Source organism: Cryptomeria japonica, chromosome 4, assembly GCF_030272615.1.
Source record: "Cryptomeria japonica chromosome 4, Sugi_1.0, whole genome shotgun sequence".
Lineage (NCBI taxonomy): Eukaryota > Viridiplantae > Streptophyta > Pinopsida > Cupressales > Cupressaceae > Cryptomeria > Cryptomeria japonica.
The window spans coordinates 628958614-629102792 of record NC_081408.1 but is presented as its reverse complement, the minus strand read 5'-3'; the positions used below and the strand labels follow the sequence as shown (position 1 = coordinate 629102792).

The window sequence follows — 144179 nt, the reverse complement described above, 5'->3', positions numbered from 1 at the left end:
CTCATCAGTATTCTGCACTTCCGGTTCTATGAACACAAGTCTCTCTTCATTTTTCTCGGGTTCTGATTTGTTGGAATCTCCAAATTTCTCAAGTAGTTCATCTATCTTCATATTAGCACTCTCAATGATCATCTTAGTTCTCTTGTTATAACATTTAAATGCCTTACTCTTTGTAGAGTAACCAAGAAAAATGCCTTCATCACACTTAGCATCAAACTTTTCAGTGTAATCATCTCTCTTAATATAACATTCTCCCAAAAATTTTAAAATAACTTACACTAGGAGTCTTTCCATGCCATAATTCATAAGGTGTTTTGTTATTACCTTTTTTGACAAGTACTCGGTTCAAAGTATAGACAACACTACTGACTGCTTCTCTCCAAAACATCTTCGGTACTTCATCTTGAATCAACATGGTTCCAGCAGCTTCAACAACTGTCCTATTCATTCTCTCTTCTATCCCATTTTGTTGTGGAGTTCTAGGAGATGACATCTGCCTCTTAATTCCATGTTCATCACAGAACTTCACAAACTCATCAGAAGTAAATTCACCTCCCCTGTCAGATCTCAAACATTTTAGATTCTTCTCGGTATCTTTCTCAAAAAGAGATTTAAATGCTTTAAACTTACTAAAAGCCTCAGACTTTTCTCTCATAAAAGTTACCCACATCATTTTGAAATAATCTTCAGTAAAGATCATAAAATACCTATCACTAAAATAACTCTTAGTCCTCATAGGACCACATAGATCAGTATGAACCAAATCAAGAGTATTCTCTGAAGAGAAAGACTTACTCTTAAAGGATATAGAGGTCATCTTACCCATATGACAATCCTTGAATAACACATTGTCCGGTTTCACAAGCTGGGGCAAACCTTTAACAATACTTGACTTACTAACTTTAATCAAATTGTCAAAATGGACATGACAAAATCTCTTGTGCCACAACTAGTTGTCTGCAATCTTCACCACCAAACAATCATTTACATTAGTATTTAGATGAAATAGATCATCTCTAGTATGCTTACCAGTAGAAATCAATTCTCCATTATTTCTAAGAATCCTACACACTCCACTTTTGAATTCAAGTAGATATCCCTTATCATTAAGCTATCCAACACTCAAGAGGTTATGTTTTAGTCCTTCAACCCAGAAGACATCATCTGCATTACTCTTCCCATTTAATGAAATTGATCCTTTACCTTTAACCATGCAAGGAGAGTTATTAACAAATCTTACAACACCTCATCAAACTCTTCAAGGGATAGGAACTTACTTTTGTCACCGGTGATGTGGTGTGAGCAACCACTATCTATTATCCATTCATCTCTGTTATCCATATGAGACACCAAAGCCTTCTCATTAGTCAGATCCTCCTTCACAACAACAAATACTATCTCCTCATTGTCATCTTCTTCTGATTCATCATCGGTCACACCTTCATCCGCTGCAACATAACAATGTTTCTTGCTTTTTCCCTTGAATCTCCTAAAGTTATCTTTCTTATCAGTGTTAGGGCAGTTAGTTTTGGCATATGATGAACCGGTATGATAATATGATAATAATATATGTTGTCATTGATGTCAATAAGTACAGTCAACCGGTAGGAAGATTGGAAGAAGTTGTTATTGATGATCAAGTTGGAGAACCTGTATGAAGAGATGTAGTGAACCGGTGTCAGGGTTTCACTAAGTGTGACTATCGGTTGGTAGTCTCAGCTCTAGGGTTTCCGGCTTGGCAATCTAACTTGTACGATGCAACCAGTGATATTCTGTGATGAGTTAGCTAATAAATAAGGATGAGATCGAGATGCCATGTTAGTTTTGTGCACATGAATGATTTCCTTGAGGATCTTGCATATGAAGATCGTCTGCATTTAATGTCTACCTCGGGAATGAACATACTTCTTAGCAGTATGAGAAGAAAGTGTGATGGGTTACTGATTTCTATGTGCGGTGAAGAATGGATGATGCAGAATGACTTGTGATCTATTTGAGATTGTTTCATTCTATGTAATGTGTTTGGACGATCAGGATTGGACTGCTTGTAATAGTAAACCTAAATACTTAGGGTTTAGGGTTTATATTACCGACCTAATTTTTGTCTATAAGGTCGATGATGTTTGTTATTTTAAGTGTTGGTAAAAGTTGTGTGTGTATCCGAGTGATGAGATACTTGCCAGACCAGTGAGTGAAAACTGCAGAGTAGAGGAACTGAAAAGGATCTGCCTTAGCATGTAGTACTCTTATCAGATCAGAGCTTTATCTGTTGTCTTCTAACCATTTCAACAGTAGGAAAATCCCTTGACCAGGTAGCTTTAATAGGCTTATTATAAAACCTCTAACCAGGTGACTCAAGTTCATTGAGTTCTTTAAATCCTGTAGCAAGGTAACCTTTAACAAGGTTTCAACCTTTAACAGGGTATATAACCATCCCTTAACCGGGTGATCTTTAATAGGATCGGTTCCTAACAAAACCTTATTGTAAAGTCTTTAACCAGACTAGGCTCTTAACAAAGTGGACTTCAAAAGAGTTCAAAACAAGCTTGTGGGTATTCATTCCCACCGCGATTTTTCCCATTTGGGTTTCCATGTGAAAAATCTGTGTGTCATGAGTTGCGCATTTTTCATGTGATGATTGAGTATTCTTTGTTTAAGTGATTATGCATGAAGAGCTAATGGTTATGGTATTACTGATACAACACTTGCACATATGCATGGGTGAAGTAGTTATAGATTATTGAATGATATTTGAAGCATACAATTTTACAAGTTTAAATTATTTGAAGTCTTACTGTGTTTAACCGGTAATGCCATGGTTAAGTTCAGTAATGAAGACAACCGGTTAAGCATTATTTTAATATGATAAGTTGTCAGAGAATTTTTTGTATGTACTGATTCACCCCCCCCCCCCCCCCCTCTCAGTACCAGTTAGGATATTTGTTGTTCATCATTATTCATCAATTGGTATCAGAGCATCTCTAGGTCCTCGGTGATATAAGCTTAATCACTTGAGGTAAAAGATCTTTCTTTAATGATGAAGAGGGAAGGTCCTAAGTTCAATAGAGATAACTTCAAAATATGGAAGGACAAAATGAAGATCTATATCAAGAGTTTGGGTGCTCAACACTAGAGCTATGTTGAGAATGCCTATGTAATCCCCACTGGCACTCTAACCAATTATCATAAAAAAGAGATTCAAGAAAATAGGCAAGTCATTGAAGCCCTTATCAGCAGTTTGTCTGATATTGAGTTCATTGATGTGTAAGATAAGGACACTCCTAAGGATGTATGGAACACACTGGAAACTATTTATGGCGGTGATGAGCATGTCAAGAAAGCTAAGGAAGAGAGCCTTAGAGGAAAAATTGAAGACATGAGGATGGTTGAAGGTGAGACCATTCAACAATATGGCATAAGGATCAAGACTATTGTTGGAGATATCAAGAGCACTGGTGGAACAATTGATGATGCTACCATTGTCAGCAAAGTTTTGAGATCATTGTTACCGGTCTATGCAATTAGAGTTGCTGCTATTCAGGAACTAAGGTCTATTGACAAAACCAACGTATCCTTAGACTCTATCATTGCAAATTTGACTTCATATGAGTTGAATATCTATGATGGAAGTGTTCAAAAGATTGAGTTAGCTTTTAGAGCATCTGTTGCACCAATCAGAAAAGGAAAAGAAGTAAGTACCGGTTATGAATCCATGCAAAGTAGAGGTATGGATGATGAAGAGATTCTGATGGAGTTTAAAGCTCTCCTTGCCAAGAGACTTCCAAAAGCACTAGAAAATACAGAGGTAAGATTCCTTTAAAATGTTTTTCCTGCAATAAGATAGGAAATATAGTTGTTAACTGTCCTAACAATGATAATAAGGATAAATTGGAGAGGTTTAGAAAGTACAAAGGAGGAAATAGAAGATATTGTCGTGTTGTAGTGGATGAAGGTGTTACTGATGAAGAATCTAAGGATGAAGAGAATGAGGACATAGTGTTTGTAGCTGTAAAGGAAGAAGTGTTTGACAAGAAAGAACTTGTCTCTTGCATTGACAACTCTAATGAGTGGATTATTGATAGTGGTTGTTCTCACTACATGACCGGTGATTAGAGAAAGTTTCTGTCTCTAGAAGAATATGATGGAGGTGTTGTCAGATTTGACAATGATGCACCTTGCTTGGTAAAAGGTAAAGGATCCATCTCACTGAATGGAAAGAGCAGTGCGGATGATGTCTATTGGGTAGAAGGTCTTAAGAATAACCTGTTGAGTGTTTCTTAGCTATATGATAAAGAACTTGTTCTAGAGTTCAAAGGTGGAGTCTACAGTATAATTGGAAAAAGTGGTGAACTTATTGCCATCGGTAAGAAAACCAGAGGTAACTTGTTTCAGTTGAATGCTAAGATAAGTGAGTGTCTGATGGCAAAGTTTGATGACAGTTGGATATGGCATACGAGACTTTGTCATATGAATTTTGATAATATTGTATAGGCAAGTAAGATCAGGGCAGTAAGAGGATTTCCTTTGCTGAACAAACCAGAGAATTCTTTGTGCAGAGAATGTCAACTTGGGAAGATGTCTTCCTCAACTTTCAAAGGTAAGTTTTTTTCAGTAGAGGACTTACTTGATCTTGTTCATACCGACCTATGTGGTCTTATGAAAACTAGAAGTATTCAGGGAGATAGGTATTTCATGATTCTTACTGATGATTGCTCAAGAATGATGTGGGTCACATTCTTGAAAGACAAGTCTGAGGCGTTTGGAAAGTTCAAAGCCTTTAGAGCATTAGTAGAGAATGAAAGTGGTCAAAAGATAAAATGTCTAAGAACTGATCAAGGAGGTGAATTCACTTTTGATGAATTCAACAGGTACTGTGAAGATAGCGGTATCAAGAGGCAGTTGTCTACCCCAAGGAAACCACAATAGAATGGCATAGTAGAAAGGAATAACAAGACTGTAGTTGAAGCTGCCAGAACAATGCTGATCCAAGGAAAGGTTGCTCACACTTTTTGGAGAGAAATAGTGAGCACTGCAGTTTGTACTATGAACCGGGTACTCATCAAGAAAGGTAAAGTTAAAATCCCTTATGAGTATTGGACTAGGAAGACTCCCACTATGAGTTATTTTAAAGTATTTGGTAGTAAGTGTTACATCAAGAGAGGTGAGAATCTGAGCGAGTTTGATGCTAAATGTGATGAAGGAATATTTCTAGGATATTCCACTAAAAGTAAAGCTCTCAAGTGCTACAACAATAGAATACAGAAAATTGTTGAGAGTATTAATGTCAGGGTTGATGAATCCCTTGAGGAACCTGAGGAAACCTACAATGAGAAAGTGGAAGATGAACCGGGTGTAGCCTTCTGGGAACTGGTTAAGAAAGAAACAAGTAAAGACCCCAGTGTTCCTGTACCGGTAGAAGCTGCAGTAGGGGAAGAAGAAGAAGTAAGTGAAGAAGAAGAGGAAAAGCAAGCAGAACCAACTAGAGTCATTCCTAGATATGTGAAACTACATCATTATCCAAAGCAGATAATAGGAGATAAAGATGCAAGGATACTCACAAGAAGAAAGGTGAAAGAAAACTCTTGCATGATTTCTGAATTGGAGCCCAAGACTTCTAGAGAAGCACTTATAGATGAAGACTGGATTAAGGCAATGGAAGAGGAGCTAGACCAGATAGAAAAGAATGCAACATGGTCTTTGGTACACAGACCAGAACAAAATAATGTCATAGGTACCAAATGGGTCTTCAGGAATAAGCTAAATGAAGAAGGCACAATTGTAAGAAACAAGGCAAGACTTGTATGCAAGGGATATGCTCGGGAAGAGGGAGAAGACTATGGAGAAACCTTTTCTCTTGTGGCTAGACTGGAAGGTGTCCGAATGCTACTTGCATTTGTAGCATTTAAGGGATTTAAGGTTTACTAGATGGATGTGAAGTCTACGTTCTTGAATGGAATCCTAGAAGAGGAAGTGTATATTGAGCAACCAGATGGGTTTGCCTTATCAGAAGATAGTAACATGGTGTGTAGATTACACAAAGCCCTGTATGGATTGAAACAAGCACCTAGGGCATGGTATGAATGTTTACACTCTCATCTTGTGAAGATAGGATTTCAGAGAACAAGTGAGGATAGCAATATCTACCTGAAATATGAAGGTGATCAGATTTTGATCTATGAAGTATTTGTAGATGACATAATCTTTAGAGGAGATGATGAAATGAGCCATGCATTTGCAGTGAAATGAAGAAAGAGTTTGAGATTTCTCTCATTGGAGAGATAAAGTTCTTCATTGGTCTACAAATTCAGCAAATGAAAGAGGGTATCTTTATTACCCAGTCCAAGTATGTCAAAGAGGTATTGAAGACCTTTGGCATGGAGGAGAGAAAACCGGTTGGTACACCGACGGTGACCGACTGTAAATTGACTAAGGAAGATGATTCAACATTGGTGAATGAGAAGGAGTACCGGTCAGTGATCGGTAAGCTGCACTATGTGGTGCAGAATAGACCAAATATTGCTCATGCGGTGGGCATAGTAGCTCATTTTCAGAAAAGTCCAAGAGAATCCCACTTGGTAGAAGTCAAGAGGATTCTTAGATACCTGAAAGGGACAATTGATTATGGATTGTGGTATTCATATAATAGTGATTTTAATCTCAAGGTATTTATCGATGTAGATTGGGGAGGTAATATGGACGACCGGAAAATAACAACTGGTGGAACATTCTTTATTGGTGGAAGACTAGTCTCATGGATGAGTAAGAAGTAGAGTTGTACTTCTCAGTCTATAGCTGAAGCAAAGTATGTGGTAGCATTTATGAATTGCACTTAGGCAATCTGGATGAAACATGTATTGGATGGTTTCAAAGTACCTATATTTGAACCTATGAGTATATTTTGTGACAATACTAGAGCAATCAATATTTCCAAAAATCCAATATTGCATGCTAGAACTAAGCACATTGAGCTCAATTATCATTTCTTGAGAGAGAAGGTTCAAAACAAAGAGGTTGTATTACAACATGTTTCCAGTAAGGAGTAGCTATTAGACATATTCACTAAGCCCTTATTGAAGACTACATTTACCTATTTGAGAGGTGAATTAGGGGTTTTGCCCCTTCATGAAGTAAACTAAAGATGTGTGATCCACATCATCTAGGTATTACAGTGACAAATCTTTCAGGATTGATGTGTTGAAGGATGCTACTCCATAGGGGGAGCAACATAGTGGAGTATGGAAGCTTGTGCCTCCACTTTGGCATTGTTGTCAAAGGGGGAGAAGATATATGATAGGGGAGAATATATCTGATGTATTATATAAGATGAAGATATTTTAGTTTCACTGGTCTATGATGTTTATAATTGCAATTCTACACTAAGTATTGCCATCAATGCCAAAGGGGGAGATTGTTGGCATATGATGAACCGGTATGATAATAATACATGTTGTCATTGATGTCAATAAGTACAAGTCAATTGGTATGAAGATTGGAAGAAGTTTTTATTGATGATCAAGTTGGAGAACCAGTATGAAGAGGTGTTGTGAACCGGTGTCAAGGTTTCACTAAGTGTGACTATCGGTTGGTAGTCTCAGCAATAGGGTTTCCAGTTTGGCAATCTATCTTGTGCGATGCAACCGATGATATTCTGTGATGAGTTAGCTAAGAAATAAGAATGAGATCGAGATGCCATGCTATTTTTGTGCACATGAAGGATTTCCTTGAGGATCTTGCATATGAAGATCGATTGCATTTAATGTCTACCTCGAGAATAAACATACTTCTTAGTGGTATGAGAAGAAAGCATGATGGGTTACTGATTTCTATGTGTGATGAAGAATAGACGATGCAGAATGAATTGTGATCTGTTTGAGATTGTTTCATTCTATGTAATGTGTTTGGACGATTAGGATTGGACCGCTTGTAATAGTAAACTTAAATGCTTAGGCTTTAGGGTTTATGTTACCGACCTAATTGTTGTCTATAAGTTTGATGATGTTTGTTATTGTAAGTGTTGGCAAAAGTTGTGTGTGTATCCGAGTGATGAGATGCTTCCTAGACCAGTCAGTGAAAACTCCAGAGTGTGAATGCAAAGTAGAGGAAATGAAAAGGATGTACCTTAGCATGTAGTGTTGTTATTGGATCAGATCTTTATCTGTTGTCTTCTAACCATTTCAATAGTAGGAAAATCCCTTGACCGCGTAGCTTTAACAAGCTTATTGTAAAACCTCTAACCAGGTGACTCAAGTTCATTGAGTTCTTTAAATCCTCTAGCAAGGTAACCTTTAACATGGTATATAGCCATCCCTTAACCGGGTGATCTTTATCAGGATTGGTTCCTAACATAACCTTATTGTAAAGTCTTTAACCAGACTAGGCTCCTAACAAAGTGGACTTCAAAAGAGTTCAAAGCAAGCTTGTGGGTATTCATTCCCACTGTGGTTTTTCCCATTTGGGTTTCCACATGAAAAATCTATGTGTCATGAGTTGTGCATTTTTCATGTGATGATTGAGTATTATTTGTTTAAGTGACTATGCATACAGAGCTAATGGTTATGGTATTACTGATACAACACTTGCACATATGTATGGGTGAAGTAGTTATCAAGTATTGAATGATATTTGAAGCATTCAGTTTTACAAGTTTAAGTTGTCTAAAGTCTTACTGTGTTTAACCGGTATTGCCATGGTTAAGTTCAGTAATGAAGACAACTGGTTAAGCATTATTTTAATATGATAAGTTGTCGGAGAAGTTTTTGTATGTACTGATTCACCCCCTCTCTCAGTACCAGTTAGGATATTTGTTATTCATCATTTTTCATCAGTTAGTAGTTATGTGTCCAATCTTACTACAAGAGAAACATTTCAAGGGTAATTTACCTTTATATTTACCTGTTCCTCTAGGGAATCTTCTAGCCAGTAATGCCTCAAGTTCCATCACATGATCTTAATCCTCACCATCACCTCTGCTACCGCTAGGAATAGAATTGTAGTCATGATTATGACAAACATCTTTTCCTTTCCTTGTTGATGTACTGGTTACAAAAGCCTTAAACGCATATTCAGAAGGTTTGGAAACACTATTATCAAAATTGTTAAGTTCAAATGCAGTTAACTTTCTAATTAAAGAATCAATAGTAACTTTATCTTTTGAAATGGATCTTAGTTCTTGAATAGTAGACACTCTGATAGAATACTGCGGTAAAAGAGTTCTAAGCATTTTTCTAATAATAGTATCATATTCAATCTTACCTTCGGTACTCTTTATTCCACCTATAACCTCCTTAATCCTTTGTCCATATTGAGTTATGTTTTCATCATCAACCATTTTCATATCATCAAATTTTCCTCTTAGACTCTCTTCCTTTTCCCTTTGTACATGTTCATCTCCTCCATAAATTAAATTAAATTTCTCTCATACCTCATTAGCAGTTTCTACTCCATGAAAATCAATATACTCAGAGTCAGAAAAAGTACTTACAATTGCTTCAAGAGCATGAATTTTTTCCTGTTGTTCTTTGAGTTCATCTGGTGTCGAGGGACTGGTAGTAGAAGCAACATACTTGGTTATCACATGGTTCCGGTATTCTGAACCCATTCCTTTAATGTAGATCTTCATCCGATCACTCCATATCCGGTAGTTGTCCTTGGTAAACTTAGGACCCTCCTTATTCATCATCTTTCACATAATATTTCCCTCAAGCTATTAGGCTTTTTGCACACAAAGGACCAACACTTTGATAGCAATTGATAATCCTAGAGGATCTGGTTAATACTGAGAGGCAGTGTGAATTAGTATTAACAAAAACTTAAACTTTCAACAACAAAACAAACTTATCTTTGATCTGAAAACATTCAATACTTAAACCAATTCTTCATAACAAATTTCCTTATCAGATCTAGATAATCATTTCCTCTTATGCAAACTTATTAATCAGATCAGCCTTCAATTCAATATCAGATCAACATACACTATTATCAACTTATTTACTGATTAGAATGATTCATCAGTCATATAATTATCAATACCGGTATCCACTTTAAGATATTTGATAAACAAACATAAATCGTCTTTACTGATTATCAGATATAAAACATGAACATCACAAGAAAAGCATACCACACATGAACACCATGTTTTTCACGTGGAAACCCAAATAGGGAAAAACCACGGTGGGAATTGGTACCCACAAATATTTTGGACTCTTTCAGAATGCACCCTATTAGGAACCAAGCCCGACTAGAAGCTTACAATGATGCCCTATTAGGAACAAACCCTATTAGGAGTCACCTAGTTAAGGGATTTACCTTAGCCTTGTTAGAAGCTTTGATTTGTTAGGATCAACCTTGCAAGATCATTTAGAACTCAGATATTGAGTCACCCTATTAGGGGATTTTATAATATGAGGCCTGTCAGAACCTACCTAGTTAAGGGATTTTAGCTACTGTACATTGAATTATTTGTGTATAGCACTCAATTGCTTGCCTGATCAGATCCAATTAAGTTCTAAGTCTGCTTCTCACTGGCATATCTTCTCTCACACACTGGTTTGACTTCTCACACTTCTCAAAATCACCGACACTTCAAAAAATCAACCTTACCGACATAAATAACTTTTACAACTAGGTCGGCATAAAAAACCCCAAGACTTACTACAAAGATTCTTTACCGGTCCTTAAACCCTGGTAAAACTTCATCAGAAATTTAAAACATGTCTTCCAGTAACCATCATAGGATGAGGTTCCGATTACATATTGAAATCCATCATAAAATCTTATGTTTCAAACCAGAAGTCACCAAATATCGCCAATCACCTGATTCCATCAAAACTTATTTGCTTTACCAGTTAAGGTCCTAATTCATAGTCTTGTCGGTAAACTCTTTCAAACTGTCAAACTCTTACTCCAGTAGATCAAATCACTCAGCCATAAAGTCAATAACCAAAAACCAATTGTAAACATCATTAAACATTAGTTGACCCTAGTTGCCATCAATGACAACACAAATAACTGATCATGTCATCTTTCCTCTACCGGTACAATTATCCACCATCATCTTATCTTCATCAGTTATGCTAAACATGTCAACATGATGAATAATTAATGACTAGTGCTAGTCCCTCCTCCAAAAGTGGTCCTACCTATGATTACATTTTGGTGCAAGAAGAGGCTATCAACACCTCTTTCAAAAATCTCCCTCATAGGAATGATGTTTATCTTTCTCTTAAAATGTACCTCCCTTGTATCTTTGGAACAAGAGAGTTCTCTTAGGCTTCAAGGGTTCAATATCACTAACAATCCCCTCTATGAAGATTCCCCTTTCATTCAATCTGAAGACATTCCTATTCATGAAGAAGTGTTTAAGGTTGTTAATCCTCTTTATAAACCACTTGATGATTTCATTTCTACTAGATCTTCCTCACATATTCCCAAACCATCTTTGATTAATATGATACTTTTGAATGATTATGAAATGCCTAATAAGCATGTGATTATTTTTTAGGGTAGTATTACTCCTGAAACCTCTCAATCTCTCAGTAAAACTCTTTTGGTGGTTCAAGATGGTTATAGTAATGATACCTTTTACACTCCTAACAAACTAGTTATTACTGTTGAAGGAGGTTATGCCACCAAGATTCCTTTAGAGTATGCCAAACAAATTACTCAAGAGAGTTACAATTTAGTTTCCCACACATATAGTATGAGGAAGAATAGGCAACCTAATCCTCCTCCATTTATCCTTTCTTCTTTTCCTACTTCTCAACTAATACTTCCACCAACACCTCATTTATCACAACATTTTGGTAAATAATACGATCTTATTGAAAAACTTAACGCTACTAGTGCCAAGATATCCCTTTGAGATTTTATCCAAAATTCATCCACACATCATGGGATGTTACAAGAATCTTTAAAGAACTTGGATATCCTACCTGCAGTGACACCTAATAATATGACTTCATTGATTGATCCTATGAATTCACCTAAAGCTAAAATTGTGTTCTCTCGAGATGAATTATCTTCTAAGGAGATGAAAAATCAATATGATCCTCTTATGATAGTTGTCCTTGTTAATGATAAAGCGACAAGACAAAACTGTTGAATATGAATATCTGGGCAACTAATAGGGGGAGTGAATCAGTTGACAACAATTTTTTTGACTTTAACTTTAAAGCACAGATCCAAAATATTGAGCGGAAATAATAGAATTAGGAAACACATACAAAATTCAGATTAGACACAAGAGACACCAGAATTTACGTGGAAAAACCAAGAATGGAAAAACCACGGAGAATGCTAATTCCCAATATATAAACATCGGTTAAGGTGATTTTTACAAAGGGTGGCTCATTGTTAGTGGGCTCAATGCCTTGAAAAAGGCTCACTACCAGATTATTGATGGGTTCATTTCCCTGAAAGGCTCGTTGCCGAAGAAGAAAGAAAGACAAAGAAAATCCACTACAAGAAAAAACACAGTCTACACTGTCAAAACTCCTTTTGATAAATTTCTTACAGAATCACTAGATTCCTTCAATCTCCCATATCTTCAACACAAAAAGCCATACATGAAATCATCAAATCAAACTCCTATACATACCATCTCTTAAAATCACAATCCTCAATGTCGGTTGAGAGGGGGATCTAAAATAGATCTCCACTAAACATTTCGGTGGTGGAAAGGAATGAAAAGTGAACCATATCACATTATTCTTCCTCAAACATATCAACACGCTACATACATCTCCAAGGTCAGACCTAAAATGCATCCGCACGCTATACATCCTCAATATCCGGCCAAAGGCCCCAAGCTCTGCATCATGTTGGACCCAAAGATAATATAGAAAAACATGTTCTAAGATCCCAATCACATCCGGTGAAAACGGAAACCTTCACGTGCATAATATGCCTACTCCTGCTTGCTATACCACATCCGGACTTAATCCGGACCTAAAGGTTGATATCAATGACAACACATAATGAAATGCTACTAGAAATTTAGTCGATTATGGATTGATGTAGAGAAGGGATGGACAATTAGAAAACACTTGCAAACAATCACTCTTTGAAACCCTTTATCACCAATTGGCGGGTTTTCCTTCACAAACCCTCATTCTTGCTTGTAGCCTTTCAAAAGGGCATTTTAGACATAATTTTTCAATCCCAACCGATCTCCAGAAACTAAAAAAAAATTCACATACCCATTGAAATTATTGAACATATCCCAAAATTAGGGTAGGGTTATTTGTACGGAATGCTTCAAAACTTGATTGTTCCACTTCTTGAGTAGGCTTAATTAGACAAATATGCATGCAAAATAAAAGAACAACCACCTATAACTTTCACAAATCAAAAAATTAGGTCAATAAATTTGGTGAGGTGGAAAATGACCTTATTACAAACATTTATTCATTTTTTTTGTCAAAATCCAACGGTGGAAATAAGAGTCATGCTATTTTTCCCCAAACTGGTAACCTTAGGGCAGATTCAAACCCGCACTTACAAAAAGAAAGTAGATTAGATGTAATTTCATCCCAAATCATTTATAAATCAATATAAATTCATAAAAACATGTACAATGCAAAGAAACAACAAGGTAATGTTCAAATTTGTAGAAAATAGAGATATTTTTATTAGTCGAGCTTCAAGATTTTCAATAATCACCATCTCCTACCACCTCTCCCTATTTTCAACATTACAAGGATTATTTAAACATGTACCAATGGTTCTCAACTACCTTTTTTAGTTAGAACTATCCAACTTCCCTCATTTACAACTTATGACTTCATATTCCATGTTTTGCAAATTTGACAACTTTTAGCAAAATGGACAACTTGTGCAACTTGACACTCCAACACACCTATCAACCTAATATGGAATCCAACACACATTAAATGGTATTAAATGACCTTATTACATGGTAGAACACCAAACAAAACCAAAATGCTAATTTTGAACCTACTAATCCTAGGGTGCTCCTGCACCATACTCCTGGAGAAGAAAAGATTCAAGTTCCACTTGAATGTAGGGTAGCAACATGAGAACCATGCTTGAAATCTATTTGTATAATGTCTTTAAATTCTTGCATATTGTCTTCTTTTAAATAGTCCCATGCTTGCTTCATCTTCACTTTAGGTTTCTTGTCTCTCAAGCAAACCATCATGTCAACAAGTACGGATTCTTGATCAGTGTAATGACCCTCTTCTAAAAGAAGTAAATAATAACTAATCTTGGTACCTTTAGCATTACACTATCTGACATCTGCAGCCCTCTTTCGGTGCTCCATTTATAGTGGATGCTTGTCTAACTATATATATTCCATCTGCAACTCAATTTTCTCATTTGCTGCTCCATACCTCCCTTTTCCCTCAAGCATTGCTTGCCCAACTTTGCAATCTCTTTCATAGAAATCCTCTAGCCTTTAACATCAAAATTCCTTTCATTTATAACCTCCCAAACAAGTTCATCATTTGTGTAAACACCATCCCTTTCTTTAGACACATCACATTCCTCATTTTGTTTGTCATAGGCTATTGTATATGCAGACCAACCCCTAGAACAAAAACTACAGGGTGACTAACATCTCTCCTTGAAAGCAAAAATTCAAAAAAATTATCAACCACTGTGTCTACATGATCCTTCAATACATCTTGAACTTCCCAAGGCAAATCTTCTATGCTTGTTGATGTCAAAACACTCCTAGGTTTTATTACCATTGTATTATCTACCTCTTCCTCTTTCTCACATGGCTTTTTCTCTTCCTTCATCAATGAAGACTTCCAAATGTATGGTTTTTCTTTCCTCTATTGCATTCCTCTCTTCTTAATGATCTCCTTGATAGGCCATTTTACCTCCTTCCTTATTGGTAAATTCCAACCATTTTCTTGGTTTGCTTTCTCAAGAAGCTACTACATCTCAAGTTCCATTCTTTTGTCCATTTATTCCAAGACTTGGCTCAAATTTATTATCTCTTATCGAATACTTAAGTGTTCCTCCTTCTCATATTTCTTCTTCATCTCACTTTTCTCTTTTCTTTTCTGTTGTTTCTTTCTTGGTACCTCCTGACTCTGCAAGTATCCACTGACTAATCTTCTCAACATTTACATTCTTCTTCTACAAGAAAGTCTCTTTCACCTTTCTTCTTCTTGTCTTCGTGATATGTCACCGCAAGCCCCTTTCTTTTCTCTTGGCCTAGTCTTTTGGTATCCAGGTTCATCCTTCAACCTGCAAAAAGACAATACACAAACTCCCAAAATTACTTACCTAGATCTATGGGATCTGATACCAATTTTATGTAGATAAGGGGTGGAAAACTACAGAATACCTACAAATAATCACTCTTTCAAACCCTTTATCACCAATTGGTCGGTTTTCCTTCACAAATCCTCATTCTTCCTTGTAGCCTTTCAAAAGGGCATTTTTAGACATAACTTTTCAATCCCAACTGATCTCCAAAAAAGAAAACTTGTTTTAGACACCCATTTTTCTATTATTGAACATATCCCAAAATTAGGGTAGGGTTCTTTGTACAAAATGCTTCAAAAATTGATTGTTCCACTTCTTGACTAGGCTTAATCAGACAAATATGCATGCAAAAGAAAAGAACAATCACCTATAACTTTCAAAAATTAAATAATTAGTCCAATCGCTCTAATGAGACTAAAAAGGAAATTATTATAGACCTTTCCTCAATATTTTATCAAAATCCAATGGTGGAAATAAGAGTAATGCCATTTTTCCTCAAATTGGTAACCCTAGGGCAGATTCAAACCCGCACTTACAAAAATGATTAGAACTTCTGCAAATATTCATGAAATTAAACCAAACCAAAATAAAATGAAACTAGATTCATTTATCCATCAAGCCAATACAGATCCATACAAGGATGTACAATATGGTGCAACGAGACTATTATAGGGAAAATCTGGAAATGGTAACCACTAAAACGTTTATAACTTCCTCAAAACTCAATGAAATTGAATGAAACAAAAAAGAAAATAAAGTAGATTTGATGGTATTTCATCTCCAATCATTTCTAGATAAATACTAATTCATACAAATATGTACAATGCAAAGAAACAATAAGGTAATGTTCAGATTTGTAGAAAATCGAGATATTTTTATTATTCTAACTTCAAGATTTTCAACAATAACCATCTCCAACCACCTCTCCCTATGTTATAACTTCCAAGGATTATTTAAATATATAACAATAGTTATCAACTACTTTTTTAAGTTACAACTATCCAACTTCCCTCATTTACAACTTATGACTCTTCATATTTCATGTTTTACAAATTTGACAACTTTTAGCAAAATGGACAACTTGACACTCCGACACACATATCAACCTAATATGGACTCCAACACACATGAAATGGTCTTAAATGACCTTATTACATGGAATAACACCAAACAAAACCAAAATGCTAATTTTGAACCTACTAATCCTAGGGTGCACCTGCACCATGGATTTGGCCTTAATATTTGTAGCATTGATTTATTGCATAAGATTAATGTGGATCCTTCTCTTATTCAACGTAAATCTCTTTCTATTCATTATTTTGACAATTTTTCTAGACCATATTTAGGTAATATAACCTTGCCTATTAAGATAGGACTTGTTATTTTACCTGCAACTATCCAAGTCATTCTCGATAGTCTTACTTACAATCTTCTCTTAGTATGTATGACCTTGGATTCATGCTATGCAAGCTATCCCTTCTACTCTTCATCAAGTCAAAATTATTTATAACAATAAGATGTATAGTTTGCACGATGATACTAATTTACAAGTTTGTGTGCAAACTTCATCTTATTCTAAATCTTCTACACATTTTTCTAATTCTTCTACCACTTGAGATGAAACACCATCTCATCCTAAATATAATTCCTCATCTGAAGATGTACTCTTATAATACAATTGGGGGTCCTTAGATTTTAGACCTTCTTTTATAGGAGAATATAAAGTCTCCCTAGTAGAGCCTAAGCCTGAAAAGAATGATGATATGGTGGAACCTAAGAAGAAATAAACCTTGTCTAAACAACTTAGTAACAATTTTGAGCCTTCTTCTAATTCAAAAAATTCTTTAAAATCTTCTTCTAGTTCATCTAATTATGAAATTGAGACCTATGAATCCATGCCATTTCTTTTTGATATGGAATCCCTTTATGGTCCAGGTTTTCATATTTTATCTAAAAGTGGTTACAATGGCAATGGTTGTGGCACATATGAACAAGGGGTCAAAGTTTAGATAATAACATATGTGAAACCTCATTTGGACTTGGATATAATCCTTCAAAGCCCACCAAAGCATCTAAAAGACCATCTCTCAATGTGAATGTTATATTTAGTAGTGTAGACACCTAAAAGTTGCAAGATAAATTAAATGAATTAAATTTTATTCATTTAATTATCTTTAAATTGAGATTTAATTAATATCCCTATTCTTCTAATTAACCTAATAATCAAATTAAAGATTTGATTAAACCCCTTTCTTCTAAAACCTAATCCATTAATTAAACTAAGGTTTGATTAAATACTCTTAACCATCTAATTAAATAAATATTGTTTATTAATGAAAATCATGTTCCCATTTGAATTAAATTCACATTTAATTAAAACCCCCTTTCTAAGACATTTTAATTAAATTCACATTTAATGAAAATTCCTCTTGTAGCCATTTTTAATTAAATTTACATTTAATTAAAACCACCCACTTGCAAAATTAAAAACCACATTTAAATAAATCAATATTTATTCAAATCTATCAAATGCAAGTTGCAACCAACAATTGAAATAAATTAATTTTATTTTAATTAAATTATATTTTTCCCCACCCACTTGCAAAATCCTACATCTCCCACTTGCCTCCTAAACCTCTTCTAGAGCCTTCTAGATTCTTCTAAATTCTTCTAAATCCTTTTAGTTAGCCTAATTAGCTCCTAATCATGTCCTTTCCCTAAATTTGAGGAGGTCACTTCTCAAATTTTGAAGAAAGTCTTCTAAAAGCAATAAAGGTTTTATCCATTCAACAAGCTAACTTGTTGAGTTCCCCCAAATTTGGAAGGACTCTTAAAACTTTATCCCCAAAGTCTTCCTAACCATTAATGGTTAACTCAACCTTCCCACATGGTTAGAGACTTTCTCTCTAACTTAACCCTCAACTAACCCAAGGGTCTCATCAAGCACTAATGGCTTTGAACCTAGTTATCCTATTAAACCTTGCACAAGGATTTACCCCTTAAGTAAAGGCTTTATCCATTGGTTATCCACTAACCTAACCATAACCTTACCTTCTAAGGTAACCTTCATGTCTCCTCAGGCATTTAATGCCTCTTACATCTCCTCTCAAGCCCTCTTACGGTGACATTTTTTAACTTGGGATTGGATTGAATCCCTCACATGGATTGATAACTTTCAATCATAGCCCTTGTTGAGATTATTCAATCTCAGCCCTCCATTGCCCTATTTTCCCTATAAATAGAGTTCTCATTCTTCATTCTCAAAATCAAGTCTTTTGTGCATCTTATAGTCATTTTGTAGGTTAAGGAGCTCTCTTTGTCATCTTCAAGCATCAAACATTCATATCATAGCATTTTAGTTTCATTTCCCTTAAATGCATATCCTTTTCTATCTTAATTAACTCATCTAGTAGCATTTAATCTTCAATTTGGAATTAACCTAGTTTCATATCTTCATCATCTTGAGCATTTAGTCTTGCATCTTACATTTCGTCTTAATCCATCATCTTAGATTTCACTAGGATCTTAGTTGCATCCATTTTGATCCTAGAATCATTTAAATCTCATTCTCTAGGTTGCCATCCAAGAGATCAAGTGCTCTTCCAAGTGAGGACCACCTTGAATCTTGAGGATCTTTAGAGATAGAGGAACATGGAATGATTTTAAAGAGTTTTGATTCATTAACTTGCTTTGTTTTGTTTTGATTTATAAATCTAATGCAATGTTTCATGTGTATGTTTGAAGTGTTCTTCTCTATTGCAGGTTGATCCCACATTTTAGGCATACATTAATTGGCGCCCACTGTGGGGCTCAAACCCATTTTTCAACATTTTTATTTTTTTTCCACATGATTCACGCCTACAATTTTTAAACATAGAATCGCGCATACAATAGATATTTTCTCACATAGGACAAATATTCTTGTACATTTGACATCTTTTCTAGCACATATAACATATTTTGTAGCACATATAACATATTTTGTCGCGCATATAACATATTCTGTAGCGCATATAACATATTTTGTCGTGTGTATAGCATATTCTATAGCGCATTTAACAATTATTTTAGCACATTTAACATTTCTTTTAGTGCATTTGACTAATATTTTAGCGCATTTGATAGATCTTTTGGTGCATTTGACTGTTCTTTTAGTGCATATGATCTTTGTTCTGGCGTATTTGAAACAAAGTGCAAAATTTGTAATCAAATCTTGAAATTAAGCTTATGGAAGGACAATATATGTGAAATATAAAATTTAAGTATAAGTTTAAGTTATATTCCATATAGATTGTCAGGATGTTTGAGAGGGGTTTCAGATCTCCATGAGTTATAATGCAAAATCTAGTTTTTGGAGGATCCTCCAAATTTCAGACTTAGTCAAATTTCAGGGCATTTCAAGATCAGGAGTGAAAAATTTGTAACCAAGATTTGAAATTAGGCTTGTATAATCCCACCAAGAGTTTTGATATTTCACTAACTTTTTCTTCTTGTAGGTTTCTAACAATTTCTTGCAGGTTAGAGGAGTTAGATTAGGATTTTTGAATTTCTTTCTAGCTTTTTTTCAAATTGGGTAAAAAGAATTCATTTTTCTTTTTGTTTAAAAAAAGAATCTGATCTTTATTTTGGGCTTAAAAATAAACCTCATTTTCATTTGGGCTCTAAAAAGAATCACATTTGCAAGGTAAAAAGAACAACACATCAAACATTTACTTTCTTGCAAGTTAGGATTCACACCTCAAATTTGGGCTTTAAAAAGAACAACAAATTTTAATTTTCTCGCAAAGATAAAAAAAACAATCAATCTTTCCAATTTTTTTTGCAAAGAGATTTCCATTTCATATAAAGGTGCTTTACTTTATGTTGACCATGATTTCATTTTCCTAGTTAGACAACAAATTGCTTTGTGGGATAAAAACAACACCATGCTTGTTGGAGAAACATCTCCAAATAGGACTTAGCAAAAATAACTTTGGTTGCTTTGTCTTAAGTGGTAGGTATATTCTCTCCCCTTAACTGGGTGATAAAAAAGCCAAACCCACTTTTTCATTGCTTTATTTACTTTCAAGCATTAAATCCTTTAGAGGGCCCGCCTTCCCGAAGCCTCGAAAGGGCTAGTGTGAAGGGTACGACTCAAGTGGGCAATGACTTTATCGCCAAGTATTCCAACTCACTATAATCAAATTTGGAAGCTAATGAAAATCCCCTCTAATGGTTTTGCTTAGCGATTAGCCTTACCCTAGTATCGTTAAGACACGTAAATCTTTTATTCTAAAGTTTGGAAAGCCTCCTGAGGGAGTTTATCACTGAAGATCAAACAGAAGCCTGATTATGAACCTTAGCATTAGAAACTTTGAGCTGAGTTAGTTTCCAAGTATTGGCAATATCATAGTGCAAGGGTGGGGAAGAACCCGTCCCCAAGATTACTCACCATATATCTCCCAAGATAACTAGCCAACTGTGAACCAATTCACTTTGGGTTAATTTTTGGCAAAAGACAAAAAAATGGGTGTCCTCTAGGGGGTGACAAGGCTATTTAAGCTGACGGAGTTGTTAGACAGTTCAAATGACCGGAAGACAACTGAGAGGGGGGGGGGGTGAATCAGTTGTCATAGATTACTAGAACCATTAGCAATTAAAACTTTAATACCGGAATCCGAAATATTAATATCGGAATGCTTAAACCAAATACCAGAATAACAATTAAACCAATTAAGCATAAACATTAATCACAAAATAAATACCATCCACATGACACCAAGATTTATACGTGGAAAAACTGATAAAGGGAAAAACCACGGTGGGAAGCCTACCCACAGTCAAATAATACTTTTGTAGTAAGTATGTGAATTACAATGGAGGGGCTTGCACTTGCAGGAAGGCCAACAACCTAGAGCGCACTACTCATCACAAAAGGAGTCTCACTGACTACATATAAATCCAGACTACAATCGAGAGAAGTGTTGAACTGCAAAAGATAGCATCTCCTATGCCTGAGTACAGTTCCGATTAAGTTCAATACCGAAGGACTAATTCCTCTTACATAAACCCAATTCGATCTCCAATGATCGTTCAAATCCTCTGCCTGAATTATATTACATTATTCGCACATTACATATCCATTTCCCATAACCATGACCATTATGATCTACAATGAGATCTTACATCATATATACAAACCCTCGACTATAAACAATTAGGTCATCTACCAAGAAATAAACCAATTACATAATTACAAACCATGTCGGCCTTAGACCAAACAAATAATATCCAATACATAAGGCATCCCAGAAACGTATCGAGAGGTCCAATCCACATGCTTCATTAAATCGGTCCATAACCTAGACCAACTGGACTTAGTATAGGTCCACATGCTATAATAATGATCTTCATCTGCCAAGTCTCGAACATGATCACCATCAACATCCTGAAACTCCACCAGAATCTTGACCGACACCACTTATGTAATTCATCAAATATCTTCATCAAAAGCTCTGCCAGTGAAACCCTCGTTGGAACTAGAAGCCAAGCTTCTAAGAAAATAGGATAGCATCCAATCACCAGACCAAAACCAACTTACTGAATATGAGCATGAGTATCATGAATAAGCCAATTCCATAACCAAACTATACCGGAGCCTACCGGATCATGCCATATCCAAATCAACCAGAAACCACTCTATTGGCAATTGACACTCATTGGATTCATTTTGTTGTCATTTATGGCAACAAGATAAGATGGAAGTCATAAACCGACACTAGGAGGCATATACCGGTAGATACCGGCTTTGAGCATTTAGGGCTACATCGGCACCGACACCGACACCAACATCAATACTTCTTTGGCAGCCAACATTAAGGAGGATTTACTTAAATCATTTTGTAATTATTATTGTCAAGGCCGACATTTTTGTAAATGTATTGTAAGCCGACATAAAGCATATCATTTGTAATAGGTATATAGGTCAGTCCGCTAGGTTATTTTTGTAATGAAGAAAGATATATAAATGTGTGGATATATGAGAATATAGAAAAAATGTATGATGAAAAATATGTGTATGGAGATCATTTTGTATGCGAGTAGTATATCATGGAATGATCTATAGATAGCTTGGAAAGCATTCCTGGAGAAGAAGAGATACCGGGAGCAATTCAGAGTTTATGAACCGGTACAGAGAAGAACCAGAACAAGAACTCTATTTGGCATAGCAGATGCATTCTTGAGTTTATTTTCAGTAATTTACTTTGGCAGAAAGCTTGTAGTCAGTGAGGCTCTTTAGTGATGAGCAATATGTTCTAGGCAGTGTGCCTTCCTGCAAGTGCAGGCCCCTATTATATGTAATATCTTTTCATATGGCCAGTGAATTGATATTGTGGGTCACAAATCCCACCATGGTTTTTCCTCATTGAGGTTTTCCACATATAAATTCAGTGTGTTATGGTGTTCATTTATGTGGATGGTTTATTTGGTTCTTCTATATATGTTAATTGTTTACCGGTATATATATGCATGGTCTAGAAAGTTAAAAACTGTTCATTCTGGAAGAACACTGATTCACCCCCCCCCCCCCCCCCCCTTCATATGGCCAGTGAATTGATATTGTGGGTCACAAATCCCACCATGGTTTTTCCTCATTGAGGTTTTCCACATATAAATTCAGTGTGTTATGGTGTTCATTTATGTGGATGGTTTATTTGGTTCTTCTATATATGTTAATTGTTTACCGGTATATATATGCATGGTCTAGAAAGTTAAAAACTGTTCATTCTGGAAGAACACTGATTCACCCCCCCTCCCCCCCCCCCCCCCCCCCCATTAGTGTTCTTGGATCCCAACAATTGGTATCAGAGCCTAGTACCTCAGAAGAAGTTTAACAGCTTGAGGAAGATTCTGAAACTAGAATATTTGAACATGGCTATGGAGAAGCAATTTGAGACGGCTCTTGAGGATTATGATGCTGAAAGGATGAAGAAGTTGAAATTGCAAGAATAATTGAATTCTGCAAATGAATTCATTCTTATCCTGCAAGAAAGGTTATCATCTACTCAAGCCAAGAGAAAAGAACTTTTGCAACAATTGGATGATGAGGAGAAAAATACTCTTAAGGAACAATGTCAGAAACTAAGTCAAGCCAACATGCTTATGAAGAATGAAATGCAAGATCTCACTATGAGGTTATCAAAAGATATTGAGGATAGAAAGAAGAAGGAAGATAATCTTGTTATATCTCTGAAGAACAAATTTGATGAATGTGGTAGATTGACTCATGAGAATAATTTGTTAAGAACTAATATGGCACACTCCCGGAACAATGAACAAGAACTTGAAAGACAAGTAACCACTCTAAGAGATGATCTGACTATTGCAAGTGAGTATAAATAAGATTTTCGGATCAGTGCTGCACAGTTGGATGACTTATTAAAAAGACAAAGACAAATTGATGATTGTAGAGGACTTGGATTTGTACAAGGTGAAACCTTCGATACTGCAAATAAAGATCAAACAACCGGTATGCAGAACTTGTCAGAATAGAGGAAACCGGTAAGGCAATCTAATGCTTATAAATTCAATGGTAGATGTTTTGTTTGCAATAAATTTGGGCATATGGCTAAACAATGTAGAAATAAGGCAAATCAAAACTACAATTATGTTCCCGGTCAATGCACAAACTGCAAGAAATATGGTAATAGATCAGAAGATTGCAAAATGAATGTTAAATGTCATGCATGTGGAAAGTTTGAACATTTTGTTAATCATTGTAGGTCAAGAAATGATACCGGATATGTGAAATCAATTCAGAATAACAATGTTACATGTTATGCATGCAACAAAATAGGTCATATTGCTAAGTATTGCAAAAAGAAGACTCAACTGGTTAATAATGATAAAGATAATGAGAAAGGAAATCAAAAGGTAGATGAAATACAACAAGATCACACCAAGAAATGGGTTAGAAAATCTAAAGAATCAAGTGGAGATGGATCTATACCGGTAACTCCACCAGTAGAACAAAGTATTCCTCCATCGATAGGAAATTCCATCGGTAAATAAGGCATAAGCCTTAGGGGTTGGCAAAGTCATTGCTAAATTTTGCATATTACTTTGGAAAGAGATCTAAGGAGATCTAGAAAGAGATCTGGAGAATTGTGTCCATCATCGATGAAGGTTCACTTGGCACATAACTGTGAAATTGACATTCATAGGGTTGTTGGTGAAGCATTTATTATAGAAAATTAGGGTTTTATTCGTTGATAAAAGAGGGTAAGTGAATTCATTTTCACTCACCGAGCATTCAAACATTCAGAGCGAAGTAAAGGTGAGTCAAGAGTGATCATAAGCATTGTGAAAAGCTTTCAAGCAGTTATCAATATTTCACCAACATTTACTTTTAGGTATTTTCGGCATGGCATCTGGATCTTCAACTCCTACTTTTATTGCAAATTCCACCATTATCAAAATCAAGGATAGGTTAAGGCCAGTCTTTAAGGACGTTCCCAAAATTGCTAAAAAGGAAGACTCTGTGGGAGCATTTTCTAGGTTTCCTGATGGCGTAATGTATGTTAAAGATGCGAGGGCATACATTCACTGCACCCTTGAAGACTTGGGCACTGAAGACATCAAAATCATGTATCAATCCATGATACTGGGAGACTCCGGAACCATCAAACCAGAATTCAAAGCAATTGAGGATCTAGGGTTAACTAGTATTCTGTACATACCAGAATTCAAAGATGAAGTGATCAGATACGTTCTGAGTAGGGTTCATAACAAATTTATTTGGCTAGATATGCCTTACATGATCATGAAGGAGACAATTCAAGTTTTCACCAGCTTACCTAGGGTCGAACAAGAACCTGACAAGAAAATTTCCAACACAGAGGTCGAAAAACTCACCGGTACTATACCTGATAGCAAATCAATGAGGATAAGCACAATCACCAACACAGATATAAAGTTTGCAAGCATGATCATGTAGAAGTTGAGAAAGCCAACTTCACAGACCGCGAAGATCACCTGCATGCAAATAACCTGTCACAGAAAGAAGAGATGGAGACAAAAACAAGCAAGGGTGCTCTGAAAGCTGAAAAATGTATTCATCCAAGAGAGAGATAAATTACAATGATGAATCCTTATAAAAGGATATTGTGCAACCCTAAAAGAAACCCTAATAGGTAGACATTTAATAATTAATATAATTATTAAATGTCACAAATGCAAACTAAAGTGAAATCTTAAGAGAGGAATAAAGGTAATTTAATCAACATGATTAAATTAAAACCTTTACTCTAACACCCCTCCTTAAGATGAGCAAAAGTGCAGTTACAAACATGTGCAAGAAAGCAAAGGTAACTACAATGCAAGAAAGTAAACTTGGGTCCCGGCAACAAGGCCTGATCAGGTACCCAATTACAACCAAATCTCTGTAAAGTGGAGAAATAGAGAAAACCTCATGGGAAAAACTCTACTCCAAAAAGAGATGAAAGAAATAAATGCACTAATAACAGAAGGATAGGAGGTGGATAACATGATACCCCCCATAGACAACTTCTATCATATAGGTACATATACAATGGTCTCCATAGGAGAAAAAGAAAGAGACTAGAAGCCCCCCCCACAATGAAGAAACTCCTGTCGCACATATGGATGCCTGAGGTAGAATCCAGAAAGAGATCCTGAAGCGGCATATAATATTCCTCCCCTTGGGAAGAAATGGATCCAAAGGATGAAGATGAAGAAACCCTGTGAAGAGAGAAGAATCAATCTGTCTCAAGATGTGTGCCATAATAGGATGCTGAAGAATCCCTCTATCTGAACTGAAACAAAAGATGTCAAATCCAAACTGAACTGAAGACTCAAAAACTACAACCTCTGAATGCACAGATGATGGTGGGCTAATAGCTGGAATATGGCTGTCAACAAAGAGGAGCTGAAAATCCTCAAAGTAATCCTCCAAGTCTTCAATATAGGACTCTACAAACAAAGATGAAATGCCTGCAAGATAAGAATCCCAAGTAGCCATGTCTGAAAGATGTATGGTGTCCTGCTTAGCTGAATCAATAGGAGCCAAAGAAGAGGCAATATCAAACTGATCAGGAACAAAAGGAGATGATGTTGATTCATGTATAATCTCAGTTTGAAGAGTAGGAACTGTGAGACAATCCTCTGATTCATCAGAATATGTAAGGGTGTCTAAATATTGAAGTTCCTTTAAAGTATCATGATCAAAAGGTGTGTTATCTCTCCAACCAATGGGTACAAGACAATCTGAAGCAGGATCCTTTGGGAATGGATAAAGATTGGGGGTCTCCATAGATCTCCCAAAGACGTGTCCAAAGTGAGTGAGGACAATCAATGCCCGATATAGCCCACACAGTGTCAGAATCAACACTAGACAAAATAACTCCTACTATGTGATTTCTAATGATATCCCAAGCTAGTTTTCCCTCTAAAGTTGCTGGTTCAGGTATGAGATCATACAAATAAGGCAAAATATTAAGCCACCTACAGTGTGTAAGTATGCCCTTTGCCCATGACTCATAATTACCCCGTTCTAGAAATACAACTGAAGGGTGAGTAGAAAAACCCATGATAACTCTTCAAATTAACAAATCTGAGACTAAATGACTTTAATACTGATAAAGTAGATCAAATAAAGCCATCCCATGCAAACAAATCATTTCCAAGTCTGAAATGTCCAAGTAATTGACAAATGTGTGAAAACACAAAGTACTGAATAAAATGTACTTGGTGTAGATTCTGGAAAAATAAATGACAGATCTGGAAAGAGCACATAAACCCCTTTCCAACGCCTATTCGTTTGCAAAAAACGGAGTCCGTATGCAAAAGATATGGCTCCTAGAGTGCAAAAAACTTGTTCTGACTTTGACTGGCAAAAAACACTACAAAACGGCAAAATCCGAGCTAAAATGCCCGAGTTATGCCCGATTTCATGAAGGTAGGTTGAAAGGTAAAACAAAAAAAATTCACAGCCCTCAGGGGCTAAGACCTTCAGCCCCTGGTCACATGACCGACCAGGGGGCTGGCGTGCTGGCGACTGTGGCGGAGCAGGGGTGGTGGCGGCGGAATGGCGGTGCGCGGGCTGGGCGCGGGCGGCGCTCGGGCTGTGGTCTGCGCCAGCGGTGCGGCGGTGGCGGCGGAATGGCGGTGCGCGGGCTGGGCGCGGGCGGCGCTCAGGCTGTGGTCTGCGCCAGCGGTGCGGCGGTGGCTGCCGGGCCGCGGTCGGTGGTTACCGCTGCCGGCGGCAGTCGGGCAGTGGCCGCTGGGCGGCGCGCAGCGACGCGTGCCTTTGCCAATGGCTGCGCCCGTGAAAAATTAAAAAACTGCGTTTTAAAATTTTTTTTTTGATTTTTTTTGAAATTTTTGCCTCGAACTTCGTGCCTTGGGGCCGTACGGCCTTGGGGCATTAAAAAAATTGCCTTCTGGAGCAACTATGTCCAAATCGGATGAATTTTATAAGGAAATAGGGGTTTTTGGGCGCTATGAGCTCAACGGTGAGGTCCGTTTGGGCTCAAAGTGCACCGAAAAAAATACCCCCTATTCCAAAATAAAAAACAGAAGACAAACACAGATCTGATGCAACCAAAACTTGAAAGTCAGATCTAACCCTCGTAGCTCCAAATTCTTCAGAAGACGAACAAGAAGCAGCAGGTCTAGAGCTCTGATACCATGTAGAAGTTGAGAAAGCCAACTTCACAGACCGCGAAGATCACCTGCATGCAAATAACCTGTCACAGAAAGAAGAGATGGAGACAAAAACAAGCAAGGGTGCTCTGAAAGCTGAAAAATGTATTCATCCAAGAGAGAGATAAATTACAATGATGAATCCTTATAAAAGGATATTGTGCAACCCTAAAAGAAACCCTAATAGGTAGACATTTAATAATTAATATAATTATTAAATGTCACAAATGCAAACTAAAGTGAAATCTTAAGAGAGGAATAAAGGTAATTTAATCAACATGATTAAATTAAAACCTTTACTCTAACACCCCCCCTTAAGATGAGCAAAAGTGCAGTTACAAACATGTGCAAGAAAGCAAAGGTAACTACAATGCAAGAAAGTAAACTTGGGTCCCGACAACAAGGCCTGATCAGGTACCCAATTACAACCAAATCTCTGTAAAGTGGAGAAATAGAGAAAACCTCATGGGAAAAACTCTACTCCAAAAAGAGATGAAAGAAATAAATGCACTAATAACAGAAGGATAGGAGGTGGATAACATGATACCCCCCATAGACAACTTCTATCATATAGGTACATATACAATGGTCTCCATAGGAGAAAAAGAAAGAGACTAGAAGCCCCCCCCACAATGAAGAAACTCCTGTCGCACATATGGATGCCTGAGGTAGAATCCAGAAAGAGATCCTGAAGCGGCATATAATATTCCTCCCCTTGGGAAGAAATGGATCCAAAGGACGAAGATGAAGAAACCCTGTGAAGAGAGAAGAATCAATCTATCTCAAGATGTGTGCCATAATATGCATTGTCTAGAAAGGTAAAAACTGTTCATTTCGACTTAACATTGATTCACCCCCCCCTCTCAGTGTTCTTGGATCCCAACACACTCAACCTACCAGGACCAGAAGGGTGTCAATAAAGCATCCAAACATCTATTGTTGGCATCAATGACAAAACATTAATGCAACACATAATCAATTCCTCCAAATGGCCAACAAGAGTATCGAGACTAGTGGGCTATAATATTGTTGACGACCTTTGAAAAAAGTGCCTATCTAATGTGTACTTTATTGTAAATCAAACCAGTGAAAACATTGGGGATTTGAAAATATCCTCACAAAAACATACACTCAATGTTTAGCATAGGGATGATCATTTTTTTCATGTGTGCTATATCTTCTTGTTACGAACATTAAAATATCTTTCAAATCAACCAATACAACAATCAATTCAAAACAAAGAGCAAATAAAAACCTTAGAGAGAAAATAATTTCCAAATCCAACAAAGCACATTTTTGAGGTGGTTATCAACTTTTGAACTCATGATGTTGGTTCCCACTTTTTCGTACATCTTGATTTTCACTGAAATGATACATTTTTTAGAAAATATAATGATTTAAGCTTTAAGAGGTCCCATTTAATGTAATTAATTGAAGAGAGTTAGATCAAAGGCTCTTAGATCAAAATTTATTGGATAGAACCTCTCTACTTCTAAATCATACTTGCAATAGAGTCTCCTTTGCATCTATCAAATGCTGATAAAAAACGTATTTTACATTATCTTTTGGGGGGTCAAATGAATTCATTTAGAAGTTAAAAAAAAAGAAGTATTTAGCCCTTATTATAAGCTTTCCAAATAGTATAATTTTAATATATTTATTTTCATGAATATATTTTTATTTTATTTCTTATGAATATAGGGTTTTCACCAAATGCAAACTTCTTTGTTCAATGCTTATGGAAAAATAGTAAACGTCACCCGAAAAATTCTGAAAAATATTTACACTCTAGTTATTGAAGTCCTTTTTCCAACAAAAAATAATAATTAATTTTCGTTACATATACAACAAGTTATGTAATATCTGTAGCGTAGAAATTAGGAATCATCACAAGATAAGTAGATCAAATCAAAACATTAAACATGATAGCTCAATCATAAGAAAACTCATTGAAATGAACCTAATTCTAAAGCACATTCAATGGAGGTATGAAAACAAAGCATTCAAGAGTAAAATTATGCAAACCAGACGTAGAGTTGAATACTCCTTCCATGCGGCTCCATTGTTGTTCTTTCCTCTTCAATGGGTTTGTGGATCTCACTTACAAGTGCTCACACAATTGAAAGCAAAAAGTTCAAGAGTACTAGAAACGAAAGTTCGGTAGTTTGATAGAAAATTCGGATTCGGGATTCGAAGGGTTAAGGGATTTGATTGAAGAAAATCATCCAATTTATAGAGAAATTGGAGAAATGGAGAAATTAGCATGATAGAGATTCGAATAGAAATTCAAATCAAGAATAGCAAAATTATGACATATCTATGACAAATTGCTATGCAAGGCTTATGACAATTCATGACAAATTTCTATGTCAAGAATTTATGACATTTTATGACATTTTATGACAAATTCTATGACACATTTCTATGTCAAGAATTTTATGACAATTTATGACAAATTCTATGACAAATTTCTATGTCATTGCCATAAATTTAGGAAAGAAATAGGAGAAAATTGAATTTAAGAATTAAGAAATAGGAAATTAGAGAATTAGTGAAAATAGGAAATTAGAAATTAATGAATTAATCAATAATTTTTCATTTATTAATTAATTCACTCACAAAGAGGAATAATTAGCCAATTAAATGAATATTTAATTGTAATGAGAAAACTTAGGATAAATAAGTAATTTATTAATCCTAAAGGAAGAAATGACGTACAAGGTTAAATGATTAAATCATAAAACCCTAGAAGGCGAATTAGAAATGCAAGAACGACAATTAGGTCTTGACAATGGATAGTTGATATCGATTCGATCATGATTTTGAATTGATAAATGACCAATGTTGATAAATGATTTGATGACAAATTGACCAAATTGACATGATTGAAAAGGACAAGGATCGATGACAAATCGGTTGAAAAATGACAAAATTGACAAAATAGATTGCAAGATGACAAGATTAGACATGACCACGATCGATGACAAATCGATCGCAAGATGACAAGATTGAAGGATTGATGATAAATCGACAAGATTGATAAGAGGACAACGATCGATGACAAATCGATCTCAAGATTGACAGGATTGAAGGATTGATGACAAATGAATACACACATTGATGCGACAGGATAAAATTGATCAAAATCATGACTGGATAATGCTGTCGACAAGACCAAATTCGAGGACGAGATGATTGAAGAATGTAGAAGAATGACTCGATGCTCGCAAATGATAAAAATCAAATGCGTGAAATAGGAGAAATGTTAATGCAACACAAAAACCTAAAATGAGGCAATGCGCAAATGTTAAAGTATGACCTCGCAAGCATTGACCATTTTTGGGTGTCTACATTTTGCCCCTCTTTGAGACAATGCGATTCTGAGCGTTGTTTCAAAGAACAATAATGAAAATGCCCCAGACAATAACAATGACATATGCATGCCCCCTCGAGGAATTGGCCGGAAACATGCGGAAAAGAGGCCAATTGATCGATAAAAATGATAGGATCGAACGGACTGCCAAGATGGACCGAAGAAATGTTAGTAAGAAGAAATTAGACAAAGGACAGTTAGAGATGAAGAAAAAATTTGCTTTCAGTAATGCACTTTGTAGGTGAGAACCTTTATTTTTATGTAGCAAAAGGGATGCGTAGCATCATGGCATTGAAGGCCAAAGCTGAAATGCAACCTGATTTGCATAAGACAGACACAGCATAAACAAACGACAATCACAATCAAAAAAGAAAAGGATCATGAGCCATCCCGGTCACTCTAAATCACTCAGTGACATCATCGAGCGACATAGGAACATGATCGAAGCCAAAGATAAATCAATTAAAAAGATAAGACTCACAAATTCAAGCAAATCAAACAAACATCTTGATCTTTATTGTCAAAAGTTGAATGTGCTGATAGGACGATCATGCTGTCTGGTTTCAGGAAATGCGGTACCCCGTCTAAGACAGGACACAGTCTGGTTTCGAGTATACCACACCCTGTATAAGACCCATGATAATGAGACAAGGACAAATGATTTTTAATGCGGATATTTGATTGATAAGACAATTGTGATCAGTTTGAACGTTTGATTTTGATTGAAAAGTTCATCTGGTTAAAGCATGATTTCATTAAAGCACGATGTTGGATTGATTGCGAGTGTCGTTGGATGAATGCTCAGTGATTTGTCTATGCATAAAGGGAATACTTTATTGCAAAAATGCGTGTTTTTGGTTTTTTTGGAATTTTACAATTTTTGTGTTCTTTTTTCAGGACTTTATTCAATTTTTTTGGAATTTTTTCAGGACATTATTTGATTTTTATGGATTTTTTTTCAGGACATTATTTGATTTTTATGGATTTTCTCAGGACATTTTTTGGATTTTTTTTGGATTATTTCAGGACATTTTTTTGATTTTTTTATGATTTTTTCAGGACATTATTCGATTTTTATGGATTTTCTCAGGACATTATTTGATTTTTTTGAATTTTTTCAGGACATTTTTCAATTTTTTTTTTAAGACTTTTTTGAGGACATTATTTGATTTTTTATGGTTTTTTGCCCCCAGTGTCTAGCAAGGCAAGGAATATGACAGGTGAATAAATAGGCTTGCTGAAATGATGGTGGATAGAGGGAAGATAAAGGCCTTTTATTATGGAGACAACACAAATGCAATTTCCAAGAGCTATTGTGTGATGGGACAAGAGACTGGATATGATGATGTAAAGCAGGAACATGGCATGAGGGACATGTCAAGAGGTTTTTGAAACCATGTTTAAATTTTGCGTCCTTATGTCAAATCAAGATCAAGGAATGAAAAAGAGTGTATGGATAGTGATAAGATATGGATAGGATAAGCAAGACCAAGAATGGATAAGGGACATGGACTGAAGGTCGGGATTGGCTAAGGGATAGTGGCAGAAAATTGCAATAAGCTAGGGAATATGGATGAAAGGTTGTAATAAGCAAATGGATAAAGACCAAAAGCTATGATGGACTGAAAGCTGCAAACAAGATGCATGATGCTCATGACGATCCTCAGCCTTGTCAAGATCAAAGGTGGAAAGGGAAAATGGACATGAGGGACAATAGTATATGAAGGGTAATGACGGGGGTTCGATAGGATAATGGAACAATGAAGGACAAAAGGATATGAAGGAGGAAATCTGCCCCCAAGTGTGGTGTGCAAGAAGTTCATGGATTACGCATGATGCCTGTTTGCCAGGTTTTCATCACGGTACTTGCCCAAAGCACCTGTTTGCCAGGTTTTCACCAATGGATGAATTATTTTTCTTTAATTTTTTCTTTTTCTTTTTTCTTTCCTTTTTCACTTTTTTTTTTTTTGTATTTTTGACTTTTTCAGAAGAAGATGGACACATGATAGGGGATGGAAGAAGGACTCAAGCGTCTTTTTATTTGGATAGTAGCCTTGAAAAAAATGGACCATGACCTTTAAAAGTATGCTCAAAGACGCTGGTAGGATAAGGACATGGAAAAAGAGATGAAATTAGGGCAAGGATTTATGCAAAGGATGGGATCAAAGGGATGGAAGGATGGAAAATATGCATTGGATAATGGATAGGGTATTGGAAGAATTGGGCTTCACTGAATGGAAATGTTGGCAAGATCAACATTGGCACACACCTTGAGGGGTGATGGACTGATGGAGGACAAATGTATTTTGGATTGTAAGATTTGTATGGAGGAATAGCTTGGGATATTGGGACATAAGGGCCCAAAATGGATGAAGAAGGTGATGGAGAAATAGACTTGGAAGGTTTGGATGGAGGAATAACAATTTTGGATGCCAAGTTGGATGTTTCTTTTTGTGCTTTAAGGAGCTTCTTAGGGATCCACATGGTTTTTGACTTTTCATGCTTTTGTGGTTCCTTGGAGTGCATTGCTTGCACAAGGGATTTAGGAACCCATATATATTTTGACTTTGCTTTATTTTGCTCAGTGGGCCTTTGTGGCCTTTTGGATTTTTCTTTTTCTTTATAGATCATATTTTTCTTGGTTTTGACATGTCGATTAGATTGGACATGTTGATCTTTGAATACATGTGGATTTCTAGACTTATGATGCTTATACTTGGCATTCAAATTGCTTGGAGGAGAAAAGGAATGTCGGTGTGGATGGGAATGATATGGAGGCATGTGGGATGGATGGAAGGTTCTCCAAGATGTGTGCCTTTGCTGATGTTGCATAGAAGATGGAGGGACATAGGGACCTAGAACGGATGGAAGCAATGATGGGGAAGGTGGACCTTTGGATTTTGACTTTGAAGGGATACCAACGCCTTGAGTGTGAGCTCTGTAGCCATGAGCATTAGTATACTCTTTGATATGAAGGGATTCTTGCTTATGGAGATCTATTCCTTTGCCTTTATCAATATTTTGACTTATAGGATACTCTTTTCTTTGGGAAGAAGAAGCGAGTCCATTATGAGGTGGACGTGATATGAGAGAAATAATGAGATCTTGAAGTGGATCAGATTGCACCAAAGTGGAAGAACCCATTGTGCATGTAGGGGGTTCATGAACATCTTGCACTGACACGTTAGAATCATGAGGGGTATCAGGATCATGAGGGGGACTAAGAGTGTGTAGTGGACATGGTTCAATGATAGGCTCTTCAAGAGATGGAATGGGAGAAATAATGGGATCATCAAAAGGAATGTGATCTTGGAGTGGATATGCGGGATTAGGACAAGGAGATGGAGGAACAAGTGGATCTTGTGGAGGATCTAAAGGAATAATTTGATCTTGACAAGGAGGAAGATCATTGGAATCCTCTTTAAAGGTGCTTTGCTCTTGACTTTCAATGGGATCATCGGAAAGGATGGAAGGGATATCTTGATCTTTCTGAGGAAGTGGAATGTCAATGGGATTTGAAAGGACATTTTGCTCATTAAATGGAATGGGATCCTTTGGGATCGAATGGACTGGGATATCTTGATCTTGCCCGGGGAATGGAGTGCCAATAGGACTTTGGATAGGATGTACAAGAATAGGGGAATCATTATGAGTGTCTGGGGAAATGGGATCTTGGTCAACAATTGGATGGGGTGATAAGGTTTCAGGATCTTGATCTTGATTTGCTTTAGGACTCATTTCTTCGTGCTCTAAATTATCCTCTTGACATGAGGTTGGACTTTGGATATGCATGGAGGATTCTGACAAGGAATCAATGCTTTGGCATGAAGGGGATGCACTTTGAACATTTGCGATGGATTCTGGCAAGGAATCAATGCTTGAACATGAGGAAGAGGGACTTCGAATGGGGTCCTCTAAAACAGGTAATGGCAATAAAGTGCATGGTGGCATTGGGTCTTGTATTTCTGAAACATGACAAGGATGTGCATCATGAATTGGATTATCATGGCAATCAATTATGGATAGCTCTTGGATAATTGCATCCTTGGGTGTATTGTTTGATGAGGACAATATGGAAGGTTCTTGTGACACTTCTAGAGGTGTAGGGATAGATGCCACTGGAGAGTCAATTTGCTTGTGGGGAGATGAGGCATTGCTAGACATAAGTGTATTATCTTTATCTTCCTCAAAAGGCTCACTTAGTCGTTTCCTTAAGAGCATTGCAATAAGGCCACCTTTCTTTTTAGGTTTTGACATAGTTGGACTTGGAATTTGAACTTGTTTTTGATTTGATGTCATGTTTTGATATTGGACTTGATGTTGATCAGATTGGTTTGACATGTTTGAAACTTGGGTTGGTGTGTGTTGCAACCTTTGTTTTTGAATGTTTTGTGGCAGTTGTTGGCATTGATATGTTGATTGAACTTGAACTTGTTTTTGATTTGATGTCATTTTCTGATATTGAACTAGATGTTGATCATTTTGGTTTGACATGTTCAAAATTCGGCTTGGTGCATGTTGCAAGTTTTGTTTTTGAATTGGTGATTGTGGTTGTTGACATTGATATTCCACCATTGGTTGAACCATTTGTTGACATTGTATAGTTGGTTGGACATATTGTTGAAATTGAACCATTGGTTGTGTTGGTTGCATATGTTGAACAATTGGTTGTGTCATTGGTTGTGATGGTTGAAAATATGATTGATAGTAAACACCTTCGTGTTCTTGTTGTGGAGGCACATAATGTTGAAATTGATGTTGTCTCCTTTCTTGTAATTGTTTCATCATCTCTATTTGCGTGAGGAGAGCTGGTATGTCTGAGCGTTCAATAAGAGATCTTACATCAATTGGCTCAAAATTTGGATTTTGACCTGGAAATTTTTGAAACATTTTGGACATTTGAGATCTTATCTTCTCACTGTTTTTCACTTTTTGCTCCAATATCTCCTTTTCTTGAGCTAGTTTCTCCTCTAGTTTTTGTATTTGGACATTTAAATCATCATGATAAGTTTCACTGATATTGCCTTGTTGTTGGGTTGGATATAATTGTGATTGCCTTGGATTAAAATTTGATTGCATTGTCGGTTGATATGTCAAACTTTGTTGCATCATTGGTGCTTGGAACCTTGTTTGAATAGACATGTCACTATGCAAATGCAATATTTTTGGAATTTTTCAAGTATAATGTATGATATGCAACTAAATGCAAACTAAATAAATGAAAATGCAATCTATGGCAAGAATGCAATCTATGTTTTTGTTGTTTTTGAAGATTTTGACAAACTTATGAATGCAAATCTAAGAGAGGGACCCTTGGGAAACTGAAATGATGTCTAGACCTCAAAGGACAAAAGGACTAAGTGACAAAGGACAAGATGACAATGTCTCCCCTATATGCTTGGATACTAAGCTAGGTTTGATGAAATGACATGGATGACAAAAGGACAAAAGGTTTTAATAAGGTCTAGACCTCCTAACAATGACTTAGGGTTTATCAAAGATTTGGATTACTCAAGTATGACAAGACCTAGCTTTGACACTATATGCAAAGGAACAATTGCTATGATATGATAATGACTTAAGCTTAATGAAGAGACTTAGGGTATGCAAATATGAATGTATGACAATGGTATGACTTTAATGCAAGAGGACATATGCAAGTGGATGACTCTTATTGATATGCAAAAGAGCATGACTTAGATGAAACCTAACCTTGATACTTGACAATGACTTTGAAAAATGCAACCTAGGATGAACCTAAACGTAAGTGACATAAGAGTTGAGACAAGTTTTTGACCAGTGTTGGATAACCATGCTTGAAGGATGATCTTTGAATCTTGTTGAATGTTTGTTGGATGAATGTCTCTTGTGTTTGATCTTATGTTATATTAATGTGTTTTCTCTTGAAATGGGATTCAACTTTTGACAATCAAAGAATACAAGATATTGCAATTTAGACTCAAGACAATCATGCTCATTTCCACATTCCCTAGGGTAGGCAAAGACATTAGGTACTTGAGAGGTAGACTCATTATGGGATTCAAGGAGAATACATAGATGCTTGACCCCACGGGCTCCCCTCCACGACACTCACTTCTCAGGGCAGCCAAGCATCAGTCCCCATGGAATCTCCCCATGGCGAACTTAGTATCTCTTCCAAGTATCCAAATTTGTCCTTCTCAAGCAACTAGAAGGGTTTTTGGCTTCTAAAAACAAGGTATGTAGTAAGGATTTCTGTTAAGCATTACTCCTTGATGTCATGCAAGCATGATTGAGACATTAAGCCCATCAAGATACCAAACAAATGTAGTCGCGCAAGCGCGATTTAGACCAAGAGGCCCTACTTAGATGTTGATATGAGAAAGAGTCCAAGGGTCATCACTTCCCAAGTAACTGCAATTCCCACGTAACACATCCTTCAAAGCTTTCGCTCATCGGGTATTTTTTTATAGTGAGTTAGAATGCCAAGGAATTCTAGCCGTACTCACTTTGGGTCATTCCCTTCTCACGATTATCACTTGCTTGCAAAAACAAAGTGGTCGGGAAGGCAGACCCTCTAAGGGTGACAAACAATCAACAACACAAGCATGGTATCGAAGATCTGGATTTCTGATCACCCTATGAAGGATGAGAGCATACTCTCCTACTCCAATGTCACACTTAATAATCAAAGCAAACAAATGTTCATTCCAACCTATTTAGAAATCACTAAGTGCCTAATTAAAAATCACAAACACACAATTTGGTTGTTTCTCCAAGGCAACCTGCAAAACACATGTCAGAAGTTTGATTTGTTGTCTTTGACCATCAAATCTGCATAACACATGTTAGTAGTTTGATTTGTAGTCTTTGTCATGCGTATGCCAAGATCCTGCACAAATAATTAGTACCAAAATCCAAAGCATAGAAAACAGAAAGCAAAAACACCAAAAATTATTTGCATGAATGCATGATTAATTTGCCAAGCTAAATTAATCTAGATGAAGGTTGCATGATTTTGTTTTTTTCAAAATTTTGACCATTTACAGAAGCATAATTAAAATGTCATAACTTTCTCAATATTTATCCAAATTACAAACCGTAAAATGATCTGGAAAGATAACAACGTGGTCTAATAAACCCAGAAATCGTTTATTTTAATTCTGCACACATTTTTTTACGTTTTTAATTGATTATGACTGTTTTTTTTTTTCTTCGAAGAAAAATCTGCAATTTCTCCACAAAAAAATCTGCAACTTCACAAAACATTCCAAAAGATATTAGATCCAAGCATGTTCACGTCGGGTTCACCAGTTAATGTAGCGTAGAAATTAGGAATCATCACAAGATAAGTAGATCAAATCAAAACATTAAACATGATAGCTCAATCATAAGAAAACTCATTGAAATGAACCTAATTCTAAAGCACATTCAATGGAGGTGTGAAAACAAAGCATTCAAGAGTAAAATTATGCAAACCAGACGTAGAGTTGAATACTCCTTCCATGCGGCTCCATTGTTGTTCTTTCCTCTTCAATGGGTTTGTGGATCTCACTTACAAGTGCTCACACAATTGAAAGCAAAAAGTTCAAGAGTACTAGAAACGAAAGTTCAGTAGTTTGATAGAAAATTCGGATTCGGGATTCGAAGGGTTAAGGGATTTGATTGAAGAAAATCATCCAATTTATAGAGAAATTGGAGAAATGGAGAAATTAGCATGATAGAGATTCGAATAGAAATTCAAATCAAGAATAGCAAAATTATGACATATCTATGACAAATTGCTATGCAAGGCTTATGACAATTCATGACAAATTTCTATGTCAAGAATTTATGACATTTTATGACATTTTATGACAAATTCTATGACACATTTCTATGTCAAGAATTTTATGACAATTTATGACAAATTCTATGACAAATTTCTATGTCATTGCCATAAATTTAGGAAAGAAATAGGAGAAAATTGAATTTAAGAATTAAGAAATAGGAAATTAGAGAATTAGTGAAAATAGGAAATTAGAAATTAATGAATTAATCAATAATTTTTCATTTATTAATTAATTCACTCACAAAGAGGAATAATTAGCCAATTAAATGAATATTTAATTGTAATGAGAAAACTTAGGATAAATAAGTAATTTATTAATCCTAAAGGAAGAAATGACGTACAAGGTTAAAATGATTAAATCATAAAACCCTAGAAGGCGAATTAGAAATGCAAGAACGACAATTAGGTCTTGACAATGGATAGTTGATATCGATTTGATCATGATTTTGAATTGATAAATGACCAATGTTGATAAATGATTTGATGACAAATTGACCAAATTGACATGATTGAAAAGGACAAGGATCGATGACAAATCGGTTGAAAAATGACAAAATTGACAAAATAGATTGCAAGATGACAAGATTAGACATGACCACGATCGATGACAAATCGATCGCAAGATGACAAGATTGAAGGATTGATGATAAATCGACAAGATTGATAAGAGGACAACGATCGATGAAAAATCGATCTCAAGATTGACAGGATTGAAGGATTGATGACAAATGAATACACACATTGATGCGACAGGATAAAATTGATCAAAATCATGACTGGATAATGCTGTCGACAAGACCAAATTCGAGGACGAGATGATTGAAGAATGTAGAAGAATGACTCGATGCTCGCAAATGATAAAAATCAAATGCGTGACATAGGAGAAATGTTAATGCAACACAAAAACCTAAAATGAGGCAATGCGCAAATGTTAAAGTATGACCTCGCAAGCATTGACCATTTTTGGGTGTCTACAATATCAAATGGCCATATGTCAAAATTATAGTCAACTCGACTTCAAATCTTAATAAAATATAAAATATTGAAGATAATGTTACACAACCAATTTAAAACACTAGATATGGATGTTACAAAACCAAATTTGAAAGAATCACATTCATATCTATTATAGAAAAAACATTATGCTATACAAAGTGAGTGTCACTCTCTAAAAATGTTGTTTTTTGAAAAAAACTAGTTTTTGAGGGAGATAGAAAAACGGAAGTAAATTGATTCCAAAAATTATCAAATTTTTTTTTTAAGAATCTATATACAAAATGACAGAAATCACTAGTTCACATCATCTACAAATTCCTTACAGTTTAGAATTAATAGGTGTTTGAATCTTAAGTTTTTTTTCTTCTGAAAATCAATATTGCAGTGTCAAAATTGGCAAAAACGTGTAACCCACTATTGTGGGTTCACCCTTAGGGGAGTATCAAACCAAGTGATCAAGATTTTATCATCCAACTATCTCAACGACAAAAATACCTAGCTAGGTATTCAAGTTAGTCAAATTGAGTTTCCATATCGGGAGACTTTATCCATATCATTTGGTGTGCTTTGTCATAGGGGCTTATCGAACAAACCCTGTATTCGCCTTACTAAGCTTGAGTATCCAAAACGAAGTATCCATCAAGTCAACAACATCAACCTATCCAGCCATCAACTTTGATCACTCATGTGACCATCCCTTGTCGCTTGAAAAAGAAGCATCTTATTCAAAGGAAATGAGTCCTAGCCTAAATCAAGATCAAGATATTATGGCTCTCCAATCTAATCCCATTTTTTTTTTATCAAAATACCACCTATCAATAATCTTATGATGATCCCCTAATATTTTGGTATTCCATCCACGATGATCCCCTTTTATCTCAAGAGCAGAGTCCCATTCAACATCCATCTCCTAAGAAAGAGCATGATATCCCTTCCATCTCCTTCACTAATATAATTCAAAATCAAGAGAAAAGCACAAACTCAAATAATCCTACTCCAAGTCAAGATCAAGATCAAGGAATTCTTTCATTATCCAAGTCCATTTTAGGTCCTTTCATTCCAAAGTCAGACTTTTCATCATCCAAATCCATTTTAGGTCCTTTCATTCCAAAGTCAAACTCTTCATCCTCCAAATCCATTTTAAGTCCTTTTATTCCAAAGTCAAACTCTCTATCCCTTCCATCCATCTTGGGTCCTTACCTCCGTCCATCCACCAATCCATCACCTCAAATGATCCATAATAAAGATCAAAAAAGGCACCATCTTTGAACTTCTTTCAACCATCTATCTAAACATCTTCCAAAACTATTCTTCCATCATTTCCTTTATCTATTTTGGGTCCTTATGTCTCAAAATTCAATTTTCCTCCATCTCTTCCTCACTTCTCGAGTTGTGTACCAACACTCATCTTGAATAAATTTTTATCTATCCTCACACAAATCTTCAAACATTATATCTATTATCCAACACCACTTTTCCATTCCTTCAATCCTTATCATTCATTCCTTTGCATAAATCCTTCATCTGTGAAATAGGCATTTGTATCATTTTGTTGCATGCTTGCCCATGCTCGAATCTCATGTTCAATCCTTTTCCTAGATATCTATTCATGAAACGCTTCAAAATCCAAGGTTGTTCCTCTTTAATATTTTCTTTTGGTTGGGATACACACTCAATTTAGAAAAGAATCACTTATAGTATCTTGGTACTGACATCTTTGATTACTATATCTCATACACTTAATCAATTGCTCTAAATCATGGCTAGTGAAAAATCTAAAATCTTGCTTCAATGCCACTGTAATTATCAGACCCATGTAACTTTCATCACTTACAAGCCCATGAAAGAAAAATAAAGAGAAAAAAGACAATATCAAAAGATCAAAAGCATGAGTAAGAAAATAAATATCAAGAAAAGAAAAATGCAATGAAATACAATATCAAAATGCTTGACTATAGGAACATGCAAATAAATCCATCGTGGATATGGATGCCTGGCTGGCAATGGAGCAATATTTGTGAGATTACAATGATAACCTCGTCAGAGCTATGGACAGTTGTTGGTAGCGAGACTCTATCCAGGATGCTTTTGAAGTTAGGGTAGCTCATGTAGCTAGCCACGTTGGATTCTGAAGATTATAATGATCATATGAGCTGAAATGAACCCACTTGCACACACATGGGTAATCAAAGACTAAATACCTTGATCTAATTTATGATTCTTCTTCCCTTTTGATTAGGCTTCCTATTATCTAGATATGTTCGGTTGAATTTTCCCGGAGGTTCTAAGTGTGGGTTGGTTCTCTATCTTTGAAAAGTTCAAGAACACTTATTCGGGTGGTGCTGGATGTTGTGACAATCTTACATATTTCCTTTTTGCAAATGGAAATCTCTATGCTTAGGGGAAAATTTCATCCAATCTATTCTTCCTACCATATCTCCCATTATCCTTCCTCCAATATCCATTACCCTATCTAAATTCATCCAGTGCTATCTAGGATCTTGCTTCACTTTATCCATACCATCTATCCTACCTATTCATTGCTTCCATCATCGCTCACTATCTATGATCTTGTTTCTCCTATCCATATCCCCTTTTCCATCCTTGATCTTGATCAAAACTAAGGACAAAAAATTGATTTCAAAAAATCTCTTGATGTGTCTCCTCATAAGCTACCTCCATCTTCCTTCTATTCATTTCCACCTCAACAATTCAGTCATCCATTCATAATGTTCCTTGTCTTGCTATACATTGGGGCAACCAAATACATCTTTCTTCTAATCTGAAAAACTAAAAATCAAGATCAAGATTGAAAATCAAAGCTGAACGCATGACCCTTCCATCAAATCAACAACATGAACCATATCGAAACCAAGATTCATATCGAGACTCAATCAATTAATCCCATATGGAAAACCAAAATAAGACCCATATCAAAACCAAACATCATATCGAGAATCAATCAGCAATATCATATTAGGACTCATATCGAAAATCCAGTACCATATCAATCAACCAGAGTCCCATATCAAAATCAAGCAACATATTGAAGTTCAGTATCATATCACAATCAATGACCCATAAATAAATTGTTTCATGTCAATCACGCAAGTATCATATCAAAGATCATTCAATCAATCGAGATTCATATCAAAATCTAGAAACATATCGAAATCAAGCATCGTAACACAATCAGGACCCATACCGACAATTAGAACCCATATTGAATCAAGACCCATATCGAATCAGGACTCATATTGAATCAAGACCCATATCGACCTATTGACCCATATTGACACTTAGTTTGACCCATATCAACCTTTGAAACATATTGGCACTTGAACCATATCGACAATCAGGATTCATACCAACACGACCTTGGTGGACATGTGGGGCATGTATGCACTATTCCCACATTAGTCTTCCTCACTTCTTCCATGTTTATTTTTAATGAAAACTCTCAAAGTCTTCAATCAAACTAATCGCATGTCTAGTTAATAAATCTATCACTCGAAATCTATCAACATCAACATGGATAGGTACACTCAAAACTAGACAGATCGGTCTTATATCGGGTACTCACTCTTTGAAACGAGACATTCCTATTAATCATCAAGTCTTGTTAATCAATCCATCTATCAACATCAACATCAACATGTCTTATACAAGGATAGGTACACTCAAAACCAAACATATCGATCTTATACGGGGTACTCACTCCTTGAAACCAGACATTCTTATCAATCATCAAACAAATCAAAACAATGACATAGATCAGTATGACTGCTGGATTTTGTTCGAGTTAGCCTTATCTTTATCAATTGATGGCAGTACAAGTTTCATTTTTTGAAAATCATAAAAATCAAAAAGTGCAATAAAAGCAAGTGGTGAAAACCTAGAAATAGGCTCGCTATCTGTGATAGAGTGGTTCCTCCATCTATTTGTACATATCATATCTACCCATTTGAGCCATCACTAGAAATTCACAAATGCTTATCAATCCTGGACATACTTAGCATAGTCATTGTGCTTGATTTATTTGAATCAGTTATCCAAATCATATCCCACCATGGCTTGGTGATCAGTGTACATATCCATATCGAAGTAGTATCAACAACAAGGGGCAAACATCCTAACCTCGCTGGGGACATTTCACCTTGAGGGTTTTAGACATCAAGCCAAACACGTAGCCAGACAACATGGATCAGAATAACCAACAAATGACAACAAAAATGCAAGAAGACTAGATATCATGGAATTGAACAAAAGATCTATTTGCAAGATGTTTTACTTGACAAGAATACATTTCCAATAGCATGCATGCTTACTTATGGTTGTTAATTTTTTCTTATCATATCTCCCAAGCGACTCAAGGATGTCTTGAAACGAGAGAAGCAATGAAGTAGTATGATATTTTCTTTGTTTGTTGGTTATGAGTGATGCCTTTTTAGTATGCAAATTTGTTCTACGACATGATCTGGTGGCATATCACTAAAGACATTTTGGATTTATCTAGGAAAAAGGTTAACTCTTGTTTGTTTTACACAAGAAACACTCAGGTCATCTTAGTTCAATTATACCTTGACACTTGTTCTATCTTGTAATATCAAAATCCATGTTATTTATACTCAGGTCGTTATGGTTCAATTATACCATGATGCTTGTATCAAATTTCAACAAATCAAGGCCCAATGATGAAAACAAAGGAATCTCTAGCACTTTGATCAAAACATATGGCAACGTTGAGAATGAGAATGCATATTAAGCTTTGCATTAGCTGCACATCATTATCATCTTAATCCTGCATTAGGTTGCATATCATTTTGATCTTGCATTAGTATCATTTCATTATCATTATCATCTTAATCCCACATTAGGTTGCATATCATTTTAATCTTGCATTAGTATCATTTCATTATCATTATCATCGTCATGTCAAACTTACATCTCATATCATATATCTCATTTTCAAGATACATCTCATCATCATCATCTAGTCACATTCATCATTGTATCCATCACATGCATATCTATCACATCATCATGGAATATTTCTTCACTTTCATATATTCATCATCCATCTATTAACATCATCTTCAACATGTCTTATATAGGATGTACCTTTCCTGAAACCAGACGTTTTGATCAGGTCTTATACAGGATATATCATTCTTGAAACCAAATGTTTTAATCATCTTTGTCTTATATAGGAGGTGTCATTCCTGAAACCAGAATTGATCCCAATCTTATCAATTCTATCAATTCATTTCATCTGATCCATTCTATCATGTCTTATACGTGATGTATCTTTCTTGAAACCAAATGTTTTGATAATGTCTTATACATGATATATCATTCCTGAAACCAGACATTTTGATCGTCTTTGTCTTATATAGGATGTGTCATTCCTAAAACCAGACTTAATCTCAATCTGATCAATCTTATCAATCCAATCAATCTAATCAATCTTGCCAAACCCGTGCATGGCATCAACTATCCACTCTTTTATCTTTCAAATAGCTTTCTTCTTCTTTCGAGAGATCATTCATGCCTTTAGTGCACAAACGATCTCCCGAGGGGGCATTATCATATCGAATCTCCACTTCAATTTTATATCAGTCTCATATTTACACCAACTTCATATCAAATTTTCATATCAAATCAATTATTCATATTTGGGGCATCATATCGAATATTGACATCAATTTCATATTAGTCTCATATCGACACCGGGTTCATATCAAATTTTCATATCAAATCAGTTCTTCATATTTGAGGCATAATATCAAATCTCGAAAGCAATTTCATATCAGTCTCATATCAAATTTTTATATCGAATCAATTCTTCATATTTGGGGCATCATATCGACAACTTTGGCAACATCATATCGAAAAATTTTGACAATAAATTGAGCATTTTTCTTTGAATCAACATGTAGTCGCACGTTAACTCAAACAAGGGCAACATGTAGACACCTAAAAGTTGCACAACAAATTAATTCATTTCATTTAATTATCCTACATCTCCCACTTGCCCCCTAAACCTCTTCTAGAGCCTTCTAGATTATTCTAAACCATTTTAATTAGCATAATCAGCTCCTAATTATGTCCTTTCCCTAAATTTGAGGAGGTCACTTCTCAAATTTGGAAGAAAGTCTTCTAAAACAAATAAAGGCTTTATCCATTCAACAAGCTAACTTGTTGAGTTCCCCCAAATTTGGAAGGACTCTTACAAATTTATCCCCAAAGTCTTCCTAACCATTAATGGTTAACTCAACCTTCCCACATGGTTAGAGAATTTATCTCTAACTTAACCCTTAGATAACCCAAGGGTGTCATCAAGCACTAATGGTTTTGACCCTAGTTATCCTATTAACCCTTGCACAAGAGTTTACCACTTGGGTAAAGGCTTTATCCATTGGTTATCCACTAACCTAACCATAACCTTCATGTCTCCTCAGGAATTTAATGCCTCTTACATCTCCTCTCAAGCCCTCTCAAGGTGACATTTGTCAACTTGGGATTGGACTGAATCCCTCAGATGGATTGATAACTTTGAATCCTAGTCCTTGCTGAGATTATTCAATCTCAACCCTCATTGCCCTATTTTCCTTATAAATAGAGTTCTCATTCTTCATTCTCAAAATCAAGTCTTCTATGCATCAAACTTATAGTCATTTTGCAGGTTAAGGAGCTCTCCTTGTCATCTTAAAGCATCAAGCATTCATATCATAGCATTTTAGTTTCATTTAGCTTAAATGCATATCCTTTTCTAGCTTAATTAACCCATCTAGTAGCATTTAATCTTCAATTTGGAATTAACCTAGTTTCGTATCTTCATCATCTTGATCATTTAGTCTTGCATCTTGCATTTCATCTTAATCCATCATCTTAGCTTTCACTCTAGGATCTTAGTTGCATACTTTTTGATCCTAGAATCATTTAAATCTCATTCTCTAGGTTGTCATCCAAGAGATCAAGTGCTCTTCCAAGTGAGGGTCACCTTGAATCTTGAGGATCTTTAGAGATAAAGGAACAAGGAAAGATTTTAAAGAGTTTTGATTCATTAACTTGCTTTGTTTTGTTTTGATTTCTAACTCTAATGCAATGTTTCATGTGTATGTTTGAAGTGTTCTTCTCTATTGCAAGTTGATTGCACATTTCAGGCATACAAGTAGTGATGGCTGTGATATGTTAAATGAAGCCCTTGATGAATTTATTTCTATTATATCATCCTCTACATCTCTCAACACTCATAAATAAATTGTGACAATTGACAAACCCCTTTATGAAGCTTCCCAAGAGGTTAATGAGGATGGCAGTCTTGTTTATGAGGCTCTACCTTCTAGTCATTCCAATACCCTTATAGAAACTAGGCCCTAATGAATTATATTTATCCCTTTCCTAAGGTTTCTTTTATGTATGAGGAAGTTTGTATGCAAGAGGAACATGACTTAGAAGTCTATTCTTCTCCTAGAGACTACTTTGTTGATTAAAAAAAATCAATTCTTATCATCTTATGTATGGTTTTAATTTAATTGATTGTAGAGATTTTAACATGTCATATTAAAATTATTCATCCAATATATCATGCAATTAAATAATGTATTAATGGCTATTATGTTTCTCCTCACTATGTGACATTAATCGATTACCTATTGGGGGCTCATTGTCATTCATGGTAGTACAATTTCATGTGAAATCATACTTAATAAGATTAAATTTTCCCTTTGTGAACTAGTGTCTTCTACAAGGACCTCTTATTGATTGTGGAGGTGTATATTACTATTGAGGATTCCCCCCTCTTATTGGAACAAATATCCTTGATGAGGATCTTATCCTTATAAGTACATATCCTTAATTGGGACCTCTTCCTTAGTCTATAATCATTCATCAAATCCTTATCCTTATTTAGTTGTATCTTTTATAAGAAACCCTTCTATATTCTGGACATACAGATATATCCTTGTTGAGGATTCCATCCCTCTTGCAAGGAAAATATATCCCTAATGAGGATATTTTTCTTATTTTAGAAGAGTGTTTCTTTTATAAATGATCTCTCTTCAATGTCCTTGTCATTATTTAAAAGGTAATTCTTTTTTCAAAACCCTAATTCTTCTTTTTTCACTTGATATTTCACATCTTGAGTTAGAGAGCTCTGATTCTCATAGTGTTGGTTGCGTTGGAATCATGATTCAGATCTTTGTCTTACCAAATGATCCTCAATTAGTTTTGATCTTGTATTAGAGCTCATTGTGAGATTTTTTTGTCAATAATCTTTCAAGTGGTAAACATGATACCCTGTTTCAATCTCCTAATTAGCAAGCCAAAATAGGGGGCATATAGCTACCCTCTAATTTCATCACTCTTAATAAGCTTTTTATGAGATTTTATGATTTCAACTAAGAATGTGGTTTTGTAGAATGTGGTTCCTAACATTGTACTACATATATTGTTGGGGGGCTTCATTCAACATTTATGGATGTATCCTTTGTTTATTTTTATGTACTTTAGCTTGTATATGCACGCAATGTCATATGACCTCTAAATTGGGGGCTAAATGTAGCATCATAAATTGTACACCCTTAATTTGGTTGTCCAATTCCACACTTATTTAGCACTCACCTTAGTGTGTCCCATTTCATTATGCATTATAGGAATTCTTTAGGAAATTTAATTAATAATTTAATTAAACCTAGGCCCTTTCATATCAATTCACATATCATAAAATTGGGCCCTTGATCCTAGGTGCACCACTTTTTATTATTTAATCCTGATTTAATCCTATTCTTACCCTAATTTTAATCTTCAAGGCATATCCCACATATCTACACATTATGGTTTGAGCCATTGAGTTGGATTTGACATTAGAATCCCATTATCTCACATCCCTAGAAATTTCGAAAAAGTTGATAGGACTAGGGTGAATCTCTACGACATGGTCTCGCACTTTTTCCTCCAAATTTCAAGAGGAAAATTTGGTGGTATTTTCTAATTCAAATCTCACTTTGTGTCAAATTATATCAATTCTAGGTCAAATTTTCATCAAATTCAAACCTAGGGTTTCATACTTAAGGCAAATCCTTTCCTCATTTGGGGATCCTATCTAGAATTTCAAGAAGAGATCCTTGTGAAGTGAAAGTTTTAATTTAAGTGAAATCTTAGATCAACAAATTCATTCATCATCAAGTATTCATCAAGCATGGAAGCTTCAAGAGACATTGGAGAATAATAAGGGAATCATCGACTACTGATTGGCTTGTACCTCATCTTAAGGAGGGTATAATTTCATGTTGTTCTTATGTCTCTAAATTGAGATTTAGATCTACATTGCATTAATTTTAGACCTATATTATTACTTTAGATTTACATCCTAATTATGATTTAAAGAATTTTCATTATAATCATTTAGGGTTTTCTCTAATACACTTGGGTATAACTCTAGTTTGGATTTAGCACATAGCAATCTTACACACATAAGATTAAAGAGCACACACACTTTTTAGTTACAATACTAGCTATTTTAGGAGGTGAAAATCACCAAAACAATTGGGTTAACTAAGGAAAACCCCTATATAGCCACAAACCTACTACTTTCCATTTGCAAATGCAATTACAAGTATTCAACAGAGCGGGAAGTTTCTGGGAGTTCTTGGGAAGTGGGTACAGGTCTGTTGCAAGAATTTCAGCCTCGTTTTTAAGGACTAGGGTGTTTAGTGCCCCTATCCAAGAACCAAGGTACACAACGCTCTCGACCTCCTTGATCAACCTCATATTTTAGGGTTTCAACTTAGACAACATCTAAATTCTACCCTCCAAATCATAGTTCAACACACTAGGGAGGTTAACACCATGGTCCTGTCAATTCTACTCTAGATTTGGGTCACAAGTGCACACTCAGATTATCCTTTGATTTATGCACTTTTTGTCTCAGTGATATTATCTGTCAGTCTACTACAATACATTTATATTCACTTCTCTTTGTACTTTCATCATGGTTTTGCATCCTCCTATACTATTTCCATAGTAGCAAAAGAGTAAAACATTATAAATATCCCTTGACTCTCTTTCATAAGAGTTAGTCAAGGACAATCACTCCTCTAGTTGCTTTCATATTCCAATATTTGGGTGAAAGTGGTTTTAGGTCCTAATTCTACCCGATTCCATTTTCGTCCAAAAGAGGTAGTAATTGTATTTTATTTTTAGTTGGTGACATTAATTTAGGTGCCTCCTAATATTTATGGCACAATGGAGGTGGGAATTGTTGTCTACTAGTTTTGTCTCCAATACCTTTGATAAATATATGCGCCAACAATATAGTTTTCATTGCATTTTAAGTTTTATCCCGCATCATTTAGTGTAGATTTAAATGATATTCATCTTTAGTATATTTCTTCATGGTTATTATAGGTTGCCACAACTCTAGTTTGTACACTTCCCCCTTAGATGGATGAAGAGGAGAAGAGAATGATTGATGTGGACTATAATCTTGTAGTTAGTGACTATTCCATTGCCTCATTGTATATTTATTTTGTTTGTCAATGTGTTTATTTTTTATTGTATTAATGTGTGGACATTTTTAAAAAATTGAGAGGTCTATTCAACAAGTTCAAAAGTAGCAACCATTGATAACCACTCTGTCTACTCAATAGACAAATATTCATTTATTATTGCATCCTCGTCCATAGAAATAATTATATAATGATTTTTTTTTATGCCTATATGGCTTTGTTTATGCATTCATTGTATTCATGACATAATCTATAAACTATGTGACATTATAATGACAATATGGATATAAATTTTTATATTATATATTATCATTTATGATTATAAATGTTGTCATATTTAATTTATTATTTTCACTAAAATATATCAATACTATTAATGGATTAAACATAAGTGACACATAAACTTGCACAATTGAATTACATCACTTTATTAATTCACCATAGAAAATGGGATTGTTTAATAGTCATTACAATAAAAACAATCGTAATAAAAGTAATGTCTGGAATGACTCATTAAAAATTCCTACAATCCCTTGAAGCTCCAATGCACTCCTCGAGTGAGAATCCCCTCAAAGAACCAAAGGGTTTTTGTCCTCCAATTTTAACAACCAATTAATTTTCATGCAATAACCATAGTCTCCTATAGGTTTTTGTCCACAAAATATCTCTTGACATAAATACACAAAAAATATATAGCATAATGTGCGATGCCAAAAATTTGAAAATATTCTTAGCTTTATATGTTACCTACACACAAATTAGACCAATGGACCAAGGTCCAAATTCAATTTGACACATCATAGTTTAGGTTGAATTTATCACCGTGTGGAGGCATGCCATCATGCATGCTATCATTTTTGTTCATTGATCATTTCCTACCATCCTATATATCTTGGGATTTGTCACCCTACACCCTCAATCATTGCCCTGCGATCTTTGAGTATGCATTCGGTTTTATCACTGACCTCCAATGCGTGATCTACAATGGTGACATGACACCATTAGAGACCTTGAGATCTCATGAAGGATCTAGGATCCACTCTATCATGTAAAAAAAATATCAATTCAAGATCTAGAAAATGACGTAAATAGAGGATGTGGTATTTAGGATACATGGACTCATGCAACTAAGGGGTGGAGAAGACATAATATTGATCATCATTATAGAAGGGATTGTGAAGAATGAGAATGTGGCTACTAGTGCAAACATAATTCCACTACAAGAAAGAATTTAACTAGTAAGCTATTAAAATATCCTTTTAAATTCAAAAGAAATTTTGGTTTTAGTCACTTGCCTTAGGGAATGTGCTTTCTTTTTCAAATGGGAAGATTCCTAACTAGGGATAAATTTCAAATATGGTGTGAGAAAAATTAAGGAAAGGAAATCAAAATTAGATCTCTAAGCAAGAAATTACTCTTGGAAAAATATCCTTAAATGGAGGAAAATAAAAAGATTTTAAATCAATGATCACAAATAATGGATAAAGTTAGTTTTTACACCACAAAGTGGAATACAAATTTAACTAAGTCACTCATAAGGTGACCAATACCATGATCTGGATTTTTCTCTATAATACATGCTTATAGAATATTGATATACAAATACCCTCAAAATAATTGGATAACAGATTAGTATTCTTGTTACGCTAGATGATCAAACTGAAAAAGGTGATTTTAGAATATATGCCCAAATATGTGTTTCTATTAGCCTAGAAATAAGATTAGAATTGAGGATGTGGAGACAAAGGGTAAAAGTGGGAAGGTAGCCAATCAAATGAAAAATTTGCCACTTGGTTGGGCATGCATCCATGGAATGCAATGAAGAGAAGATCCTAACCAAAGAAAAAGAGTTAGGGGAAGCTAAAATAAATAAATTGATTCAATATTTCCCATATAGTGAGGATGTTGCACGACTAAAGTACTAGGGAAATTCATCCCCTTCATCCCCTAAAGTATCTTTAGAAATAAGGGTGAGAGGCAACCCCATTGGTGCCTTCCTCATTGACATAGGGGGGGGGAGAAGGGAATATTGGATTTAAGGCACCTAAAGTCATTAAAAATAATGGAAATGAGAAGGGTAAGTGCACAAAGTTGTGGTACCAAAAGTTTACCACTTTTTACCTTTTCATAAAAATGCGTCATTGGCATGAAAAGGTCATCCAAACCTTTGGGTTGAATGCCCAAGGAAAATACCAACCCATGCAAAACATTTGGCGAGCGCCATACATGTGACGTGCGCCAAATTTGGTGCTCACCAAATGTGAAAAGTCATTTTTTTCATTTAGCGCGTGCCAAATGTGAAAAGTCATTTTTTGCATTTGAAGATTTTGTGAGTGTGCAGATTTCCCATTTTGGGCACAAGTTATACCCATCCCGGAAGGAGAATATATACATGAAATATAAAATTTAAGTATAAAAAAGAAGATTCTTATACTTTAAGTTATATTTCATGTATATATTGGCAGGAGATTTGAGAGTGGTTTCAACACTATAGGAGTTATAATGTAGATTCTAGTTTGTAGAGGATCATATAAAATTTCAGACAACCAAATTTCAATAATCAACATATCAAATTTTAGTAATTAGCATGCTCCTATTAGAATTCTTTAGCTATGTAGATCTGACTCTCTTTATCTTCCCCAAACTCTAGACCTATCTCTATCCCTCTCTATCCCTCTCACTTCCCTCTCCCCTCTTTAGGTATATTCCACCCTCTCTATCTTGTGTTCCTTCCTTAACTCCAGATCTATCCTTGACTCCCTCCCTATCTTTTCTTCTTTCTCATTCTCTTATTTTTTCTCTCTCCCCCCTCTCCATTCTCTTGGTCACTACCTAGCCCTTCTATCCTCTCTTTCCCCATATCTAGGGCTTTCCCTCCCTTCCTATTCACCTCCTTACCTCTCCCTCCCTATATTATTATCCACCTCTCACCCTCCCTCTAGGTTTCTCACATATCTAATTGTCCACCCTCTAGTTCTCTTCCTCCATATCCATCTTTATCTCCCTCTCCCTTACCCCTATCCATTTATAAACTCTCTCCCCCTATTCTCTCTCTATAAATATATCTACTTCATCATTCCTTAGGTATTTGAATTCCTCCATTTCTACCTCTCCATCTATCCCCTCTTACTCGTCTCTTTACTCTTCTATCCATTCCCTCTCTCCATTTTCTAGGTCATCACCTCTCCCTCTCAAATCTATAGGTTTCTCCTTCATTCCCTCTCCACATGTATACCTATCCATCAATATCTCATTAGGAACCCATTTATATGACCCCCCCTCTCTCTCATCTAGGTATTTAACCTCTCTCTCACACTCTACATATCTCATCTCTCTATTTATTCCCTCTCCAGTTCTCTCCCTTCCTCTCCATCCATCACCCTTTACCCATCTCCCTCATAAATTTTCTCCTTTGTTTATCTCTCCTATAACCTCTTTATCTTCCATAAACTCTAGACCTATTACTTTCCCTTTCTCTCTATTTCTTCTCTCTCTCTCCCCCCTCTCTAGGTCTCTCTTATACTCTCTCCCTCTCTCTCTCTCTCTCTCTCTCTCTCTCTCTCACCTTCCCTCCTTATCTCCATATCTTTACTTCCCTCCCTCCATCTCTCTTCTCCTCCTATTGTTTCTCTCCACTCTCTTTTTGTTCTCTTGATCACTACCTACCCCTCCCAACCTCTATCTCCATACCTATTTTTCTCTCTCATTTTCTTCTCTCTCTCTCTCTCACACCTATCTACCCAATCCCTCTTTAGGTCTCTCAGTCACCCCCTATCCAACTTTCCCTCTTCTTATCTCTCTCTTTCTCTTTATTCTTCCCACTCTCCTCTTCTCTCTCCCTCCCCTCTCCAGGTCATCACCTCTTCCTCTGATGCAGGGACTTCGCGGGGTCATAACTTTTGACTCGGTTGTCCGATTGGGCTGAAATTTTACGTGGACGTAGATATTGAGGATTCCTTCATCTAAGGCCTCAAAATTGGCTTTTACTCTTTTTTTCGGTTTTTTAGAAAGTTGGTTTTTTATTTAATTTTGAGCTTGTAATATTTTTAAGATTAGAAAGTTGTTAATTTGTGTCGTAGGAATGTTTTTTAGATCTCTAGAAGATTTCATGATTTTTGGGATAGATTTGAAAATTTCCTTAAATGGCAATTTTCGGATTTTGTAAAAATCTACCCAAAAAGGAAATTTTTGGGGATTGTTTAAGATAGGGAATTTTTCATTGTAATAGGGAGGATGGTTGGAGTTGTAGAAGAATAATGAAGAACATTTGATCTATACTTGTGTTTATTTTTTATTATTCTTTGCTATATTGATTATGTTTTAACTGGCTACATCATCCTCCCTGATATAGTATTTAGATAATGGGTTGTGGAATATAAGATTTATGGTATAAGATACAAGATTGATGGTACATAGTTTAGGGAACATAGGGTTGAGGGTAGTGGTCATAATTATTCCTCCCTCTATCTCTCCATCTTCCTCTTTCTCTCTTCTCTCTCACATCTCTCTCCTCTCCCTAAGTCTCTCCCTCCCTCTCTATCTCCCCCTTCCTTACCCTCATATATATCTTCCTCCCCAACTCTCTCATATGTCTTCCTTATTCTCTTATTATCTCTCTCTCTGTTCTTAAGGGGTCATATGGTGTCCTATGACCCCTTAGGACACGATATGACCCCTTAGGACACCATATGGTGTCATTATGGGTCGTATGGTGTCCTAAGCGGTCATTAGGTGTCTTATGACCCCTTAGGACACCATATCACCCCCTAGGTGTCATTAGGAGTCATATTGTGTCCTAAGGGGTTATATTGTGTCCTATGAACCCTTAGGACACCATATGACCCCTTAGGTGTTGTTAGGGGTCATATTGTGTCCTAAGGGGTCATAGGACCCCTTAGGACACCATATGATCCCATAGGACACCATATGGTGTCATTATGGGTCATATGGTGTCAAATGAAGGACACCATATGGTGTAATTATGGGTCATAATGGTGTGCTAAGGGGTCATATGGTGTTGTATGATCCCTTTGGACACCCTATGGTGTTGTTATGGGCTACGTGGTATTTTATGGGGTCATATGGTGTCCTATGACCCCCTAAGGGGTCTTTAGAGGTCATATTGTGTCCTATGACCCCTTAGGACACCATATGACCCCTTACGATACAATATGGTGTTGTTATAGGTCGTATGGTGTCCTGAGGGGTCATATGGTGTCTAATGACCCCTTAGTGCACCATATGACTCCTTAGGATACAATATGGTGTCGTTATGGGTCGTATGGTGTCCTAAGGGGTCATATGGTGTTGTTATGGGTCATATGGTGTCCTAAAAGATCATATTAAGACACCATATGGTGTCCTATGACCTCTTAGGATACCATATGGTGTCATTATGGGTCTTATGGTGTGCTAAGGGGTCATATGGTGTTATATGACCCATTAGGACACCATATGACCCCTTAGGACACCATATGGTGTCGTTATAGGTCGTATAGTGTGCTAAGGGGTCATGTGGTGTCATATAACCCCCTAAGGGGTTGTTAAGGGTCATATTGTGTCTTAAGGGGTCATATTGTGTCCTATGACCCCTTAGGACACCATATGACCCCTTAGGACATAATATGGTGTTGTTATGCATCATATGGTGTCTTATGGGGTCATATGGTGTCCTATGATCCCATATGACACCATATGACCCCTTAGGTATCATTAGGGGTAATATTGTGTACTAATGGGTCATATGGTATCCTATGACCCCTTAGGACACCATATGGGGTCGTTATGGGTTGTATGGTGTCCTATGATCCCTTAGGACACTATGTCACCCCTTAGGACACCATATAGTGTTTTTAAGGGCCATATGGTGTCCTAAAGGATCATATAGTGTCCTAAGGGATCATATAGTGTCCTATGACCCCTTAGGACACCATATAGCCCCTTATGTGTTGTTAGGGTTCATATTGAGTCCTAAGGGGTCATATGGTGTCCTATGACCCCTTAGATGTTGTTAGGGGTCATATTATGTTCTAAAGGGTCATATGGTGTCCTATGACCCCTTAGGACACCATATGACCCCTTAGCACACCATATGGTGTCAATATGGGTCATATGGTGTCCTCAAGGGTCATCTGTTGTCCTATGACCCCTTAGGACACCATATGGTGTTTTTATGGATTGTTTGGTGTCCTAAGGGGTCATGTGGTGTCCTATGACACCTTAGGACACCATATTGTATCGTTATGGGTTGTATGGTGTCCTAAGAGGTCATATGGTGTTCTATGACCCCTTAGGACACCATATGACCCCTTAGATTTTGTTAAGGGTCATATTGTGTCCAAAAGGGTCATATGGTGTCATATGACCCCTTAGGTGTCATTAGGGGTCATATTGTATCCTAAGGGGTCATATGGTGTCCTATGACCATTTAGGACACCATATGACCCTTGAGGATAGCATATGGTGTCGTTATGAGTTGTATTGTGTCCTAAGGAGTCAAATGGTGTGCCCTTGGGGCACCATATGACTCCTTAGGTGTCGTCAGGGGTCATATGGTGTCTTATGACCCCTTAGGACACCACTTGGTGTCATTATGGGTTGTATGGTATCCTAAGGGGTTATATAGCGTCCTATGAAACCTTAGGACACCATATGACCACATAAGACACCATATGGTGTTGTTATGGGTCATATGGTGTTCTATGACCCCTTAGGACACCATATGGTGTACTAAATGGCCATATGGTGTTCTATGACCCCTTAGGACACCATATGGTGTACTAAATGGCCATATGGTGTTCTATGACCCCGTAAGGGGTTGTTAAGGGTCATAGTGTCGTAAGAGGTCATATTGTGTCCTAAGGGGTCATATGATGTCCTATAACCCCTTAGGACACTATATGACCCCTTAGATGTTGTTAGGGGTCATATTGTATTCTAAAGGGTCATATGGTGTCCTATGACCCCTTAGAACACCATATGACCCCTTAGCACACTATATGGTGTCAATATGGGTCATATGGTGCTCTCAGGGGTCATCTAGTGTCCTATGACCCCTTAGGACACCATATGGTGTTTTTATGGGTCGTATGGTGTCCTAAGGGGTCATGTGGTGTCTTATGACACCTTAGGATACCATATGGTTTCGTTATGGGTTGTATGGTGTCCTATGACCCCTTAGGACACCATATGACCCCTTAGATGTCGTTAAGGGTCATATTGTGTCCTATGACCCCTTGGGAAACCATATGATCCCTTAGGTGTCATTAGGGGTCATATTGTGTCCTAAGGGGTCATATGGTGTTCTATGACCATTTAGGACACCATATGACCCCTGAGGACATCATATGGTGTTGTTATGGGTTGTATTATGTCTTAGGGGGTCATATGGTATGCCCTTAGGGCACCATATGACTCCTTAGGTGTCGTTAGGGGTCATATTATGTCCTAAGGGGTCATATGGTGTCTTATGACCCCTTAGGACACCACTTGGTGTCATTATGGGTTGTATGGTATCCTAAGGGGTTATATAGCATCCTATGAACCCTTAGGACACCATATGACCACTTAAGACACCATATGGTGTCGTTATGGGTCATATGGTGTGGTAAGGGGTCATATGGTGTTCTATGACCCCTTAGGACACCATATGGTGTACTAAATGGCCATATGGTGTTCTATAACCCTATAAGGGGTTGTTAAGGGTCATAGTGTCATAAGAGGTCATATTGTGTCCTAAGGGGTCATATGATGTCCTATGACCTCTTATGACACTATATGACCCCTTAGATGTTGTTAGGGGTCATATTATGTTCTAAAGGGTCATATGGTGTCCTATGACCCCTTAGGACATGATATGACCCCTTACCACACCATATGGTGTCAATATGGGTCATATGGTGCTCTCAGGGGTCATCTAGTGTCCTATGACCCCTTAGGACACCATATGGTGTTGTTATGGGTCATATGGTGTCCCAAGGGGTCATGTGGTGTCCTATGACACCTTAGGACACCATATGGTATCGTTATGGGTTGTATGGTGTCCTATGACCCATTAGGACACCATATGACCCCTTAGATGTCGTTAAGGGTCATATTGTGTCCTAAGGGGTCATATGGTCTCATATGACCCCTTAGGACACCATATGATCCCTTAGGTGACATTAGGGGTCATATTGTGTCCTAAGGAATCATATGGTGTCCTATGACCATTTAGGACACCATATGACCCTTGAGGACATCATATGGTGTTGTTATGGGTTGTATTGTGTCTTAAGGGGTCATATGGTATGCCCTTAGGGCACCATATGACTCCTTAGGTGTTGTCAAGGGTCATATTATGTCCTAATGGGTCATATGGTGTCTTATGACCCCTTAGGACACCACTTGGTGCTGTTATGGGTCGTATGGTATCCTAAGGGGTTATATAGTGTCCTATGAACCCTTAGGACACCATATGGCCACTTAAGACACCATATGGTGTTGTTATGGGTCATATGGTGTGCTAAGGGGTCATATGGTGTTCTATGACACCTTAGGACACCATATGGTGTACTAAATGTTCATATGATGTCCTATGACCCCGTAAGGGGTTGTTAAGGGTCATAGTGTCGTAAGGGGTCATATTATGTCCTATGACCCGTTAGGACACCATATGACCCCTTAGGATAAAATATGGCGTCGTTATGGGTCGTATGGTGTCATAAGGGGTCATATGGTGTCATGTGACCCCTTAGGACACAATATGGTATCGTTATGGGTTGTATGGTGTCCTAAGGGGTCATATGGTGTCCTATGACCCCTTAGGACACCATATGACCCCTTAAAACACAATATGACCCCTTACAACACCTTATGTTGTCATTATGGATTGTATGGCATCGTAAGGGGTCATGTGGTGTCCTAAGGGATCATAAGACACTATAGAACCATACTAACACCATATGGTGTACTCGAGGTCATATGGTGTCCTAAGGGGTTATAAGACACCATACGAACCATACCGACACCATATGGTGTACTAAGGGGTCATATGGTGTCCTAAGGGGTCATAGGACACCATATGACCCCTTAAGACACAATATGACCCCTAACAACACCTAAGGGCTCATATGGTGTCCTATGGCCCATTAGGACACCATATGGTGCCGTTATGGATTGTATGGTGTCCTAAGGGGTCATATGGTGTCCTATGATCACTTAGGACACCATATGGTGTTGTTATGGGTCGTATGGTAACCTAAGAGGTCATATGGTGTCCTATGACCCCTTAGGATACCATATGGGCCCTTAGTTGTTGTTAGTGGTCATATTGTGTCCTAAGGGGTCATATGGTGTCCTATGACCCCTTAGGACACCATATGGTGTCGTTATGGGTCGTATGGTGTCCTAAGAGGTCATATGGTGTCCTATGACCCCTTAGGACACCATATGACCCATTACGTGTTGTTAGGGGTCATAATATATGGAGAAAGAGAGATGAGAGACCTCAATGATACGAGAGAGGATTGAGACAGGTAGAGGGGGTGAGAGAGAGGTGAGTAATGAGACTTGATGTAGAGGTAGATAGGTGTAGAAGAAGGAAGTGAGAAACCTAGAGAGGGGAGAGAGAAAGTTGATGACATAGAATGTAGAGAGAGAATACAAGAGGAATAGATAATAAAAAAGTGGGGGAGTGAGATATATATGGGGGTATATTTGGATGGGGAGATAGAGAGGGAGGGGGGAAGAAAGGAAGAGAGATGCCTAGAGAGGGGAGGGAGAGAGAAGAAAAAAGAGAGGAGTAAGATGGGACAGATGGAGAGGTAGATATGAAGTGAGAGACCTATGGAAGGAGGAGAAAAAGAGGTTAGGGGAGGAAGAGAAGAGGAGGGAGTTCATAAAGGGATAGGGTTAAGGAGGAGGGAGAGAGAGAACTATAGAGGGGACATATAGATAGGTGAGAGACCTAGATTGCGAGAGAGGAGTGAGATAGATAGAGGGGGATAAAGAGAGGTGGGTAACGAGACCTATATGCAAAGGTAGATAGGTGGAGAGGAAGGGAGGGAGAAACCTAGAGAGGGCAGAGAGGGCGGGTTTGAGAGTTAATTAATTAGACAATGAAGATAGAGAATAAGAGAGGAAGAAAGATAATGAGAGAGTGGGGGAAGGAGATATAAATGGAGAGGGGAAGAAAGCAAGGGAGAGATATAGAGAGGGAAGGGAGAGAGAAGAGAAGAGATAGAAGAACAAAGAGATGAGTAAGAGGGGATGGATGGAGAGGTAGAAATGGAGGGAGGGAGAGGTCTAGAGAATGAGGAGATGGATCTAGGTTTGGAGAGAGAGAAGAGAGGGAGAGTGTTCATAAATAGATAGGGGCAAGGGAAAAGGAGAGAAAGGTGGAGAGGGAGGGAGAGAACTAGAGGGTGGAAAATTAGATAAGTGAGAAACCTAGAGGGGGAGAGAGAGGTGGGTAATAATATGGGGAGGGAAGGAGAGCCCTAGATATGGGGAGAGAGAGGATAGAAGGGATCGGTAGTGAACAAGAGAAATGAGTGGGAGGGGAGAGAAATAATAAGAGAGTGAGTGAGAAGAGAGAGGAAAGGATTCAAGGATATAAATTAGGGTACAAGGAAGGGATGAAAGGTAGAGAGGGTGGGATATAACTAGAGAGGGGAGAGAGAAGTGAGAGAGACAAGAGAGGGAGAGAGATAGATGTAGAGTTTAGGGAAGATAAAGATAGTGAGATATGGATATAAAGAATGCTAATAGGAGCATGTTGATTACTGAAATTTGACTAAGTATGAAATTCAATATGATCCTCTAAAAACTATAATCTACATTATAACTCCTATAGAGTTGGAACCGCTCTCAAACATCCTGCCAATATATACATGAAATATAACTTAAAGTATAAGCTTCTTATACTTAAATGTTATATTTCATGTAAATATTATCCTCTCAAGATGGGTATAACTTGTGCCCAAGTTGAAAATTTGCATCACAAAACCTTAAAATTGGACAATGCAGGATATTTGGTGCGCGCCAAATTTGGTGCTCGCCAAATGAAAGAAGTTGACTTTTCTCATTTGGCACGCGCCAAATGGGAAAAGTCATTTTTTTTCATTTGGCGAGCACCATATTTGAACAATATTTTTTTTAGTCTTAATCCAAAAAGATAGTTTTATGGAAATAATGGATGATTCTAGGCCCATATCCCTCTTGAATTATATCTACAAAATAATTTCAAAAGCAATGGCTAATAGAATCAAGGAGATACTTCCCTTTCTCATATTTTAAAAACAAATCCGGTTTTCCCTATGGAGATCAATCACAAATTGCATAATCATTGCCTCCAATGCTATACATTCTATTATAAAAAGAAAAAAGTGAGAGAATGTTATTCAAAATGGATATAAGGATGGCATTTGTTCTAGTAGATAGATTTTTCCTTGTAGATGTCTTGGGGAAAAGTGGATTTTAAGTAATGGGTTAAATGGATTCAAAGATGCATATTGACACCTATATTCTTGGTTACTATTAATCAAGGGACACCTAGTTTTTATCAATACTCCCTATACAATTAAAAACTGCAATAAGAAACTATGGATCATTTTCTCCTTACCTAAAACTATGCAAAAGTATGTTGGAAAGGAAAATGCAAAAAATTGAAATGTCCTTATTTATTGCTAAAATACATTCTCTCCTTTTTCTTATCATGGGTATTACTATACAAGAATTTTTTGTTTAGTATTTTGATTTATTGTCCTTCAATTGTAATTTGGGAAATGGATCCATTATGGAGGTTGTGAATAATGCAATTAAAAATCAATCAATTAAGAAAAGTACATCACTTGGTGAGAATCACTAAACCTTCACATGGATTCTACATTGGTCCTAGATGCAAATTAGAGACATGTTTCTTTTAGAGGGATCACCACTAATCTCATATTTAAGAAGATATTCAAAACATCCTCTCCTATTCTTTTTTATTGAATTTAGATGGTCTTGTGTGATGTTTGTAAGGACCATCATAATTTTAAAATAACATAAATCACAAAATTACACATAATCATGAGTAAATCATTGCCACATGTTTAGATATACGAGGTTGGAGACAAGACATTGCATTTCAACACATAAAGTCAAATTACATAAACTGACATCAAGATAGACATAAGGAAACATATACCTTTATTATAGACCATAAGGTCGAATACAATAAATGCACAAGGACCAAATCATGATGACCACCCTAATAGGAACTCCTGACATCTATCTGCCTCAAGCACATCATAGGCGAGAACATTGCTAAAGTGAGTTTTCACCCTACCACGAAGTAGCTACACTTCCTCAAAACCTTTCATGGCAAGAAAGATACCCAACCCAACACAAGGAAGAATAACAGTGTGATACTGGAAAGAGTAATGGAATTTGTGCAACATGACATATCCACATTCTATGTTCACTAATGTAACAACATCATGGGCACACATTTATGCAACATACATAGAAAAACAAAGCATCAATCCATGCTTTCCCTATTTATTAATTACTCACAAACATTAGCTAATTATGTACACAAGCATATATTTACACATTGAAACTCTAGTATGTATATAAAGCTTACAAAAGCATACATGCATTTGCAAAGGCACATAATCAAATAGGAGCAATCATATTTGAATATCTAATTGAAGAAAAGCCATATTTTAGTCAAACAATGAACCACAAGCTTTCACATATGTATGAAGATAGGAGCAACAACCTTTGCTTATCTATCTAAGTTCATGAATAGCCCCAAATGATGGTGACTAAAAGATTAAGTGCTTAACAACAAGAGCTAAGAAAATTCCAATCAAAAGAGAAACAACTACTTACAACCCTTGGTTGGATTCTCACTATTTTCAAGGGTATAAACAACTATACATAATGCACATAAACAAAGTAATGAAAAACTTTCTACAATCAAGGCATTATATCCATCACCAATGAATGGGATATGGTCAATCATACATTGCTAAAACTATAAGGTTTATGTAATCTCATATCATAAGCTTGATTCAAGTGTATACACAACTATGTCTTTAAGAATAATAACTGTTCCTAAAACACTTCTTCTAACCTTATGAGAAAAGACTTAGAAATATCACATCTTATACATTTCTAATGGAATATCCACATAGCACTATATTATAAACCATAAAAAGAACATTAAGATAAAATAATTTATGATGTCTCTCTCAAGCCTTAGCATGCTTAACCCAATAATTAATATCAATTTGCATCATCATTTATACTCCATCTATTTAATTCGACATGCACTTCGATTGCATACAAAGTCTCTTTAACTAAGGACAACAGAAATTAGATATTCAAATATGATTGCTCCTATTTATCCAAATGTTTTCTTCCAGGAAAAGACTCTTCAAAGGGAATTTTAAAACTTCTAGAAAGATGAGTTTCTAGAGATTAAAGTCAAGTATTCCCATGATTCTATTAACATGTTCTGATATTATCAGGATTTTAAAAAGGTTAGTTGTGGTATCTTTATACAGAATAGTATTATCTTTTGCTTTACATGTATTTACAAAGATCCCAACTCTTCGCAGCAAAAGGTTGGCTTGTAGAAATGAATCAAACTTTTCAGAAAATGTGTATATCATAGACATTCTCAACTTAGAAATGTAAATGGAAAACAACAATTTCTTTAAGAGAAAGAACAATTTTAGGGATGATATAGATCATAGCATGATGATTCAAACATCTTTCAATAATTTCAAAATATGAAGAGGATGACTACTTTTAAGACATACCTGTTATCAAATGAAAAGAAGTCAATGCATATTGTATTGTTATAGTATGGTCCTATGGAATTGTTTCTTTAAAAAAAAAAAAAAACGTTGTGAAATTTATTTGATATTTTTTATTATTAAAGAATACCTTGTGCATTTATTTATTTCAAATTCTTATGAAATTAAGATCTTTATATAATTATTAATCTTTTGAAATAAATCTAAAAATAAAAATGAATATAAAACGTATTATATAATTTTGCCTACTTTTTCACTAATAATATAACTTTTAAATCTTATACAAATTACTAATACTAGTTTAATATAAAATCTCAAGTTGTATATTGCAATTTTAGGATAAAATTTAGAAATTAAAAAAGAAATCAAAATAAAATTAGATCAATAATTATTTAGAGAGCTTCCCAAATTTCTACAAGACATGGCATAAAAAATTTGCAACCAATGATATGGATGCATACCAACCCTAAGATATAGTTGTAAGCAAAAATAATAACATTATTTTATGTCAAATAGACCATGAATAACCATATTACCAGGTTATGGAAAATTTATTGCAATAACCCCACTCTGTCAAAGATAAGCTAATTGAAGGGGTTGATCTCCATCAAGCCACAATTATATTCACCACCCATGTGTAAAAATGTATTTCTTAAATCTATATGCATTATCTTATGAACATTGGCAATGAAGTGAATATCTACTTCAACATTAATATTATGATTGTAGGGAAACCATAAGCACTAGATGCATGACTTAATACTTGATGTATCACATAGGCAAACGAAAATAGGGGATATAAGAAAAGTCAAGTCAATAGTATTAAATATGGATGAAAAAAAACATCCACCAAATAATTATTCAACCTTTCTACACCTATTTACCTCATCATATGAATCAAGAAAAAATGAAAAAACCTCCAACTCACACAACAAAGAATAGTGTCTCATTACATTGCTAATTTACACAAAATATTTTCCTCACACAAATCATATTTAAAAAAAATAATCTACAACATACCACCAAGTTGATAATTTTTTTTATCTTCAACTTATCTTATATATTGCTACTTAACAATATTATCACTTGTATATTGGGCATGTATAAAGCATTCAAGTTAAGGTATACCATTATCCATAGTGGTAATAAATTCACCCTTAAAGATGAAAGCATGACAATCAATAGTACTCTCATCAAGATCATGTGCAATAAGTAGTTAGAGTATATTGATTTGATGAACTCCATATCTAGATCAAACATTTAATCTACTTTTCCATCATCATTATCAATATAAGAGTCATATTGAAGCATCTCAAATGATAGAATTTTTTTTTTTCCACTGCGTCTTTATTTTAATCTGACCAATATGACTTTTTACATGATACTTACTACTATAGATTCATATTTACTAAGAATTTGAACTCACCGTGCTTCTTCTAGTGAGAACAAAATTCTATAATATAACTTGTTCAAGATCAAAATTTTCATAATGAAAATCACACTTATACTGTTTGATGATGTGAATTGTTGAGACGTTTAATTAATATAACTTAGTATACAAATCATCAACAAAGAAAGAAAAGACTTGAGAATGATGACTTGAAGAATAAGAACCTTTCACCTCCCTGTGATCAATTACAAATTACTTCTCAAACTTTATTTCTAGATTTTTTACAAAAGTTAAAATGAATGGTGTATATTGATTTAATTAATTTTAAGGACTATATATTTTATTTAGAGAACTAACCAGTTTGATTGACTACTTAACTCAATCGATTGATTAGTCAACTAACCTAAAGCTGACTTGATAAATAAGCAAAATATAATGATTGTATTTGATCAAAAAACTTATTTAACAAATTTGATTTATGAGTGGTAAGTGAAACTAAGTTGACATGAGTTAAATGTGGATGATGATAATTAGGATTATTTATTTATTTTAATGGATATATGTTCATGTATTAATTAAGAGATAATTAGTTAATTAGTTAATTATATTTTATGAAAATTAATCGTGCGATGATATATGTATATATGGTTAAAAAATACAAAAACCTAAAAAATATTTCACATAAGATAACAAACTTCTACTATTTCACATGCTTCAACAATCATAGATTACATATATGTCGATATATAGGAATTGGATCTCCTATATTATAGGATAACTCCCATGACAAATCTCTTACATCATGAGATAACAAATAACCAAACTATAACAGACACACGTAAATATACAAGATCATAAACAAACTAACAAATATTTTTATATGTATCTTATAATTCTAACAAACATGTGAACACTAACAATATTTTTCCCAACAATATGGGTACATGGAATTAATTAATTAATTAATATAATGTAATCTATTAATCAACATGGTGAATTAACATGAAAAAATTGATAAGTCAATATCAATGTGACATAATGATGAAGACAATATCTAACTAGTCATTTAAAATATGATAATAGAATTGATTGGCTATGTTAGAGTTTTAGGAGACTCTACAACACCCCCAGGATCAATGAAAGACCAAAATAAATTCTACAAGAGAATGGCAAGAAGATTGCATCACAATGCAAGATGATGCTATTGCTAATTGATATGATAATGTACATGATGAACCTTGCTTATAAAGTCAAGGTGACAATAGACGTTTAAATAGAATGCCAGTCCAAATATGTTGATCATATGCAATGCACAATCTATCCCCCACATAAAGTGGAAAAGTGATAGTGTCATAAGACCACTAAATATGGAAGATCCACTTAAGGTGGATAAGTGATAACATGATAAAACCGCCTAAAGTGGAGATGCTCCTAGAGTGTGAAGTGATCACTAAGTAAACCTAAGTGATATGTGTAATTATGACCTAGGTGAGGTTATGACTTGGTAAAACACCTAAATTACACCAACAGGTTGAAATGTGATGGAGTTAATCAACTAAGATGGTGATGGATTTAATTAACAAGGTGTGAAGGGGAAAAATGATCCCCTTTAGTGTTTCATTCAAGGGATGAAGACCACTAGAGGAATTTTCGCTTAGAGTCTTCACATTCAAAAGAGGATGGCAAATTCACTAGATCTAGTCATGAATCAGATCAAGATTAAATGCTAAGTGAATTTGGACTGAAGGGGGTATCCTCTTTTGTGAGTTGAAGTGTTGAATTTAGGTAAAATGCTGAAAAATGAAGGTAAAAGCATGAAAACAGTGAGCTACAGTCACATGATTTTCGTACGCACCTGGAATCAAGAAATGCAAGTCGAATCAGACCTGCTCCCAAAAACAGCTCAAAATTTAATGGGATAGTGGCGTGTCACAATGGTCCTCTGAACTCTTCGCACACCAAAGGGAGATGATTTGTCGTTGTGAATGAAACTTAATCTGAAGAGTACAATTTTATACCTATTTCCTACACATAGAAAGAAAGAGAAATATGTTGGGAATAGGGGTTTGCCTTAGGCCAAACCCCGGTTTTGGAATTAACCATGAAATTGAAATAAATGTAATTGAAATGACTAAAAGGAAAGGATCTCCTTTTAAGGGAGATGTTGAATTATGATTCCTCCTTGTGAAGTTTTGCTTGCCTCCACATGGAATTAGGGTTTGGAAGTCTTCAACACAATAGGATGAATAATGTCTCCTTCAATGCTTGAAACTTGACTTTATTGTTGCTCCTAAGTTGAAAGAAGACTAATGATGCTCAATTGCTTCAATGCTTGATCTCATGTATGTTTGATATCCTATGTGTCTTGTCAAACGAGAGGGTAAATCCTCTTTATATACTTGCCCATTGGTGAAATTGGCTAATTTTCCAACATGAGTCGGCACAGAGAGGGAAATCCCGCTCAATTTTGAAATAGGACCAAGGGGTCAAATTAAGCCCAATTTAGGGAGGACCATGGCGTGGCGCCATGGTCCTATCCTATTTTGGGGCAGGCACAAGGTTCTATGTGAGGTGCATTTTGAATTTAGATGCCATTTGTGATGTGCAAGATTATAATCAAGTCTTTAATCGGGCGGAGTGTAGTACCCTTCCTTGTCGAACTCATTAGACTCATTTTTTATTATTGTTTGTTTCAGTGGATACATTACCATGATGTGTTATTTAGACTTTTATGACATTATTTCATTCTTTATTTGGATATGAGATGCATAATTTATTTGCAGTATTTCAGTCCTTATGATTTATGGCATTTTATGTATTATTGCTATGTACTGACATTTTACTTTATCTATGCAATGTGGAATTATATGTTGTGTGTCTGCGAGTGTATTGGATGCAAGGGGACAATTTTCCTTCACTCATTTTAGTGAGATAGGGAACATCGCGATTCTCTTTCATTGGTGTGTATGTCATGTTTTCTATATTGTATATATGCATGTGTGGTTTGGTGATGTAGGATATTACAGGTACAAGTACCGGGTAGGTATGGGGTATCATCTCCACCTGGCTTCATAGGTTTGAGCATGCCTTATATTTTTCGTTGGAAGTGGAGGAGATAGTAGTTGACCCTATTTTACTCATTTACACTCGTGTGAGTATCGTCAGTTGGTTGTCTTGTTAGTTTGTTCAGCCTTCGTATTTTGTCGTTTGATCTTTTTATGGGTATTTGCTTGAGATTTGTTCAATTTGAGTGTTTTAGTGGATTTAATTAATTAATTAATTAAGTTTACATAATTGTCTCATAGTTGAATTGTTTATGCATTGAGATTATAAATTTAGTTAATTAAAAGAAATTATTAAATTAAGTTGCAAGCTGCATGATATTAGAAATATATTTTATTTAAATTTTAGTGGAAAAATAAATTAGATTAATTGCATTTATTGTTTCCTAGAATTTTAAATAAATAAAAGAATAAATAAATAAATAAATGAATAAAAGAATTCATTAAAATTATAGCATTGCTTTAATTTCTTATTTAGAAAAATAATTAGAGTTGCATGAGAAAAGAAAAGAAAGAAAAATAATTTAGAGTTTGTTAATTTCCGAAAAATCTTATAAATATTAGATTTTATATGTATGTTGGGAAATACATTAGGAGATTAATTTTTAGGTGGTTTTATTTGACTTATTGGAAAAATGACACAATTGATTTATTTAATATAGTTGTAATTCTTATTGTTTGGAAAATCTTTAATTGCAAGTTATTTATGCTTTTGGCTGTTTTAAGAAAAGATTGCCTGTATTAGGATCTTGTGTGAATGGTGTTTTCAGTCAAGCTTAATTTCATTGCAATTCTGGTTGAGTTGTCATTGTGTCCTATGTTGTTATATCTCCTTGGTTAGGTGTTGTTGTATAACCTTATTGATGTGAACCATTGTGTGTTTTTGTCCAAACGGTCAATCTTTGGTTAGTGGTTTTGTATCCTTCACCTGTGCTTTGTCAGGATTAGTTATGGCTGTCTATTTCGCCATAAAGTTCTCGTAGAGAGACCTTTCCTTTTAGTGTCCTATGTGAGAGAGTGGCTTTCGAGTGGGGGTCATGCTAGAAGTGGATGACAGGATAACCTGTCTAAAGTCAGTTAAAAAGTGATAACCTAATAGTTGATTAAGGGGTGGGTAGAATAAATATTAATTAAGATAATGTACCTCATGCATAGGTGTAGCGCTTGTACAGGGCTCATAATGTTACAAGAAGGCCTAGAATGGAAAACTTACCACCTTGTCTTCACGAAAGGATTGGTAGGGTCCGCATGAGACTTAGTTGGAGCCGGAAGCCGGGAGAGGTTACCAGGACAGAGAGCCGGGACCTAGGAGGCCTACCATGGTAACCATCAAGCTATGCGATGACACTCTCTCCTTAGAGTCACTAGTGTTTTGTGAGTTGAGTCACATGGATGTTTGCGGAGTCTTGTAGTTCTTTTGTACTTGTCTTACTTTGCTTGCTTGAGGGTTTTCTACTATCTCCTAGCACGGTGGGGTGGTTCCATTTCGGGATCACATGGTCGAGTGGTAGTGCCACTTCCCATCAGATGTTCTAGATTGTATCTTCAGGCGAGGAAAGGCTTCACTGGTGTTTCTTGGTTCGTGGTTCATGTACCAGCTCATGTTCGTGATCATTGTTTAGTTGAGACCTTGTGGTCATTGTATTAGACTTTTATGTAACCTTGATATTGTAACTTTGTAATCTGTGGCATTATTGGAAGCCATGTATTTATGGATATTGTAATAGTATGCCTATAGAATGAATGTTATTTCAGTTGCTTTGATCTTATGTTTAAATGTTTTATGGATATTGGATACATTGGAATACTTTCATTTCTTCATTATGGAATTTAGATGTATGTGCAGTTTTGAACTTAAGCATTTACTTTATCTAATTAAATGGACAATTGGAGTAACTGTGGTGCTAATATAATCTACGAGATTAACTTCATTGGTAACCCTGAGGAAATCATGTGTTAGTCTTCCGCTGTGTTATTAGACGTGCATTGGTTATAATTAATGTACTTAATCTTAAAAAAAATAAAAATTATTTCACCCTTTAGTTGCCTAGTTGTTTTGTTTTCCTTTAGGGTTCCTGGCGGGGCATTACATGGAGGGGCACAAACACTAAGGTGAAGACCCAAATGCTGTCAAAATTGCAAAGGGTGCAATTTTAGGACGCTACACAAGGTTATGAAATTTAGGTATCTACATTTTTCCCTATTTGAAAGGGTGTCATAGGTAAAAGAAGTGATTGATTTTCAAATAAAGTAGAATAAGTAAAGTAATCAATGTCAAGGTGTCTGCTTCAAAGCACAAGGAAGGGTAAAATAGATGGATGAACACTTGAAATAAAATAAAATAACCTTGGACTAAATAAATGGGCGAGACTCAAAAGATGAGATTGAAATAATGTTAGTTATCAATAGTTAGAACTAAGAATAAATGAAGAGAGTTTTGATGATGTCATAGTAAAGCTCACATTAAATTTTTAACATTTGAGAAACTTAATTTATTATATTATGTAAAAGGATGCAACATGACATGGTAGACCTTGATGACATTTTTGCTATATGTTGTACAAGAAATATATCTAAGTAGGAAAGTGGTAGGATGGAGCATGATATGGAAGACCATGATGACATATTTACCATAGAATTTTAAAAGAGTGTCATATGTAGAAATATAGGTAAATAACAAAGCATAATTATATAAGAAAAATTTACAAAAACACAAATAAATTGAAAGAAAAAGAAAAAATATAAAATTTATCCTTTACTAAGTCAAAATCTAAGAGATGCTGATATTCTTAGTTTTGATTATCCCGAAGCAATTATTGACATGAGGAGGTAGGATTTAGAATGATAAATTTTGTCAAAAACCAAACTAAATACATAAATATCTAATTACTTTACATGTTTTTTAATATTGATTGGATGCAAACCATGTACATACAATCCTTTAAATCAATCTAAATTAATACAAATATCTTAAATATATCTATCTAAAAAATGTGAGAGATTTAAATTTGAAACTTTTTATTCATTGATTTTTATTTTTTTTATAAATAATTTTATCATGACAATAACTAAAAATAAAAATGGAGTTTCTCCTTGGAGGCTTAAAATTATGTGAGTGAAAGGAAATTAAGGTGTTATATTTTTTGTTGTTGTAAGTTATTTGCTATGGATAGGATTACATAGACATGCTAAAGGCTAACTATTATGCAAATGGTCTTCTCCTCATGTTGGAGTTTGTTTCTTGCATGGATGATGGTTTGTGTAGGGATATTATGGTCAAAAGTAGAGGTTCCACATGGGGTTCTACCCCTAGTTGAGTATATTTTGAGTTTTACAATAGCTAGCTAGGTAGTGATGGTCAGGAGGAGCTCCTTATTGATATTATTATGGAAGAAATATTATGGAACAAGTCTTCCTTTCTTGCTCCACTTATTGGTAATGTGACCTTGTCACTATGATTTGGATCTTCATAAGGGCTTCCTATCACAACTTCCTATTAGAATGAGATCTAGGGTGGATGCTCCACTTGTTGGGTGTGATGGCAAGTGGTTTTCCTTTAATGTGACACCACTTTCCATTGCATCACTTGCTTCCTTTGTTTTGCTATAGACATGTACTCATATAGGGCTTTCCATAAAAGGAATTTTTGTTTCCCCTATTTCCTCATCTCTTTTGTTGTTGACCTATGAAGGTGTTCATGAAGTTCCTTACCGTAGAGTTGGTAAATGGGATTGATTGGTCTAATTATATAGACTAAGAATAAAAAACCGTCTACACTAACTATACAATCAAGATTGAATCAATAGGCCCAACTTTAAATCTATTGGTGAGAGCTGAGATTAATGATTGATTATTCCTTTTCTTTCAATTTGATTTTTGATATGATAGGATGATTAAATGGAAGAACTAGTTCTAAACATGAAAATTTTATAATAATCAATATAAACAATATGGTACAAAACAAATATATGTAGACTTTGAGAACATAACTAAAAATAGGGATTAGAAAGGCACCTCTATTTGCAATTTGAGCTTAAAAGTGCCAAACTATGTGGGTAGGCATCCTAGTCTTAAAGGTGTTTGATGCAAATATCAAGATCAAGATGTTGCTCAAAATATCTCCGTAAAATTTTGTTAGAAAAGTGTATTTGGATACAATTTACATCCAATAGATGTCATTATTGTTGTGGATGAATGATCAACATTATCAAGATATTCAATTGGATAAATTTTAAAACCATAGTAATAATTTTTATAGTTGTGCATTTATGTTTGGGTAAGTTTTCTCAGTTGACAACTCATGCATAATAGATGGTATTTTTGATAGAGAAAATCTTATTGGTGTAGATTTATAAGATACAAACTTGGAAAGTGTTGATTGGGTTTAAATAAATTTGAAGACCCCATTGATGAGATAAACCCAAAATTGTATTATTTCCTTAGAGGTTATATTTATTCAAAGATCTCTTTTATGAGAGGAGGTGACTCTACTACCCTAAATAACAATACTATTGTTATACCTTTTTGTTAGTTTTTTTAAAGAACCCATTAATTTGTAGTTGTACTAGTTTTTCGAAGATATATACATGTGCTTCCTGCAATCACAATTAGTTTTTTATTTGTGGTTAAGAAACATGATGATATATGTTAATCAATGTCCAATTGGAATAAATTTTATACTCCTTTTTGTGTTGGACTCCATATGCATCATATCATTAGCCCTTAGGAATTACATTGAACTACTTTTCGACGATTAGTCTAGTGATTCTTATTCCTTCTATTCAAATAGCTTTGCATCTTATAGAAATATATGACGAAATTTATTGTAGTGCCCCTCCTTGATCAAACTCTTTTTGTATGTTTTTTATTGACTTCAGTGGAACATTATTGTATATTGATTCAGATGTTATGCGATGTTATTTCATGCTTTATCTAGGTTTGTGGTGTATGATTTTATGTATTATCTTAGTGCTTATGATTAATGTTATTTTATGGATCATTATCATGGACTAACACTCTTACCTTATATGTGCGATGCGTTATTTATGTGTTGCGAGTTTGCATGTGTATGGGATGCGAGGAGATGATTTTCCTTCACTCACTCCAGTGAGACAGGGAACGTCATGACTCTCCTTCATCAATGTGTGTGTCGTGTCTGTATATATATATATATATATATATATATATATATATATATATATATATATATATATATTTTCCAAAGTGGTTTCCTTTGTCGATGAAGACCATGTCGATGAGACTTCTGTGGGATCTTGGCGAGAATTAGTGGTTTTCGATGTGACTTAAGACTTCGGTGAGACATGTAAATGTGACAACCAAAGGCATGTTTTATGACCAAAAAGAACATGTTGGTGAGGATGTTGTGTGTCTTGGCGAAAAAATTAAGATTTCATGGGGATCAAGAGCGAATTCAAACTATTTTGCTCATCTGTTTGGCAGTGGTTTACTCAAGTTGGATCTGGTCCGGAGGATTCTCTTCGGTCAGATTGCAATCAGTGGGAGCCATTCATGAGCTCTTTTTGACAGCCATGGGCATGTTTAGTATATATATATATATATATTTGTCTATATGCACGTGTGGTTCTTTCGTGCAGGACATTGCAGATACAAGTACCGGGTAGGTACGAGGTATCAACTCCACCTGGTTTCACAGGTCTGAGCGTGCCTTATATGTCCGATGGGAGTGGAGGAGATAGTTGTTGGACCCTAACTTGACTCGCAGTTACACTCGTGTGAGTGTTGTCAGTCAGTTGTCTTTCCCGTCTGGCTGGTATGCGAGTCATAGTGCTTTGGTTTGGTCATTTGTGAGTCGTCATTTGATCATTCTTCGTTTTGCATGTTTTCATTCATCTGAATGGTTATTTAATTGAATGGATGATGCTATCTTATGTTGGCGTAATTAGTTAATTATTATGCTCCGAGATTATTGATTTAATTAAATTAATGATTTGCTAGATTAAATGGTTAAATGACTTATTTCATTCTGTACAGTTGCATTAATATATTTTGTGGAAGGAAACAAATTATTGCCCAGCCATTTAAGTGTTAAATGATTATGTTGAAGGAAAGTATTATGGAAAATAGAAAATTTAATAAAAGCTTTTCTTTTTACCTTTCCATTTGACTTTTGCATTTTAATTGTTGGAAAAGAATTGTTTTTAGAAAAGAGTAAATCTGATTGCTTTTTACTTTTAAAATAATTTAATCTGATTGGTGGAGAAAACTTTCAACCTAGAAAGTTTAGTTTGAAATTATTTTTCCCATATATTCCTGGAAATTCACGAGAAGAGGAGGCAGAAATTTTGGAGAGAAATTTGGAAAACCATTCTGAAGGAGGAGTTGGAATTCGATTTGGTTTGCAAGGATTGGGATTCTCCATCATTTTGCTTGCTAGTTTTCTTCAAGGTTGGATGATCTCTTCTTGTTTTAAATTTAATTTTGAATTTTTCAGTTTCTTCATGTGTGTTGAAAAGATGCAAATCTCCTTGTAAATTCTTGTGGAATGATTGGAATGGAAGAAGAAATGCCTATTATTATTGATTTTGTGAAGCTTATATCATATGTTTTCTTATAGTAAAGAAATGGTTCATTTCTCTATTTGATGTATGTTTTTGTGTTCTTGAAAATCAACTTCTTGGATTGCCTCTTCTATTTGGAATAGAATGAATTAGATTTAGCTTGTTGTGTGCTTCCTAGTATCTAATCTCCCAAGATTTGGTTATCTATTGGGTTCCTTTGTGTTTATTTCACCAGTTACCTCATTGGAAAATATCCCTTTGAATTTTGGATCTTGGCACTGTGTGTGTGTGTGTGTGCCCGTGAAATGATTTGGAAATGAATCATTTTCATGTTTAAATGATTTAGTATCATTTTGATTTTTAAACGCTTTGGGAAGTATGAATTTTTATTTGTGGACTTTACCTTTCCCATGGTGGGCTAGTCCCACCATGCAGGTCGGTAGTGTCTGCTACCCGCAGGTAGCAGTACTACCGATCGGCAGTACTGCTACGCGGTAGCAGTACTACCGGTTGGTAGGACTGTTACCGATCGGTAGCAGTACTATCGGTCGGTAGGACTTCTATGGGTTGGTAGCAGCGCTACTGGTTGGTAGCGGCTGCTACCAGCGGTAGCAACACTACCGGTTGGCAACCGTTTTACCGACAGGTAGTGTCTGCTACCTCGGCAGCAGCACTACTACGGGTTGGCCTTGGCCCCCACATAACCTTGTACCCTTAGCGGTACAAATTCCTATGTGCTATGAATTTAATTTTTATTAAATGAAATATTTTTAAGTGGATTTTTATGTTAAATAAAATAGTGATTTTCCAAGTGAATTTTATTATGAAGTTTAATAAATTTATCTATGGAAATCAAGACATGAATTAGTAATTCAAATTGGCTAATTTGGATATATTCTAGAAATGGATTAAAATGCCTATTAGGAGTTCATGTTTTATTCGCTTGAATATTTAATGAGAATTTTATCCTTGATGAAATATTGATTTGGAAATTGAATAGATGTGAATGGTAAAAGAGTGTTTTATTTAATTTTCAATCAATGATGTTGCAAGTGTTTATGATGCTGATTTTCTCAAAGATTGTCTGATTGCGGACTTAGTGAAATTAGCTTTCCTTGCAAGAGTTGTATGGTGTGATTTCTAATCTATGGTTCACTCGTCCTGTGGTGGCGTATTTGGTACCTTTGACCAAGTGATATGCGATGGCTTCATTGTCTTAACCATGTAGTGTCTTGCCTTATGGTTAAGCAAGAGTTAGTATGTCCTTGTTTTGACCACTTTTTTTGGATAGTGGTGTTATGGCTGTCTGCTTCGCCATAGGGTCCTCGTGGAGCAACCAGATTTTTTTAGTGTCCTTTGAGAGAGTGACTTTTGAGTGGGGGTCGCGCCCAAAGTGGTTGACAGGATAACCCATTGAAAGTTAGATAATAAAGTGATAATCTAATTAATTCATTAGGTGGGTAGTTCATAACATTTAATAAGATATTGTACCTCGTGCATAGTTAAGTGCTTGTACATGGCTCATAATGTAGTGAGAAGGCCTGGAATGGCAAACCGACCACCTTGTCTTCACGAAAGGCTGGTAGGGTTCGCATGAGACTTAGTTGGAGCCGAAGGTTCAAGAAAGGTTACCAGGATAATCCAGGATGGGGGTTGGGACCTATGGAGGCCGACCATGGTAACCATCATAAGCTATGTGATGACACTCTCTCTTTAGGTTCACTTGTGTTTTGTGATGTTGAGTCACCTGGATTATTGTGGAGTCTCTTTGTGTTGTCATGGTGTCGTATTGTTTTGTTGACCATGTCATGCTTTTGCTTGCTTGAGGGTCCTCAGCTATCTCTTAGCATGGTGGGGTGATTCCATTTTGGGAATTACATGGTCGAGTGGTAGTGCCACTTCCCATCGGAAGTTCTTGTTCATACCTTCATGCGAGGATTGGCTTCGTAGGTGTTTATGTGGATCGTGGCTCATGCTTATCTCATGTTTGGAGATTATTGTTATTTGGTGACCAATGTGGTCATTGTATCATGATCTTATGTAACCTTGTATTTGGTTAAGTTGTATTTTTATATGTATATTGAGAAGCCATGTATTGGAAGAACAATGTAATCCTTTGATTGGGATGTTATTTATCAGTTTCCTTTATGTCATGTGTACATGCTTATTGAATAGAACTTATATTGTATCCTTTCAATCTTTCAATGGTGTAATTTGTATTGCTTATGGCTTCTTGAGATCATTGAGTTAATGATGGATTATTGGATTAACCTTAATTGTGAAATTTATCTTTTGGTTCAATTCTTCATTGGTAACCCTTAAGGTATTTTGGTGTAAGTCTTCCGCTTGTGTTATCCTGCATGTTGTGTGTTATGCACCTATTATGTTTATACTTTAAAAAAAAAAATTGTTTCACCCTTGTTGTGGGTTTTCCTTTGGGGTTCTTGGTGGGGGCATTACATTTATAATCTAATCCATACAAAAGAACAAGAAAAAGTTAGGTCTTATTTCAAATGGGATACTGCGATACCCACTTTATGGTCACCAAACCATTTAAGAATGGCGTAATTTGTTCAACAATAAGTCTTGAAGCAAGATTAGCTACATAATTGGACGTTAAAATGAACAGTAAAAACAACCAGTCTACAACAACTATTCGACTCGAACGGCTATGGATTCTCTCTACAAAATGAGAACGATATGGCATAAAAACTATAATGAAACTTAAAAATTTTCAGCAACATACAAATAGGTGCAAAAAAAAGATGTTGAAGGAGGGAAACGTAAAGAGAAATGAGTGGAAAGGGAATGCTTAGAGTGAGCATAGAGCACAACAAAAATTGCAAACTTGGAAGAATTAAATGGAATTAAGGTTATTCAAAATTAAACTCAAATAGAGAAATTCAAGAAGTAAGAAAACAAGGATAAACATGATACCATAGTGACCATGCCAACAAATCTGAGGATGTCATTAACTTCTGCAGCTCTTATGGCTAAATGTTTGATCCAGTCAAAGAAAGCCACGTATTGCTCCTTTGAAAGGATTGGGCGGGACATTGAAAATTCAAATTTGAAATTCGAACTAGTTGCTTTTTCATTAACAATGAGTGTGACTATGTGCGTCCGTGCGGTTCTTCCAGTGTGGGATTGGAGTTCTAACTGTGACTGACTGCTGACCGTAGCAGTTAACGGAGTTGTTTGCAAGAACGGAAACGGCCAAGGCAAAAAGAACGGATCAAAAGGGCCCCACACCAGCCACCTAAGCGGGGTCAACGCTTAGAGTGTGCTGGTTAAGCAGGGCCTTAAGAAAGTAAGAAACTTATATTATTTCATATTCAAAAGCTTTTAAAATCCCCATTACTTTTTCAAAAAAAAAAATCAATAATTTAAAACTTTTTCTCTTCTTTTTCACATTAATAAGATATGTAAACTAAGCTTAACATTCCTAAATACTTCTCTTCTTTTCTTTTCTTCTTCTTCTTCTTCTTTTCTTTCTTTTTATTATTTTAATTTTTTTTGACTTACGAAATATTATATATATAGAGAGATTAAAAACTTTTCTAAATAAATAATTAATAAAGAGTTTTATAATAATAATATTTGATTTAATTAATTAAAAATTATATTTTATTATTATTTTAAATTAAAAGAAAAACTAATAAATGAAATAAGTATAAATTATTTTTTAATTTAGAAAATAGGATCGTGACAGTGTTCCTCATGGATGGTCATGATAACATGTAAACAAGGATATCACTTTCATGTTTGTGGATGTCATGCTAGACCTATGAGATGGAAAAATGACTATCTTTGACATAATAGAAGTTGTGGTGTTCTCGAAGTAGCATCACAATCTCCAAGAGACTTTAATGACTGTAACATTTTTGTAGTCTATAATTTGATGAATTTAATTCAAAATAAGAATAATAATATACCATTCATTAAAATTTGATTTTTACGAGAATATAATTGAATTAAATTCAATCTTTAATAAAAAGATCCACTACTTATATTATAATCCCCTCTAAAAAGACAAGACACCTACATTCACAATGTCAAACACACACCAAATGGTGTGGCCCAAGTTCATTTCATTCACACCTCCTCCTTCAGATACCCAAGAGGTGGATAGACATGATAAAATCCCACATCAGTTTTGACATTGTCAATCACTGATATGACGACTGTTCCACAAATAACATGCACACAACGACGCCTAAAGCTTGCGTGCCTTTATATTGCTACATACATAATGAACGTGTCTGACTTTTTTATGGCAGAGCTTGGCATTCGCTGGGTAGTTGATTAATTTATAGCACATGACATACAGAGAAATGAAATGCTCCTCTTTTTCCTACAAAATCCGATCTCTTATCCTGCCTTTACCTTTCACATGACGTTCATTGCCAACTTCTACTTCTTGACTTGTGTATTTCGACGTTACCTTTTTGTTTCGACCAATGCGTTGTCGACAAGATTGGCTTTTTTATTTGTCGACTTTATTTCTTAAATATATATATAGTGTGCGCGCTTTAATTGTTGTCGAAGCTCCACCAAACACGTAAACTATCTTCTTCTATATATTGAAATCTCTGTTTTCTATGTATTTTCTTTGGTTTTCGACCTTGAATTGTTTCAGAGCATTGCAGTAAAGGCAGACGTTTTAATGGGTAATTGAGTCTGTAAAGGTTCAGATGGAAAAAGAGTTAAGAATACAAGTGTTTCGACAAGGAAAAATAGAACAAAATCTAAAGTCTACAAGATTTTGCCAGTCCTTCCCAAGGATAAAGAAAGGAAGAAATCCCGTCGAGATTACAGAGAGAAAAAGACAAAGCATATAATTGTTCCAGATACAATAGATTTTGTTGAGAAGAGAAAGCTCTGCGAGGAGGAAACTGTCGACCGTGGATCGGATCTTTGCATGTATATTGTCACCTGGAATATGAATGGCAAGGTATGACAGATGAAGTTTAAAGTCTTTTAGGTCAAACTGAAATATGAAGATAGTGTGTCAAAGTTTTTAAGAAGATTTCTTGTGTTATTGTTTCTGATTTAGATTGTGGGTTTGTTTATATCAATTTTTCGAGTCACACATCAGAATGATAAATAGCTCATGAATTCTTTCAATTTTGTTTGATAGTATATGTTTATGAAATTATTGAATAGTTTGTAAGCTACAATATTTGTTTAAACAATGTTTTGTAAATAGATATCAAATTGACTGGATCTGATTTTGGAGAAACTTTTGTCGTTCAGTTAGACTAGTAATTGAATTGAATGATCTTCTAAGAAATCTTGATACTTCACTCTTATAGATATCGTCTAGATGTAATGAGCGGTAAATAAATTATTCATGCGTATGAAAGATAGATTTATATGAATCATTATTGATAAAATGTGAAAACGAATTTGATAAAAAAACTACATAATTAAATTTAGATTAAAACATCATAACTTTATGATAACTTACATTTTTAGAAAAAGATTTCGTCAACACTTTTAATATTTAGTTTATAAATTTCAGTTCCTGCTAAAATGATAATTTTGTGTGTAGAAATTGTGTTGGAAAGTTGGGTATTTGTTAAACTTGAATTCTCTATTATATATGATTGGCTTGTTTTGAGTGAGGCTCTGTTTTGTACCAGGTTGCTTGTCGTGACTTGCTTAAACTTCTAGGAAGAAAGAGAGAGAGCTTTGATTTTTATGTGGTGGGATTACAAGAAGCTCCCCATGGAGATAGTGCTTCTATTATTCAAAAGGTTCTTGGTTGTGATTACATGTTGCTCAATGTGTTTTACATCTATTATTTAACATGGTACACAATTACATCTTTTTACAAATTTTTGTTTGCTAAATTAGATTATAATTTTGATGACTTATTGGATGTTGAAATGTAGTAAGGTTAGTGCAATGACAATACAATCATTGCAACTTTACATTTTTGGAAGGAAATATTGGGATCCCTTAATTAGAGGTAAGATTTTATGTTTTTTCATCTTTAGTTTTAAGACTAAAAAACAATTGGCATAATTATAAATGTATATTCACAAAATTTAAGGTGTTAATTGTGGGTTGATGTAGATGTAAGAGTCGATAAAATTAGAAGCGGTGGCTTAGGTGGTGTAATGGGACGACGGAAAGGTGCCGTAGCGATTTCATTCAATTTCATGCATGCCTCTTTCATCTTCATATCCTGCCATCTTGCTCGTAAGCATATTTTATTTTTAACTTTATGTAATTAAAATCTACATTTCACAAATATTTTTGATTATATTTAAAATTATTATTAATGGTTTGATATTTAAATAAATAATTATGACACTTATAGTTAAATAAAGTATTTAATTTATTGATTGATTAAATAAAATTAAAAGAAGAAATATAATTAATTTAACAAACTAATTTTAGAAAATAAAAAATAAAAGATATAATTATGGCAATAGTTATTTTTTCATCATTAATAAAAACAACATTTTTTCCAAAGATAAATACAACAAAAGTTGAGATGAAATAATTTGGTCACTTGGTTGTGACATTAAAATTGAGCTAAGACAAGATGACATATGACTGAGCAATTACATTTGAAAGAATTTGTTCTTTCTCACAAGTTTGATTTAAAAATAACATAAGGCAACAATATTGGTATTTTTGGTGGGTATGTTGTGGAATATTCTTGGATAAACTTTGAAAAATCAGAATTATTTTGGTGAAGTACTTAAATTTAATAATAGAAGAGGATTGGAATTTGAGTTTGATTTTATTTATAAAATTATTAATTTATGTAGATTATTTTTTATATTTTTATGTGTTTTATTTTTTTATTATTAAAAATTAGTGTTCTATTGATGTTGGGGACAGGGACATTCAAGGGTGTGAGGATGAGTATCGGGGACGGGGCATAAAGGGCCTAAGTTTGGGGATGATGGGAGGGGGCGACGCTGATATACATATAGTACTTGAAAAACTAGTTGTGAAAAGATCTATAAGAATTACATTTCAAATGAAACCTTGGCAAATTAGTAAAATTATAAAATAAGTTGCAAATACTAAATACTAAGATTTCTTGAATGCTAAATAAAATTTGACAAATGAAATTGTCAAATTGGAGATTTCTATTACATCCAAAATATCATAAAGATGACCACATCATTACAATGAGTAGGATAAAAGTATCATAAAGATGATTACAAATTTACAATTACTAGCATGATATCAAAATAAGTACAAATTACTTTTTTGACATTTCAACAAATCTGGCGATGGGAAATGCCCAAGCATCCTTGAGACGCTCGAGGGATGCCTATGCATCCCCAAGACATCTCGGAGATGCTTGGGTGTTTCCCCATGTCCAAACATTCTAGCAGAGCACCAACGGTGGGGGGAAACGTGTCCCCATGGTTCACTGTTAAAGACGTTAAATTTTCACAGTTAATAATAATTGACACAATCATTTTTTTGATTCAATCATGTAAGATTTGTTTAGTATCAACATTTCAAATCACACTTTGTCACTCCTGTAGCTTTCTATTATTCTGATGATAGATCACATAAAACTCAAAAATAATATGAATACAACATTGATACTTCTATTCTGATGATAGATCACAAAAAACTAGAAAATAACATGAATACTAAGGATTTTTTCGAATGGCTTCTCCCACCATGCATACTTCTTCTGTCGTGCGCTCTGGTCCTGTCGTGGCTATGGATCCCGACCCTTTTTGTGCACTCCTTCCTATCTACGACATCTATGAGGGGTGGTGAGGGCTATTCTCACCCATCCCTGGATGCATCATTTTCCTCTTCAGCTGCGAATGTGACGACTAGGGTTTCTGGCTCTAGGGTTGTGGTGGCAGCCTCGGGGGGCCCTTCATCCAGTCTTAAGCAAGTGGCTAAGCGATGTCTTGGTGACAGAGGGTTTATCCCTATCTCTTGTGCTATTTCAGTAAAGGTGAAAAAGGATACTGAGCTGGAGATAGAAGATAATGTGTCTATTTTTTCTGAACATGGTGTTATTTGTCGGTTTAGGGGTTTTTGGCCCAGCCTCCCTGAGCTACATGATCGGATCTCCCATTATTGGGAGCCTCTTATTTACGGTGCTGTTCATATTTACCCTATGGCTAAAGGATTTTTTATTGCAAAATTTGAGAATGTTGAGGATAGAAAGAAAATCTTGTGTGATAATTATTTTTGTTGGAAGGATAAATTCCCTTTAATGGTTAAACCCTAGCACTCTGATTTCAATCCTTTTTTCTGAAACGTTTAATAAGGTTTCGATTTGGGTTCGGCTTCCTTATCTTCCACTTCATTTGTGGGTTGATTCTCTTTTTGAGGAAGTTGGTAATGCTCTTGGGGATTTTCTACTGGTGGATAATGATTCATATGACATTCTACACTCAACCTTTGCTCGTATTCTGGTCGAGCTAGATGTTCCAAAAGGTTTGCTTACCGAGATTGTTATCAACTCTTCTAAGGGCAGTGGACTATGAAGGGATTCCCTTTAGGTGTCGAAGATGTTTCAAAACAGGTCATGTCGCTAAGCGTTGTGGGCTTGAAAATAAGACTTTGTTGGCCTCATGGTGGAAGGGTGCTTCTAATGAGCATTACTTGGTTGAGAAGAAAACTGAAACTCATAAGGTTTCTCATATGGTGGCTTAGGATATTGTGGCATCTTCTCCGGTTGTTCTAGCTTTTGGTGGAGAGGTTGTTGAGCTGGTCTACAGTCTCATGCCCCACCTGTTGATTCCTCAGACGGATTTGTATCTTTACTCGGTGATTGTGTTGTGGTTGCTAATTCTGGAATTGTTCAGGTTGATGCTTTGCCTGTTGGGAGTTATTGCGCTTCTGAGAAGGAGGGTGTTGCTGGTGCTCTTTCTCAGAATCTTGATGGATCAGCGTTGGGTTTGTTGGATTGGTTTGATGAGGTTGCTAAGGTGGAAGAGGGTTGGATTACTGTTAAGGGAAAGAAATCTAAGAAGTCTATGCCCTCTTTTGACATGACTCTTCATTCCCATAAGGGCAGCACTAAAGGAAAATCTTGAGGGTCCCTGTTTGTGGATGTTTGGATTGTTACCCGTCTAGGTTTTTGTTGGTTCTTTGGCTACTATATGTATTGTTCCATCTTCTACAGCCTGTTTCGTCTTGAATTTATGTTTTGATGTTTTGATTCTAAACCTTTTAGAATCTACTTTGTTAAGGGTTTTAGGGCCCCTTCAAAACCTAACTTTACCTTAATCCAAAACATTGATACTAAACACAAATTACAACTGAATTTTTTAAACTACTTACGTCAATTATTATTAATATTTTTCCCTAATAAAATTATAACACATGATTACATCTGTATGCAGCCCATGAGAATAATGTAGAAGAACACAATTCTCAATACCAACGTATTAGCCAAACTATCTTCTCAGACTCACAAAAAAGAATGCAAATAAATCCCCTTGGCTTCCCAAAAAAGGAAACCAAAGTCATAACTCCAACTTCTCTTGAAACATCTGACATGGTGGTCTGGTTGGGTGATCTCAACTACCGAGTGGAGGGATCCAGAAAATCAGTTGCTTTTCTCATCAATCAAAACTTGCAGCAGGTAAATAAGTAAACACATTTTTTCTGTAACTCTCTCTTTTCTCTGCAATTCGAAACGTTTCAATTCAATCCCAACTGTGGAATGATAAAGAAAATTAAAGCCATGTTATGTTTGTTTTTTTGCAGCTGCAAGCAAAAGACCAACTTTCTCGAGAAGCCAAAAAGGGAGAAATTTTTCATGGCTTCTGTGAAGGGCCACTATCATTTCGACCCACTTACAAATATGATATTGGTACAGATAATTATGACACAAGTGCAAAGGTACACAACTATTCCATTCCAACTTGTGAATTAAAACATGGATCTTCCAGTGAAAACCACACTGTGGCACTGTTTGATCCGACAAAAGTAAAAAGAAAGAGCGTATCCAATGGTGAAAACCTCTCTGAGGCGCCTGAGGATGAAGGGTTTGACATTCTCCCTGATAATACACAACAGGAACGATCAACAATTCTCATCGAGGAAACCAAAGAGTATAATGTGGGGACTCCTAAAAATCCTCATATCATACATCTGGCATCTCTTCTCACTCCAGAGGAACAGCCTAAATTTATAGAGTTCTTCCAAAAGTGTTAGATCAACTTTGCATGGTCATATGCAGACATGCCTGGGCTTGATCCTGATTTAGTCATGCATCACCTCACCATCGCAGAAGGAGCCAAACCTGTCAAGAAGAAGCTTCGTAAGATGCATCCTCAAATTGCAGTACTAGTCAAAACAGAACTCAAGAAACTCCTAGATGTTGGTTTCATTAGACCAATTGATTATGCAGAATGGATATCCAACATTGTTCTTGTTGGCAAACCAAAAGGGGGCATCCACATTTGTACTGACTTCAGAGATCTGAATAAGGCCTATCCTAAGGATGACTTCCCCCTTCCAAATATCGACATCATAGTGGATCTGACAGCAGGACATGCCATGCTTTCACTCATGGATGGCTTTTCAGGATACAAATAAATAAAGATCGCACCAGAGGACCAACATAAGACAACCTTCACATGTCCATGGGGTACATATTGCTGGAATGTAATGCCCTTCGGTCTAAAGAATGCAGGAGCCACCTATCAAAGAGCAATGACCACCATCTTCCATGACATGATGCATACCATGATGGAAGATTATGTTGATGACTTACTAGCAAAATCACTCCCCAGAGAAGGGCATCTCCACATCTTAGATAAAATCTTTGATAGACTGGAACAATACCATGTTCGACTCAACCCAAAGAAATGTGTCTTTGGAGTGACCTCCGGGAAGCTTCTAGGATACATTGTCTCAAGCAAAGGTATTGAGGTCAACCCAGCAAAGGTAAAAGAAATCATGGACATGCCACCACCAAAGAATATCAGTCAGTTAAGGACATTACAAGGGCGACTTCAATCCATCCGAAGATTCATTGCACAACTGGCTGATAAGTGTCACCCATTTACACACCTGCTACACAAGAACATCCACTTTCAGTGGGATGCCCGATGCCAGCAAGCATTTCAGACACTTAAAAACTATCTCATGAATCCACCATTGTTACTCTATATCTCAGCAACTAGTACAACATTAGGTGTATTACTGGCACAACATAATGCAGAAGGAAAAGAGTGTGTTGTTTACTACATCTCTCGCACACTAGTAGGCTATGAACTCAATTACACCCCTATTGAGCGAGCTTGCCTAGCAGTAATCTTAGCAGCCACTAAACTGAGGCACTATCTGTTAACACACAAGGTACAACTCATTGCAAAGATTGATCCACTCAAGTATTTACTTAACAAAGCAGCATTGACAGGCCGCTTGGCCAAATGGGTGATGATTCTAAGTGAATTTGACATTGAGTATGTAGACCGTAAAGCTATCAAAGGTCAGGTTATTGCAGATCAGTTGGCTGATGCACCTCTCATAGGTGATCATCCTCTCATTTCCAATTTTCCAGATGAGGAGATATTCATGATCATAGCAGCACAACCATGGAAACTATATTTTGATGGTTCATACACTAGGCATGGCTCGGGGGCAGGCATTTTGTTTATCACACCTCAAGGTGATAGCATCCCGAAGTCTTACAGGCTCACATTTCCATGCGCAAACAATATAGCCGAGTATGAGGCCTTGATCACAGGACTCAGGTTAGCCATCCAATGGAAATTACAAGAACTGCAAGTATATGGTGATTCCCAACTAGTCATTCGACAAGCAACTGATGAATATTAGACCAAAGATGATAAACTCATGCCATATAAGCAAATGGTGGACACTCTAAAGACATCATTTACTACTATCACTTTTGAGTAGATACCAAGAGATCAGAATCGAGCTGCTGACGCTATGGCTACCATTGCATCTCTCCTAGATCTTCCATAGAATTCAACACATTATGAGTTCTAGGTCGAACAGCTTTGGATCCCCGCTTATGATATCCCTGAATCTGAGATGATATGTCGCCTTGTCGGTCCTAAATCCCCATGGTACGGTGAGTTCTACACCTATCTTCGCGATCATACCCTTCCTCCCAACCAATCGAATAACCAACGAAAAACCTTCATTCGCCAAACTGCTCGATATACCATTATTGCCGAAACCCTATACCGACGCGGTCTTGATGGTACTCTCCTTCAATGTCTGGAACAAGGTGAGATAACAAAGGCTTTGGAAGAGGTACATGAAGGAATTTGCGGGACTCATTCAAGTGGTCCATCACTCGCCAAGAAACTCCTGCGAGCTAGATATTATTGGCCATCTATGGAAAAGGATTCCTACTACTTTGTCAGAAAATGCAAGAAATGTCAAGTTCATGGCGACCTGATACATGCACCAGCCCAGGAACTGCAACCAATCATGACACCATGGCCTTTCTGTCAATGGGGCCTTGACCTTGTGGGTAAGATTCATCCATCTTCATCCAATGGCCATAAATTCATTATTACCGCCACCGAATATTTCACAAAGTGGATCGAAGCTGTTCCACTTACCCAAGTCACCGGCAAGCAGATCACCTCATTCATCCTCAACTACATCATCTGCTGGTATGGTGTGCCCATGTCCATCATCACAGATAACGATCTTCCTTTCAAAAATCAGGATGTCTGTGAACTTTGTGAGAAATTTCATATCCAACACCGCTTTTCCACCCCCTATTACCCACAAGGCAATGGTTAGGCCGAAGCATCCAATAAAAACATATTAAGAATCCTCAAAAAGACAGTCAATGATGTCGGCCGTGATTGGCATGTTCAACTAAATCCAGCGCTATGGGCATATCGAACTAGCATTCGAACCCCTACAGGTGCAACTCCTTATTCATTGGTCTATGGTGCAGAAGCTATCTTGCCTATTGAGGTCAAGATACCGTCACTACGGGTTTCCTTGCACAATCTCATTGATGATGAAGCTTACAGAGTCTCACGTCTTCAGGACTTAGAGTTACTTGATGAGAAGCGACAAGCTGCATACAACCATCTCAAAGCCTATCAGCAGCGCATGAGCAGAAGCTACAATCACCGAGTTAGACCTCGTACATTTGAGGTAGGTGATCTTGTTCTACGAGAGAATCCTCGCAACCAACCAAACAGAGAACATCAGGGCAAGTTTGAATCAAACTGGCTGGGCCCATATGTTGTCACTGTTGTGTTCGGGTCCGGGGCATATCAGTTGGCTACATCAGAAGGAGAACCGCTTGCAAATCCAATTAACAACATGCACCTCAAACAGTTTTATACCTAAGGTGTATAGAGCATCAGGCTCCCCTACATACCAGAAAATACCAAAAACATTTCAAAAAAAAAATGTCCTAAAGAAAATACAAAAACATTCAAAAAAGTAAAGAAAAATCATGCATCCAAACAGTGAACAACCACTCCGGTGGCACCTTGGGTAAGTACGATGGTGAAAACTTGGCAAACAGGCGCCACTCGTAAAGGCTATGGCTCCATTGTCTTTCAAACTTGTTGCGATCACATCTACTTCATACATACATCCATCCATCCATCAACCATGGCTTGTTATAAATCTACAAATCCAAGAAAGTACTATATGCATCCTGCATCCCGCTTTTTTATAGTCATGTCTAAACTGGGGGCAATGCCTTTAACCTATTGATGGAAGTGGATTCTACATTGTCTTGTGATTCATTAAAGTTCTTCATTTAAAACTATCTCACCAAATCCAAAACCATTCAAAACAAATTCAAAATCCAAAAACATCCAAAACACTTCAAAAAACCAAAAACATTCAAAACACTTCAAAATCCAAAAATATTCAAAAAATGTCTCACAAAATCCAAAAACATCAGAAAACATCAAAAAATCAAACAAAAAAAAACATGGCAATACATTGTACATACCCATCTGAGCAGATCCCAAACAAACATTGCTACATACTCCAAACACATGACCACTTATCAATCAAACCAAACAGTCAATTTCAAACACGCAAACTGTCTTCAACAAGGATGTATCCTTCCTTACCAAAACAAAGACAAGATGACATTTTCTTTGACAAGAAAATTCTGTTTACGCTATCAAATACTTGGTTGATTTATGGTCTAGTAATTTATATCGGGATCTTTCAACATTATTTTGTATCGTTTGCACATTATTCCGATGAAGTACTGGGGCATGTACTAATGGTGTCTACGTGGGAAGTTCACCAAGCTACGTGATCTTATGCCAAATGCAGTCATAGATCATTATGGCTTGCTGACTACAGCGTATACCTCGACCATATGAGCATGAACCATTACCAAGGATCCATATTCTTTATTCTTTATGTATATATTATTTGTTTGCAGGTACAATTCTCTTTCTTTGGTTCCTCCTACCTCATCCAAACTGGATAAAGGTTTTATCTCTTATTACGGTATGCACTTGTCTCAGGATATGATCAGCCTAAGATCAAGGAGGACGATCCAAGTCATGCATGAAAGGAGATAATCCTTGTCTGTTCCGCAAGAAATACTCAGGTCAACTTGATCCATTATATCAAGTTGCTTGTATTAACTTACTATATCAAATCCATGTAAGAAATACTCTGGTCATCTTGAATATTTATGTCAAGTTGCTTGTATTTTCTTACAACATTTTAAAGCTCAATGATGAAAAATAAATCACCATGGATCGTCATCTCATCTCATCTGTATATATTGCATTTCATTGCATTCCACCCATCCATACATTCATAATAGCTGCATATCATGCATACATAGTCATAATAATGCATACTCTATTTTACTCATCTTCTTCCATAGGACTCGGTCCTAGTCCTCCATATCTTCTATCTGACATCAAATCCCCCCTCACCCTCCCTATCTTGATCATCAACATCATCCTAATCCCTTCATCACTTCCTATCCTCACTCATCCACAAAATTAAGCCAGTTACTCTGTCTACACAGATACACCGACTCCCACACACCTAGACTATCAACATATACTCTGATCAAGTATCTTCGGGTCTCAACAGTTAATCGATTATGGTAATCCTAGACTACATCAGGCATTTATCATAATGACCTAGTCTCAACGGGGTTGCCATGATTCCCCACAACCATCCATCACACGCACACACTATCAATTGATCAACCAATCAAACACAATCCAATAGACAATTACATCAATTGTCTACGTCTTAACGAGTGTTTTGCTTCATATACCTTGACTTCATCGGGTAATTATATCAATTGTCTAAGTCACATCAGGTCACTTTGATTCACTTACTCAGACTTTATCATGTCCAAGCGACCAATTGACATCAACTATCACGCTTTGACTTGACTGGGGCAATTAAACTGATTGCACCAGATTGTCCAACCAATTTTGATCAATTGTATAGCATCAATCCAAACCCCACACTACATCTGCTATGTATCTCTTGCATGACCTCAGGGTACTCGCTGGCTTGTTGTTTCTTCATATTCACTCCATTTTCTCCCATTCTTTCATCATTAGTTCTAATTTCTTCTATTCTACATCCCCTCCAGTTTTCATTCTTTTTTGAGAGACCGCCCGATTTTTCAGAAAAAAAAAAAAAAATCGGCCCATCTCTCGAGGGGGCATACCACCCATTAAATTTACATTTTATGGGGCATTTCTTCGCACCTATTTTTCTTTCTTTGAAACGACGCGATAAACTGCACCGTCTCAAAGAGGGGCAAATGTAGTCACATAAATCTGTCCACTTAATTAAATGAATACTTAGTATTTATTTGATTATTTAACCATCAATTAATGAATTAATTAAATTAATATGTAATTAATTCATCTTAACCCTCTTCTCCTATTAATTAAATAAATTATTCAATTTATTTGATTTAATTCACTTAACCAAATTCAGACCATTAATTAAATAAATAAATCATATTTGTTTAATTAAATCTTCTCTCACATTTAAATAAATTAATATTTATTTAAATCCCCCAAAATCCCACCTCTCACATTTAAATAAATTAACATTTATTTAAATCACCTTTATCCTCTACCCACTTGTATTTTCCTACAAAAGCAAGTTGCACAATTATTTTAAATAAATAATTTATTTAAAACACCTTTATCCTCCACCCACTTGTATTTTCCTACAAAAGCAAGTTGCACAACTATTTTAAATAAATTATTTATTTAAAATCCTATTTATCCTCACCCACTTGAAACCTTTAATGGTTTCCCTTAAAGTATTCAAACTTGATGGCTTTAAAGTCTTCAAACTTGATGGCTTCCTTCTATAGTCTTCTTAAGACTTTAATGGTTTTCCTTAAAGTCTTCAAGCCTTTAATGGTTTCCCTCAAAGTCTTCAAGCATTTTAATGCTTTATCTTCATTTTTCTCATTTAAATAAATTAATATTTATTTGAATATTTATCCAAATGCAAATTACACCATTTAATTGAAATAAATGATTTTATTTTAATTGAAAATACCAAAATTTCTCCCACTTGCATTTTCCTACAAAATCCACTTGCATGCCTAAACCCTTTCTAGAATTTTCTAATCACTTCTAAATAACCTAACCCCTTCTCTAAACTTTGTCACATTTCTAAGCAAAAGGGAAGTCACTTCTCAAACCCTCAAAGTCTTTGATAACCATTAAAGGCTTTCAACCTTCAACCACTAAATGGCTCAAAGTCTTTGATAACCATTGAAGGCTTTCAACCTTCAACCACTTAATCCCCAAAGTCTCCAATAACCATTAATGGTTACCTCAAACCCTCCCACATGGTTAAAACATTTGTTTTGACTCAACCTCTACCCAACCCAAAGGTCTCATCAGGCCATTAATGCTTTGACCATGATTATCTCTTAAACATTTGCACAAAGGTTTATCCTTGGATTAACTCTTAATCCAGTGGGTAATCTTAATTTGGACTTGACCCTTAGCCTCTAGATAACCATGAGGTCTTCTCAGGCCTTTAATGCCTCCAACCTCTTCTCTCAACCCAATCCTATGTTGACACTTGTCACCATTTTATTGGTGCCAATTGTGCACATGGATCCCCAACTTTCAAACTTGGCCCTTGATTAAACCATTCAATCTTAACCCTTCATTTCCCCATTTCTTCTATAAATAGAACCCTTCTCCTCAAGCAAAAAAAAAAGCATTAGAGTATTGTTGTTATACTGGCATTAGCATAGAGCTTTCTCATAGCATCACTATCTACACTTGCATAGGATTTGCTTATCATATTCAACCATCTTGAATCTCCATATGGCATCCATGGCTAGTGCTAAAAGCTGAGAGCTACCCTCATTTGGGACTTGGAGAGGAGAGGAACAAGGGAGGAGCAACTATGAGCATCTTGATTAGCATTTGGAGGAGTATAGTTTATCTATTCTATGTTTGTATGCTTTCTATTTCATGCTTAATATCTCTCTTGATATGCCTGTTTAGGATAATCTTTTGTTGCTAACACTAACGTTTGTTTCTTGTGCTCTTGTGTGTGTTGCCATCAAACAAATTTTCTAATCATTTTTGCAGAGCATCAATTTTAATTTCATGTAGAGGAGAGTTCAATCTTGGACAGACAGAATTCTGTACAAAATAAATTCTCCAGCTATTATGAAAGCCCATGTGGAGGAGTACGACTGTATCAAGTCGATCAAGGGGTTTGCTCACAGGCCTGTAAAACTTCATCTCTATATCAAATTTAGGCGGCCGCTCATGCATGCATTAAATGAGCAGGTTTCTCACACAACGTATTCTCTGTTTAAAAATTGTATGTAAATAATTTCGTATTTCCTGAAAGAAAAGAATCTGTTTGTGTTCTGAACTAGAATTTCACCCTAAGAGGAAAGAACTCAGGGATGTAAATGTAAACAAGGAGTTTCTAGACTTTTTTTTTCTTGTCGAAATTATAAAGTTTGGTTTTGAGAATTTTGGTAATTAATGAAAGGTATTGATGTGTATTTTCGGTTAAACAAAAAGGGAATGGCTATCCAGTTTCAAGAATGCATCAAGCATCTATTATAATGAATATGGGATAATGCTATCTTGATGTATTATAAGGGTTGGATAGCCATTCCAAACAAAAAGATACTTAAGAACCAAAAAAGATACAATGAAAGTTCAGTTTCTACTAATTCACTCGATCCATCTTGATATCAATATAGTATATTTTTCTTCATTATGTTTAAAATGAGAAAATTAAGACAACTAATGATATTGTTGGTCTAGATGCATACTTCTTTGCAGTCTCTTTTAGTTTCACACATATGATAGGAATTTACATACGATTGCCTTTGGGCTAAAAAGTGTGAAAAAAAGGTGATTTTCTTAAGGCACATCTTCCTTGTCCAACAATGCACAGAGGGTTACCCGAATTGGCTTCCTACTCCATTTCTATTTTGGAGGTTTAATGAATTAATCTAAAGAAATCAATTTTTATGATGGAACAAGATAAAGACTTGTTTTTGCTGCATCTTGATTTTGTAAATATATTATTGAAGATCTTCAACTCTTTAAAATACATTGTTTATTTTAAGAAACTGGGTAGACTCCTCTCTGTTTATCTTTTCTCTAATAATTTTATGACACAGAAGGTACAATTTAAGGGTAGACTTCTCTCTGTTTGGAACCTACCTCATTAATTTGGCTTAGAAGATTAATATTTTTCATAAAAATGAATTAGGCAATGTTGTAACTTAGGTGCATTAGTTGTATATCTCTATGAGATTCGACCAACAGTTCGCTAGATAAATAGAAACAACAAATGAGAGAGAGTTGCAAACAAATTGAAGTTTGATTGCATTCGATGAGTGAGTGAGAACATTAGAAGAGGAATAGTATATATAGAACAAATATCCTGCCTATCATTCTAACTAACATACCGACTAGGCAAGATGCCACATAAGCAAGCCACCTATACACCTAACCATGATTATACACCAACATGCCCCCTTAAACATAGCTTAGCTAAGGAAAAAGTGTGGGTCTTGACATCAAAGCCTAATAAGTGTTTGTGTGTAATTATGCTTAGATGACTTGTCCATGTGGCAAGTTAGGTAGGGTGGTAAGTAGGATATTTTTCTTTCTTTATACCTTCACTCCTCTCCTATGTAATCACTCACTCATTCTATGCATCAACATCATTTGTTTGTTTTTTCTCTCTCCTTGTTATTTCCATTATGTCTAGTTTTCCTTGTTGATCTCACATGGTATCAGAGCCTTTGCTAGTGAAATGGAGATGCAAATGAATTTCCAAGAAAATTAGCATGGAGATTTGAAGGTAGGATTGCAAATTGTAGTTTCGTGCAAATCTAGTTTGGTTGTGCAAATTGAAGGGGATGATTGCAACTATTTGGTGAAATTCATTCAATTTGTAGTAAAATTTGTTCAAGCTCTCTCTCATTTCAGCAAATATTCATGAAAGAATTGAAGATTTATGAAATATTTAAAGTTTACAAAAAATTGCTCATTTACAAAAAAATTGCTAGATTTCTGCAAAGCTTGTTTGTAAGGATTGTTTTTCACCATTTTGGTGTCATTTTCCTCTCAAATTTGTAAAATTGTGCCACAATTATAGTCAACTTGCAATTTTTTGGTTAAATTCGCAATTATTTTCACTCAATTTGATTGGTAATTATAATATTGTTTACAAATCAACTATATATTTGCTATGTTTAGCTGAGATTTGACATTTTTTTGACAAATTTGCAATATAATTGACCTACAATATTCACTACTTTTTGGCACAAATTTGAGTTGACCAGCAAAAAGAATCATTGTCCAATGCATCAACTTGCAAATAATTATTGTTTGAAGGAATTATTTGCAATGAACAATAATATTTTTGTCCTTGTTGGAGTCGATTTGTGTATGTGGTGTATTGCATCAATTTTTTGTATATGTAATCTACTTTGGGTTAAATTGAAGTAGCAAGGGAAGCATAGTCATTGTGAAGGAAAAATAGAAATTTAAATTTAAAAATTTGCCTTTATTTTGGTATCCTTTGGTATCTACTTTATGTCAATTTGGGGTAGATTTTGGGTAAGAAGGAGGCATGGAAGTCTTGGAGGGAAAACCCAAAATTCAAAATTGGCTCTCATTTGATCTCCCAACAATCTAACCTTTAATTTAGATGTTTTCAATATTCTATTACACTACCATTCTACTTGCACTATGACATATGCAATTGCAAACTTTATTGTAGTTGTTTGTGTAACTATTCATAGTAAAAAGTGGCAAAATGATGATGTCAACAAATATGCTAGGGCATCTATCATCAAAAGTGGGGGGAGAGCCTCCCTTTGACTTAAGCTCATGGTCATATGGGGCTTAACTTTTCCTCATTTTCTCCTCTCATTTTCATTTTTATTATTTTGTTAATTGTTTGAAATGCATAATTTTTATTTTGCTTTTATGGGATTTGTAGTGCACATGATCCTTATCTTAATATTTTAAGAAAAAGAGCAAATGGCTATGCTAGATAAATGCTACTTTAATTTTATTTTTAAAATTTGATATCTATTTGCGTATTTTACATAGATTTTTAAAAATATAAGTATGCTAGTATATATATTTTTCTTTGCAATATTTGTAAACTTCAATTTTGGTATTGTCTCCCTTAATTTTGTAAGTCTTATAAACAATTTATATGTACAAAAATTGTTAGTATAATTGATACTCCAACTCTTTAAATCTATAAATATAAATAAAAATTTGTGCAAATAAATGTCATATATGTGCATCATAAATATTAAAGTTACTAGATTTCCACAATCCATAAGACTATATTTGTTGTTATTTTTATTTTCGATTGTGTGAGATATATATTTTTGAAAAAAAATATATTGTCATAAATATGCATCATAAACATTAATATTACTAGATTTCCACAATCCATGAGACTATTGTTGCTATTGTTTTTGGATTCAATTGTGTGAGATAAATTTGTAGAAAAAATTACAATCATATATGTGTATCATAAAAATTAATGTTACTAAATATGAAACTATCATTGCTACTATTTTTGGATTCGATTATATGAAATATATATTTGTGAAAATAACTATCATATAAATTATAGTGGCCCTCGCTGGACTGGTAGCTCGTGGACTTCATGCCCTTGCTGGGCAGTCATGCCCGCAAATCTGAACCTCCATAAAAATAAAAATAAACTATCATATTCCTTGTATTGTTAGCCATGAGAAAATGCCAATCTAAACAACCCCTTTTTAGAGGAGGATTCAATCAAGAAGGAAACATTCAAAATAAATTAAGATAAAGCTCTTGGTCCTAATAAGCTTCCCACTAGCTTCTATCAAAAGTTTTAGGATATTATTACCAAAGTTTTGGTGGCTATAGTGGAAGAAGCTAGAAGGTTAGGTATAATGCTAAAAGATTTGAACAATATTTTTTTAGTCTTAATCCCAAAAGATAGTTTTATGGAAATAACGGATGATTCTAGGACCATATCCCTCTTGAATTATATCTATAGAATAATCTCAAAAGCAATGGCTAATAGAATCAAGGAGATACTTCCCTTTCTCATATTTTAAAAACAAAGTTAGTTTTCCCTATGGAGATCAATCACAAATTGCATAATCATTGTCTCCAATGCTATACATTCTACTAGAAAAAGAAAAAAGTGAGAGAATGTTAACCAAAATGGATATAAGAGTGGCATTTGATCAAGTAGATAGATAATTCCTTGTAGATGTCTTGGAAAAATTTGGATTTTAAGTAATGGGTTAAATGGATTCAAAGATATATATTGGCACCTATATTCTCGGTTACTATTAATGGAGGGACACTAGTTTTTATCAATACTCCCTATATAATAAAAAGTTGCAAGAAGAAACTACAGATCACTTGCTCCTGACCTACAATTATGCAAAAGTATGTTGGAAAGGAAAATGAAAAAAATTGAAATTTGTCCTTATTTATTGCTAAAATACATTCTCTCCCTTTTCTTATCATTGGTATTACTATACAAGAATTTGTTGTTTAGTGTTTTGATTTCTTAACCTTTAATTTTTATTTGGGAAATGGATCCATTATGGAGGTTGTGAATAATGCAAGAAAAGATCAATCAATTAAGAAAAGTACATCACTTGGTGAGAATCACTAAACCTTCCCATGGATTCTACATTGGTCCTAGATGCAAATAAGAGACATGTTTCTTTTAGAGGGATCACCACTAATCTCATACTTGAGAAGATATTCAAAACATCATCTCCTATTCTTTTGTATTGAATTCAGATGGTCTTGGGTGATGTGTTTGTAAGGACCGCCAAAATTTCAAAATAACATAAATCACAAAATTACACATAATCATGAGTAAATCATTGCCACATGTTTAGATATACGAGGTTAGAGATAAGAAATTGCATTTCAACATATAAAGTCAAATTACATAAGTTGACATCAAGATAGACATAAGGAAACATATACCTTTACAATAGACCACAAGGTCAAATACAATAAACGCACAAAGACCAAATCATGATGACCACCCTGACAGGAACTCTTGACATCTATCTTCCTCGAGCACATCATAGGCGAGAACATTGCCGGAGTGCGTTTCCACCCTATCACGAAGCAGTTACACTTCCCTAGAACCTTTCATGACAAGAAAGATACCCAACCCAACACGAGGAAGACTAACAGTGTGATACCGGCAAGAGTAATGGAATTTGTGCAACATGATATATCCACATTCTAACACTAATGCAACAACATCATGGGCACACATGTATGCAACATACATAGCAGACAAAGCATCAATCCATGCTTTCCCTATTTTTTAATTACTCACAAACATTAGCCAATTATGTACACAACCATATATTTACACATTGAAACTCTAGGATGTATATAAAGCTCGCAAAAACATACATACATTTACAAAGACACATAATTGTATACATAATCAAATAGGAGCAATCATATTTGAATATCTAATTGAAGAAAAGGCATATTTTAGTCAAACAATGAACCACAAGCTTTCACATATGTATGAAGATAAGAGAAACAACCTTTGATTATCTATCTAAGTTCATGAATAGCCCCTAAAGATAGTGACTAAAAGCTTAAGCACTTAACAACAAGAGCTAAGAAAATCCCAATCAAAAGAGAAACAACTACTTACAACCCTTGGTTGGATTCTCACAATTTTCAAGGGTATAAACAACTATACATAATGCACATAAACAAAATAATGAAAAAATTTCTATAATCAAGGAATTATATCCATCACTAATGAATGGGATATGGTCAATCATACATTACTAAAACTATAAGGTTTACAACCTCGTATCATAAGCTTGATTCAAGTGTATACGAAACTATGTCTTTAAGAATAATAATAGTTCCTGGACACTTCTTCTAATCTTATGAAAAAAGACTTAGAAATATCATATCTTATACGTTTCTAATGGAATATCCACATAGCACTATATTATAAGGGATAAAAAAGAACATAAAGATAAAATAATGTATGATGTCTCTCTCAAGCCTTAGCGTGCTTAACCCAATAATTAATATCAATTTGCACATTTATAATCCATCTATTTAATTCGACATGCACTTCGATTGCATACAAAGTCTCTTTAACTAAGGACAACAGGACTAAGTACTAAATAAACTTACTTGACCCCATACGTAGGAGGTAAGAGCAGTTACAGTGCATCGTCTCAAGAAAAATGTCACGCGTGGGTATATCAAGACACAAAAGAAAAATAAAGAACTAGATCAATGATAAATCGTAGAGATCCTTAAGAAATATATTTTTAGATTGCACTGATTGTAAATAATTCTCTAAAAGGGGTTGATGGAACCACTTAAGGGACTCGTTGAGCACTAGAGATATTGGTGTATGATCTAACTCCTGAGAAATAGACTAGAATCTTAACCCTATTCTTCTCTGGATGATTTGAGGTTTTAGTGGTTGATAAATAAATAAATAAGAATGTAATTTTTGAGCAAATTGTTGACAAATACATGGAAATTTGGATTCATGCAATCTCATGATCATAGGGTATGCATTCTACTAGATAGAATTGTATATTTGATATCCCATTGTAACTCTGATTGCAAGAATAGTCGAAAATGGATTTGTTAAAAAAAGCTTTAGAACATTCAAGCAAGCAATTTGACAGGTGTAATGCCAATTCCTCAACCTTTGCCAATATTATACTCACCTGTGCCAATATTGGGAGCTTGCAAAAGGGTAAGGACATGCATCAAAGCATAATGTTACATAGTTCATGTTAGATATAATTGTTGGAATATACACTAACAGACATGTACAAAGCACACAAACAGATCATAAAAATATAAATAGAAAAACCCAAGCAAATTCCCCATTGAATAAATAAAGTTTCGAATGTTTTTATGTAAATTGCCAAACAAAATCTACTTACCTTATCAAGTTAGATATCATAATTAGATGGATGAATCTATGGAACCACAATCTCTTTATCTACCAAAAAATACTTACCTAGTTGAATACCTTAAAGATTAGATGAATCCTGTACAAAGCGTTGCCGCCTCCTTATTTGGGGTGTGTTCTATGGTTTTATATTATCCATGAAATCCAAAAATATACCCTCCGCATGAAGGCAAGCTTTTCTTCTTTTATTTTTATTTTTAGTCAATAAATTTTTCTTCTATTCAATACTATAATTTTGTTAAAATAGAAGTCCTCATTTTACCACGTATATTGTAAGTCTCTTTGCTTTTTACGTATTCCTTTAACCTTTCCTTTGGCATGCATTCAATTTATATTTTTATAACTAGCTTTTATTAATAAAGCCAAGATGTTTCACTTTGCATGGTCTTTCTTTAAAAATACTTCAAGATTCATATTTAACAAGATGTTGCACCCAAGCAAAAGTTCAAAAGACTTAATGAAACCAAAAGCAATATACTATCAAACACAAGATGTTGTACCCAAACAAAAGATCAAAAGACTTAATGAAACCAAAAGCAGTGTACTATCAAACACAAGACGTTAAACCCAAACAAAAGCTCAAAACCAGAAATATATATTCTTGAACCACATAAAACTTAAATAAAGAATTATTATCTATTTATGATAAAACAACCAACTTTCAGAATATTAAAAGATATACCAGGATCAAAATTTTGAATATCAAAAGCAACATATAAATTGATAGCCAATTTTAGATCCTTAATGACCCCTAAAATCTTAACAATAGTTCCATAGAAACATGCTTGAAATTATGGATATCAACTGTAATATATAAGCAATAATTCAATAGAAATATAGCTATTGAAAGGATGCAACCAAAACTTCAAATAAATTCCTTAAGTCAGTGGAAAGAGTGAAGCAGATAAAATGAGATCGATAACCATCAAACTAAAGGTTATCTAACTAGCTTATTCATTTTTGAAAAAAAATAGCAAAGAAAAATCAATTGTGATTAATATGATGTGTAGGTCGACGTAATCTCTGCATTCATGTCGTTGTCCACAATAAAAAGGTGGAAGTGAATCTTCGATAATTTGGGCCGATCATAACCCCTGTATATGCATGATAATGCATTTGGGGCAGCCCAATAAAGGAAATGAACATCACAGTCATATTATTCATGGCTGCCACAATCATTGATAGTAGATTTTAATATACTAAGTGCCATTTCTAATGCATGTTAAAATATACTTCAAATAACAATTAACATTTTTTGCAGGAAGACATTAAGTTTCCTAGTAAGCTAAATTCAAAGGAATCTTGTCCACCTGGAAAGCCTAATGACAATTCAGATAGTGTCTATTTCTCAAGGTTATGTTCCACACAAAGAAGATGCATCATCATATGAAGAATACATTGGCATAAATTCAGCAGCTACAATGAAGGAAACCATGGATAAGGCTGAAGCAAAACTTTAAAATGACCAAGAAAGCAAGTAGATAGTCTAGAGAAGAGAACATTAAAGCCCTATTGTATGCTATTAGGAAACCTATTTCAATTCTAGTCCATTTAAAACACATCTTATATTCATGTAATAAACTGTTTGAAAAGTAATGAACAAGGAGGGTAGATGTGCCAACATCATCATTTATTCACACATGAGGTGGAAATAGTTGTTGACCCTAATAAGGAACTACGTTGCACCTTTAAGTCTAAAAGTCAAATAGTATCATCCATATGCCATAACTCAAAAGGTAATTAGAGGTTTCAAAGGAGAAAAAGTGGAAAAAAATCCTCCAATGCACAAGGGTGAATTTTGACCAAGTAAATCTTCTTCAGCACATGTTACGAAACTTTAGGAAGCTATTGTACCACAAAAGGGATAGCTAGAGGTCAATGGAAGGAGTTCTCCCTATTGTAGACTAAGGATTATAATTGAAATAGTTCTTTTCTTTCAAGCTCAGGGATGAAAGAGTTGTGATTGTCTGATTTCTGTCTTTACTCATGGCAATCTGCGAAGTTGAAATTGTTAGTGATTTATGAATTTCAATCATATGAGTTGAAACAATATTGGTAATACATAAATGGAAAATTAATAAATAAGTTATAATCTTTTCATGGGTATCCTACCATGTTTATTGGGTGCTAAGCTAGACCAGTTAATTGATGAGGATAGTGTAAGATCCTCCATATCATTAGATAATGACTAGAGTTATCAAAGTTTGAATTCGAGTTATAAATCAATGCCAAACTAATCCAAGAACTTCTATTGAGTTATACCATATTCATTAAGTTGGAGAATGTAAAAGTTTTCATTTCTATAAATTTTATGAATTAAGTTTATTTATATGTTCCAAATAAATTTTATTGTTTTTTATTGTATTTTGTTATCATCTTAATTTAAATTCCATTTCTAGTTTTAAATATACCTATAGAAAAGTGGTCTTCTTTGTTGGAACAATCTAAATGTTCTGGGGATCATTATGTCAATATAGAGAAGACCAACAATGTAATCATATTCATGCTATGCCTGCCAACAATCCTTATTTATAATTCTAATTTGATCTGTGAACTAACATCTTTCTTTTAGTGGGTAAGTCATTTGCTACCCTGAAAATAATTTTATGTGGGAAAACTATTTGCTAGTTGAAATTGTTGAATCTGAACTATTTAAATTTGTGACCTTAATTTATCTGTGTTTTTTAATTTAAGGGATTAAATGTTTGAGTCTAATATGCATTTATATGGTGTAAATATTTTTCCTTCCTAAATTCTTAATTGACCTTCCTAAACGCTACTTCAATAGAATTTGAGAACTGATGAGGGCGAAACACTGAGAGAGATATATAGATTTATATTACTCTATGCTCATGATATCATACATTATATATTTTCAGTCAAATGAAACAAATATGCGGCAACAATTCATGAAAATGATGCACTATATAATTCACATCAATCTAAACCATAATAAGAGATGTATTGCTAATTAAATTAATTCAAGACCGAAAGAGGATGACATGAAATACTTATTAGCCTAAATGTTAGAGATGAATCCTAAAGTATCTTCAAAAACAAAACAAAAATGAATCTAAACATTAATCTTAGAAGAATTTATGCATCTGATTTCAAAGCTACAAAAGTAATTTTTGTGTCGTATTCTAGCTTTTGTCCAAAATGAAATTACAAATGCAATATGTGATCAAGGAAAAAAGTGCCAAGACCAATTGCACATCACATAGAAGAGGTGAATCATTTCAACCTTGTTTTGGCTGAATTTTTTTTAGATATTTTGTGTTGAACACATAATAAAAATAACTCCCTAAATGCACAAAACTAGTCACAAGTAAGGTCTTGAGCAACCAACTAGGATGTTTTCTGTAAAGGCAAATTGTTACGAAAATGCACCTTCAAGCTTAGTTTAAAACTCTTTTTGGCTTGCCAAAATTATAACAATCACTCCACTATTGTGAAACCAGGGCAAAAATCCTCGAGCCATTTCTTACAAGGGAAAGCACCTTCTACGTGCAAGACACCTTCTAAGCTTAGAGGGTATTTTCCCTTGTAAGCCAATGCCTCAGGGGATTTGATTCTATCACACCTAGCCTTGACTTGGTATGTCCATTTTATCAAGGTCACTTTTATATGGAGAGCAAAACTTTCAAGGACCGTTACTCTACCTTACCACTAGACCATGTCTCATTGTTGCCAAATTTTGACTCTTATTCTTACTTTTAAATTTTAGGGGGATTGATCAATTATCTTGAAATTGCTTGTCTTATCCTCACATTTATCTCATGGGGTGTGAGGATTTCAGGGTATGAACAAAACGGGGTCCAATTGGTAGGTGTACAACCAAATGCCACAACCTTTGCCAGCATCCCTATGCCAGCATCCCTAGCATGTGCCAAAAGAGGGGCTTTCGAACAAGGTATGATTCTGCGGACAGGCAGAAGTGGCAGGAAGGGAATGCACCAACGAACAGCCCTTTCCTTTCCATACATTTAACATTCTCTCTCAATCTAAATGTGGCACGAGTTAAACCTTAAATGTGCAAACCAGACAAAGAAAGCACTAAATATGAAAAAAAACAAAGGCATTCATGCTTTTTACCCATGGTGCCGAGGGCATCAGAGTCATCGTAGAAAGTCACAGAGGTTGTCTTCCATCCGTCTACTCCTTTGCCATAAGAAGTAGAGGCCAAGAGCGAAACAATTACACACAGCAATAATATTATCCCGGTGGTGTTTATTGTAAACGAGGCAAACCACATTATCAATTTCTTACTCTATCTCTACTCCCTATTTTTCATTTAAAAGAACAACTGTGTAGATTCGTTGATCACACATATTGTTTACATGCAACACACCTATGTTTGAATCCCACGACACAGTAAAAATACTATAAAACCTACACAACTGTGATACACAGACCTGCGCTATCTATTTTGACAATCTGTCACACTGCAAGAGACTTCGCTTTATGTGCATTCTCTCTTCTTCTAATTTGCAATTTTCCCTGATAATCAGCTGTCACTAAAATTTGGTCCAATCAAGTAACAGATAAATATTTTTAATAAATTTGAAGATTAAGAAACTAGCACTTCTCTTTGATTAAGAGATGCATAATATTAGAAACTGATATAAATCTAAATTATAATTGGTTAAAGAGTAAAAGATTAATCACTAGATAATTATTGCCACATCCGCTATAGTTCCTAAGGGCAGGAACTAAAAATAATAGTCAACTACATCTCTCAGCTTAAGAAGGTAAGAAACTTATATTGTTTTATATTCAAAAGCTTTTAAAATCCCCATTACTTTGCCAAAAAAAAGGGAAATCAATAATTTAAAACTTTTTCTCTTATTTTTCACATTAATACCCATTACTTTGCCAAAAAAAAAGGGAAATCAATAATTTAAAACTTTTTCTCTTATTTTTCACATTAATAAGATATGTAAACTAAACTTTAACATTCATATATACTTCTTTTCTTTTCTTTTCTTTTCTTTTTTTTTTTTTGACTTATACGAAATCTTTTTTTGAAGTTCTTTGAAATGTATATTATTATTTATATATATAAAAAGTTTAAAAGTTTTTCTAAATAAATAATTAATAAAGAGTTTTATAATAATAATATTTGATTTAATTAATTAAAAAGTATATTTTATTATTATTTTTAAATTAAAAGAAAAACTAATAAATGAAATAAGTATAAATTATTTTTTTAATTTAGAAAATAGGGTAGTGACAGTGTTCCTCATGGATGGTCGTGATAACATGTAAACAAGGACATCACTTCTATGTTTGTGGATGTCATGCTAGACCAATAAGAGAAAAAAAAATGACTATCTTTGACGTAATGAAGGATGTGATCTTCTCGGAGTAGCATCACAATCTCCAAGAGACTTTAGTGACTGTAACATTTATGTAGTCTATAATTTGATTAATGTAGTCTATAGTTTGATTAGTTGAATTCAATTGATAAGAATAGTAGTATACCATTCATTAAAGTTTGATTTTTACAAAGATATAATTGAACTAAATTTAATCTTTAAATAAAAAAAATCTAATCTTTAGAATATCTACTACTTATATTATATTATAGTCCCATCTGAAAAGTCAAGACACCTATGTATACACTCACAATGTCAATCACACTCCAAATGTGTAGCCTAAGTTCACACCTTACCCTTGAGAAACCCAAGAGGTGGATAGACATGATAAAATCCTACATCAGTTTTGACATTGTCAATCACTGATATGACGACTGTTCCACAAATAAAGTGCACACAACGACGCTATAAGCTTGCGTGCCTTTATATTGCTACCTACATAATGAACGTGTCTGACTTTTTATGGCAGAGCTTGGTATATCCTGGGTAGTTGATTAATTTATAACACATAATGCTCCTCTTTTTCCTACAAAATCCGATCTCTTACCCTGCCTTTACCTTTCACATGACGTTCATTGCCAACTTCTACTTCTTGACTTGTGTATTTCGACGTTACCTTTTTCTTTCGACCAATGAGTTGTCGACAAGATTGGCTTTTTTATTTGTCGACTTTATTTCTTTAATATAAATATAGTGTGCGTGCATTAAATGTTGTCGAAGCTCCACCAAACACGTAAACTATCTTCTACATATAGAAATCTATGTTTTCTATGTATTTTCTTAGGTTTTCGACCTTGAATTGTTTTAGAACATTGCGGTTAAGGCAGACGTTTTAATGGGTAATTGTGTCTGTAAAGGTTCAGATGGAAAGAGAATTAAGAATTTGCAAGTCGTTCCCAAGGATAAAGAAAGGAAGAAATCTCGTCGAGATTACAGAGAGAAAAAGACAAAGCATATAATTGTTCCAGATACAATAGATTTTGTTGAGAAGAGAAAGCTCTGCGAGGAGAACACTGTCGACCATGGATCGGATCTTTGCATGTATATTGTCACCTGGAATATGAATGGCAAGGTATGACAGATGAAGTTTAAAGTCTTTTAGGTCAAACTGAAATACGAAGATAGTGTGTCAAATTTCTTAAAGATTCTTGTGTTTTATAATGAATTTTTCTAATTTTTAAAGATATTAGTTTTCTACAATCTATAATAATTCTTGTTATTACTTTTGATTTAGATTGTGCATTCGTTTATATCAACATTTCAAATCACATTCTTTTATCCATCAATAAGATGGTACATAATTCATGAATTCTCCCAATTTTATTTGATTGTTCTAGTTTATAAAAATTTGAATAGCTCATAAAGTATAATACTTGTTTAAACAACATTTTGTAAATAGATATCAAATTAAGTGAACTTGATTTTGAAGAAAATTTTATGGTTAAGTTAGACTTGTAGTTGAATTGAATGATCTTTTGAGAAATCTTGATGATTCATTTCTATTGATATCACCTAGATGGAATGAGTGTTAAATAAAATATTTATACTTATGAAAGGTGAAATTATGTGAATCACTCTTGATAAAATGTGGAAATGAACTTGCTAACAAAAAACACAGTTAAATTTCGATTAAAACATCGTAACTTTTTGATAACATGCATTATTAGAAAAGAGAGCCCATCAACAATTTTAGATATGTAGTGTATATATTTTGTTTCTCACTTAAATGATAATTTTTTGTGTAGAAATTGTGTTGGAAAGTTGGGTAGTTGTTAAACTTGAATTTTCTATTATATATGATTGGCTTGTTTTGAGTGAGGGTTTGTTTGTACCAGGTTGCTTGTCATGACTTGGTTAAGCTTCTAGGAAGAAAAAGAGAGAACTTTGACTTTTATGTGGTGGGATTACAAGAAGCTCCCCATGGAGATATTGCTTCTCTTATTCAAAAGGCTCTTGGTCACGATTACAGGTTGCTCAATGTGTTTTACAACTATTATTTAACATGGAACACAATTACTTCTTTTTTACAATCTTTTGTTGTTAGATTAGATTATAATTTTGATGACTTATTGGATTTTAAATGTAGTAAGGTTAGCATAGCGATAATACAATCATTGCAACTATACATTTTTGGAAAGAAATATTGGGATCCCTTAATTAGAGGTAAGATTCTATGTTTTTTCATCTTTACTTTTAAGGCTAAAAAACAATTGAGCTAACAAAATTTAAGGTGGAGCTAACAAAATTTAAGGTGTTAATTTTGGGTTGATGTAGATGTAAGAGTGGATAAAATTAGAAGCGGTGGCTTAGGTGGTGTAGTGAGACGACAGAAAGGTGCTGTCGCGATTTCCTTCCACTTCATACATGCCTCTTTCATCTTCATATCCTGCCATCTTGCCCGTAAGCATATTTTATTTTTCACTTTATTTGATTAAAATCTACATTTCACAAATATTACTGATTAAATTTAAAATTATTATTAAATGTTTGATATTTAAATAAATAATGATGACAACTTATGGTTAAATAAAATATTTAATTTACTGATTGATTAAATAAAATTAAAAGGAAAAATATATTTAATTTAATAAACCAATTTTTTTTAAAAAAAATTAATAAAAGATATTATTATGGCAATACATAATTTTTTCATCAATAATAAAATAATAAAAACAATATTTTTTCCAAAGATAAGTACAATGAAATTTGAGATGAAATAAATTTTTTTCAATCTTTGTAAATATATTCACGTGACATTTTGTGCACTCGCTAATTTGGTCGCTTGGTTGTGACGTTAAAATTGAGCTAAGAGAAGATGACATATGACCGGGCAATTACATTTGAAATAATTTGTTATCATTCTCACAAGTTTGATTACTAATAATATAAGAAGGCAACAATATTGATATTTTTGGTGGGTATCTTGTGGAATATTTTTGGATAAACTTTGAAAAAGCATAATTATCTAAGATGTTTGGTGAATATTTAAATTTTATAATAGATGAGGATTGGGATTTGAGTTTGATTTTATTCATAAGATTATTATTTTATGTAAATTAATCTTTTTATTTTTACGTGTTTTATTTTTTTATTATTAAAGATCAGTGTTTTATTGATGTTGGGGATGGGGACATGCAAGGATGGGGCAGGGTTTTGAGACGAGGCACAAAAGGTCTAAGTTTGGGGACGACGACAGGGGTGGTACTGATATACATACAGTACTTGAAAAATTAGTTGTGAAAAGATGTATAAGAATTACATTTCAAATGAAACCTTGGCAAATTAGTAAAATTATAAAATAGCAAAATTGCAAATACTAAATACTAAGATTTCTTGAATATTAAATAAAATTTGACAAATGAAATTTGCCAAATTGAAGACTTCTATTACATCGAAAATATCATAAGGATGATTAAATCATTACAATGAATAGCATAAAAATATCATAAAAATTATTACAAATTTACAATTACTAGCATGATATCAGAATAAGTACAAATTACTTTTCTGATGTTTCAACACATTTGGCAACGAGAAATGCTCAAGCATCTCCAAGATTCTCGAGGGACGCTTGTGTGTCCCGAGACATCCTAGAGACACTTGGGTGCTTCCCTATCTCTGCACATTCTGGCAGAGCATTGGTGGTGGTGGCAGGACGATGAGGGACGCCCCATCCCCATCTTCACGTCCTAGAGACATGAATGTGGGGCTTTGGAGGAAACGTGTCCTCGTGGTTCACTGTTAAAAACATCAAATTTTCACAATTCATAATAATTGACACAATCAGTTTCTTGATTCAATCATATAAGATTTGTTTAGTATCAACATTTTGGATCACACTCTATCACTCTTCTAACATTCTATTATTCTGATGATAGATCACGAAATGTGATACATTGATACTAAACAAATCTTATACAATTGAATTCAAAAATAATATGATTACATTGATACTAAACACATATTACAATTGAATTCAAAAACTACTTACGTCAATTATTATTAATATTTTTCCTCACACATATGATTACATTTGAATGCAGCCCATGAGAATAATGTAGAAGAACGCAATTCTCAATACCAACGTATTAGCCAAACTATCTTCTCAGACTCACAAAAAAGAATGCAAATAAATCCCCTTGGCTTCCCAAAAAAGGAAACCAAAGTCATAACTCCAACTTCTCTTGAAACATCTGACATGGTGGTCTGGTTGGGTGATCTCAACTACCGAGTGGAGGGATCCAGAAAATCAGTTGCTTTTCTCATCAATCAAAACTTGCAGCAGGTAAATAAGTTAACACATTTTTTCTGTAACTCTCTCTTTTCTCTGCAATTTGAAACGTTTCAATTCAATCCCAACTGAGGAATGATAAAGAAAATTAAAGCCATGTTATGTTTTTTTTTTGCAGCTGCAAGCAAAAGACCAACTTTCTCGAGAAGCGAAAAAGGGAGAAATTTTTCATGGCTTCTGCGAAGGGCCACTATCATTTCGACCCACTTACAAATATGATATTGGTACAGATAACTATGACACAAGTGCAAAGGTACACAATTATTTCATTCCAACTTGTGAATTATTGATGAAATCGTAAAGAAAGATCGTATTTCTAACATAAACATTCAACAACAATATTTCCAAAAATTCTTGATAATCACAATTACTTAAATTGTACCAATTTTGATCTATAATTTTAATTTCATGTAGAGGAGAGTTCCATCTTGGACAGACAGAATTCTGTACAAAATAAATTCCCCAGCTATTATGAAAGCCCACGTGGAGGAGTACGACTGTATCGAGTCGATCAAGGGGTCTGATCACAGGCCTGTAAAAGTTCATCTCTATATCAAATTTAGGCGGCCGCTCATGCATGCATTAAATGAGCAGCTTTCTCACACAGCGTATTCTCTGTTTAAAAATTGTATGTAAATAATTTCGTATTTCCTGAAAGAAAAGAATCTGTTTGTTTTCTGAACTAGAATTTCACTCCAAGAGGAAAGAACTCAGGGATGTAAATGTAAACAAGGAGTTTCTAGACTTTTTTTTTCTAGTCGAAATTATTGAGTTTGGTTTTGAGAATTTTGATAATTAATGAAAGATATTGATGTGTATATCCAGTTAAACAAAAAGGGAATGGCTATCCAGTTTCTAGAATGCACCAAGCATTTGTGTATGGGATAGTGATATCTTGGTGTATTATAATAATTGAATAACCGTTCCAAGCAAAAAGATACAATGAAAGTCCGATCTATCTTGATATCAATATAGTATATTTTTCTTCATTATGTTTAAAATGAGAAAATTAAGACAACTAATGATATTGGTCTAGATGCATACATCTTTGCAGTCTCTCTTAGTTTCACACAGATGATAGGAATTTGCAACCTATGATTGCCTTTGGGCTAAAAAATGTGAAAAAAATATGATTTTCTTAAGGCACATCTTCCTTGTCCAACAATGCATAGAGGGTTACACAAATTGGCTTCCTACTCCATTTCTGTTTTAGAGGTTTAATGAATTAATCTAAAGAAAACAAGTTTTATGATGGAATAAGATAGACTCGTTTTGCTGCATCTTGATTTTGTAAATATGTTATTTAAATGAAGATCTTCAACTCTTCAAAATATATTGTTTATTTTAAGAAATCAGATATTGTTCCTTTAAAGTTTCATAATATCTATTTTTTCATCTAAACAATATAAATAATTATATGCTATCATTTTGTTTGGTGTACTTCAAAAAATTTAGAGTGTAAAACATAGTAATCTCCATAAAATTTAGAGTGTAAAACATAGTAATCTCCATAATGATAATTGTTATATCCAATACATATACAATGGTTGTTTAATAAGAAACATGAAAATGGATTTTAGAAAAGTGTGTTGATTGTCTCAACACGCCTTTTATTCTAGTGAAATTATTTTAGTTTGACCATTTTTCTATTTCGTTGAATCATTTTCATGCTTAATACTTTTTGTTGTAACCATGAGATACATTCTAGGTATGTTATGCAATGTCAATGGTAAGTAAGCATTTATTTTGCACCATCATTATATAATACTATCATATAAACATGATAGTCATCTAGGTTTAAACCTGGTATGAGTTGGAGCCAAAGGTTATTTTAAGAAAGGCAAGCTACAAAGTGTAAAAGATTGAGTCTATCAAAAGAAACATTTTTGCTAAGTTTATATGCTGAGGAAGATAAATATTTAAGGCTAATAATTTACATAAGTTGATTTGCACCATACATAAATGCTTAGTATAAAAGATAATTACCTTATTTAGTAGTTTGACTCTAGGAAATTCCCTTGCTAGAACACTTAATATTTATTGACAATACATGCATGCACCACTATTCATCTTTTCTCTAATAATTTTATGACACGGAAGGTACAATTTAAGGGTAGACTTCTCTCTGTTTGGAACCTACCACATTAATTTGGCTTAGAACACTAATATTTTTTATAAAGATGAATTGGGCAATGTTGTAACTTAGGTGCATTAGTCAAGTATATCTCTACAAGATTCAAACAATAACACAACAACAACTAAGCAAGATTTGCAAACAAAATGAAGTTTGATTGTATTCGATGAGTGACTGAGAACATTAGAAGAGGAGTAGTATATATAAAACAAATATCCTACCTATTATTCTAATTAACACAGTGACTAGGCATGATGCCGCATAAGCAAGCCACCTATATGTACACCTAACCATGATTATACACCAACATGCCCCCTTAAACATAGCTTAGCTAAGGCAAAAGTGTGGGTCTTGACATCAAATCCTAATAAGTGTTTGTGTGTAATTATGCTTGGGTGCTTAGGTGACTTGTCCATGTGGTAAGTGAGGTAGGGTGGTAAGTAAGATATTTTTCTTTCTTTATACCTTCACTCCTCTCCTATGTAATCACTCACTCATTCTATGCATCAACATCATTTGTTTGTTTTTTCTCTCTCCTTCTTATTTCCATTATGCCTAGTTTTCCTCGCTGATCTCATATGGTATCAAAGCCTTTGCTAGTGAAATTAAGATGCAAATGAATTTCTAACAAGAAAATTAGCATGGAGATTTGAAGTGAGGATTGCAAATTATAGTTTGGTGCAAATCTAGTTTGGTTGTGCAAATTGAAGCGGAGGATTGCAACTATTTGGTGAAATTCATTCAATTTGTAGAATTATTTGTTCAAGTTCTCTCTCATTTCAGCAAATATTCATGAAAGAATTGAAGATTTGTGAAATATTTAAAGTTAAAAAGAAATTGCTCATTTACAAAAAATTGCTAGATTTCTCCAAAGCTTGTTTGAAATGATTGTTTTTCACCATTTTGGTGTCATTTTCCCCTCAAATTTATAAAATTGTGCCACAATTATAGTCAACTTGCAATTTTTTGGTTAAATTCACAATTATTTTGACTCAATTTTTGGTAATTATAATATTTGTTACAAATCAACTATATATTTGCTATGTTTAGCTGAGCTTTGACATTTTTTTGACAAATTTGCACTATAATTGACCTACAATATTTGCTACTTTTTGGCACAAAATTGAGTTGACCAGCAAAAAGAATCATTGTCCAATGCATCGACTTGCAAATAATTATTGTTTGAAGGAATTATTTGCAATGAACAATAATATTTTTGGCCTTGTTGGAGTCGATTTGTGTGTGTGGTGTACTGCAACAATTTTTTTGTTTATTTAATCTACTTTGGGTTGAATTGAAGTAGCAAGGGAAGCATAGTCATTGTGAAGGAAAAATAGAAATTTAAATTTAAAAATTTGCCTTTATTTTGGTATCTACTTTATGTCTATTTGGGGTAGATTTTGGGTAAGAAGGAGGCGTGGAAATCTTGGAGGGAAAACCCAAAATTTAAAATTTGAATTTTGGCTCTCATTTGATCTCCCAACAATCTAACCTTTAATTTAGACGTTTTCAATATTATATTTACACTAGCATTCTATTTGCACTATGACATGTGCAATTGCGAACTTTATTGTAGTTGTTTGTGTAACTATTCATAGTTAAAAGTGGCAAAATGATGATGTCAAAAAATATGCTAGGGCATCTATCATCAAAAGAGGGGGCAGAGCCTCCCCTTGACTTAAGCTCATGGTCATATGGGGCTTAACTTTTCCTCATTTTCTCCTAAAATTTTCATTTTTATTATTTTGTTAATTGTTTGGAAGGCATAATTTTTATTTTACTTTTATGGGATTTGTAGTCCACATGATCCTTATCTTGATTTTTTAAGAAAAAGAGCAAATGGCTATGCTAAATAAATGCTACTTTAATTTTATTTTTAAAATTTGATATCTATTTGCGTATTTTACATAGATTTTTAAAAATATAAGTATGCTAGTATAGATATTTTTCTTTGTGATATTTGTAAACTTCAATTTTGGTACTGTCTCCCTTAATTTCAATTTATATGTACAAATATTGTTAGTATAATTGATACTCCGACTCTTTAAATCTATGAATATAAATAAAAATTTGTGCAAATAACTGTCATATATGTGTTGGAAAAGTGCCTCAAATTCACTTGACATTGTGCCAATTTGCTTGTCTTGTCGATGACCCGATGGAGTTGCCTTCAACGATCGAGGTATCATCGGAGATCGGGAGAACCTATTAGGTGTTACGTCGATGGAACGATGGATTCGTCTTCTTGGTCATCAAAGAGCAGGGTAACTTAGAAGCGGTCTCGCCGATGGTTGATGTTGTGCCGATGAAGTCACCTTTCGGTGTCATCCGAGATCGGAGTAGCCTATGCCGCTGAAGTCGCTCTATCGGAGATCAAAGTAGCTCGATGGAGGTTTGTTCAATAGCAGACGTTATGCCGATGAATTCACCTATCGATGATCGGGGTAACCATTGAGGGTGTTTTGCCGATGGTGTGTCTTATGCAGATGGAGCCGCATCGCTTGTTCATTAGGGATCAAAGTAAGTCGAAACTGGTCTTGCTGATAGAGGGATTTTTCCCGATGAGTGGTGACTTACCACAAATGTCCACACGGGTCAATGGTCAAAAGTTTTATCATGTGGACAATTAATGTGGTTGCATCAGTGTATAAGAATATGAACCGACTCGCCTCCTGGTGTATGTGGGATAATTTGTTCTCACCCCTTAGGATACCATATGACCCCTTAGGACACCATATGGTGTCGTAAAGGGTCGTATGGTGTTCTAAGGGGTCATATGGTTTTGTATGACCCCTTAGGACACCACATAGTATCGTTATGGGTTGTATGGTGTTTTATGACCCTCTAGGACACCATATTATGTTGTTATGGATCATATGGTCTCCTAAGGGGTCATATCGTGTCCTATGACCCCTTAGGACACCATATGGTGTCATTATGTGTCATATGGTATCCTAAGGGGTCAAATGGTGTTATATGACCCCTTAGGACATCATATGATGTCATTAGGGGTCGTATGGTGTGCTAAGGGGTCATATGGTGTCCTATGACCCCTTAGGACACAATATGACCCCTTAGTACACCATAAAGTGTCCTTAGGGGTCTTATGGTGTCCTATGACCCCTTAGGACATAATATGACCCCTTAGGTATTGTTATGGGTCATATTGTGTCCTAACGGGTTATATGGTGTCCTACGATCCCTTAGGACACCATATGGTGTCGTTAGGGGTTGTATGGTGTGATAAGGGGTCATATTGTGTTCTAAAGGTTCTTAGGACATCATATAACCCCTTAGGACACCATATGACCATTAGGTATTGTTAGGAGTCATATTGTGTCCTAAGGAGTCATATGGTGTCTCATGACACCATATGACCCCTTAGGACACCATGTCATGTCATTATGGGTCTTCTTGTGTTCTAAGGGGTCATATGGTGTTATATGACCCCTTAGGATATGATATGACCCCTTAGGAAACCATATAGTGTCGTAAAGGGTGGTATAGTGTCCTAAGGGGTTGTATGGTGTCCTAAGGGGTCATATGGTATCCTATGACCCCTTAGGGCACTATATGACATTGTTAGGGGTCATATTATGTCCTAAGGGGTAATATTGTATCTTATGAGCCCTTAAGACACCACATGGTGTCGTTATGGATTGTATGGTGTTCTAAGGGGTCATATAGTGTTCTATGACCCTCTAAGACACCATATTATGTTTTTATGGGCCGTATGGTCCTCTCAGGGGTCATATGGTGTCATATGACCCCTTAGGACACCATATAATGTCATTATGCGTCGTATGGTATCGTAAAGGTTCATATGGTGTTCTATGACACCTTAGGACATCGTATGACCCCTTAGGACACCATATGGTGTCATTAGGGGTCATATGGTGCGCTAAGGGGTCATATGGTGTCCTATGACCCCTTAGAACACCATATGACCCCTTAGGTATTGTTAGGTGTCATTTGTGTTGTTAGGGGTCATATGGTGTCCTATGACCCCTTAGGACACAATATGACCCCTTAAAACACCATGTAGTGTCGTTAGGGGTCATATGGTGTCCTATGACCCCTTGGGACACAATATGACCCCTTAGGTGTTGTTAGGGGTCATATTGTGTCATAACGGGTCATATGGTGTCCTACAACCCCTTAGGACACCATATGGTGTCGTTAGGGGTTGTATGGTGTGATAAGGGGTCATATTGTGTCCTAAAGGTTCCTAGGACATCATATAACCCCTTAGGACACCATATGACCCCTTACGTATCGTTAGGGATCATATTGTGTTCTTAGGGGTCATATGGTGTCTCCTGACAACATATGACCCCTTGGGACACCATATTGTGTTTTTATGGGTCTTCTTGTGTTATAAGGAGTCATATGGTGTTATATGACCCCTTAGGATACCATACGACCCCTTAGGACACCATATGGTGTCCTAAGAGGTCGTATGGTGGTCTAAGGGGTCATATGGTGTCCTATGACCCCTTAGGACACTATATGACCCCTTAGGTATCGTCATGGATCGTATTGTGTCATAATGGTTCATATGGCATTCTATGACCCCTTAGGACACCATATGACCCCTTGGGACACTATATGGTGCTATGGGTCGTATAGTGTCCTAAGCGGTCATATGGTGTCCTATGACCCCTTAGGACACTATATAACCCTTTAGGATGCCACATTGTGTCATTAGGGGTCGTATGGTGTCCTAAGGGGTCACTTGGTGTCTTAGGACCCCTTAGGACACCATATGGTGTCATTACATGTCTTATTGTGTCTTAAGGGGTCATATGGTGTTTTATGACCCCTTAAGACACCATATGACCCCTTAGGAGACCATATGGTGTCGTTAGGGTCATATTGTGTCCTAAGGGCTCATATAATGTTCTATGACCCCTTAGGACATGATATAACTGTAAAGCGAAAAATCATGATCGAACCCTAGTTGCTCTCCCCTCTTCCAACTCCAAGGAGAGAGAAGGGAGATCACTAGGGTTGATGGTTTTCACTTAAGGGAGAGACTTTACATTCAAAAGAGGGGTTGAAACCCACAAGATCCAATCCCACACAATGCAAGATTGGATGCTAAATGAGTTTCAAGGGTTAAGAAAGCAAGGCTACCCTCTTTTGTAAAGAATGTTGATAGAAGAATTAAGCTAGGAATGCATAGAAAGTGACAAAGATTCGCTTATAAACTGAGATAGGGATATAGGATGAAGCTGCGGACCTGGAATTAGCAGTAAAATGTCGATACGGCGCTGTCCTGCAAATTTGAGCAAAAGTTGTCGGGACGATGGCGCCCAGCGCCACGGTCCTCCGAAAAATCCGCGAAACGAAGGGGGATCTGTTCGTCTCTGCACAAGGATTCCAGATCTTCAATTTCAGCCGCGTACCTGCAACCTACACACAGAAAAGCGAAGACGATTGGGGGGTTAGGGATTGGGGGTTTGCCTTTAGGTCAAACCCCAGTTTTGGAATTAACCAAGAAATGAGAAATGTTGTAAATGTAAATGTATGTAATGTAAAACAAGTCCTAATACCTTGTTGTAAGGATGTTTGTATCCTTATATGCGAAGGTATAGATGTTGTTGTTTGTTGTATGTTTTATGTTGTAGCATGTAATGTGTTGTAAGTGATCTCCTCTTCAATGGTTGAATCCTTGTCTTGAATGCAACACTTAGCCTTGAATGGAGACTTAGAAGAAATGCTTGAATGCTTGAATGCTTGAATGCTTGAGTATAGTTTCCACGCCTTTTCCATCATCTTTCATCTTGCCAAATGAGAGAGGAAAATGTAGTTTATATACTTGTCAATTAGGGCTGATAGACTGATTTTCCCGACCTTAGGCCGACCAGGAAAGTTAATTTCCAAATTGCAAACATAAAGACCCGAAGTCCAAAAGAGACCGGGCCCAAAATAGGACCCAGGGACCAGGGCACTGGGCGCCCTAGTCCTGACGGACCAGGGCGTTGGGCGCTCTAGTCCCACCTCCCGGGACAGTAGGGTGCAAAGGAGGTTCAAGCCAGGGTGCAAGAAAATGCAGTTTTCAGTGTCATAATCAGGTTTCGGGGTCTCCATTTAGGTTGTGTGTTGCGTCGCCATCGTGAAGAACGAAATGCAGTCGAAATTGCAAGTGTCGCAATTTTAGGACGCTACATTTAGCCCCCACTTTAGCGGGAGTATGTATGCTCATACTTCCGGTAAAGTACAAGGAAACAACATTGAAAGACTTTTACCACGTCAAGGAGGCAAGATACACCAAGCCCCCAGTGGACTAAGGATCTTATGACTTCGATTGACAAAGTAAAAGGGAAGATCACGAGGGAGAACCATGACTGTTAGTAGTAAGGTTCCCTCACTATGAGTCATGCAAGAAAGATATCAAAAATTTTCAAGGCAAGGCTAAATTTGTCAAGAAATTTTCAAGTATCTTGAAAAGATATGAACGGGATGTATGCCCCCCTACGTTAAAGCGATCACACACGCCTCACTGGGGGTGATTGCTTTAAGGTAGTGATACATATAAGAAATGAGAAAGGAGCACGTTATCACAAGGATTTAGCCCCCAAGTGTGAGATAAGCCCAAGGATAATAGACACAAAACACAAAGCACAAGGTGACTTCACTTTCCTCGGGGTCAGTATGCTGTATGATAATTCATGTATATCATATGTATGTATGCATAATTGTTCTTCATTCCCCAATCAAGGAAAGTCACCTAGAAGAAGGGAACACATGTGTCTTTTGAGTCAACATGAGAGAGATCGAGAGATCTCAATGCTTTGCATCGTCCTCAAGTAGACAACACTAAGGACAACAAATAGAAGAATGAGAGTAACATATAGAAGAAGTAACAAAAGAGAGGGGGAGAGAATCTGCTATGCTAATGAAACTAGTCTAGCACGTTATCTACCCCCCGATCTTGCTGATCAATGTTTTGGGAAGGTAGGGAACACGCTAGAGGAGGAACATCCAACACAGTAGATGGAGCTATCACAAGATCCAAACAAGGGCTATGTTCATGTTCCGAGCCACATTGTTCTTGTCTAGGAGCTAGGATAAGTGCTTTAGAAAATTCATTAGATAAATGGTTATCAATATCAACAAGTTCATATTCACTGTCAGAATGAACAGGAGTAACATTTGCATCATGAATAACATTTTCATCTATATCATCATCAAGATTTATGAAAATAGGATCTTTAACTTGCACAGGATCAAGACCATCATGCATCTTATGTTTAGGAGATTTCGGCTCAATCGTCGGCTGAGGAGAAAATGGAATAATGCTTGTTGAAGGTGTTTTTGGGGATTGCAAAGTTTGAAAAGCAGCTGCCTGAGCTCTAAGACGACGCTTTCATCGGCGTTCACGTGCAGAACGATTTCGTCTAGTCTTAGTAGGAAGTTGAGAAGATTGAGGAGGAGGAATGTTCTCATCCTTAGCACTTGGGTGTTTAGGTTGTGGTCTCTTAGGTTGAATAATAGGAGAAGAGGAAGGTCTCTTCTCTCCATAAGAGGAAGGAGGAGGAACTGCTCCATATAAGGGAGGAATATTTGGTTTAGGAAGGAGACCAAGTCCATCATGACGAGGAGGTATAGGTCTACTTTTAGAAGGTTTATTAGGCATAGGCATAGTCACATCCATAGGAATAGGTTGGGAATCTTCTTGAGGAAAGACATTAGTTTTATCTTTCAAAGGAAGAACTTCCTTCTCAAGAACGATAGGAATGTCAAGTTTGGGTGTTCTAGGTTCACTTAGAGATAGGATCATATCTTTTTTCCACTTTTGATAAGATTTAAAAAGATGATCACTTCGTGGAGGAAGAGATTGGAATTGTTTAGGCCAAAAATAATCAATAGGAACGCTAGAAGTTCTTTCAGCTGGTTTAAAGAGACTATGATTGACAGTAACAACTTCACCATTATGGGGAAATTTCAAACACTTGTGAATAGGAGAAGCAATAGCTTTCATGGAAGATAGCCAAGGATAGCCAAGCTTCGCACGAAATTGTTTGGAAGATGGAATAATAGCAAAGTCCACATCAAGGGATTTGTTATGGACCTCAATAGGTAATGTAATAGAACCAATTGCAGGAGAAGAAAATGCATCAAATAATTTCACAATCACATCTGTTTTTTCATAGATCACTTGATTCAATTGCAAAGTAAAAAGAAATTCTTCAGTAATGACATTAACCATACAAGAAGGATCAATAAGCACTCCACGGCAAGGTGTATTCTTGACTTTTGCAACTATATATAAAGGACCATCAGGTGCCCTGATAGTTTCACTGGAATCAAATGTGATGGAAGGTTCTTTAGGGATTTTCTGTTGTTCCACAAAGTTAATCACATTCGGAGTCATAGACACAAGATCATCAGGTGAGACAGAGGAATCAGTAGTATCAATCGCATTAGAGGTATGAGAAGGTAATGGATCAGTGAAAATCTGAAGATTTTGGTTAGGAAGAGCTACAGATTTGTTACCTTTATCATTCACACCAGAAATAGAAATAGTATTATTATCAATCAAATCTTGAATTTTACCCTTTAAAGCAAAACATTTTTCAGTATCATGCCCAGGTTGACGATGAAATTGACAAAAAGATTTGTTATCAAAATAGGGTGAAGTAATCTTCGCAGGCTCTATTTGCCTTATAGGAGGAAGGGTAAGCACATTTTGTTCCAATAACTTATTCATAATACTATGCAATGATTCATTCAGAGGAGTAAACTTTCTTTCTCTCTTGAAAAACTTAGAAATAGGAGACACACCTGATGCTGCATTCACATTATTGTTGATGATGGTTTCATTGAATTTAATGGACTCTCTGTTCGGTTTAAACTTCCCAAATGGTTGTTGACTACTATCACCCTTATCACTCGGAGCCATAGGATGTGATTGTTCCATTTGACTCATAGTCAGTTGATAATTGTGAAGAGTTGCGCACAACTGTTGGAAAGAAGTAAACTCAGAAAACAGGAGTTTGTCTCGAATATCTTTTTGTAAATTAGAAATAAAGATTCTTTGAATATCATTGTCAGGCACTGGAAAAGAAATTTGAGCATACAAATGCTTATATCTACCAATGAAATCAGTCACTTTTTCTTTAACACCTTGTTTACAATGCATTAAATCAATCAAAGTAACTTTAGGACTTATATTGTTTTGAAATTGTTGAATGAAAGCATTTGCAAGTTGTTCGAAAGAAGTAATAGAATAGGAAGGCAACGAGCAATACCATTGTAGGGCTTTGTCTCTTAATGTTCTAGTAAACAGTTTTGCAAGCAACCTTTGGTCATAAGCAAAATCAGTACATATTGTTTGAAAGGTCTTAACATGTGTTAGAGGATCACCCTTACCATTATAAAGCTCCAAATGTGGAATTTCAACATGTTTAGGGGGAATAGCTCGAACAATGTCAAGAGAAAGTGGACTCGCAACATCAAATGTGGGCACACTAAACTTAGATTGATTCATAGAGGCAATTTGTTGCTGTAAAGAAGAGACAGTTTGTGCAAGATTGTTAATGGTCGCTTCAGTCGAAGAGTTCATATTAGACGTGTTAGATTGTGATGGAGGTGTTATGTTATTGAAAGAAGGTAGAGAGTAAGGTGGTGGGACACTATGATAGTTAGTCATAGGAGATGATTGGAAAGGAGGAACACTACAAGGAGGAATGGAATGGTTAAATGAATTGCCCCCTTGCGTCATGTTCATTTGTGGTGATATAATAGGCACACTCATTGAAGGAATGAATGAAGAAGTTGGATTGATTGAAGGAAGAGGGTTAATTGAAGAAGGAGGATTGCCCCCATGACTAGTGATCACAGGGGGAATGTCTTGTATAGAAGTGGTCATTATGTTTGATGTAAAAGTAGGTATACTAGCAATAGGAGTCGTCAAAGGAATAGAATGATTATCTTAAGTAGGAGGTTGTGTATAACCTAAGGTTTCGGCACAACTTTTCATAGGCATCACATTTGAATCCACAATGTGTGCAATACCACGCAAAATATCAATTCCATTCTTATCACTTTGAAGCATACGTTTTAGACCCTCAATTAAAGGAAGAGCTTGACTATCAGGGTATTCTTGAGACATCCATTGTCGAAAATCATCAAATTGGTTATCCAATTTTGAAAGTTGTTCTACAGAAACCTCATGGAGAGCTTCTTCATCATTAAGAGGATTAGAGGAATTACCCATGTCCTCGTTAAAAAGACCATTCAAATTAGGTTCCATCTCCTCAGTAATTAAACATTGGAAGGACTTAATTCTAAGGCTTCGTCTAACGGGAATAGTGTAAGTAGGGCTTATTGTTGTAAAACTCATGCACTAGAGAAAGAGAGAAGATTTTGAATTTTAGAGGTAGCAAATTTCAGTAAAACCAGCCAATCTTCCAGATTTAAGCTGTTAAATACAATCAGGACAATCTCCCGAAATTTCGGAAAAAATGTCTGGGACCATGGCGCTCGGAGTGCACACGGTCCTCGCAACTTTTTTCGAAATTTGCAGGGATGAAAGTTATGATGATTTTACAGCTAACCTGAAAAAATTGAGTGATTTTACGATCTGTAGGTAGGCCAAATTAAAGTTGCAATCTCAAAATTGAACCCTACCAAGATTGTCGAAAAATGCAAAATTTGAATTTTGAAAAAAAGAGGGAAACTGAAATTTTGAATTTTATGATTTTAGAGGGAATACCAAAAGCAATGTAAGTTTTGAAATTTAAAAATTGACTCAATTTCACGCAAAATTCAATTTTGAAAGCGGAAATCAAAGTTGTTGTAATTAAGCACTTAATTTCAAAAGTCAGAAATTACAAAAATTTGAATGAATCACTGAAATTTCGAATGAATGCTAACACACTTTTCGGATTTAGGACTGTAAGAAACACAATTTTGACACAAATTTCAATTTCAACAATTTTTGAATGTTTAGAGGCCTTAATCCAAGCAATCACAAGACCAACTTTGACTGTAATTTTGAAAGTGTTAAAATTGATAAAATCAGCCAAAATTCTAGATTTTAGCAGAAAAATACAGTAAGATCTAGCTCCCGAAATTTCGAAAAAAATGTCGGGGATGATGGCGCTCGGAGTGCACATGGTCCTCGCAACTTTTTGCCAAATTTTCAGGGATGAAAGATATTGTGATTTTATTGCGGAATCCAAAGTTACAGCCGATTTGGAAGTGTTTTGATTAGTGAAATTATCAGTCAAAGGTTGAATCAAGAAAGTTTTAAAAATTAGGGTTTTGACATTTAACCACTTAATTTTCAAAATTAAAGCACAAATATGAATTGATAATTTGTAATAGAAGGGCAGATCTGAAACAAGCATTAACAATTAAACATTTCACAAGTTTAATTACTTAAAAAGAAAATTTAGGGTTTTTATGCAATTAACCTCTAAAATTTTGCAAAAAATCAAACATGGAAATGTAATCAAGGAATCCAATTTTCAGATCTAACTATGAATAATCAGAAAGGATGTTCACGTCGGGTTCACCAAAATGTAAAGCGAAAAATCACGATCGAACCCTAGTTGCTCTCCCCTCTTCCAACTCCAAGGAGAGAGAAGGGAGATCACTAGGGTTGATGGTTTTCACTTAAGGGAGAGACTTTACATTCAAAAGAGGGGTTGAAACCCACAAGATCCAATCCCACACAATGCAAGATTGGATGCTAAATGAGTTTCAAGGGTTAAGAAAGCAAGGCTACCCTCTTTTGTAAAGAATGTTGATAGAAGAATTAAGCTAGGAATGCATAGAAAGTGACAAAGATTCGCTTATAAACTGAGATAGGGATATAGAATGAAGCTGCAGACCTGGAATTAGCAGTAAAATGTCGATACGGCGCTGTCCTGCAAATTTGAGCAAAAGTTGTCGGGACGATGGCGCCCGGCACCACGGTCCTCCGAAAAATCCGCGAAACGAAGGGGGATCTATTCGTCTCTGCACAAGGATTCCAGATCTTCAATTTCAGCCGCGTACCTGCAACCTACACACAGAAAAGCGAAGACGATTGGGGGGTTAGGGATTGGGGGTTTGCCTTTAGGTCAAACCCCGGTTTTGGAATTAACCAAGAAATGAGAAATGCTGTAAATGTAAATGTATGTAATGTAAAACAAGTACTAATACCTTGTTGTAAGGATGTTTGTATCCTTATATGCGAAGGTATAGATGTTGTTGTTTGTTGTTTGTTGTATGTTGTATGTTGTAGCATGTAATGTGTTGTAAGTGATCTCCTCTTCAATGGTTGAATCCTTGTCTTGAATGCAACACTTAGCCTTGAATGGAGACTTAGAAGAAATGCTTGAATGCTTGAATGCTTGAATGTTTGAGTATAGTTTCCATGCCTTTTCCATCATCTTTCATCTTGCCAAATGAGAGAGGAAAATGTAGTTTATATACTTGTCAATTAGGGCTAATAGACTGATTTTCCCGACCTTAGGCCGACCAGGAAAGTTAATTTCCAAATTGCAAACATAAAGACCCGAAGTCCAAAAGAGACCGGGCCCAAAATAGGACCCAGGGACCAGGGCGCTGGGCGCCCTGGTCCCACCTCCCGGGACAGCAGGGTGCAAAGGAGGTTCAGGCCAGGGTGCAAGAAAATGCAGTTTTCAGTGTCATAATCAGGTTTCGGGGTCTCCATTCAGGTTGCGTGTTGCGTCGCCATCGTGAAGACCGAAATGCAGTCGAAATTGCAAGTGTTGCAATTTTAGGATGCTACAATAACCCATTAGGAGACAATATGTACTAAGTTTCAAATAAGGAGAGATATAAGGGTGAAGAGAGATGAAGAACTAAAGAGAGGGAAAAGAACTAAAGGAGAAGGACATAAATAGAGATATAGATATTAAGGAGTATGAAGTGAGAGGGAGAAAAGATAAAGGACAAGGATGGATATAAAGAGGTAGACATATCTAGATATTAAAAAGGAGAGAGGGTGATAGAGATAAAAAAAAATGAAGATAAAGGGAGAGGGAGATGAATAGATATAGAGAAAGAGAGAGGTAAAGACAAAGATAAATATATGAAGAGATGGAGAAAAATGGATAGAGAGGGGTAAAGAGAGAGATAAAAAAAAGGAAGAGATAGAGAGATATAAGGGGAGAGAAATATCGATAGATAAAGAGATATAGATAGTGCAAGAGAGTGAGAAAGAGAGATAGAGATTATAGATATGGATAGATAGAGAGGGAGAGAGAGAAAGAGGAAGATATAGAGATATATAAAGGAACTATAGAGAAGGATGTGGGGAGAGAGCCAGAGATATATAAAGATGGATCAAATAAAGAGATAAAGGTAGAGAAAGGGAAAGATACTTCAAGAGGGCGATAGAGGAAGAGACAGAGAAGTAGATTAATCATGTATACAGGAAGATATATAAAGATAGAAGAACATATAAAAAGAGAGATTGATAGGGAAATAGATGGAGATGTGAAGATGGAGATAGAGATAGATATGGATAGAAAGTGATAGAGAGAGTAACACAAATGGAGGGAGAGATGGAGTGAATAAGTGAGATTTAGAGATGATGAGATATAAATATACATGAAGACAGATCTATAGGGATATAGAGATAGAGGGGACAAGATAGGGAGAGAAAGGAGGTGATAGAGAAAAGTAATATATAGAAGTATAGGTAGGATAAGGTAGAGGAGGAAGATAAATAGAGAGAAGAGAGATTATTAGAGAGAAATATATAAATAAGGAGTGACAATGATGGAGTGGGAGAGGGAGAGATAGGAATAGAAAGATGGAGATATATGCAGAGATGCATGTAACTTGGGAATTTATTTATCTAGATGGGATGAGAAAATAAGTGACACAAGTAGAAAAGAAAGAGATAGATAAAATATATTATATAAGTATAGATAGACAAGTGATAGATAAAGGAGGTGATAGGAAAAAAATGAGACTTTGTATGCAAAATTTGTGAGTATTTAAAGTTTTAAAATTGAAGGACTAACTTGAAATGATTATTATTAATTTTTGTTCTATAATATCATCAAAATACCTCATGCATTTGATATGTCTATGAATTACCTTTCCAATGCCTGTAAAAAATCAAAATTTTGATAAGAAACACAAACGTTATGCCCATTTTAATAAACTACATTTTTTATGTTGAGAAAAATGGATATCCGATTTGGAAAAGTATGACATCACAATGGTGACATCACAAATCGGATATCCGATTTGGTTTGGTATTACCAAACCAAATTCAAATTTTGGCTGACCCAAACAAAAAGCTAAAGCGGATTTTGGCGTGTTTGGAAAGGTTTAAAACGCTTTTTTTTTTTCATTTCCACTTTTTGGCCCCCCATGATCTTGCACATACCCTAAAGAGGCATATGACTACACCTTACACTCCACAAAAAAATAGAGTTGTTGAAAGGTTGAATCCGTCTCTGATGGAGAAAGCAAGAAGCATGTTGATTAGTGCTAGTCTGGAACAAAATTTTTGGGCTGCAGCGGTTGCTACAACATGCTACATGTTGAATCGTTCTCCTACTTCAACATTGGTAGACAAGACACCTATGGAAGCATGGTCCAGAAAGAAGCCTTCTTTAAGACACATTCATGTTTTTGGCTTAGAGGCATATGCACATGTGCCTAAAGTAAGTAGATCTAAGTTGGATAACAAAGCAGTCAAATGTATTTTCATTGGCTATGGCATTGGTGTGAAAGGATACAAGCTTTGGAATCATGTGACTGGAAAGGTTGTGTACAACAGAAGTATAATCTTTCATGAGCTATAACCTATGTCAATAGATCGACAAACAAAAAAGAAAGAAAAAGATGTAGTTGAAATTCCACTAGGAGAGGAAATACAAACTCCAAATGTACCTGAAAAATGTAGAGAGTTCAAGCAGCTCTGAAAGTTCAGAAGAAGAACATGATGATGAACCTCCTATTGAAACTTGTGAAGTCTCACCATAGGTAGAAAGGAGACCCACACAAGAGAGATGAAAACCTAATAGGTACGGTTATTCACTAGAGAGATTTAACTATTCAATGTTGAATGTTAAATGTGCCTATGCTTTGCTTACGGATGTTGATGAGCCTAGGACTGTGAAAGAGGCTATCATGTCTGATTCAGATTCTTGGTTGGAAGCCATGAATGATGAAATGACATCATTGGAAAAGAATGGAACCTGGGATCTAGTACCATTGCCTAAAGGCAAGAAGCCTATGGGTTGTAAGTGGGTATTTAAGAAGAAGTATGGTCCTAATGGCAGCATTGATAAGTACAAGGTGAGACTGGTTGAGAAGGGGTAATCTCAAAAGGAAGGTATTGACTATGGAGAAATATTCTCTCCTGTAGCTAAGCTGACATCTATTAGATTTCTTTTGTCACTCACAACAGCGTATGATTGGGAAGTTGAGTAGATGGATGTGGAGACAACTTTTCTTCATGGTGATCTTGAAGAAGAAATTTATATGTCCCAGCCAGAGCACTTTGTGGAAAAAGGTAAAGAACATTTGGTATATAAACTCAAAAGTCTCTTTATGGTTTGAAACAATCTCCTAGAATGTGGTATCAGAAATATGATACCTTTGTGTTATCTTTAGGATTTGTGAGATCTAAAGTTGATCATTGTGTGTACTACAAAACTGAAGGTGATAGGATTCTAATCATTGCATGTACTACAAATTTTGAAATGAAAGATTTGGGGGCAGCAAAGTACATCCTGGGAATGGAAATTAAAAGGGACAGATCTAAGAGAAAGCTTTGGCTCAGTCGGAGAAAATATATCACTAAAGTTCTTGACAAGTTTAATATGTCTGACTGTAAACAACAAGTTGTTCTGATACTGTAGGGAACAAATTATCTATGCATGACAGTACCAAATCTCAAAAGGAGATTGATGACATGAAGGTTGTACCATATGCAAGTGCTATTGGCAGTCTTATGTATGCGTTGGTTTGTACCAAACCAGACATTGCCCAACGAGTGGGAGTACTTAGTAGATTTATGGCAAATCCAGGAAGGCCGCATTGGGATGTTGTGAAGAGAGTGTTTAGATACTTGAGAGGTACTTCTCAGTATGCTTTGCGTTACCATGGATATTTGGTTGGGTCACAGAGGACTATCAGCATTCAAGGATATGTGGATTCGAGTTGGGCAAGGTACATTGACAGCAGGAGATCCACCAGTGGATATATATTCATGTTGAATGGTGGTGCTATCAATTGGATGAGAAAGCGCCAACCTGTAGTCGCTTTGTCCCCTAAAGAGGCAGAATACATGGCTGCCACACATGCTTGTAAAGAAGTTATTTGGCTTAGGTGTTTGGGTTTTGATATTGGTTTTGATATTGGTTTTGATATTAGTTTTGATATAGGACAAATTGAAGTTTGCTGTGACAGTCACAGTGCCATTTGTTTGGCAAAGAATCCTACATTCCATGCCAGGTCTAATCACTTTGTTCGTGACATGCTGGAAGATGGAAAAGTAAATCTGAACAAGGTAGACACTCTGGAAAATGTTGCAGATGCCTTAACGAAACCAGTAAGCACTTACAAGTACAAGTGGTGTTCTAGCTCTATGGGTTTTAGTACCCATGGTTCTCAGTAATGTCTAAAAATATTAAGCAATCCAGTGAATTCCTTGTCAAGTGGGAGTTTGTTGGAAAAGTTCCTCGAATTCACTTGACATTGTGCCAATTTGGTTGTCTTGTCAATGACCCGATGAAGTCGCCTTCGGCGATCGGGGTATCATCAGAGATCGGGAGAACCTATTGGGTGTTACGCCGATGGACCGATGGATCTGCCTTCTTGGTCATCAGAGATTGGGGTAACTTGGAAGCAGTCTCACTGATGGTTGATGCTTTGCTGGTGAAATCGCCTTTCGGTGTCATCCGAGATTGGAGTAGCCTATGTCACTGAAGTCTCTCTATCGAAGATCGAAGTAGCTCGATGGAGGTTTGTCTGATAGTAGGCGTTATGCCGATGAAGTCGCCTATCGGCAATCGGGGTAACCGTTGAGGGTGTTTTGTTGATGGCGTATCTTATGTTGATGGAGCCGCATTGCTTGTTCATCGGGGATCGAAGTAAGTCAAAACTGGTCTTGCTGATAGAGGGAGTTTTCCCGATGAGTGGTGACTTACCACAAATGTCCACACGGGTCAATGGTCAAAAGTTTTATCATGCGAACAACTAATGTGGTTGCATCGGTGTATAAGAATATGAACCGACTCGCCTCCTGGTGAATGTGGGATAATTCATTCTCATGAATTCATGAATGGGCAGACGGTTAAGCTTCTCGATGGTTGAACAAACAGACAGTTGAACAGACAGGGATCGTTTCAGAAGTATATGTTCCCATAGGAAACCAATTTTAGGAGTTGGCTATTTGCTACGTTCTGCATTTGAATAATATACGGTTTTGTTCTATTAGTCTATGAAAAGAGTTCTGAGAGTAAATGTCTGGAATGAAAGATTTGAAACTTTATTGTAATCATATGTTTACTAAAATAAAGTGATCTCTTTTAGGTGGTGGGTTTTTCCCACGTAACTCTTGTGTTCTTTCTCTCCCAATTTTGTTTGTGCACATCTTTAAGTTCTATAAATTGAATTTAATATATACTTGCTTTATTTCCCTGCAAATTGAACATTAGGAGAGCGTCTTCCGCACTGTGCTTTCCTTACAATATGTGCATCATAAATATTAAAGTTACTAGATTTCCACAATCCATAAGACTATATTTGTTGTTATTTTTACTTTTCGACTGTGTGAGATATATTTTTGAAAAAAATATTGTAATAAATATGCATCATAAACATTAATATTACTAGATTTCCACAATCCATGAGACAATCGTTGCTACTGTTTTTGGATTCAATTGTGTGAGATAAATTTGTGGAAAAAATTACAATCATATATGTGTATCATAAACATTAATGTTACTAAATATAAAACTATCATTAAATGTTACTAAATATGAAACTATCATTGCTACTATTTTTGGATTCGATTATATAAAATATATATTTATAAAAATAACTATCATATGAATCTTCCCTGTCAGATTTTCATGACAATCCATGGTACTGTTACCGCTATTTCTGAATTTGATTCTGTAAAATTTTAACGTGTCACATTCATTATATTATAAACATGGAAAATGGGAAAGTTGAATCACCTAAAAAACAACTGTCGAATTTTTATTGTGACCAAGTCGTCTTCAAATGTATTTAGAAAGAACAATTTTGGCCGGACGCGTCACGGGCTGAGCATATCAATTTGACCCACAATTATTGCCGTCCAAATTTGAGTCAATTTATTTGTGCAGCGTGTGCAGAGGAGGAGAAGCGAACAAAACATTGGTAAGTCTTTGGCAACTTGCCAAGCTTGAAAATATGGCCATTCTATTTCAAAAATTGTGTAACCGTACGTATATTTCTTTCACAGCCATACTCATACTCATACTCACACATGCAACAACGTGGCCATACGTATATGGCTATATAGGATTCAAATATGTAACGACGTGGTCATATTTATATTTTCAAAAACATGCAACGATGTGGTCTTAAGTATTAAATTTTTTCAATATTAAGTATTTTTTCAATGTAGAAACCCACATTAAATATTCATTTAGTGACCCTATGACCAAAGGACACTTCATGCCTTCATTAAATTCTGTTCCTGAGTTTGACTTATTAAAACTCTTTTGGTCACCGCTAAGGTAGGGAAGCATGACACCAAAACAAATTCAATCCTATGACTAGGCAAGAGGAAGAAGAAGATAGATGGGTGGAGGACATGGCAATGACTCCTAATGACATTGTGACGTGTCCTATGACTCATGTTAAGGGCTATGTCTATTCTAGCTCCAAAATGGACATTTCGTACAATGTGTTAGCGACAGGTTAGTCAATCGCAACCGTTAATTGCAAAATCAATGGTGTAAAATGCGCGACTAACACACATGTTAGTCAATCCGTACTGTCGTTTTGGAGCCAGAATAGACACGTCCCATGTTAAGCCTCATAATAGGGATTTGGTTACAATCATAGGATGGTGTCGTGCAAAGGACACAAATAAGAAGAAGATTAGACATCTGATCGATAAAAAGATTTGGCAAGATAGAGCTCATTTACTTGCCCTCAGTTTACCGAAGGGATTAATCTTTTGGCACGTCTAGAGCACTACTGCAAGAAATGGGAAAATTAATAGCTTGCATAGTAATGATGGTCTCGATAACCACATACTTTTTACAAGCTTCTTAAAAAGTAATTTCCTCTTCCAAAAGAATAGTGCTAACAATAAATTTTCAAACTATGAGAAGTTAACTGTTACTAAAGGTGACAGAATGGGAGGTGATAGAGTGAGGACAAAGACAAACAAACATGAAGAATTCATGACCAAGGAAGTGGTTTGGCACATCTGTAAAGAGGGTGGTGTTGCCCAATTCATTGAATCGATGAATGGGCATGACGAAATCCTTTCCACCCAATTTGCCTCTTCTTGGACGAATCGCAAGGTAACTATTGGAGGGATCTCCTTTGAAATCAATGGGGATGTAATTGCTAAGGCTCGTACAAGACTATCCACGAAGGGGAGAAATTGGAAAAAAAAACAAGTCGGGTTATAGATATTGAGAGCCTAAACCAGTTTTTCAAAGAGGATGAGAAACCTGTCAAACTCCATGGCGATTTCGACAAGGAGGAGTTACCAGAGCCCTGGGACAAGGTATGTCTCATGATAATGAAATATTTCACGCTTGAGGGAAGATTTAAAGTCTTTTACTACTATCATTTCTCTTTGCTTAATCATTTTTCGTAACAACTCTAGGATTTCCTTCTCGTTTTTCCTTCTACACTCTCTTGAAATGTTATTCTTGAGGCGGTTGATGGCGCTAAATCCCAAGGAAAAAAACCCATTCCTATCCACCAGGGCCGCATTCTCTACCTTTACCACTTTCATTTAGCCCTCTACCCACTGCGGCCTATTGGGTTCCAAGAAGTTGTTATTTTGACTGCTCACTCTCTTAGCATCTTGGATATCTCAGGTCCTAGCCGAAAGAAAGGCATTAAGAGGTCGAACCTTCGGTCTCACACTCGACTTTGATACTATTGAAAAGAAGCGAAAAACCCCCTCCCCTGTTACTTTTCAGAAAACCAAGACCAAAAAAACCAAATTTACCATGCATGAGGTGGGTTCAAAGGAGGAAATGGTGGCAGATACTAGTACCCCTAGGTAATCTAATAGGCTTGCCTCTAGGCATCGCACTAAGGGGAGAAAAAGAATGATTGATAACTCAGGATCTGAAGAGGAGGAGGAACATGAAATTGATTTTTTTTTTAAAGAATGTAAGAAGGTGTTGGCAAATAAGGAGGAGGAAAAGGGTGAGGAGGACTCTAATACTGCCAACAATCAACTCATGTTTCAGATTCTGCCAATGCTAGTCGTATTGAACTCACCTAGCAGATGATGCCTAATGAGGAAGATGAAGTTGTCAAAGCTCTTGAAGGGACCTATCAAAAGACTCAAGTGGGGACTTGTTTGAAGTGCACAGAGCTAGAAGCATAATTGACCAAAACCAATAAGAGGCTGACTAAAATAAGAGGTTTGGTCTCAAGGTGATGCACAGTTTAGCCACCACGATGTGCCTCTTGCAACAGGATTTGGTTGGCCAAAAAGATAAGAATGATGAAAGTTGCAAGGAAATTTTTAAGTTCCTAACTGAAGACTTGGCAAACATTCTGCAACAGGTTGGATGCAAGATCTCGAAAAATCGTTAGGGTTTCAATCCCTTATTTTCTTTTTATTGTTTTATATGCCAATTATGGTTGGAATTTTAAAACTATATATTATGGCTAGTATAGATGTTTAGTTAGTATTATTAAGACTACTACTGTGAACTCATATAGTTGGTTTACTATTGTTGGTAATCTTTTGTTGTTGGTGCTATGTGCTTATTACTAGTAGTCTGTGATTAATGTGTTAATGTGCTACTACTAGTGTTTTGTTTTGCTACCTTTGGGATAATGTATCTTTCAGACAAAACCCATATTTTGTTGCTTTAAATATTTAAAACACATAGAGTGTCCCTAGAAGAATGTCAAACTCATGTGATACACATGTCTCTAGATCCGTTAGGTGCATAAAAAATAATGTTAAATTACATTATAAAACTATGCAAGGTGCACAACACACCTTTTCCTAACATTTGTGAAACGGGATCTATGATCTTAGTGTCTTTGTTGAATAGAAGAAATTTACAAGATTGTTCATAGAAATTGATTCATTAAGAAAAAAAATGTTGTTACCACAAATTTTGACTCCATTTCATTCATTCATATCCCTAGAGATTGGAATAAGATAGCCTTCTATTTGGCCAAATGGGCCTCAAAGGAAATGGGTAATTGTAATATTACAAGATGGGGAAGAAGATTGCCCCAATACAAAGATCATCAGGTTCTTCAACTCATCCAACCTGATTAATAGAAATAATTGTTGTGTCTTGATGAAGAGAAAGGTTGGGATGGTTTGTAGTGTTAGTGTTACTAGTTCTTAAGATTGAGTAGTGATGTATAGTATCCTCAATAGATTATTATTCTCCATTTTTTTTGGATGGTTATAGCCATTTAAAGAAATCAATTTGATGTGTATGTAATAATTTTTTTTTAATATAATTACTTGTTGCCCTAAAAAATAGTTTTATTTTAAAAATATAGAAAAAATCTATTAATTTACCAAAGAATAGTTTAAATTATAAAAATATATAAAATATTAAACATACAAATAAACAAGAGAAAAATTACCTAGAGACACAACTAAAGGAGCAATTACTTTTATAGGTCACTCATGGTATTCTAAACTTTCACTCTTCATACATTCACATGTAAAGTTTGTTAAAAAAATTGTCAAACCATCCCCTAGGATCAAATCAAATCATGTTCAACCAAACCTATTATGATCAAGCGTGTCATTGACATCCAATGCCATGAGAGTAGTGATTAGGTTTAATTGAACCTATGAGATTTTAAATATGTTCACATTTTAAGTTTTTCATTTTGGCCCAAAAGTGGGACACATGCATATGCTTTCACCCTTATAAGGAATAACATGAATGAATGGTCTAGATATAGAATGTAAGAATTTTTATTTTTTACATCCATCAATTGTAGACATCATATGTTCTATAACTATCATAGAGTTTTAATTAGTCTATTGGTAAATAATGAGGTCCTAATATCATTCATGGAAGTATCAATAATTTTAAGGGAAAGGAATCATGAAATGCATTAAGGATATCATCATCACATGGTACAAAAATATGATAATTAATTGAAGGAGATGGATCCTCATGGCATGAGCCAACACCCCTTGTTTCATTGGTAGATGTATCAATTCAAGAGAGGGATGCAAAAATTAGAGATAAGTCACTATCATATATTAAGAAAGAGGTATCAACATCATGGCCCATGTGTGAAAGTATAGTGAGTCTAGGAAGAATGATTTTGCATTTACAAGCTCTATGGAAAATGAATAAATAATTTGTCAATCACAAGATCTAGAAATGAAATAATAAATAAAATATGATTGAAAATGACCTAAGGCAAAAGAATAGTGTACAAATGTATAGATTTACAAAAAATGTGACAAAATAATGTGCACTAATCTTAAACACTTGGATGCATTATCTCCTACATAGATGATTATATCTAATCAAATCATATGACAATCATAAATTTATCAAATTGGATCTAATCAGTGAGATAAGAATTGAATATCTATAGAGGAATAAGAGTATTGAGTTGTTTTTTATGATATGGTAATCAAAAAATTTAATTATTAGCTCAATGTTGTGCTTTTTAAGTGATCAAAATATCGATAGAGAATATGGATTAAAACATTGCAATAAAAGTGCTCATAATTTACTAAAAGAGGAAATAGATATAGGAAAGAATACAAAGAAAATATATGGGTTTGACAAAATGAGATATTCAAGTCTTTGACATTTAGACTGATAGCTTGCTTCCCTACAAATCATAGAATCACCTTCTAAAAAACTAAGTAAAAAGATAACATGTGAGAGAACTTGTGTGAGCTTGACAGAGCAACTGTAATTAGAATCCTAAAAAATGATATCAAAAATAGGTTCATAGTCAAATCTAAATGAAGATTATAGGTTTATAACAATCATTGAAATTTAGACCCAGAAATTGAACATGAACATTTAGGCACTTGTGTCAAAAACAAGTACATAGAGGTGCTAATGTCCTAATCAAATTAGGTGCCCAAACTCTAAGGATTAGCTAAATATGAAGTCATAAGGATTTTTCACCATCTATGTTTGCATATTTGTGATTGCTAAAAAGGATGAAAAAATGGGTTGAATGATGTCTAAACATGATAAGGGACATGAATTTTAAAATCAGTGAAGGGTATGTGCACCAAGATGGTGAACAATTTAGTGGCTACTAACAAAAATGCCTAAAATGGATGAAACACGTACGTGTTTATGATAAATTCAAATATCATGTATGTTTTTTTGATAAATTCAAATAACACATACATAATAAGGCTCAAAAAATTTAAGCCAAAATACGTACAAGTGTTATTTTGAATTTAAAATGCATACATGTTATTTGAAATAAAAATATGTACACGCTTTTATGAGAGAAAAACATGCACACATTATAACATGTATGCATTATGGTAAACAAGAAAAACATGTATACATTTTGTTGACACAAAGCTAGAAAAGGAACAAGCCCCTGGATGCTATTGCCATTGCTATTCTCTTATTTTTTTTCATTAGGCTATATATAAAAAATATTTTAGTAGGATGTTTGAGAATGGTTTCAGATATCTAGGGCTCATAATGTAGATTCTAAGTTTTAGGAAATCTTATAATTTTTCAGACAATCAAATTTTATTAATCAGTAGGCTCCTATCAACATTCTCTTGCTATCTTTCTATCTTACACTCTTTATCTCCCCCAATCTCTAGACCTATTGGTTTTACTATCTCTCTTTCTCCTCCCTCTCTACCTCTCTCTATCTCACTCTATCCTCTTTCCCTAAACTCTATATATTATAATATCTCAAACATATTCAAATTTCAATAATCACTAATCTCATATTATCATTCTCTCTATATCCCTATTTCGCTCCTTTTGTCTCCCTCAATCTCTAGACCTATCTCTATTCCTATTACTCTCTCTCTCCCCCTCTCTCCCCCATCTCTTTATCTCATTCTCTCATGTCTCCCCAAGCTCTAAACCTATCTCTCTCAACTTTTTCTATATCTCCCCTCTCTTCTCTACCTACCTTGCACACATTCTCTCTCCTCTATCTCACTTCTCTCTCCCCCTCCCCAAATATCTCTCTCCTCTCTCTCTCTCTCTCTCTCTCTCTCTCTCTCTCTCTCTCTCTCTCTCTCTCTCTCTCTCTCTCTCTCTCTCTCTCTCTCTCTCTCTCTCTCTCTCTCTCTCTCTCTCTCTCTCTCTCTCTCTCTCTCTCTCTCTCTCTCTCTCTCTCTCTCTCTCCCTCCCTTGCTCCCTCTCTCTCTCTCTCTCTCTCTCTCTCTCTCTCTCTCTCTCTCTCTCTCTCTCTCTCTCTCTCTCTCTCTCTCTCTCTCTCTCTCTCTCTCTACATCCCTCCCTCCCTACATCTATTTATCTAAATAAACCCCCCTCTCTCTTTCTCCCTCCCTTCTTCTCTATTTCTCTTTATCTCACTCTCTTTGTCTTCCTAACATTTATAACTCCCTTTCGCTATCAATTTCTCTCTACCCCTCTCTCTCTACCTCTTTAGATCTCTAACTCTCCCCTCTCCAACCCAAGATCTAAACCTATGTTTCAGCCTCTCCCCCCTCTCACTCCCTTCCCACCTCTATTTTTCTACATAACTCTCCTTCCCTCCTTTCCTCCTCTCTCTCTCTCTCCTTCTATATCTAATTATATCTATCTCCCTTCTCCCTCTCTCAATGATAGTTGACACAACCATATATGCAACACACATCACATGCACTAAAAAATGTTAAGATATAGTATCTTGATATAATAATGTTGTGTCGACACTTCATGATGTTAATGACCTAGAAGATGCCCATAAATATCACTATTCACTCCATTTGAGATTTTTAGATAGCAATTTGATCTAGTCATATAATGATTATATTCTGAAAGGATCAACATCTAGCAAATAATTCTAAATATTGAGTGAGGCAAAGTAGGGCATATTGTATGACCTAATCAAAGGGCTAAATTGTACAAGATAGGAAAAGGCTATAACTAGTAATTTGTAAAGGCTAAGATAGTTAATAATGACAGTTGACTAAAAAAATTTAAAGAAAAATTAGTTAATGTATTGAAAAATCAACCTAAGAACTACAACTAAATATAAACAATGTATTTATCAAATCTTAACAATAAAATACTCAATTATAATATCAAATTATCAAAACAATGGCAATAGACTTTCTTATCCATGTAAAATAGACAAACAACGTATGCAAACACATTCCTCTTTTTGAAGATTTGAAAGATGTTTTTTAAAATGGTTGATTTTTTATTTTTGCTAATTGTTTGGAAGGAAGATTTTTATTTAGTTTTATGGGATTTGTTGTGCATGTGATCCTTAACTTGATTTTTTAAGAAAAAGAACAAATGGTTGTTGGATAAAGATTATGTTCTCTACTTCAATTTTTATATTTAAAATTTGATATCTATCAACATATTTTATATAGATTTTAAAAAATATAGGTATGCTAGTTTATATATCTTTTTTTTCAATATTTGTAAACTTCAATTTGGACACTCTCTCCATTTACTTGTTAGTTTAGAATATAATTACTATCTTATAAACAAGTTATATGTACAAATATTGTTAGTTTAATTGATATCCTCTTTCATTAAATCTCTAAATATAAATATGAACTTGTGCACATAACTATCGTATATGTGCATCATAAATATTAATGTTACTAGATATTCACAATCCATGAGACTATCATTGCTATTGTTTTCGTATTCGATGTGCGAGATATAAATTTGTAGAAAAAAATGTTGTCATATATGCACACCATAAGCATTAGTGTTACTAGATTTCGACAATCCATGAGACTTTCATGGCTACTGTTTTTGGATTCGGTTGTGAGAGATAAATTTGTGAAAAAAAATTACTATCATATATGTGCATCATAAACATTAATGTTACTAGATTTCTACAATCCATAAGACTAACAGTGCTACTATTTTTTAATTCGATTGTATGAGATAAAAAAATTACAGTCATATATGTACATCATAAAAATTAACGTTACTAGATATGAGACTATCATTGGTCCTCATTTTAGATTTGATTGTGTCACATATAAATTTCTAAAAATAACTATCATATATGTACATCATAAATATCAATCTTATCTATCAGATTTTCACAATCCATATAACTGTTGTTGTCATTTCCTATTTCCATTGTGTGATACCTTGAATAACGTTTCAAATTCAATATGAACATGTAAAACGTGGAAGTTGAGTCACTTAAATAAACAGCCGTCAAATTTTAACTTTGTCCAAGTCCTGTTTAAATGTATTTAGAAAGAACTATTTTGGCCGGACGTGTCACGGGCTGAACAAATAATTAACATATCAATTTGAGCCACAATAATTGGCCTATAAATTTGAACCAATCAATTTGTGCAGCGTGTGTACCGGAGAAGCGTGCTGCCGAAGCAAACAAATTTGGTAGGTGTTTGGCAACTTGCCAAGCTTGAAAATATGGACGTTGTATTTCAAAAATTGTCGTATAACGACAAAATAGCGTAACCGTACGTACATTTCTTTCACACACATACTCAAACATGCAACTACGTGGGCACACGTAAATGGCTGCACAGCCGCCTTTTTACAGGATCCTGCTATTCCGGCTTTAAAAAAAACAGATCATTGATCGTGAAAGCTTTAATTGTAATTTTTGAAAAGAATCAATAACACAAACAATTTTGAAACCAGAATAATTATGATCTTTTTTTACGTATATTTCATGCAATAATGTAGTCATACATATATTTTCACAAACATGCAATGACATAGCCATACATATGTTTCTACAAACATGCAACAATATGGCCATACGTATATTTCTACAAATATGCAACGACGTAGTCATATCTATATTTAGATTTGATACATATATTTCTACAAACATGCAACGACGTAGTCATACGTATGTTTCTACAAACATACAACGACATGACCATACGTATGTTTCTACAAACATGCAACGACATAGCCATATCTATATTTAGATTTGATACGTATATATCTACAAACATGCAACAACATGGCCATATCTATATTTAGATTTGATTCTGCCACGTCACTACCACTCATCGTCAACCCGTGATATTACCGTTGGGCAATCAAAGTCCAGACGGCGACCTTTTCAATCTGTCTGGCTTTATATAGAAGAGCTCGGAATTTGCATGAAACACATGGCATGAAACACAGCCTCTCTTTTTCATACAGACCATTTTGTAGTTGGCCTTTATCACTCAGGTGACGCTTCTTTTATACGTGTCCTTTTTGACTTGTGTATTTGGACACAGTAGAATTTTGAAAATTTCTTCTGAGAAGCAAAAGTCCAATATCTTATCGACAAGAGGCAGCTTTTCCATCTGCCGACCATATTTGTCAAATGTTTATACTGTGCGTGATTTAATTGTTATCTGTATTTGGTTCAGTTGCTGCACATACACGTAAACCGTCACAGTTCTCAGAGTTTTTCTCCCTTATATATAGAAATTCTGTGGATTGTCTGTATTTTCTCTTAAATTCGACCTTGGAATGTTTCAGAGCGTTCCTGCATGCTAGGCAGTTGTTGCAGTCATTCTGAAAGTCTACAACTTGCATGAACAATTAAGAAAGTGAATATATCGGCGTTTGTGCAATGGGTAATTGTGTGTGCAGAGGTTCAGAGAGAAATAGGGTTGAGAAGACAAGTGGTGAAGAGATGTGTAGGAATAGAACAAAGTTTAAAGCTACAAGGAATTTGAGAGTTTTTCCCAGAGATGAAATAGTTAAGAAATGCCATGAAGGTATCATAGAGAGAAATATGAGTGATTCAGATAAAATGGGTTTTTCTGACCAGAGAAGGCTCTGCCAGAAGGAGACTGTGGAGCGTGGTGCTATCAAAAGGGTTGAAAATAAATCTGGTTGGCTCTTGAATGGAGGATCAGATCTTTGCATGTATATTGTCACCTGGAATATGAATAGCAAGGTATGATAGACATCATATTTTCACAATTTATAATAATTATCACATTTTAGATTTAAATATGTAAGATTGGTTTTGCATCAACATTTCGGATCATTCTCTGCGATCCATCATTAGTAGATGAATCTTAAAATCCTTGCATTAGAATATTTAGATAGCATATCAAGATCTTATGATTCTTTTTCTTTATAATGAATTCTACTTGCATTCTTTGCATTCTTTAATGGAAAGAGACCCATCTTTGCAATTTAACTCTGTAGTTCATACATATTAGAATATTTAGATAGCATATCAAGATCTTATGATTTTTTTTCTTTATAATGAATTCTACTTACATTCTCTAATGGAAAGAGAGCCCATCTCTGCCATTTAACTCTGTAGTTCATACATTTTGGTTCTTAGTTTAGTTTGATCATGGCTGTTTTAAGTCTTTCAGTTTTGTTTGAAAGTTGGGTCTTTCAGTCGTGTTTTAATTCTGTAATTTATTTTGATAATAGATCATAGTGTGATCTTCAATACAATCGAATACAAAAATAATAACGAACAATCTTATGAATTGTTAAAACTTGATATCATTTAATATTTGTTAAATCTGAATTTTCTGTTATATGCATTTGGCTTGTTTTGACTGAGGCTCTGTCTGTGCCAGGTTGCTTGTCATGACATGCTGAAGCTTCTGGGAAGAAAAAGAGGCAGCTTTGATTTTTATGTGGTGGGGTTACAGGAAGCTCCCCATGTAGACATTGCATCTTTCATTCAGAAGGCCCTGGGTCGCAATTACAGGTTGGTCAATATATCTCAACTCATTCATTCAATGTATCACACAGTTGCATCTTTGGAAAAGTTTTAGTTTGGCAAGTTGAATAAGAATTCTATGACTGATTCGAAGTTTGAATTTAGCATGGTTAGGGCGGCCACCATGCAATCACTGCGACTCTACATTTTTGGAAGAAAATCTCTGGATTCCTTAATCAGAGGTAAGATTCTACTTTTGTTCATCTTCTTGCTTTTTTGAATTTGAACCAAAATCAAAAGAACTTAATTACCAAAATCAAATAACTTAATTAAGTTTACAAAATTGAAGGCGTTAATTGTGGGTTGATGCAGATGTGAGGGTGGATAAAATTAAAGGTGGGGGCTTAGGCGGCGTGGTTGGACGGCAGAAAGGAGCCGTTGCAATTTCATTTGACTTCATTAATACATCTTTTATCTTTATATCCTGCCATCTTGCCCGTAAGCACATTTTGCTCTGGTTTTAAGATTCAGTTTTCCACATTTCTAATTGACTAGGCTTAAAAAATTTATTGTAGTTTGACTTGGATTTAAATAACAATCATTACAACCTAAAATTAGGTCGAGCATCCCAACAACTAATATTAAACAAATCTTCATTTTTTTTCAAACAATTCATGAAATATTTAGTGTAGTTTAGAACACTAAGGTCAAATTCTAACATGGGTATAATCTATATTTGAATGCAGCTCATCAGAGTAACGTAGAAGAACGTAATTCTCAATACCAACGTATTAGCCAAACTATCTTTTCAGACTCAACGAGCAGAATGCATTCACCATGTTTGCAGAGTCCAAACCGGCTGACGGACCCACTTGGCCTAAAAAAAGAAAGCAAAGTCATATCTCCAACGTCTCTTGAAACTTCTGATGTGGTGGTCTGGTTGGGTGATCTCAACTACCGAATCGAAGGATCTAGAAACTCAGTCGGCTCTCTCATCAACCAAAACTTCCAACAGGTAAATAGCTGATCATGGTGGCAAGCACTTTTCTTTATAATGATTTTGTTTTTCTTGGGTACATGCATTTGAGTCGAGTTAGGAAAGGTCACAAATGAGGGATATCATCTTCATTATAGATACTCAATAATAACGGTCAATAATAACACTTCAATAAGATTTGAACTTTGATAATAAGAAGAACAACATCATATTTAAATCATTATATTATATATTTGAATTAGAGATATGAATTGATGAGGTCGCAAATGAAGGATCTCATCTTCAATATGAACGCTCAACAATAACACCCCAATAAGATTCCAACTTAAATAACAAGAACCATTAATATCACACTATACTAATACCGCCAACTCTATAATTCTGAATTTTTATGTCCTTAATTCATTTTCAATGGTATGAAAATAGAGAAAACTAAAACCCATGTTATGGTTACAGCTGAGAGCAAAAGATCAACTTTCTCGAGAAGCAGAAAAGGGCGAAATTTTTCATGGTTTCTGCGAAGGGCCACTGTCATTTCGACCCACTTACAAATATGACATCGGTACAGATGACTATGACACAAGCACAAAGGTACATAACATCGCCATTAATAGTTGTGATGTTTTGAAGTATATCAGAGTCTGAATAATTTTTATTCCATGATTTTAATTCTGTTTAATTGCTTGCAGAGGAGAGTCCCATCTTGGACAGACAGAATTCTGTACAAAATAAATTCAGGAGGCAATGTGAAAGCCCACGTAGAGGATTATGACTCTATCGACAGCATAAAGGGATCTGATCACAGGCCTGTGAAAGCTCATCTTTGTATCAAATTTAGGCGGCCACTTGTAAACCACCTGCAAACTACAACTTCCTGCTCATGTATGCATTAAATGGAGCAAATTTTTCACAGACCATATTCACCAATGGTTCGTTTGTAATTTGTAAATACCAATTCATGCATCTCTTGAAAGAAGAGAGTTTGTCCGAGTTAATTGAGGACTCGGACATGTAAATCTAATCACGGAATTGCTAAATTTTTCTTCTTGTCCAAATTATAAAGTGCATGAATAACTTTTAGAAAATTGAGTCATTTTTTCCTTCAACATTATTAATTTTATTGATAAATTTATGTATACTAGAAATTTGAAAAGAATATTAAGTTTTAACAAATATTAAGGAAGCACATATTTTACCATTGCACATTCTTCTTTTTAATAAGAATTTAATTCATATAGAAAACTAGGAGTCTATAGGGTGGCAATAATTAGTGCCCATTGTGGCAGGTGGGGTTTGAAGACAATAGTTCTAGTGTATTAATGTTATTTTTTTTCAAATATTCATTTAGTTCAAATTTTCGTTTGAATTATTTAAATGAATAGTTGAAAGATCATGTATATTTTGTTGGAAAAGCAATAAGAACTATTTATAGATTAAAGAAAAAAACATTGGTTAGGGGATTGGGCCTACCAAACATATATGCAATATTATGATTAGTCATAAGTGAATTTATTAAGATTAAATTCATTAAAGAATTTATAGTGTGTTAAATTATTGTCAAGATTAAATTGTGTTTTTTTAAGTCATGAAATAAAAAAATGAGTAATCCATAACATGCATTGCTTCTATATATGTAATTGATTTTTTGTTACATTAAAATTATTTACTCTCTTATTTATAATCATTTGGAATTAATAAGAAGTTGGTTATATATTTACTATTGATTTTTTTTTTAAATCATCTAATTATTAATGGATGAAAGTAAGGAGTTTAAATTGATTGAGGAGAAAAGATACAAGTGTAAAAAACATTCATAGAAATGAATATATGTAAAATGATTGGTCCTAAATAGATGATATCTATGTTTTGAAGAAATGGATTTTCATTTTATCAAAAATAAATATCTATTTTTGAAAAGAACATGTGTCATTCAAACTATGTTTATCACAACAATATTTATGTAAGATCACCCCATTAGAATTGCTATGTTAGTCTTGTCACTATTATAGATAGTTACAAGAAGAAATGAGAATAAAATGAAATGAAACTCATTCTATATATATGTATATAGATGTATTTTATTTATGAAAATCTCAAAAAATTAATTATTCTTTTATATCCATCTAGAAAGATAAAAATTCCACCTTAATCATATTTAAATTAATTAATTTAAAAATCTAATATTGTAATGATTAAGAATCATTAAATGCATAGTCAAAATATAACTTCAATCACACACATAAATACTTTCTTACCATAAGATAATACAATTATGGCTTAATAAGACCTATATAATGGAACTTCCATGTTACAAGACATGTCATTGTGACATGTCATGACATCACATTTACAAGAATTTAAACTAGCAGTTGCACACTTTTTTAGCGCAACGAATGTCGATAGGTTCCTTAATGTTTTGGTTAAGCTTATTTATAGTAAAAAGGTAAATATTATTATTTAACTATAAAATTACATTTACATTTACATCAGATTATGTATG

The 144179-nt window shown here is 35.2% G+C and overlaps 2 protein-coding genes across 2 annotated transcripts; both read left to right on the top strand.

The window, feature by feature from the left end:
• The first annotated feature begins 79593 nt into the window (after positions 1–79593).
• On the top strand, positions 79594–110183 carry LOC131079088 (type IV inositol polyphosphate 5-phosphatase 11-like). The gene is made up of 9 exons (XM_059219347.1): positions 79594–79713; positions 80056–80086; positions 80189–80370; positions 107092–107225; positions 107343–107419; positions 107531–107656; positions 109300–109541; positions 109666–109800; positions 109962–110183. Exons 1-9 carry the CDS (start codon positions 79594–79596, stop codon positions 110181–110183), a joined length of 1269 nt encoding a protein of 422 aa, XP_059075330.1.
• Positions 110184–139083: 28900 nt separating this feature from the next.
• On the top strand, positions 139084–142718 carry LOC131079109 (type IV inositol polyphosphate 5-phosphatase 11). The gene is made up of 7 exons (XM_058016990.2): positions 139084–139950; positions 140597–140730; positions 140848–140924; positions 141055–141180; positions 141429–141697; positions 142136–142270; positions 142369–142718. Exons 1-7 carry the CDS (start codon positions 139621–139623, stop codon positions 142570–142572), a joined length of 1275 nt encoding a protein of 424 aa, XP_057872973.1. The 5' UTR covers positions 139084–139620; the 3' UTR covers positions 142573–142718.
• The last annotated feature ends 1461 nt before the right edge of the window (positions 142719–144179 follow it).

What these genes read in the sequence shown, in the direction of transcription:
- LOC131079088 (XM_059219347.1), top strand. Translation starts at nt 79,594, where the DNA reads ATGACGACTGTTCCACAAATAACATGCACACAACGACGCCTAAAGCTT. An exon ending in CCTGGAATATGAATGGCAAG is followed by an intron (nt 80,371 to 107,091) that starts GTATGACAGATG and finishes TGTTTGTACCAG; the next exon opens with GTTGCTTGTCATGACTTGGT. An exon ending in GCTCTTGGTCACGATTACAG is followed by an intron (nt 107,226 to 107,342) that starts GTTGCTCAATGT and finishes TTTTAAATGTAG; the next exon opens with TAAGGTTAGCATAGCGATAA.
- LOC131079109 (XM_058016990.2), top strand. Translation starts at nt 139,621, where the DNA reads ATGGGTAATTGTGTGTGCAGAGGTTCAGAGAGAAATAGGGTTGAGAAG. An exon ending in TCAACCAAAACTTCCAACAG is followed by an intron (nt 141,698 to 142,135) that starts GTAAATAGCTGA and finishes TTATGGTTACAG; the next exon opens with CTGAGAGCAAAAGATCAACT. An exon ending in ACTATGACACAAGCACAAAG is followed by an intron (nt 142,271 to 142,368) that starts GTACATAACATC and finishes AATTGCTTGCAG; the next exon opens with AGGAGAGTCCCATCTTGGAC.